The sequence below is a fragment of the Varanus komodoensis genome, unplaced genomic scaffold (assembly GCF_004798865.1).
Source record: "Varanus komodoensis strain SLA01 unplaced genomic scaffold, ASM479886v1 scaffold2, whole genome shotgun sequence".
Taxonomy (NCBI): domain Eukaryota; kingdom Metazoa; phylum Chordata; class Lepidosauria; order Squamata; family Varanidae; genus Varanus; species Varanus komodoensis.
The window spans coordinates 10,709,584-10,853,762 of NW_025335568.1; positions in this window are offsets into that span (position 1 = coordinate 10,709,584).

Sequence of the window (144,179 nt, forward strand, 5' to 3'; positions counted from 1 at the left end):
CACTACTGACTTGGCGCAATTCAACAAGCTCTAACTTCTGCGTGCAAGCTCATGATGCCTGCAGATTTCTAGGCAGAAATAAACATACAAACACACACACACAAACCCTTTTGCCAGTTCCAACATCAGAGCCCTATTATTAGACTACCCTGGTGCTTAAGTAGTTCTGTGCCAAAGAGAGGAACAGCCCTAAAGTCTCTAATCTTGAGAGACCCACTCAGTGTGCGAGGTGAGGATTGTGTCCATGTTCCCCTTGCCCTCGGAAACATTTAGATGGCCAGTTTCAGTATCGGGGTAGTCTAATGTTTTCCCTCCTCACAAGGAGAAGGGGCTGTAAGACATGGATTTCGTGGCTGTCTCTCCCTCTTCATCCTTTGGAAGTGGTCTTTCATCTTCAGGACTGCCCCTGACATGGAAAGAACCAAGCCACCTGAGAAGACAGAACGGGACCTTCTGAAGGTGAACTCCTTGCTGCTACCCTGGAAAACTTTTCCAAAGCCAGAGGATCTGCTTTGGCACTATGTTTCTTAATATATATATTTTATACACATTTTTGATTGCAAAAGTCCACGACAATATTCAGAGAAGGGCATATTTCAAAGGTGCCGCGGTTCAGATAACAGTTCAAAAAGGCAAGATTAGGTAAATTGAACCAATCTCTTTCCCACCCTATACCTTAGTCACTATTTTTACCAAGTTAAAAATCACCAAACAGTGTAATCTTTTCTTACACAGGTGTAACTTCCTGATCATGTTTGGGTGCCCTCTTCTGTGGCCCTGTAGCCAGGGATCTGCCATGGGCAGAGGCTCCTCCCTTCACACTTGCAAAGCCACAGGCCTTTCTTGCAAAAGTTTTTTATTGACCAAAGCATTTTCCAGAAGCACAAACTCCCAGAAGGAATCCCTGAGCATGCACGGAGTGGTTTCTTGAACCCAATCCCTTATTCATCTCCAAGAACTCTCCATATGACCATGCCTGGGTCCCATCCCTCCGGGCAGGACCTTCTGCACTCTGATCCTCTAAATGGACCTCTGTCAACATCACATCATGGAGTCAAGAGCTGTACCTGCCTTGTCTGTCTCTGAGAAGCATCCCAGTTCCAAGCCCCTTTCACTAACTGTACACCTTGGTTATTCCCAGGGACTGCCTGCCCACCTGGGGAGCCCCACCTTGAGACAAGCACCTCCACTTCTCTCATGTCGACATCTGGAACTAGCCCTCATTCCAAGGCCCTCCTGCAATTTCTCCTCTCCTCTTCCTCCTCCTCCGAGTCCAGCTAGCAGGCCTTGACAGCAACTGTCCTTCTCTTACCCCACACGATGAGCAAGGGAGATTGTCCCCCAAATTTTCTCTCATTTTTACAGATACAGAATTTTAAAAGTTCACAATTTTGTCTTTAAAAGGCCTGTGAACTTGACAAAACACCTCCCTACCTGTTCGATCCCTGGTCCCCCGCTGCCCCTGAACTTTTATCCTAACTACAGGCTTGCTTTTCTGCACCTTTCCTTCTGTCTAGAAGGAATAGAAACACCAACACTTTCCTACTGCTAGTGCTTGTTCATCCACCTTAATTTTGCTATCTCTCCAGGGTCTCAGGCAAGGGTCTTTTTAACCCCCTGCAACCTGATCACCCCGGGATCTTCTCTATGCAAACCTGAGTGTTGGTCCTTTTTTCCATCTTGTTGCAGCTATGCTGAAATTTTCCATTTTCAGTTTTCAGGGATGAAAACAAGCATTTCTAGTGGAGTGGCTTTCCACCCTCTGAAAACACAACTTAGAATGGGTGAATATTTACCTTCTAAAGCCCCAACTTGTTGCCATAATCTTTCCAGGGAGGAGCTGCAGTTCAGTGAAACCCTGGACAGCTGCTGCAGTATTGACAATACGGAGCTAGGTGTGGGACTTGAGACAATCTTACACGCAATCTGACTCCCTTCAGTTCGTCAGAGTTCCCTTCATGCCTGGCCTGGGCTCAGGAAGCAGGCTGAGCACTGAAAAGCTTCTGTGCTCAGGATGCTAAGACTACTTTTCCCGCTATCTCCCACCACAGTTACTAGCTGCAATATTCACAGTGCTGACATTTTCCTCTGCTACTGCTCAGTCTTCTCTTCCCACAGAGAACCTGAGGAGAATCGAGGGAAAACACACTAGGCCTCAGCCTTCTCTCTTGATGCTGTGGCAGCCATACTGTAGGAAGAAGAAAGAAAGAAAAAAACTCATAATCCCCTGCTTTGTTTCTTCCCAGAAAACAGGAGATTTTTTTTTTCTTTTTTCTGAGTCAGACCACTTAATTACTCTGAAAGCCGTCTGAGCCCTTAAGAACAGCATATAATGCAAAGTTTATTACAAAGGCTGAAGAAAAACAAATTAAGTCAAAAGCAAACAGGTCTACATAGTCTCACTCTATTGAGTGCGGTCTGTATAATCTCCTCAGACATGTGTGGGACCTGCGTTTTTCCATTTGCAATGCATCTTGCAGAACAGTTCCCAGTGACAGTTCCCCCTGTGGGTGGTGTGTGGAAGGGGCTGAGAGGATGCTAAATCATGCAGTTGCTAACGAGCGCCCTGCTTTGTAACTCAGTACATGCTGCAATTCATGAGGTACCAGCTGAAGAGAAATTTTCCCACACTGTTTCACTATACACGCCCAAATAGGAACCAGGAGAGCAGACCTGTTTGTGAAACAAGTCTCTCTTTGACTTGCAGTCTGCACAGCCGGACTTAAAAACTGCCTGTATAGCAGTTCTATCTTGCATGGAACTTTCCGAAAGGCATTCTAGATTCCTCAAAAAGCTTCACAGAATTACCACTCCAAAAGTTCCTTAGAGCAACAGAAGTACGCATGGTTGAAGTTTGCTTCTGCTTCATCATCAGTTATTGTACTAGTTCCTGTTAATAGTATTTTTGTTAAATAATAATAATAATAATAATAATAATAATAATAATAATAAAGAATATTCTCTGAGTGCCTGTTTTTATGTAGCTGAAAGGGCACAGTTCCCACAATAGATCAGGGAGGGTTTGGGGAGCCTCAAATACAGAATAAACATTAGGAGGGAAGAAATGTTGTGAGAGAGAACCCCAGAACATTAAAGTGTGAGAACCGGGTCTGGTAAATGGCTTCAGAATCCTGATAGTTGTGCACACATTTGTCTGCGGTGCAGTGAATGGAAATCAGAGGGGAGGATGGAATGGAGTGTCATGGAAAAGGGCACGGCTGGCTGGAAACCGGAACAGGGCATGCCGCACTGCAACTTTTTGTCGTCGTCCACGTATCATTATTATGTATTTGTGAATACCCCATTTTCCTTCCAGGAAGAAATTTACCACAAGGCACGTGGGTCCCTAAGAAGGCTTCCAAGAAGGTATTGACAAGGCCTGTGGCTGCTTGACTTCCACAAGTGGTTGCCTACCGTGGTCTCAGACCAGAACCCTGAGAATACAGGGCAGTATTCCAAGCACTTCACAAATTCCATTGCACTAGTGTTAGAGCATATCATGAGAAGGCAAGTCTTCTTGGAATAAACAACCATGCTAGGGAAAAGCAAAGAGATGGATTGACTCCATCAAGGAAGCACTGCCTTGGTTTTAGGACATCGAAGCAGGGATGTCATGAACAGGCACTTTTGGAGGGCCTTCATCCATAGGGTTGCTATCAGTCAGAGACACCTTGATGACATGTAACAACGGTGTAAGAGAACTCTTGGACAACATCAGTAGCATTGAGTGTGCATGACAGGTTTACTTGATCATTCTGTTGCACAAGCTAAGGCCATTGGTATTGCATTAAAGGCCCCGCAATAGCAAAGCCAAATTTGCATCAGTGGATTTCCATTGCTGGATATTGCTGATAAACATGCCTTCTCTCACACACTTATGCATACACCCCTCTTAGGAACGTGGCTGCTCTTCATGAAACTAGTTTTGCAACCCATTACAGCTACCATATGGATGCTCCACTCCAAGTGCCACTTGCAGAGACTTCTGTGAGATGGATCAGGAAATTTCCTCGATGTGACCACAAGCCCTTCTGTTAGAACATGCACCTCAGTACCAAGAAAATGCTCCAGTCTGCACTGTGAGTCTCTTACACATGTGGAATAGTGCTAGTTACCAAGTGATCTGTATTAATAATGCAATTAATCAGGGCTCTGCATTAATAATTTTCCCAGAATACCTTTCAGCTTTACTGCACTACATGCAAAGCAGCATTACCATACCTCATATGAGTCTAGGAAGCCATACCTAAAAGTATTTGCAGTGCTTAGAACACCTTTTCCGTTGTGTGCTCCCAAACAGGGGTGTCCTAGTGCTACGAGGGAGGGCTACAAATTAAAGATGCTGTTCTTTGGACACCAAACCTGCCTGTTCTCTAGAAGGCCAGATCCTGAAGATGAAACTCAAATACTTTGGCCACCTAATGAGAAGAAACAACTCACTGGAGAAGACCCTGATGCTGGGAACGATTGACAGCAAAAGGAGAAGGGGATGGCAGAGGTTGAGGTGGCTAGATGGGGTCACTGGGGTGATGGGTGTGGGCTTGGGTGGACTCTGAGGGATGGTGGAGGAAAGGAGAGCCTGGAGAAATGTTATCCAGGCATGACTTTGCAAGCAAACAGAAAGCCCGTCCTTGTAAAAATTTTTAGGAAGCAGAGTGATTGCATGATAAAGTCAGTTTCTGGAAATACCCCAAGTTTCTAATGTACATGTGTGTGTTTTTTTTAACCTTCCCTGAAATTGTGCAAATTGTTAATGTAGCATGCAAATTGACAATAAGCTATTCGCCATTTGAACAGAAGTTTCTGTGAGTATGGTTCTGCATTTTTTAATAATCTGGGGGACATGCATTTTCTGGTAAGGAGACAAAGAATTCTGGTTCACTGAGTAACAAGACTGAGGCGTACACTGCATATTTCAATATTCTGATACTGTTTCTTAAAAAGGAAACCTGATGTTTGAAAGGGGAGTTTCAAATGGAGAGGCAGCCTGGGAAGAAGATAATGCATCTTACTTTTCCACCCATGGTTTTCACTTTCTATATTTCTCCTTGTACTTCCAAGAATCCCACCATGGCTTGTAGTAAACCCTTGCAATGAATAAGTTATACTTCACTTGAGTCTCATTCAAGTCCCATTCATTTCAGTGGTCTACTTGAAGGAGGACTAGCATTGGACCCAATTCTATATTGCATTTTATTTCCATTTGTCCTCTGTTGTTCAGGATAGGATTGGGACAAAACTCACTGGAATCTGTCCTGCCAGCATTCATGGACTTCCTCTCATGCTCAGCCCAGTCTTCCTTGCAAGAGGAAGTCTGTGGATGCTCAGAGAATGATGGCTGCAAAATTGGGAACCTTCTTCCACTTGAGGTGCAGCAGCATGGGAGAGGAACGCTGCTTGCATGTGTGTGGGGCTTGATTCCTCCCCCAGTACAGAGTGAGGCTCGGGGCAAAGTGGGCTGATGGTGTCAGCAGTGACAACAGAATGAAAGGACTGGGCCCACTCCTCTGAGAAGCCTTCCAGTGCTGTTGACTCAGATTTTGATTCAGGTGGGGGGCGTGGATGCAGCACTGGCATGCTGAGCTGAATTGGCTCCCCCAGCAGAGCCAGAGATAAGCCGGGCAGTCCCTGAGAGTCAGTTTCACACTCTACAAAGAAACTGAGATGGGTGTTCTGAGCTGTTCCCCCCCCCCCCCCCCGCACTCTTCCAGAAAAGATGAGCATTTAGCTACAGTCTTTATGATGTTAAATCTGGTCAGCTAGCCTGGCTTTGTCATTCAAAAGACGAGTATTGCTGAAAGTCATTAACAGAAGACAGCAGCACAGTTAGAATAATGGTTGTTAGGGAAATGCTGCTTAATGATAAGAAGTTGATTGCACACTGAATACTTCCCTGAATACCAGACTGTCTGTGGCAAAGAGGATCATGGCCATGGGGTGCAGTGGGGTGGAGGGGAGAGATCTTTTGCCCGTACATCATGGTATGCTTTTGTAGACCTGCCCTTCAAGGACACCATATAAGAAAGCAGTCCCGAGTGAAGCAGCCCTGAAAATATACAGCTGGGAGGGATGTATTTTTAATAGATTATAAACTAGAAGCACTACTTTGGACCTCCTGAAGTTCTTAATAGAAGGCCAAGCCAAGGAGATTTTTTATTGAAGAACTATTCCATAAGCTCAGCCAAGAACAGATTAATCATATTAGTCTTAATAGTTTTCATAAAATGATATCAGGCTTTCATTACAAGCATCAAATGAGTTTTGGTAACATCTATTGGTTGGTATCCTCATAAAGATTGCCACGTCCTAAGAGCTTTGGGGTCAGTTTAATAGCTGCACACCAAAGGCTAGATTTGTCCTATGATTCATGTAAATATATTGTTATTATCTCTCTTGCACGCTTCCTGGAGGCATTAAAAGCATGGCAGAATTAGCAAAATGGCATTGCATTTTCATGACCGTGGATTTGGAACCAAACTAGACACTGCTATAGTTGGTCAGGTTGTCTGAACCCAAGACTGTGGGTTCCATGGTCCTGGTATCCAATGACCACAGAGGCCTCCAGAAAGAGTGGCACCTGGAGCCATTCAAGCCATCCAACTTCTATGCGCAGGCCAATGAGGAAGAGGCAGGTGACACAGGCAGGGAGTGATGCATTTTGGGATTGAATTTCAGGCACAGTGGCTGATGGGATTCATACCAACAGTGGGAGGACTGAGTGGAGAGGATGGGAACCACAAAAACCATTTGCTCATCTGTCAGGTAGATCACGGTAAAAACCCATGAACCTGGGTGGTCACTCCAGGTTGCTTGCTGTGTTTTGTGAACATGGCCACTGTGAAACAAAAGCAACCTGGGAGGTGAGGGAGGAGTAGAAAGCAGAACATCACTACCTGCCAACCGTCAGGTCTTCCGCACCTACCTTTTCTATGAACAGCCCTGATAGATGTGACAGCCGTACCCTTATCCAGTTAGGGAGTGTTAAAGAGAAGAAGAAACCAGGAATAGTTCCAAGTAGAACTAGAAGAACGGGTACCATAATACTCCCGATTTCCTGGGCCCATGAGTGACATGCTGCATCCTGCTAAGGGCAGGGAAAGGAGATGCATGTGTTAAAGGAAACAATTCTTTCAAGTAGTCTCTCAGTAGAATCCTTTTGCTACCCCCCCCCCCCGACCATTCTTAACCCACATTTGCTGTAGAGGGCCAGTCTTGGAGTGGTGGATATGCCAAATAGACTCAGTCTTGTTGTTGTTGTTGTTGTTAGTCGCAAAGTCGTGTCCGACCCATCGTGACCCCATGGACAACATTCCTCCAGGCCTTCCTGTCCTCCACCATCCCCCGGAGTCCACTTAAGCTCACACCAACTGCTTCAGTGACTCCATCCAGCCACCTCATCCTCTGCCGTCCCCTCCTTCTTTAGCCATCTATTGTGCCCAGCATCAGGGTCTTCTCCAGGGAGCCCTTCCTTCTCATTAGGTGGCCAAAGTATTTGAGTTTCATCTTCAGTATCTGGCCTTCTAAAGAGCAGTCAGGGTTGATCTCCTCTAGGACTGACCGGTTTGATTGCCCCCCCAGCAATCTCACACACTAAAACCATTTCATCTCCAACCTCAACTCCTTTCTTTCTTAGCCAGAATCCACCTGCACCTTATTTTTCTCTCCCTTTCTTCTCTTTGCCAACCTGCACTGCTCCTTCCACATGCCCCTCCCTCCATCCTAAGACTGGGTAAGACTTAAATGCTGTTGCATTTCATTGTGAACGCGGGGCATTCGCACTTGATGAACTTGAACTGAACCAGAAGAGCGTGCTGCCAAAATTCATGCTACTACAGTAATAGTAATGGTAATAATATTACCATTATTAATATTTCCAATGTTTGTGATGCACATCACAAAAGAAATGTGCAGAGAAAAAACAAATCTTGGAAAAAATGTGCTCAAAATGCTTTCTATGCTGAGACATTGCTTTTAAAATGTGCATTTTTGCAAAGTTGCACATAAATATGTGCACATTGCTTTAAAGGTGCATGCCAAAGGAATATATATATATATATATATATATATAGAGAGAGAGAGAGAGAGAGAGAGAGAGAGAGAGAGAGATTGATAAAAACCCATGCATGTTTTGTGCAAGTGTGCGTGGGAGTGTGCATTTGAGGCAGAAATGAGATGGAACAAGCTTAAAAGTGGAAACTTGAGAACAAGGGGGAAATGGGAGTTGGACAGGTATGTCCGTCCCTACTTTGTCCCTTGATCTGGCAAAATATTTGCTAGGTTCACTACAGCTACAATATTGTGACTGGATGCGGCAGCATCTGGATTCCTGGTGTTGCACGAAAGTGCTGTGCCTGAAAGAAACGTGCCTATGGCCAGTACTTGTGGGGCAGACGCTTCACTGTCTTAGTAGGATGCATCAGCGCAATCCCCAAATTACCTGCATTTCCTTCCCTGTACAGCCCTCCTCCAGCTTTTCAGAATTTCTGCATCTTGTCTCTGTGACGATTGGCTTTCTGTTGTTAACATTTGGGGGGAAGTACAAAGAGACCACATGTTTCATCGCTGGTGCTCACTCTGTGAGCCCATGTGACATTCACGGAACCACCGCCTGCAACAGCACAAGCTGCTTAACAGGAAAGGAGAATGACAGATCCTTAGAAGCAAAACATTGCAGTTTAGAGGTGGAAAAGTGCAGTTTGCAGGCAGCAGAACAGCGTTTCCCTCCCTCCAGGAAAGTCACTTAGAACCACTGAGTAACACAATCCGCATCATTCCTGCTGATTCACACAGACCAGCCCTCTGCAGAATTAATTCACTTTCAAAAGTTCTGCGTGGGCATCCACCCTTTAAAACTTGCTATGGGTGACTGATTCTCAACAAAACCTTCTCTGATCTCACACTGTGAGTAGAAAGAGGGAGGACCTCAATATCCTGTTAATCAGACCTGCATGACTGGAAATCTGCCTAGTTAAGTGCAGCCCACTACCCATGTATGACGGCTTTCGGGGGCTTAATACACCTCTCATTTTTCCCGTCTACCAAGAACAGGGAGGGTCTCTGGGTCCCGGCAGGTCATAAATATTGGATATATTCAGCAACTGACCTGTGAAAACCCTTATGTCCTTCCCCATGTTTCCTACATGCACTCATGCCCAGAATCAATTTGTAAAGCACATCTGTGAATGCAAATATCATGCCCAGGTTGGCCAGGTGAGACCAAGTTTTCCCTTCTTCAGTCTGCCAGGTTGAAACAACCAAACCAAAGGCAAATGTACAAATGGCCTTGCCTGTGATGAAGGTCAAAGGATCTACAAAGGGATAATGCCCCCACCCCAGAAAGCATCTGCTTGTGAGCCTTTCCTGCTCTTCCCCATCCACCAAACGAGCTTTCCTAATGCGAATGGTGTGCTTTAATGGCCAATTCTAATTGTAGCCCCCAGGCTAATGCTTCTGTTGCGCAGGCCACAGCAGGTGGGAAAGAGCAGCAGAATGGATATGGAAGGAAAAATTCAGTTGCACTCTGATGTCAGCGATTACTGGTCCTGAGAGGAGGCAGCGGATGTTTCCTGGGGTGGGGGTGCGGCACAGAATAACGAAGAACAGTCCACTTCCTACTGGACCAGTCACATTGGCTGTAAAATAGGAGCACAGAACTCTTCCTGCTGCCAGATGATGTGTTTTGCTTGCACAATAGATTGCTAAGTCCTGAACCTCTAGAATTTGATCCAACAGAAGATCTGATTCTTCCTATGCTGACTCTCCTGGAAGCCAGTCAAGATTCTGGGGCACACTCATCAGGTCTAGGAACTAGCACTGTGGCAGGCTGTGGCTTGTGCCTGAACCTGGAAGGTACATGAATGTCAAATGGGCCAGGAGCAGGTGGAAGATAGAGTTGCAGGCAGGCTGGAGGTCAGGCATGGAGTTGGGGAAATGAGGAGCAAAGGTGCAGCCTGAAGACAAGCGGGTGCTTGAGTGCTGGGTGTGGGGGATGAGAATCAAAAGGTCATAGTCCAGAAAGCAAGTCGAGGTGAGCCAAAAGAGTAAGGCAAAAGCAAGACAAGGCACGACCAGAAAAGTTGCTCAGACTGAGAAACATGGCTAGGAGCAGAAGACCTGGAATCCCACATTGGTCCCACGTGGTCACATGGTTCCGGCTGGAGAAAAGGACTGCTGTTCTGATCAAGACAACTGCAATGTGACAGAGATCAAGCCAGAAGCAACGTCATCTGAAGGCTCCCCCAGGGAAGCCGAGAACAGATTCCTGGGCTCTGCTCCCCAAGTCCCTAGATCGAGTACCAAGGCAACTTTGCAAACTGTCCTTGCAACAGCTGATTAACCCTGACATGCAAAGCAGCAACTTACCTAAACCAGCCTTCTGCAACTGGGTGTCCTCAAGATGTTTTTGGATCAGAAAGCCCAGTGTCATGACCATTGGCCATTTGCTGGGAACAGTGGCAGGTCAAAGTATCTGGTGGCATGGAGATGATCCCATTCAGTCCAGGTTTATTCCATTCCAACAGAGCAAAACATGTGATTGTGTGCTAAACTCAAGGCTGGCCCATGTAATGCAGCCCAAAAAGTGGCAACAAAGCACAAGCAGGATGTTGGGAGTGAGGAGGAGGGCTGCTTTGGGCAATTGTCCTCAAGGACTGCTGGCTGGCCTTCAGAAGAATGAGAACTGGAACGAAAATGGGCAGAGGGGTGGCGGCTGGTGATGTGGACCAAGCTGAGGTACTGAGATGAGGGAAGTGGAGATGCTTTTCTCATGGCCAGGCTCCCAGGTGGGCAGGCAGCCTCTGGGAAAAACCAAGATGGCCGGAGAGGACTTGGAGCAGGGGAGTTTCTCAAGGGAGTTTCTCAGACTCAGGCAAGGCGGGCACAGCTCTTGAGCCCACGATGCTGCTTCAGCAGAAAAGGGCAGCCCAGTTCTAGGATCCATGCATGGAGAGGAGGCATGCTCGCTTCCAGAAGGCCCCTCCTGAAAGGATGGGGCCCCAGCTGCTCGAAAGGAGAGTTCCTGGAGGTGATTACTAGACTGGGCTCAAGAAACCTCTCTGCGTTCTCAGAGATCCATTCTGGGTGCTCTGTGCTTTGGGGTCAATACAGAAAGCTTTGCAAGGAAAACACTCGGTGACTTTTGGATGCATGAAGGAGAAACCGCAGCCCCCAAGATGCAGGATGTCTTGCTGTGCTGCCAAGGATGCTGGCAAGGGGCTTCCTCCCCACACACGCACCGTTTTGTCCTGAAGGTGTCCCCAGAGATGCCACGTGTGATCCTGCTTTGCCGGAAGAACAGCCAGTTCACTTTATTTCCAAGTAATTAAGACATGGAGCATATGGATGGCAGTAGGCAGCTGCTCCTCATTTCCTGGCCTCAGTCACATCTGAGCTCCAAGGGCTGCCATCTGAGGTCACGAGGCAGGAAGGAAGGTCTTCATTCACTACCCATAAACTCCCATTACCTTCAATTACACAGGAAATACAGTAGCAGGTCCCTGGGGGACTTTCATCTGCCTCCTTCGTTCCCAACAGCTTTCTCTGAGCAGACGCATTCACAGGGTCAACATCTGCAGTGGCAGTGTCTGTGTGACAGATGCGCTAAACAGATTTTCCTTCCCCTGATCACTTGACAAGGCTTGGATTGGCTCAGCGTGAAGGGCTGCTTGAACTGACAGGCAGTGTGGCGTAGCAGTTAGAATGCTGGACTGGGACTCAGAAGGTCTGCGTTCTAGTCCCCACTCAGGCATGAAACCCACTGGGAGACTTTGGCCCAGTTTGTGGCCCAAATGGTGAGGAGGAGAACTTTGTAAGCCACCTTGGGTTCCTTGCAAGAGGGAGAACGGTGAGGAATAAATCTATTGTAATCATACCAATTGATTTCATAGTACTAATACCATGCATGTGGCTTTTCCTGTGGGATCTGTGGGGTCCCTGGCAACATTCCCCAGGTGCTTGGTCCAGCCAGGGCCCCTCAATTTAGATTTGAGGATGCTTAGGAAGAACCAAATGTGGCTTTGCCAAAGGCGGGTTGTCAAATACATATAGTAATAAAATATGGATGCAGATGGTCAAAGGCAGCAAAAGGAAAACTTCCAGACATCCCTTTGGTCTCAGGACTTCCTGATATGATCAAGGGTGCTCCCGGGGAACTAGCTGTTTGAACACCTCTCTCCCTCCCTCCCTCCCGCACTTGCTAACACATTTATCAGCAACACAAGTTAGACCCTTCCTGTTCCATAGAAAAGAGCAAGGAGCAAGCATAGATGTAGGGTGCACTTGTCCAAGCACCTTGCCCAGTCTCTGCAGCTGAAGCTCATCCATCCACAGACAGCCAGTCTGGCCCCTGGACACCCCCATAGTCCCCCCACCCCCTGTTGTAGCAGCCCAGTCCCATTCTCCTGAATGATTTTATCTCAAGGAGCCTCAAGAAGTTCTGTCACATTCCCAGCTGGATGTGCCTCCTCCAACCACCTGGAAAAGCTCCACTGAACGGCACTGCATGGACGCAAGGATGGTGGAGAAGATCCGCTCCTTGGCTGCCAGCACCGCACAGAGTGACTCAGTAACGAGCATCTGGTCTGACTCACAGTGAGTTTTCCACCCTCTGCTTTCTAGCCGTCTGTGTTGTGCTTCATTGTGCTCACTAATTATCTATCTTTAATAGTTATATTGTTTCTACAGTTTTTTAATTGTTATAACCAATTTGTTATGGGTGGAAGGCAGAGGAGGGAGGATAAAGAAAATAGTAATTAAGACTAGCCAGTATCTTTCCTGGATAATAGCTAGTTCTAATGTCATAAAATTGCCACAGAGACCAGTGCTGGTCAATTTATTGCTATGCAAAAGTTCAAAAATGTATGCAAGGAAACTGATTATGATTTGCAAATTAAAATAAAACTTCAGGGGCTTTTTCTTTGGAAGTACACTGTCTTCTGCATAATATTAAGTTATGGACATTGGCTTCAGTTTGACAGGAAAACTTGTTTGCTTTTTCAGGATTCAAAGGATTGTATGCTTTTCAAAAAAAAACAAAAAACTCCTCCTCATCATCATCATCCATGAAAGAGTAAAGAGAATTCCACAAAAGGCAAAATATCCACAGTATTGCTACTTTTCTTTATATGTAGTTATCATTTAAAAAAACAGGAAATGTATTTTGGTACAAATTTATGAGATTCTCTTTCACTTTCTCTTGGCAGATGGCTAAGTACTTGCAGTATTTCTGACAGTGTTTCTTTATCACCAATGTAATCACAAAACTGTCATCGTTCAAAGTCTCTGAATATATCATTTTAGTGTGAAGTCTCTAAAATAGCCTATGATTGATTGCTATCCTGGTTTATGAACTAGGCTTTGTTAGAACAAACTACGGTTCTTCAAGGTTGGAATCATGAGGAACTGTGGTTAGTTCAAACTTGGCAGTGGAAATTTGGATCTCTTCCCAGTATGTGTAAAGGAGAAGGGGAGGAGGGCGGAGTGGCACAGGGCTTTAGTAGGATTCTTCTCATAACGACACATGACAAAGGTTTGTTTTCTCTGCAAGCAGTTCGTTTTGTTTTGCAAGCATAGAGGCCCAGAAGCTTCTAATTAATCATAGTTTCTTGATTCACCCAAACCAGGAAACTATGATTATTATTCACTATACTACAGACCAGGATATTATTCGCTTACATTTATGTTTTCAATTATTTATAACAGTGATGGGCAACTTGTAGCCCTTCAGATGCTTTGGCCTACAACTCCCATGATCCATCAGCACTGGCCATGTTTCCATGCTGATGGAAGTTGTAGGCCAACAACATCTCAAGAGCCACACCTTGCCTTTTAGCACACTCTGTCCTACAAGCCAAAAAAGTTCCCAAACATACACAAAATAACAGCAGTTACCATTTAAACATTAACTGAAAAACATTCATTTTAAATCCAGCAGCAGTTCAGCTTACTTCACGCACGACATACTAATCAAACAAAGCCAGACTGAGATTAAAATGCCTTCAGAATTTTTTTTTGCCAAACCAGCAATGGCAAAGCCATATGTAGTCCCTGGATGGAGAGTTCCAAAGGTTTGGGGGCCACCAGTGACAAAGCCCTGCCCCTAGTATTTGCTAATCTAATGGCAGAGAGCAGGATCACAGATGTTGATCTTAATGCTAAGCATGGATACAATGAAGTTTTCCAGTAATTTGCTCCCAAACTGCTTGGGGATTTAAAGGCTAAAACCAAGACCTTGAATTGGGAATGTCAACAAATGGATAGTTAATGCACCCAGTACAGAATAGGAATAATAAACTCTGAATGCCCTCTTCCCATGCATACACTCTTCATCAATTTCAATTTGTGAATCATCTTCAAGGGCGGTCCCACATGCAGTATCTACACTAGAAATCTCCAAAGCACATGCTGCTGAGACTAGTTCATGGTGTTTTGAAGCTGGTTTCATATGCTGACTTGTTCTGACACAGATAGCTCTATTTTCCCAGTCTGAACAAAACAGAGAGTGGGGGTTAATTAATAATGTCCTGGCTTCATATTCATCAAGGGAACAGCAAAGGGAGCAAGGAAGGGTGAGATATGATAAAGTAAACCAACGAAGTATGTCTGAACTTGGCCCGTTTCTTGTTTCCCAATATTTCAAGGGAAATTACATGACACTTTGAAAACATGGGATGGAGATAGAGCAAAGCAAAGGAAAAAGAGGAGGGAGAAGAAGAAAAACAAATCAAAGCAGCACATGGTTTGGAGAGGCCAGGATCCAAAAGCGGACTTCCCGAGCTCTCCTTGAGCCCCTGGGCACAGCAGTGTTCCTTGGAAGCATCTGCTCCTCTGTGCTCTGCTGACAAGAGTGACCAGCAGTAACCTTTGCAAAGCAAAACTAAACAAAACTGAGCTGTCTGCAAAGCACGTAAAAGTCTGCCGAAGAGCCCTTGGAACATTTTGATACCATGGATGGAAAAACATGACCAAAGCTCAGTTGCTCTTGGGCTGCTCTGCTTCAAGACTACATGGCCCAGGAGGCCCCTCCTGACTCGCTAAGTGACCGACTGCGGCGACTTCAGCTGACACGGACATTTTGAGAAAACACAGACCAAGGTCAGGAGAGTTCCTGGTTCTGACACCCATTTCCAAGCTTATTTTATCCTTCTGGTTTCCAACACAGATTTACAGAAAAAGCGCTTCGATTGGGCAGATGACAGATGTCTTGAGTTACTTTAAATGCAATTACCAAAATCTAATACAAAGCACTTTCCAAGTTGTCGGAGAATTTTCTCTCCCAAAAAGCACTTAGGAAGCTTTTGAGCTCATTTTTATCTATCTGTGTCGTTTATTCAACAGCCTTCGAGAAGTGAGCAAAAATGCAGACATGCTCAGCTCCCTCCCGGAGATACAGTTGCTGAATGTTTATTTTATCTGAGATGACTTGGATAGGAAATTAATGGATTGACTTTGCCTCCTGTGAAATTTAAATAAATTCTTATAATTACTTCTAAATTTGTATATGTAAGTTTAAATTAACAGATGCAGATTTTATGCCGAAAGGTCCCTAATGGACCTGCATTCCAAATGTTTTAAGTGCCTAGCAAAGCTGTGCTCTCTCTTCACGGATCCTGCCTCCTCCTACCCACATGAAATCTACATAAAATGTGAGGAGTTTCTCCCGTACTGCAGCCATGAGCACCATCACTACGTTCAAGAGTGGAGTTTGGGGCACATGAATATTAAAGATGATATTAGCCAGAGTACAATCCTTCCCTCGCCCCCTGTTCATCCCCACCCCTTGCTCATTCCCAGTCTTCAACCTGGGTCTCCCTGACTGCTCTAAGAATATTGCTAGACTAAGGCAGCCTTTCCCAACATGGTGCTCTCCTAAAATTTTGGCCTGCAGGTCCCATAACCCCCAGCTAGACTGGCCAAAGGATGATGGACTTGGTTTTTGCCTTCAGTTTCTGACATTTTACTAACATTAAAGACAGAGGAAGGGCTGTGTCTGATGTGGCCCATCTCTAGGCCCCTTATTGTCCCCATTTCAGACCCCAAAGATGACAGTTGAGATTGCAATGTAGATTCAGATGCTAAAACGGGCACAGCTGACCATGAACTGTGCTTTATGGCTTGTTGGATGTCAAACACAAGCTTGATGTTGCAATCTCTGATGGCTCAGAAGAAAAGACTGGAATTATACACGTCCCTCATAGTCTGACTCCGTTGCATGCAATATTCAGCTAGGGCATTAACTGGTAGGCTTTAGAAAAAGAATGGGCCCAGATTAAACTCCATCAAGTTGGCCATTCTTCACAATGATTCCTGGGTGCAAGGAAAGGCACATTCTCGGAAAAACAAACCGAAAGGGGAATTCCCAGTGGTGTAGACAGGACTAGAGGGCAGGCCCTGCAGCCCTCCACCCCAAAATGACCACCCAGAAAGTGGCAGGTGGTGAACGCATCTTTGCAGTGGAAGCCAAATCCATTTCAAGAGTAGGGAGAGTCAGCAATTGGACCCCACAACTAGCACAGAGGGAGCAACACTGGTTGGCTCTCTAAAGCTGGAGAACTGACCAGGGAAAGGGGCATCCTGGAGGCCAGGGAGTGGAGAAGAGAGTGGCCATGATATGATTTATCCTGGAAAATGCACATGGTAGGCATGTCATGAGTGGAGCCAGCTGGAGCCAGGGGTCAGACTAGATGGTCCAGAGCCCCCCTTCTGACTCACTCTGTTTCTATGTTTCTATCCTGAGCCTTCTCCAGACCCTTTCCCTGTCCCTCTAGGTGGGTTGAAAAAAATTAAGCCTCTAATGATAAAAACAAGGATTGAAGGGCAGAATGCAAAGACCACCTCTATCCCTCTTTGGCTATGCCAGTTTCAGCCCCGTAAAACCTAGGAATCAGGAGGCCTCTGGGTTTGGGGGAGTCTCAGCAGTGAAGGTGCAATCCCTTAGTTATAATGCTGTTCTAATATCAGGGAACTAAAAATACACAGTGCACATGAGTCTCTTAACGAACAGTTGTCATTCTTGCTCTAACATCTCAGCAAAGTGGAAGCAGTAAAGCATGGGACGGCTGTTTGGCTGTGGGAAGTGAAAACGGAGTTGTTTGTACCTTTAGAAGTAAGGCACATGGCCATCTTAGACCCACGTAATGCACCCCTGCCCCTAGTCAAGGGTCTAAAATGACCTAGCTGCAGAACCGGGGATTCCCCTTATGGCCCATGAAAAGAAAGAGAAAGCCTGGCCTGGCCAGGTGGGTCAAGAGTTTGCAGACACGTCCCTTCTGTACTAGTGCTGTGGGTGACGGACGTGAAGAGAATGAATGTCAGTCATTGCTAAAAGCAGCAGCAATGCTGCTTTTGGCTCATGAAGGAGGCTTCCTCTGTTTTAAGAGTACAGGTTGTGAAGAGAGGTTGGGTCAGGGGAGAAGAAATTGTCGAGCAAAGGTTTGGAGAGACAATGCCTGAAGGCATGGCATAGGAAAGCACGAGTGTCTAGGTTTGCTAAGTGGAAACAACCAGAATCTACACGAGACAAGTGGAATCTATGTGAGAGAACACATTATTTCCCTTTCCCTTTTAAAGCTGATTTTCTCATTAAAACAAGGCATGCTCAGAGTATGTGTCTTGTTTTAAAGTAAAACTGCGCTTTGTCCATGCTTCTGGAAACCTGTTTTGCTTCAAAACAAGAAATGTGCACCCTACCACCCCACCCCACCCCACATTCCTGGCTGAAAAGGGAAAATTAGGCTTTTTTCCATTGCTGCCACAGGAATGCCAAATTTTTGCAGCCAATGCAGGTGCCAGTGGTGGTGGGAGGGGGGTCCAAAAACGGCTGGAGCAGCACACGTGGTCCGCTCTTGAGCTAGAGAGGGGAAGTCATCCGATGAGTCAATGTGACATTGGTGGTCAGAGTGCTGGACTGGGAATCTGGAAGACCTGGGTTCTAGTCCCCACTCAGCCATGAGGCTCCCTGGCCAGTCACTCTCTACCTGACCTGCCTCACAGGGGTGTTTTCAGGATAAAATGGAACTGTGAAGACACCATGGGTTCCTCACAAGAGGAGAAAGAGTGGGATATAAGTGCAAGGTAATGATAATCCAGAGTGGGCCTTCCAGATGCCGTTGAACTACAGCTCCCATCATCCCTGACCACTGACTATATTGCTTGAGGCTGGTGGCAGTTGAAGTCCAATGTCATCTGGATGGTGACAGGTTCCCTCCACTGAACTAGCCGAAGCTGCTATTTTGTGGGGCAATTCCCCCTCTCCATGGGAACTGAGCAAAGAAACTTTGGTTCCTTTAGATAGGCGGGAATAAGACAGAATTAACAATAAACCTGCCAGGGCTTGTAAGAATGTGCAAAGAGCTGGGCTGGATCAGACCAAGCATCCATCGAGTTCGGTGTTCTGTTCACAAAGCACCCGGTCAGCTGTCCATGGGAAACCCAGCAGCAGCACCCTCTCGCCCATGTTCCCCAGCGACTGGTCTACATAAGCAGACTGCCTCTGATGCTGGAAGCGGCATGTGGCAATGAGGACTAGTATCCCTCAGAAGCTTCTGTGGCCTTCCCTCCCTCCCTCCCTCACCCTGCCACATCCTCTGCTTCCTCTTGCTAGTTTTATCGGTTGCGCTGGCGTTGTTCCCTCGCTGCCTGCCATTGATCGCACTGTTTCATCTCATGTTGCATGCTCCTTTAGCAGCGGCAGAGCTGAAGAGCAACCAATTAATTGGAGTAATAACAAAATGGACCAGAAGAGGATTAGACCTATTCCCAGAGGACCGTTTTGTCACGGGCTGTTAGCACTGTGGCTGGGGAAAGCCGCTGTTCCGGGAGCCTGAGTTGGGCACATCTCTTCCGGCAGGTCTTCAGAACCCTGAGCTGGCTTTTTCTGCTTCCACTCAGTTGCTGTGACGGCCGAATGGAACTTCCATCTTTAGAGGCAGTGTACGTCCAAACACGATCCTGCCTTCTAAGGACAGGGAAAGGTTTTGGCATCCAGTGTGAGCTTCCCAGAGGCAACTGGCTGCAGTGGAAACAGGATCCCAGGCAGGACTGCTCTATGAGTTCATCCAATGGCAGTCTGTTTCCTGATGTCCCCTTGCCCTTCCATTGCCAATACTGGGACTCTCCACCCTTTTCCAGAGAATAGAGCAAGGAACCCAGGTTCAGTTTGGATGCCAGGAGGTACTTCCTGTCAGTCAGGACCCCGAGGGTGTGGAATGGGCTTCCACAGGAGGTGGTTGAAGCCCCATTGGTGAGGGCGTTCAAGGCTAGGCTGGACATGCACATGGTAGGCATGTCATGAGTGGAGACGGCTGGAGCCGGGGGTCAGACTAGATGGCCTGGGAGACCCCTTTTGACTCACTCAGTTTCTATGTTTCTATGCCTGATAGAACTGTGGAAGATCACAAGGCTTGGCTTTGCTCTCCCAGAGTCTCTGCCTGCTTCATCTTATTCCTATGCCTGCCAGTGGCAAGCACAGGACTGGTTCAAAAGACCAGTTAAATGACGGCTGAGTAACACACAGCCCATGGATGCATATGTCACACCCACTAAGGTACCACGAAACTTTAGTGCTGTGTGTGCATGGGGTGGGGACAGGCCAATTTCTGTTTAAAACATTTTAAAGCAAAATGTCACTCCCAGAAGCCGAATTTTGCTGCAAAGCAAGCTGAGTGCTTCCCCCATTCATCTTGTTTTAAAGGGAAACCACCTGGTTTCCACTGTTGCTACGTAGCTGAATTTCAGTGATGAATGTGGGGGTGTGACAGCAGGGTGGAACCCAGTGGGCTCAGTGGTGGGAGGAAAATTAGCACCTGGAAGTTGCCAACCCCTGACCTAAGCCAGAATTTAGATGATTTAAAGTGAACCAGGGTGAAGCTCAGCTCAGGATTTGGTTTGTCCACACCCCTCTCTCCCTTCCTCATCCTTCAGTCATGAGCAGAAAAGAAAGTTTCCACTCTCATTTTATAACTCCTAGTTCTGTTTCTGAACTGTGAGTGACGCAGTTTGTTTTGACCAAGGAATACTCCAACTCACGGCTTACCAGTGTTCATCCCCAGATATTCTCGGTGTAAGAAACATGCTTGATGTAAGAAATATTCTAAGCTGAACACAACTCCAATTGCCTACTTGTGATCTGGAGGTTTGCTCTCTACATAGATTTGAAAGCAGGGACGCAACAATTTTGTTGAATCCCTTCTGTTGGAATTTACAAGTAACTGGGCATCTTTCATTCTGTCATCTGCTCGTTGGCAGAATCTGTTATTTGTTTGTCTGTTTAACAGAGTTTGTTGTATTTGCATGCACACCTGCACAATGCACCAAACTGCATTTGCTTATGTGCATGAGTACACATTTGCATGAACAAACGCAAATGAGTGCATGAGCTCTGATAGGAATCCCCCGCAGAAATCCCCTGCAAAAGGGGAAAAACAGTCTATAGATCTGCTGAATCCATGCTATTTGGAAACAAACAGGCTGCTATGGAAACTGTAAACAGCATTCACAGAATGCCAAGTCCAGCTGAATCTGTGCAGATTCTTCCAACATCTCATCAACATTACAATTATATTGTAAGCTGTCTTGGGTAGTAGGTGACATATCAATGGAAATAAATAATAAATAAATAAATGTTACACTTCTGTCTCTCCCTGCTCCCTCTTGCAAGGAACCAAGGCAGCTTATGAGGTTCTCCTCTCCATTAAAGGTTCTCCTCTCCATTTTATCCTCACAACAACCCTGTGAGGTAGGTCAGGCTGAGAGTCAGTAACTGGACCTATGTCACCTTATGAGTTTCATGGCCCACTAGGGACTAGAAACCAGGCTTCCTGAGTTCCTGAGATATGTGTGAACATATATATCGCCTTGGAAGAGTTAATTCACTAACTTGTGCTGTATGGAGAATCAGATGGATGGATCAAAGCAGGTGGATAGGCTGGGATTATTTTGTGTATGCCTAGGATTTAAAGGTGCTTCTAAGGTGAAGCTGCAAATGAGCCCATGGGCAGCCTTTCAAGCAGCCTTTCCCTCCACAGCAACTGGCTCACAAGCTGGAGGTTCAACAGCTCTGCTGGTTGGATGCACATGAATGGGAATGAAGAAGAAAAGTTTCCAAGCCTCACACTAGGCCTCTCACTTACAGTGACTTTCCAGTACTTTAAACGGGTTTAAATGGGTTTATAAATCCATACATGTTTGCCAGGTTCAGACAGTATAATCTAACCAACATTCAAAAGGAGAATATGAGTTGCATTTTGAAGTGCGGTTTATGGTGCTGTCTGAAACCAGCTGCATTAAGAAGCCATGGCTTCTTAACCATGAACAACCCATAAAGGGAACCCACAAGGCTTTTTTTTATTTTAGTTGCGTGCAGGCAACGCAACAGCCCATGTTTCAGCAACAACCTACAGTTCAGCAACCCACACTCAGCCCCTGGGGGTGGGTTATGATTTTGTTTGAGAGATAAGTAAAATATCTCTCTCCCAGTCAGAGAGATATTTTACTTAACATATCAGACCATGCTATTGAGTGGGGCTTCATGTATTCTACTTGACACTAATTCCATGGGCAGAGAACTACCCACAATTTTGCTGAGTCAATGCAATCTTGCATTCTGCAGCTTGGGAGAATAGAATTCATGGGCTGCTCTGAGGAAGAGGAAATTTGTACAGTTAAACCCCTTTCCTTTCCCTCACCAATGCAATTAGCAGTTGCTACCGCATGCCAAGTCCTTTCTGTCCAGTCTGTGCTTCCTGTTTCCCCGGCTGCAGCTTCTTAGTCGATCTTTGGCTCGCATTTCAAGAGGACTCAGCGTCAGGAGGGAGCACATCCTGTGGAGAGGATCTGAGGGAGAACGAAGGCCGCAGCTGTAATAATAAAAGTGGGGTGGGTTTCCCCAGATGCCAGAATCTCCAGTTTTCGCCACAGTGGAGGGCAGTGTGGCAACAAACCTGTGGCCGGGAGGTCATCTGGCTGTGCAATCCACATGACACACCCAGCCACCATCAAGGCCATTTTCGAAAGGGTCCTTACGCAGCTTAGTGGCAAGACAATTGGGTTCTACAGATGGTTGTGATAAGGCAGCACAAATGTACACTCATTAACAAGTTCTTGCAAGACCTTTTGCCCAGTTAGCTGAACCCTTTGGGAAATTTGGATTTTCCAGCTCCATTTGCAACTTGTTGTAAAGCTGTGATTTCCCTCTCGCTTCTACTTCCTGGACAATTACATGTGCGGTTTGGAATGCCATTGCGCAAACGCCATAGGTGCTACTATTAGCTAAGTGCCTACATCATGCCTGGTATCCCATGATACCTGCCATGCCCTAAAGCTTTTCAATAGCTTTTCTACATATGAACAAGCAAGCAAATAGGCCAGAATTCTATGCATGTTTAGACAGGAAGAAGTCCAACGGCTCCCAACATTCCCCAGCCAGAATGCTGGGAATTGGAGGATGCTTTCTGTGTACTCTTCCTAAGCCACTCTTCCTACTTTCTTGCCTGTGTGGTTTCCTTCTCAGTACTGGTGCACACATGTAATTTTTCTCAGTCTCCTTTTGCAGTACAAGACTCTACACAGAACTAAAAAGTGAGTAGAGCTGAAGAAGAGCAGAGAAAGCTGCATCGGTCCATTATAGACTTTTCAAAATTCACAGGTGGGTGAATGTGGAACACCCATACCAACCAAATGACTCCAAAAGGCTCTCTCCAAATTGGATGAGCTTGTCAAAGAAACAGTGAAATTGTTGTAAGGAAGTGTTTGCATTAATTTGCTTCTACCACCATCACTACCCCCTGAATTCACAGTGAAGCCACTCTGCTGGGTTTGGACATTGCCAGACACCCTGAAAACAAGCCGTCGTGAACAGTCCCACAGCAAGTTGAGGGTAAGCAGGGTGACTTGTTCATGAAAATAAGCCACCCTGCAGAAAGTGTGCTGACAACTCACTGTGGGCAATTGCCCATGGGTGGTTGTCATGTTAGAAACATAGAAACAGAGCGAGTCAGAAGGGGTCTCCCGGGCCATCTAGTCTGACCCCCACCTCCAGCCGGCTCCGCTCATGACATGCCCACCATGTGCATGTCCAGCCTATCTTTGAACATGTTGTGTGAATCTGGTCCATCTTAGGGCTTGAAAATAAATTGGTGATAACAATCTTCTAAAAATCCATGTGGGAACTACATCTAGAATACTGTTTACAGTCTACTTTCCCCATTTTCCAAAGAATAGAGCTGGACATGGTGCAGAAAAGGTGAGGGGACCGAAACAGTGGGAGCATCAGAGCACCTTCTGTAAGGGGAACACTCACCAGATGTGCTGGTCTACCATTCCCACTGTGGGAATGCGCCATGCTGGCTGGAGCTGCTGGAATTTATATCCCAGGGCATCCAGAAGGCACCAGCCTAGAGAAGGTGAGTTAAATCTTTTGGAGGTTTGTAGTTTAGAGAAAGCACAGCTAATTAGATATTATGTTAATTGTACAAATCCAATTTATGTACACTTTGAGGGGGCTCGCAGATAGCAGCTCCAAGGGACATGAACAGGCTCAGGACTTTGGGTGGTATGAAAGGTGTGGGGAGGGCAACCACGTTCTCCCAGCAAGAACTTTTTTCCCTCAAAACTGCTATTTGCATTTCAAAGACATGGAAGCTAAGGGAAGCTCCTCTTGAAAGGAAAAAGTCAGCTTTATAGAGGCAGTTTTGTCAGAATCGTGGCAAGCAGAACAAGATCCTTGGGGCCATGCTAGCTGGGGCTGATGGGAGTTGTAGTTCAGCAAATCTTCAGGACACCAGGCTTGGGAAGGCTTCCTCAAGGACCGCTCCATCCCTGTCATCCTGTCTGGTCCCTAGGATGTGACAGAGAGGTTATTCTCTGTGTTTGACCTATTGTGGAGGGAAGTGGCTGAACCTGCACTGTCAGACTCCTTGCCCTGTGAAGATAGCTGACTCTTCTTCGTACGATGCAGTCCTGGGATAGTATCTGAGGGGTCACAGGATATAAAGGGTTGCTCTTTCTGAGGACAGACAGCAGGGATAACCAGCCTTCAAGCCCTCCTCAACACCCTTATAAAGGCATCCACCATCCCTCTCTCCGTAACACTGGGGCTGCACTGTCAGGAGAAGTAGGAAGAGGCCAGAGGGGTGATATGAGAGCATTAAGGGAGGTTCTCAGACCATGCCACAAACTCGGCGGGGAGATGGGGAGGAATACACCAGTTTTTGATTCAGCATCAATCCCTTCCCTCCTAATACTTGCCATGGAAGAGGAATAAGTCGACCCATCCTGCCGGAGGTGGAAGGAAGTGTGAAGAAACCTTCTCTTCAGCCATGCTGACAAGGGCTTACCAGGGTCTGGCCTGTGCCAGAGGCCCTAACATCAGAGCAGTCCAACACTTCAGGCAGGATTGCTTTCTTCCCAGTGGAACGCAGGACCACAAAAGGTGACGTCCAGCATGGATGATATCACATTAAAGGGGGATTCTACAACCTGAGGAGGTTCAGGAGCTGCAGCCGTCTGGATAATCAGTTGCTGAGGAGCAAACAATGCACTTGGGTTCTGTTTCTGAGCTTCCCTGGACCGTCTGGCTGCCCACTGCTGGAAACAGGATGCCGGACTAGACAGACTTTTGATCTGCACCAGCAACACTGGTTTAATTGCTCTTAAAGATGGCGTTTTATTTTGAAGTACAAGCAAAAAGTACAGGCAATGGAAAGAACACACATAACAAAACAGCAAGATCCCTACAGCTGCAATCTTAAACTCACTAACAGGACTGCTGTAGAAATAAGGGGAAGAGAGAATGGAATAATTGTCCATACTGTGAGTAAACTCATGGGGACAGTCAGGACACCTGCACTGTCCTGACATTGTCCTGAAGGTACAGGACACACTATACCTGTGTGAGGTCACACATTACAGTATTGGATTAAATGTGAGTTCTGGATGTAAAAAGGGTGAATTTGCCTCTAGAAGCCTGGAAATAGCTGCCAAAAGTCCTGAAACAGAGAGATCCTCAACAAGGGATGGACAACCTTTCAACTCAATTTCATTCAAGTTCTTCTTTTTCCACAATGATTTGTGAATTGTGCGGTTCAACCACACAAAACTTCTGATGCATTTTCATATGGGTGAAAGACACAATTAACACATCATTTTGTATGCAGTTTGCAAAGCATTCAAAAAGTATTGGTAGACTTTAAAAAATGTGGATTTTTGAACTTTTTCACATGTATTTGAAAACAACCCACTGAAGATACTGTTTTTAAGTGCATTTTCCTACAAGTGTGTGCACTGTTACATTTAGACATGTTTGCATGAACTGTTTCAAATGTGTGCATCTTTGTGCACTTTTTTCTTTTTCAAACTACATCACAAATTTCTGAAAAGTATTGAGCTTGGCTTGTGTGTTCTGGTAAATAGCCACCTGTGCAAATTTGATAAGTTTGCACCGAAATGCAAAATGATTGCATCTCTAATGCATTACCCTATACTATGCTTGCAGCCTCAACATCTAAAATGGGACCCATCAATTCATCATCTAAAGCTTTAATTGATTAATATACCTATTAAACATACATGCCTAATCCTCCCTCCCTCCCTCCCTCCCTCTCTCTCTCTCTCTCTCTCTCTCTCTGTGTGTGTGTGCGTGTGTGTGTGAGAGAGAGAGAGAGAAAGAGAGAGAGATGCTATTCTAAAAAGATTCCTGAACCCCCACAACCTTCTAGTCAAAGACAGCTTAGGGCAAGCTTCAAATGTGAATGCCAGGGAGCCAGAGGAGGCGATCAGGGGAGGAAGGTTAATGCTCCCCACCAAGCATCCTTCATTATAAAGGTTATCCTATGTCAGAGGGGCATGTTGTTATAAATCATGGGGCAGGATCAAAGGCAGCCACACAGAGATCTATTACAGACCTGGTTCCTACAATCATGTCCTTGTCTTAAAGTGGCAGCGTTCAGTTCCTGCCACGAACTGACTGCAGACTTAATGATCAGTGTTTTTGCTCCTCTGATGCCATCATGGAAACTAGCCATCTAGCAGCATGTTTAGCCATTAAAGGGAGTCAGTTCCTTTTTTCATAGTGATTCTTTTTTTGACAAGAAAAATAAATGCCAGAACACCTTCTTAATGTCCTTTGTAACTTGTTTTCCTTGCATTTAACTCCTTTTGATCTTTCTTTTTGACAGGACTTCAAATCCACTCTCAGACTTACCTAGGAGATTCTGTGATCAAAGGCCCCCTAATTATCTAGCATTTCCTTCTGAACTCAAGCCCCCCATACACAGGTCCCACCCCACCCCACTGATTGGAGAGATTAAAAATCATTGAGTGCTAAATACAGTCGAATCCCATTTGTGAAATATGTAATGTTGAGTCTAGTTTAATAAGAGGAATAGTTGTATTGTACTACTGTTGCTGCTGAGTTCTGAAAAACAGTTTCCAGGTAGCTAATTACTCTTTTCCCTTCAACACGCCCCTTTTTTCCTTTCTGTCTCCTGAGATCAGAGAGGGATGAAGTCCAGACTGTGCCAGGTCTCACAGTCCAGGCAGGGGCAGGGCAGATGGCTGGCAATGTCGAAGGGAAGCTAGTTCTTGATTCAAACAGTCCAGATGGAAGAGATGGTTCATTTTGGAACTATAAGCATCTGACGTGGTTGGTCCAGCCCTACCCTGGCTTCTGGGTTTTCTAGATCCCTTCTCCACACTTGTATTATTATTTGAAGTAAACCCTTGAAGTGTTTCCATAGCTGCAGTGAGTTCCACCAACCTCAAAGGTATGTGAAGGGTCTCCTCTGTCTGCGGGAAAAGAGGCTTGTTTGGCTGACCTGTCTCACAGTCTCTTATGTCTGAGCCATCTTCCCAGGTCCTAGTCAACTCTCTTGTCTCTTCCAAGTCTTAAATCCAGTCTGCAGATGCCATGGGACATTTGCATGCTGGAAGTCTTTGACCCAACTTTCAGTGGAACCTCAACAGCGCCCCAAAGGATAAGCCAGGGTCATTTCCAAAGGCAAGAGGAATAGGAACCAAAGTTCAAACAAGCAAGCTTTGGCCTACGAGCTGCACGAGGACCCCAGAACCTCCATGCTTGCTGTTCCCTGAAGCCCAGATGATTGGCCACCAGCTGTGGCCCAGAACAGATGCAGAACATAAGCAGCACCACACTGAGCCAGAGAAAAAGGCTGTCTGGTCTAGCATTCTGTTCACACCATGGCCAACCAGCTGCCTGGGGGAAGCCCATAAGTAGAACATACTCTGGGGAGTCCAGAGTAGCTCTTTTCCTCTTGGGTTTCCCAGCCACTGGTCCACGGAAGCACACTGCCTTTGATGCTGGAAAGTATATAACCTTCCTGACTAGCAGCCTTGTCCTCCTGGAATTTGTCTAACCCCCTTTTAAAGCCATCCAGTGTGGTGCTTGTTATTTTTGCAGTCTTGAGCAGGGAAGTGGCAATGCTGAGCAGAATTGTTCAGGAGGAGAGAGAGGTTAATCTTTCCCTGCACACCCCAGCAATTCTCATAAAGACCACTGTTTTATTGGTGTATTTCTAATGGACTGCCTGGGTCTCTCTCCTCCTGCCCTCGTTACACACACAAGGAACTGTTCTTTCATGTTCTTTCTTCTGTTAGTGTATGAACTACCTAGAAATCTTCCTTATGGGTAGTTAGACCCAATGGTAGGAATGTGCCAAGAATCCATTTGGAGGGGTGGGAAACTGTTGGATTTCCTCAGCTTGGCCTTCTGGTCTCAGACCTGATTTCTTTCTTCCCTAAGTCCACCTCATGCCAAGTGTTCATGAAGGTGTCCAGCAGGAAGCGAGTTCAAGAGGAGTTCTTTCTCTGTACACACGAATTGCAGACTTTGCATATTTTGGGCAAAAATTATGTACTCCAAATACTTTGCACGAAGAATCCTCCAGCATTCCCAGGCTTGTACTCAGCTTGCCTTGCTTCCTGGCTGGGGCCAAGCAAGGGAAAGGGGTCCAGCTAGCACAAGGGAGCTGCATTCTGGCCTGAGCGTCTGCTCATTGGATCATCTAATCTCAAGCTGTCTGCTCTGGCAAAATGCAGCAATCCAGAGTCTCAAGCAGAAAGAGGCAATTGAAACGGAAACTCTTCCCATGCCACACAGGCGCTCTGCTAATGAGCAAGGGCTCTTCCACAGCACTGCACTTTATGCACATCGCTGGGCTAGATGAAGACAAAAGCTGGGTGCAATCTGAGCCCTCCTTCTTCTCATCAACAGTATGTTGTCTCTGGAAAGTAATTGCATTTGTTGTGGCATTCCGTCCAGCCCCATCAGTCTGTTCAGCAGCACCAGATAACCAAGCAGAGGCCAAGAGAAGAAACAAAAGCAAACATACCTCCAGCCTCGTCCAAAATAAATCTGCCATCGAAGTCCTTGGACTTGCCTTTCTGAGGTCAGTTCAGCATTATCCCTCTAAACTTCAAAGTTCAACTGCCAAGTTGGAGCAAAGGAGCCAAAAGAAATCTAGAGACTTAACCTCTGTGCCGGTGATATTAAGATGGACATGAGAAAGGAAGAACAGATCAGATCAGACCAAGGGCCCATCTTGCCCAGCGTTCTGTTTATACAGTGGCCACCCAGTTGCCTGCGGGAAACCCTGAAGGAGGACAGGCGTGTACTGGCTCCCTGCCCATTGTGGGATATGAAAGGGATCAACCACTGGGACTCATGGAATCCCGATGAAGAGGATGATTTTTATTTATATCCCATCTGTTCCCATTGATAGGGATGCAAGGCAGGTACAATCAAAACATTCAAAAACGTAAAATAGAATTATATCAATTAGATATTAAAAGGGAATAGATATGCAGATTAAAAACTCTACCAACAATATAAATAGCATAGCAAATCCAGCACTGACTCACAGGCCATTCCCAAATGCCTACTGCAACAAAAAGGATTTTGTCTGCTTTCAGAAATCTAGCTCCCCTAGGAAGGGAGTTCCAGAGCTTGGGGCAGCCACTGAGAAGGCCCTGTCCTGTGTTCCCACCAAACATACCTGTGAGGGTGGTGGGACCAAGATAAGATATTTTTATTTTATACTGATAATTTTAATTTTATATTTGTAAATCAATGTATTTTTTGTATTTTTGTATTTAATGGTAATTTATTATGTACTATTGTATTTCAATGTATTTTATCATGTTGTAAGCCGCCCCGAGGTTTCGGCAAGGGGCGGCATAGAAATGTTATAATAATAATAATAATAATAATAATAATAATAATAATGGCCTCCCAGAAGATCTTAGACCCTGCTATACACACACACTTTTCTAAAACCAGTGATAACATGGCTAAGGGGTGAGATTCACACGTCTTCCACTAATTTATAACAACCAACATACGTTGCACATTGTTTTCGTTTCCTGATGCTCAGATTAGGTTCTACAAAGAAAACCTGAAGGGTAAAAAGCGTAACTAAAATTTGGTATAAAAACCAGCTCCTTTGCTCTTTTGTCCACATAAGCTGTTTATCTGTTTAGGAACCTTTGCTGGAATAGTTTTTTTTTCCTTCTGGCTCGCTTCCTGAAGCTGCACTGGAAAACCTATTGCAATTGTCTGTTCTGCCTTGATGATTGCAAAATAATGATTAGGGCAATCCTAGGTGGGTTTCCTTGACTGTGTTGCCCCTTGGGGCAGATGCTTGATTCCAGTATGCTATGCTTGTATATTTGTACATAAACATGTACAAATAAAAGTTAATTACTAGTTGCCTTTGGGGCTCTACTCAGGCTGAAAGGCAGTGCATAAATTTTAAAATAAATAGTGCAAAGAGAGCTTTGGCTATGGGGCAGCACATAAATGAAAGGAAGTGAAATGAAATGAAACAAAATACCATAATTCATCGGTATTCTTTCTTGCAACTCCACCTATGGGAAATAGGATGAATTTTCCATATGGCTGTTACAACTCCATGTAAAGACCAAATTACCTGGTGTTCATGAGAGTACTCTCTCAATGATTTTGGCAACCACGAGGAACATGGAAGAATGGCTACAATCCATTGCAATGACACACCAGGAAAAGCCTGCACAAAAGTGTCCAAACCTAAAAGCTGGTTCAAAGACAGAACAAATTCCTACACACCCATGATCACTTGAGAAAAAAGCGGGTGAAAAAGGTAGAGGCTACAATCTGCAGGAAACGGACCTGTCGCACTACAGCCTAATCTAAAATCTAGTTTTAAGATTGCTCTGCACTTTAGTTTGGATTGCCCTTGAGATTGGGTTGGAGTCTTCAGCCCAGCCTTCCGTCTTCAGCTTCAGCATGTCGGCAGATGGATTGCATAGCAGACGTTTACACCCCGCCTGAAGGACTCCTGTGTGGAAAGCTCTACAAAGATGGCTGATTAGCTACTGAGCCATGTTCAAGGTGTACCTGATGGTTTACAATGTCCCAAACAGCTCAGGACCAGGTTATCTGAACAAGCATAGTTCTGAAGCCGGGGTCTGCACCCCACACACTCAGACAGACTCTGCCTTCCAAACAAACCCAAGTTTTATTTAAGCAATGCCCATTCCCCAAATGGGACTGCAGGTGGTGCAGTGGTTTAAACCGCTGTGCTGCTGGGCTGGTTGATCGAAAGGTCGCCGGTTCAAACTGCAGAATGGGGTGAGTTCCCCCCGTTGCTCCATCCCAGCCCCTGCCAATCTTGCAGTTCGAAAGCATGCAAATGCAAGTAGAGAAAAAGGTACCACTTCGGTGGGAAGGCAACAGCGTTCCGTGCACTTTGGTGTTAGTCATGCCAGCCACACGACCACGGAGACTGTCTGCGGACAAACGCTGGCTCCCTCGGCTAGGAAACGGAGATGAGCACTGCCCCCTAGAGTCAGGCATGACTGGACGTAATGTCAAGGGGAAACCTTTACCTTTTTATTCCCCAAATCTCTCCCTCCGGCTGTTTCCAGAAACCACGGGTGTTGCTCTAAATGACTTCCCGGCTTGTCCCAAGAAGGCAACTCCCATCCAGGCCAAATCTGGGTGTTTCTCCATATTGCTAGAACCCCGTTCCCTTTATAGGCTGCCCCAGGAGAAGGCCTTGCTTACAGGACCATCCTTCTGATGTTTGCTTAGCCAAGGTCCTTCTCCACTCTCTGGGGGGAATGTTTCCACTGACAGCAGAAAAACCATTTATTTGACTAGGCCTTTTCTGACCACTAACCTTGCTGGCTACCCCTGGTTATTCTAATGTGATATGTTGCATGTTGCAACTGCTTTATTGGTTGACCTTATAGTATTGCATTGCCGTCTTTTTATGAGCCGTTTCCTGCTTTTTCAAAAAAGATATTATCTGAAATAAGCAAATAAATATTTGATTCCCAGTGCCCTGACTGCTCTGCATTCTAGACTGAATCATTCATGCTGAATTAAAAATTTACATATTTTAATCCAGCAACCTTAGTTAAGGGACAAAGACGTTTAATAATACAGCTCTGCAGAGCTGGCAAGCCTTGTTCCTAACTATTAACACTCAATGTGAGGCATGGTTCATTCTTAAAGAAGAAATATGCCAGGAAGTACTTCCTGACAGTTAGGACCCCTTGGGCATGGAACAGGCTTCCACAGGAGGTGGTTGAAGTCCCATCAGTGAGGGAGTTCAAGGATAGGCTGGAGATGCATATGGTGGGCATGTCATGAACGGAGTGGGCTGGAGCCAGGGGTCAGACTAGATGGCCTGGGAGGTCCCTTCTGACTCGTTCTGTTTCTACATCCTTCCCTGTGTCACAGTTCTCATAAGAAGCTCACGGTCACCTGCCTCGCCTTGAAAAGGACGCCCTTGCATCTCCACGTGAGAATATCAGGAATGCATAAGTAATAGAAACACACAATACTCCTTTCTGGGGAAACAAAGAAGCCCCAGTCCTTCCAAGGACTAACTATACTGCCTGAAATATATGTCCCAACTAGCTGGGGAGGAGCCATTCTTTGAAATCTAGGTCATTTATTTCCCAATGAGTTTTTCTCAACATTGTTAGGGGAGGTTTTTTTTTAATGTTGCAAAGCTTAAAAAACCTCAGCAGCAACACATGAATTCTTTGTGCTGCTTTTTAGTTAATATAATCAGCCGGTACAGGACAGGGAAAAGTGGCTGGCAGGCAGCACCAAAGGTTTCCATGTTCCTAGCAAAGCGTTTGCCCCTCTGCACTAACGTTTATAATGCATCACAGCCAGGTGCAATGTTAGGCCAAGTCGTGCTTCTCTGTTCCAGAATATCCTTTGAAGAAGAGGCTGCTCTGGAAACATCTCTTGGGAGGGTGCATAATTCCTTTCCTGCCTGCTACTTGCCCCTTAAAGCATCCCTCCAAGGCAGTATGGAGCAAAAATATGATAGAAAAAGACAAATTTTTGTGCTGAATATGGAACCCCTGAGGTGAGGAAGCTCTGCAGATCTACCTTCTGCTCACCACAAGCTAAGCCGGCATTTCAGTCTAGCTGCTGCAGCCACATGCTAAATAGGCGGGTGTAAACTGGCTGTCACTTGCACGGACCGATTCGAAGGCCAGCCTTCTTCCCCTGAAGCATCCTCCATTGCATCAGAACCCAACATGCTGGCTGGGGATGTTGGGAGTTGTGGTCTAACAGAAGTAGTAGGCACCGAGTTGGGAAAAAAGCCTGCATGCACACACATGAATATATTTATCTCACGCTATTTGGTTACCTGAAGGAGCGCTTACGTCCAATTTGCCCACCCGCCCCTTGAGGTCTGCGGGAGAGGCCCTTCTCTGGGAACCCTCCGTGAAGGATATTAGGAGGGCGAGTACCCGGAGGAGGGCCTTCTCTGCGGTGGCGCCCAACCTATGGAATGCGCTCCCCAGAGAGGTCTGCCTGGTGCCGTCGTTATTTGTTTTTCGGCGCCAGGCTAAGACCTTTTTATTCAAATGTTATTTTAATTGTTAATAGTATTTATTCATTTTATTCTTTGGCCAGGGCGACTTAATTTATATTGTTAATTTATATTGTTCTATTGAATTTTATTTATTTATGGTTTGTGAGCCGCCCCGAGGCTTCGGTGAATGGGGCGGCATAGAAGTCGCCTAAATAAATAAATAAATAAATAAATAAATAAATATGTCCTGTCAGGGACAGGTATGTTAGGCTGAGAGACCATGTTTGGTCCAAAGGCACCCAGTGAACTTCATGGCTCAACAGGGACTAGAACCCAAACCTTCCTTCCAAGCCCAAGTCCAGCTCTCTAACCACTATGCCCCCTGGCTCTCACTGACAGTGGCATGGCTTCAGATCCAGCACATTTGCCCTTCTTAGCTTTGCTACTCAGTTATCGATTCACACATCTCTCCGGTGGGTTCTTTTTTAAAATTAGATTTATATCCCATCTTTTCCTGTTTAAAGAACTCAAAACACATTTCACCATTCCCTTCCTCCTCTCCATCTTATCCTCACAACAACAGCCCTGCGAGGTAGGATGGGCCAACAGTCTGTGACTAGCCCGAAGTCACCCAGCTGGCTCCATGGCCGAGCAGACACTAGAATCCAGATCAGCCACGTCCCAGTCCCATGCTCCTAAGCACTGTACCACACTGGCTCTTCTAGGCCATAATCTGTGAATCGTTGCTAGAACATCTAAGTACGGTGGTCCAGAACATTAGAAAAGCCACCTTCATAGTGTGTTAGCCACAGGTGACAAAGCATTGCAATTACTGGGTGTGTCCAAGCCAATTACAAAATCTCTACTATACACTGATGCCTCAAAATGACCTCTCCCATGAACAGGTAACAGGTAGACTGCAGAAGGGCTAAATGACCCATCATCATGTTTTTTTGAACGATTAGAAAAACTCCTTGGTGACTACCGTCTGTCAAAGCATAATCACAGACATTATTCACCAAATTCAAAGAGGTTGTTTTAATTTCCTCATTAACAGACACCACCTGTTGATCCTTTCAGAATCATGCAGTCAGTCAGAGACTTAATTAGTCTCCACACATCAAAATGTATTTTTTAAAAAATCCATTTATACATACCAGATGCAAAGATGACAATCAATAATTAATTTCTAAAAACAAGAAGGGTCTGATTACAAGTTCATCAGGAGCCTATGTTAATCCCTCCAGAAATCTTTAGATGTGGCAGCAGTTGTTTGCTATTCAGTAGTAAAACAAAAGCACTTTGCATACGCTCAAAGGCATTCTTGTTTCAGCCAAGTTCCACAGACTCAATAGTGCAGTTGTAGTTCAAATGTCACCTAGGTGGGATCTCTCAGCTGCGGTCAGGGCTGTTGGTTCTTGGATTCTGGATATCCCATCTGAGTTTCTTCTTCTGCCTCAAAGCCATAATCTGGGTCTAGCTCTGGACCCAAAGGATTAAATGCCTGAAGGGAAGAGCAAGATAGCACCCCATCCAGGGCTCAGTTTTCCATTAGGCACACATGAAGCCCAATGTTCTGGGCTTACAAGACCGCCAGGAGCCTACGAAAAATATTTAGCGACGACACAAATAGTACATTCCAAAAACCAAATCCTTTGATTTAGCAGTTCACTCATGCAGGGATAACATGCCTCAGACATTAACTTTGCAGCCCTCTTAACAAAATCACAGGCATGTTTTGTCACAATCCATTCTCAAGTGGGAGCAGTACATGTGAAAAGATTAATTTCTGTCCCATGATTGTCCTACGATTCTTCTTCATACATTCCCACTTTGAAAAAGCAACTCTCCCCTTCACACCCCAGGGATGGCAAGATACATTCTACAAGCACTGCTGACTTTTGGAAAACTTGTCAGCAAGTCGTCTGTTATTTGTGTAGTCAATATTTCTGCCACAGATTTCCTGTCTGCATGCCTATAAGAAAACAATAGAAATGTATCTGTGAATGCTTGTTCAAGATCTGATGAATAGTTATCTATTAATGTCCTTCCTCTGAAGGCCACTTCATCACTGGGCATGAAGAAAGCAAAACCACAAGAAAACACATCCTTGAATCCTCGATGGCATCTGCCCATCATAATGATGTCCGTCCGTTATAGGATAGAAAGGCAGAATCGGTGACTGGCCCTCAAGCCCAAGTATTATCCATGACAATTTTATAAAAAGCAAAGCAAAGCCCTTTGTCATTTGTGTTGTGCAGTTTGCTTGTGGTTGGAGGGTGTCAGTTCTTTTGCAGCAGCATTCTCTGGTAGATATCCTGGAAGCTGGACCACCCTGGGCACGGAGGATGCCAGGGCCACGCTGGGCCGCCGCCGATGGCGCGGAGGAGGATGCCGTCATCTTCCCGCCTGACGGGTTTCCGCACCCCTCCCTGCTCCCCCCCACCGGTGCTGGTGAGAGCAATGCCGGTTTGGGGTGGGTTGCGCAGGCGGGCGCCGGTTTAACCCGCCGGGCCCAGCCTGGGGCAGGGCAGGCTTGGAGCTTCCTCCCCCTACGGACATCGGCCGCATTCTGCAGCTCAGTTTATCTGCTGGGCTGCACTGCGCAGTCACTGCCACTACCGCCAGACTGGGGCACATCGCCGAGGGAAGGGGGAGTTTTTTAATTGTTTTTAAAATTTTATTGTATTTTAATCTGTTTTAATTTGTTTTTATGGAGTCATCCTTGGCCATGTCGACGTTTGTGTTTCCTGGGGAGCACGGGGGCACCGCCATTGGGGTGGTCATGGGCAATGGACGTAACAGCGGTGGGGGCTTAACGTGTCCGCGTAGAAGAAGGAGGGACAGATGGCTGACACCTATCCCTCCTTCTGGTTTTGTCCCCAGCCAGAGGGTGCCAGGTAGTCTTGTCAACTGCCCCTCGGGCCTGACGGTGCTGCTGCTCAATGCCAGGTCGGTCAACAATAAATCTTCCCTCATCCATGACTTGATTGTGGATGAGGGGCCGACCTGGCTTGCATAGCGGAAACCAGGGCGGGAGGCGGGGGGATGTCGCCCTCTCTCAAATGTGCCTGCCCGGGTATCTGGTTCAGCACTGTTCATGCCCAGAGGGAAGGGGAGGGGTGGTCGCTTTGGTTTACCGAGCCTGCATCTCTCTCACGGGACTTCCGGTCCCTTCGAGACCAGGGCTGGAGTGCCTCTACTTGGTGTAGGGCGACCGAGACAGATTGGGGATTCTGTTGGTGTACCGTGCACCCTTCTGCCCAACAGTCTCCCTGCCTGAGCTGACAGAGATCGTCTCAGACCTGGTGTTGAGGACCCCCAGGATGTTGATCCTGGGGGACTTCAATCTCCATGCCAAGACTGGTCTGACCAGGGTGGCTCAGGACTTCATGGCCTCCATGATGGCCATGGGGCTGTCTCAACATGTCACCAGCCCGACCCATGAACGTGGACAAACTCTGGACCTGGTTCTCTCGACGGGGCAGGAAGAGGGTGGTCTGAGGGTGAGGAATTTATGTTTGACTCCCCTGTCATGGTCAGATCACTTCCGGGTGAGGTTTGTGCTTAAGAGCGACCTCTCCCTCTGCAAGGGTGCGGACCCAATTGTGTGGGTCCGCCCCTGGAGCCGGATGGATCCAGATGGATTCCTGAAGGCCCTGGGGGAGTTTCTGGCTGACAAGACTGGTGCTCCTGTCGAGGCTCTGGTCGAACTGTGGAACAGGGAGATGACCAGGGCTGTGGACACGATCGCTCCTAAGCATCCTCTCCCACCAGGCAGAGCCCACTCTTCCCCTTGGTATACACCTGAATTGCAGGCAATGAAGCAGGTTGGGAGACGGCTAGAGCGTAGGTGGAGGAGATCACGGGATGAATCTGACCGAACACACTTGAGAGCCCATTATCGGGCCTATGCTGTGGCGGTGAGGGCGGCGAAAAAGAGTTTCTTTTCCATTTCCATTGCCTTCTCAAAATGCCATCCGGTGGAGCTTTTTTGAGTGGTGCAAGGCCTGGTTCGTCCAGGTCCTAAGAAAGATCTGGTTCCACCCTCAAAGGCCCGCTGTGACAACTTTGCCAGGCATTTCAGGGAGAAAATTGCTCAGATTCGTCACGAGCTAGACACCACTAGTGAATCAGAGGTTTCTAGGGAGACACCAATGCTGCCGTCTGGTCCAAAATTAATGGATGAATTTCAGTTATTGCAGCCTGATGATGTGGACAAGGTGCTTGGACGAGTACGTCCCACCACTTGCCTATTGGACCCTTGCCCATCTTGGTTAATAAATAATTCCAAGCACGGGATTGGGATCTGGATCTTGGAAGTGGTTAACGCTTCTCTGAGGGAGGGTCGGGTGCCTGCCCCTTTAAAGGAGGTGGTAGTCCGACTGGTCCTGAAGAAAGCATCACTGGATCCAGAGATGGCCACTAATTATAGACCAGTGGCCAACATCCCGTTTCTGGGCAAGGTGTTAGAGCGGGTGGTGGCGGGACAACTCCAAGCTCTCTTGGATGAAACTGATTATCTGGACCCATTTCAGTCCGGCTTCAGACCTGGGTACGGTACTGAATCTGCCTTGGTCACCCTGTACAATGACCTATGCAGGGAGAAGGACAGGGGGAGTGCGTCCCTGTTGGTTCTCCTGGACCTCTCAGCAGCTTTCGATACCATCGACCATGGTATCCTTCTGGATAGGCTGGCGGGATTGGGGGTCGGAGGCACCGCGTAGTGGTGGTTCTGCTCCTATCTCAATGGCTGATTCCAGAAGGTGGTGCTGGGGGACTCTGGCTCTGCACCATGGCATAGCTCCATAGCTGCCATGGAGTACCGCAGGGGTCCATTTTGTCCCCTTTGCTGTTTAACATCTACATGAAACCGCTGGGAGAGGTCATCAGGAGGTGTGGGCTGCGGAACCATCTGTACGCTGATGATACCCAGCTCTACCTCTCGTTTTCCACCAATCCAGGTGAGGCAGTGGCTGTACTGAACCGGTGCCTGGCCGAGGTAATGTGCTGGATGAGGGCCAATAAACTGAAGCTCAATCCAGACAAGACGGAGGTCCTGTTGGTGGGTGGCTCGGGCCTCGGGATGGGGGACTTGGGCCTTGTCCTGCATGGGGCTGCACTCCCTCTTAGGGACAAGGTCTGCAGCCTGGGAGTGCTCCTTGACCCAGAGATTTCATTGGAAGCTCAGTGACAGCAGTGGCGAGGAGCACTTTCCTTCAGCTTCAGCTGATCCATCAGCTGCGCCCCTACCTGGAGTACGACTGCCTGGCGACAGTGACACATGCGCTGGTGACTTCCCGCCTTGACTTCTGTAACGCACTTTACGTGGGGCTACCCTTGAAGACGGTCCAGATACTTCAATTGGTTCAAAATAGAGCTGCCAGGCTGCTGACGGGGACTGGGCGTTATGTCCACATGACTTCAGTTCTCCATCAGCTTCACTGACTTCCCATTGAAGTCTGGGCCCAATTCAAGGTGTTGGTGATGACCTATAAAGTCCTAAACGGCTTGGGTCCTGGTTACCTGAAGGAGCGCTTACATCCATATATGCCCGCCCGCCCCTTGAGATCTGCGGGAGAGGCCCTTCTCCGGGAACCCTCCGTGAAAGAAATTAGGAGGGTAGGTACTCGGAGGAGGGCTTTCTCTGTGGTGGCACCCAATCTATGGAATGCACTCCCCAGAGAGGTCCGCCTGGCGCCTCCGTCATTTGTTTTTCGGCGCCAGGTGAAGACCTTTTTATTTAAACGTCATTTTAATTGTTAATATTATTTGCTTATTTTATCTGGCCAGGGCGACTTATTTTATATTGTTAATTTGTTTTATGTTTTTAATGTATTATATTTTAATTTATGTTGTGAGCCGCCCCGAGTCTTCGGCGAATGGGGCGGCATAGAAATGTTTTAAATAAATAAATAATAACTCTCCCATCCTTCCTGTTTCTTTCTTGCACACAAAATACAAGCCACAAATAAGCCAGCATGTCCCATCTGCCATTAGACAGTGAATTGTAGAAAGCTGCTCCACCGAATGCTGTTACAGAACGCTGAGAGACCTCATATTTAACATAGCTGTAGATCTTCTTTCCATTCTTTGTGTTTTTCGCTTGGTGTGATTATCTTTTTTCTCTTAGGAAAAGTTGAGATTTCTCTTAGACATCTTTTCTGGGATTATAGGTGTGCCAGTAGTTCAGCTGAGCCCCTTTCTTCCTTTTGTGAACCATCCTAGAAGTAATAATCACCAGGGGGGCAAAGAAGCTTCTACCAAACTCTTATCTTCTTTTCTTTCCCTATTCATTTTCTGTCCCAGAAATACCACCTCAGCATGTTGGCCTTCCTCTCAAAAGATCCCTTTAGCTGCTAGCCATGGCTGGGAACAATACTTTGTCTTCCTTTTGAACTGGGAACGGAGAAGCGTTTTCCGTTGAACTGGTGCTTTAAATAAGCTGAATATCATTCTGCCTTTTTCTCTTTTTTTAGTTTCTTCCCCTATTCTTTTATTTTAGCTATTTCTTCCTACATTTCACAGCAAAGAGAGCGAGCAACAGGGGGGAAAGGGAGAGAGAAATCTCTAACAGGTAGTGTTGGTTTTAATCTTCAACCCTCACCTCTCTTCCTTTAACTATTTCCCATACCACTTCCCTGCCACAGTCACATCTTGGAGGATGCCCCTGCTTCCTTCAAGAGACGCATGGTATGATCATGTCATAGGCTGCCTCTCAGCATCTACAGAACAGTTTTTGCTCCCCAGTGAGCAGCTGAGTCCTATCCTAAGAATCTTAGAGTGAAGGAACCAACACCTGGTTTCCATCATCGACACAACCCAATCATTATGGGAGAACCCAACAAGCAAGAGCGGTTGGCGTGGCTGACAAGCTACCCGGAACCCATAGGCTGTTTTAGAGTTGTGGCTGGCCTGTCAACCGCCCCAGTGAAGAGCGATGTGTCAGGAATCTGGTTTTAAGGTTGAAATCTGTCAGATTTCCTAGGCTTGGCTTCCCACTCTAGCCAGCTTTCTCTCTGCCTGAAGAGCTCTTCATGCCAAGTATTTGTGTGAATGCCCAACGGGAAGTGTGTCTAAGTGAATCCACAAGGCCAGCTTGTGCACATGTCCGTGTGCAAACAGAGTTCCGATTCCACACATGAGACTTGCACACAGGGCTGGAATGGACCCTGTCAGAATCCGTCCCTCCTGGCATTCATGGGCTCCCTCTTGTGCTTGGCCGGGTCCTCCAAAGTGAGCCAAGCTGAGATGAAGTCCACAAATACTTGCCCATCTGGCAACCTTCTTCTCCATCGGCCCGAAGTGTGGCTGCAGCTGGCATGGAAGAGGGATCCTTTTGGCCTCTCAGCACCTGGAGCAGCCACCGATTGAGCAGCTTCTCCTGCGGAACGAAAGGAGTGCTGCTGGCACAGCGCATGAACTCGATTACTTGCAAGTGCCGTGCAAACGCTGGACATGTTCACCAGGAAGTCAAGCTATGGGCAGCCACAAAGCAGACTAAAGTCTGGGAAGGTGAGCAGGGAATCAGATGGATCTCCACCCCAGAGTGGATTCCTCACACATGCCTACTTTCAGGCATTGTGCAGCTTGTGTACTTTGCACAAAGAATGGTGTTCTTTGTGCAGAAATTCATGCACTTGGCATATTTTGTGCAAAGAAGCTGCTGGGCCATGCTTGAGAAAGACCAGTGAGAGCAAGAGAACTAGATCCTGGCCTGATCTTTGCATGCCTACCAACCTCCACAGGGTTCGCATGTAATGAGAAGCTCTGGTGTGCCCCAGCTGTGCCCAAATATGCACATTTTCTGCCACAGCACAAATTTCCCACAGGGTGGCTTCTCAACCTGTTTAGAGTCCATCCACCTCCGGAGCCAAAGATGGGGTTGCCACACAGCCCTGTACTCGACCACCGGTGCTGAGTCAATTTATCATCATCACCTCCTTAAACTGGATGCTGCATTTCCACCCAAAGTGGCTCACAGCACAAGAGCATCAGTGCAAAAATCAGGGCTACAACAGCTGCAATAATCTAGGATTAGAATACTAGCAGCCCAGACCATTAATTGCATTAACAGTGACATTATAATATCCCAATCTCACATAAAGCTCTTGAGACTCCACCAGAGGCTAGGGAGCAGATATTTAGTCTTCTTCTTGCTGGTCTGGATGTGCTTGCCTCTAACACTCTTTGCAGTGCATATTAAACCCTTAATAAGCTCTTCCCTTAACAGAGACATAAATAAATAAAATCTATTAATTAATTATTTAATAAAATTTATTTTATTTGTTTAGGATTGGTGGGGTTTTAATGCTTGTAAACCACCCAGAGAGCTCTCTGGGCTATTGGGGTGGTACATAAATGCAATCAATCAATCCAGTTTTGAGACCTGATTTATAGGATATTCCCAATAACCAACCCCTTTACTTAGAGGAGAGAACATAGATCAATGACTCAGTAACATACAACTCTCATGAGATTCCTGGAATAAATGACAGTACAGAAGAGTAATAAATAAGGAAATAAATAAGCTTTGCAAACAGAAGGTAACTGGTACAGATGTGTGAAGGAACTGATAGGATGAAAAGTCAATGGATGTTCACAATTCAGCCCCCCGAATTCTGGTTCGGTAGCCCCATGGTGGTGCTGACTTGTTGTGTGAGTCAAGCCAGTTGTTGACTTCCATCTTGGCAGGCTACAGTCTATGCACTGTTTTTAAACACTAAGGAAACGTGCACAGATCATGATGTCAGTGCAAAATGTATGCAAGACTCCATGCATTTCTAGTGCAGTTCGCACAAATTGTGCTAGAACAATGCAGAGTCCTTCATCCAATTTATGCAAACGATGTGATTCTGAGCAAATTGCATACATTTCCACAAATTATACAACTCGCACACATTTCTTTAGTGTTGAAAATAATGTACAAATCACAGCCCATCTTTGAGATGGAAAAAGGCAACTTGTCCCACTTCCGTTGATTGGAAGTGGGCAGAAAGTCTGTTGAGCTCAGATAAGCCAAACTTCTTGGTGCAGAACATCCCTAGAAACAGATTTAGTCTCCAGCATCTCCTTTGAAAAGAATCAAGTCATGGTTCATGGGAAAGACCTTTGGCTGAATTCTGAAAAGTCGCTACCACTCATAGTAGAAGGACAACTAATCTGAACTTGTAAAGCAACCTTTTGCAACCTCTGGATGTTTGGGACGACGTGCCCAGAATTTTCTCAGCTCTAGTTAGCCCTCATGCCCATGTCCAGTTATGTACACCACAGTTAAGAAAGATGCAGATCCAACTGTCAACAGCCCCAGGAAGGGTCAGCAGCAATGGGTTGTCATCCAGCAACATCTGGCACACCACTAGATGACACTCCATGCCTGACCTCCATTTCCTTTGACAATGGCCCATGAGCATAATAGTGGATGGGAGAAAGAGTAGAAAATATGAATATAGAGAACATGTATTTATTTATTTTATTATTTGTGATATTTATATGCCGTCCTATTGCAAGAGCCTCAGGACGGCTTACATAAATAAAATACAAATATCAATATAAATAAATTATAACAAAACATCAACATAAAAATCAACATAAACAAATCGACCCACTCTGGCTGCAGTTAAAAATATAATATAAAAAATACAATATTAAAGCTTATTAAAATATTGATGAAATAAAAAGGTCTTAACCTGGCGCCAAAAAACATATAATGACGGTGCCAGGCAGACCTCTCTGGGGAGTGCATTCCATAGACAGGGCGCCACCGCAGAGAAGGCCCTCCTCCAGGTGCTCTGCCTCCTAACATCTTTCACAGAGGGTTCCCGGAGGAGGGCTTCTGTTGCCAATCTCAGAGGGCAGGAGGGCAAATAGGGAAAAAGGCATTCCTTTAGGTATCCAGGTCCCAAGCCATTTAGGGCTTTATAGGTAATAACCAGCACCTTGTCTTGAGCCTGGACTTCAATGGGAAGCCAGTGGAGCTGATAGAGGACTGGGGTTATATGAGAATATATGAGAATAACGCATATATGAGAATATGGAATGTTGGCAGTTTCATAAACATTTCTTCATAACGGGGCCATTCCAGCGAAATTATATGTTAAGAACACCCTTTACATCAATCCATGGGCATGTGCTGTTCTCCTTTTCTTCCTGTTCCACTAACACAAACAGTTGTATCCACATCCCAGATGTGTTTACAGATGATGCATTTGTTGGCAGGAAAGAAGGTAAGAGCATGCTGGGGAGAAATTTTCATAGCAAACAGAAAGTCTGAGAAGTTCATTAGAAGGGGATGCTAACTCATTAGCTTCTGACCCTTCATGCCCCTTGCTGGTTCAGAAAAATGAACAGACACGCCCCACATGGCTCCGACCTGCTCCCTCCAGATGTGCTAAAGAGCAACTCCCATCGCCTCCACCTGCAGGCTGGCTAGTGTTGATGGGAGTTTAACCCAGCACATCTGGAGGACACCCGGATGGGAAAGGCTGCAAGGCAGTGCAGTGGCTGTTCCAGGAAGCAGAAGGCCATGGAGCCCTGGCTAATGGTGAGCATATTTAAGAGGCACGACAGTACTGCCTCTGCCCCAGACTTTTGGACTAGTGTGGCCCAAGCTGCCAGAGAATTTTCTAAACCACAGCTTCTTTTCAGAGGAGAGCAAAGAACTAAATTATGGAACAGGGAGAAGAGGCTTCAGTTGGAAAAGCCTTGCTGGGAATGCTGCAAGAGAAAGAGAAGATGCACAAGAAATTTCCCCTCCAGCAAAATAGCTGCAGCCAGCTCTTCCTGCTGTAAAGAAAATGCAGGACCTTTGCTGCAGCCATGGCACCTGTGCACACAAAACCACATTTGCTGCTGATGCTTTCCTGCTCTCCCTGCCAGCCCTGTCCATTTTATCTCTCGGGCTGGCGGGCTGCTTCTCCAGGAGCCAGTCTTCCTCCTTCCCACTTGGGGCCTTTCCTAAACAAGCTCTGTTATTGTTTCTTGGCTCTCCACCCACACTCCAAGCTCTGCACGGGGAGAAAAAGTTCTCTTGCCCATGTCATGCTCTGGAGCTTCCAAAGGAAGCAACACAAAAGCATACATGAGCCCCTCCTGGGTTGTAATCAGTGTCTGCCCATTTCCTTCGGATCTTATCTTTCACTTCTTCACACTTAGCAGTTGCCATTATTTGATTTGATATCTTCTATTTACCCAGTTATTTCCCTCTGGTTTTCCTCCTGCTAATGACAACACAGATATGCTCCAGTGGATGGAGAAAGGATGGTGAATTCAGGCTGGCTAGCCTTTTTGGAGGCTGGCAATGTCCTAAGGCCAGCAGCTCCAGGCAGAGGATGCACACGGTCATCTCTGCTAGTCTGGATTCCATTCTACACAGAAAAAATATTTGGAAATGTTGGCTGATACCAAACGCAACAGTGCAGTTGTATCCCCAGGAAGGGCAAACATACCAGAGCAGTTCTCTGAGCTTTCCTGGCTCCTGATGGGGTTCTGAAAGTAATTTAAAGTGCCAGTCACAATCTTTACATCCAACCTCACCCTTCTTCCATCTGGTCACCTCCAGTTGCTTTGGAGGACAGCTCCCATCAGCCCAGCCAGCATGGCCAATGGTCAAGGATGCTGGAAGTTATAGGCCAAGGCACCAGGACAGCACTAGATTGAGGGAGGCTGTCCCTCATCACCTGCCTCTCCCTGAGGAAAAAGTCTTCTCCACCTAAGGCCCAACCTCAGAGCTTGAGGAGAAGTCCAGTGAAAAGAAGAGAACTGGGTTCTGGGGAGAATCATTGCAACCCCAGTCCTGATGCATGCGTGTCGCCTCCACAATCAGAGGCAGTGTCCCCAGGTGCATCAGTGGCTGGGGAGTTGTGCTCCTGTGCTGCTTCCGGGTGTCCCATGGGCAGGTGGTTGGCCAGTGTGTGAATGGAACGCTGGACCAGACGGACGCTGACCTGATGCAGCAGGGCTCTTCCTCTCTTCTTGTATCTGAGGAGAGGCAACGGTACTGCCATGATGGTGAGAGACGGCCCATCTTCTGCTTCATCCTCCAGTACCCCCAGGCTGATCTCAGGAGTTGGTAAAGAGCAGCTTGTGGAAACAGAAAAAAATCTACTTTCTCCATGTCTCTCTCAAGCTGCTTTGTGAGACTGGGACTGCATCTGGGCAGCTGGGTAAGCACAGACGTCAACAGGCAGGAGAAGGTCCTGTCGTACACTGTACTTGTGGTTTGCCTAATGCCCGGGTGCCTGCGTGATCTGTTTTAGGCCTTGTGGAAGAACGAGGCAAGAGGAAGATCGTGGGTGAGGAGAGTGGTGCTCCGAATTGCCAGCGAACCACTCCCGGCAGCTCACCAGCCAATAGAGTTGCCAGCCGGAAGTTCCTGACATGACACTGATGCTCAGCACCACAGGCTGTTGTGGCATTCCGGGATGTCGGCGTCCCCCATGAAAGGTCCCCTGCTGCTTATGGGCTGGCGAAATCACCCACGGCTGAAACTGTGGGTGGTTTAGACATTCTACGTAAACAGAACTTACTGACTAGGGAAGTTTGTGGCCTTGGAGGGACGAGGTTTATGATCCAGATCAACTCCAGATGACATGCTGTTCAGAACATCTCTGTGTAAACAAGTGCAAAGCTTCAGAGAGGACAAAAGCAGAGTCCGAGGAGAGAACAAAAACAAGCAATCTGCTGATGCACTTATGAAATACCATGGCACTAACAGCAAAGGATTTTAGGCCTCCTGCTTCTGCTCAGGCAATTTTCCCCTCCATGCAAAGGTTACCCAGAGCCTTTTTGCATTATGAACTGCATTCTATCCTCAATTGTAAACAGGGAGGGGAGATATACCCACGTATGCTCCACCTTCTTTCCCCCCCTAGCCCCCACCCCCCATATCTTTCTTCCAGTGTCTCCTTCAACACACGCATACAATGGATCTTGTCACAAGCTGTTCTCCTGAGCTGCAACACTCCCTCCCAGCTACAGAAGTCATCCTGCTATTGGGTCATTACAGCTGGTCTTGATGGGCTGGTACCACCACCTGCGACATTGCCCCAAGTTGCCACTTGCATCTTCTTCAGTCTTTTTCTCTTGTCATTGGCCTGTAATTTCGAAAATCACCATTGCCCCAAAATATAGACGGGTAGGAACCATACGACCAAGCTTAAGAACTCTCTGCTATGCCAACCGAGTGAGGCTGATACCACTGTACCAATCTCCAAAGCGTACTGTATCTTGCATTGACCAGTGCATTCATGAAAAGGTCTCCTGAAAAGCTATCTGGGGCTCTGAACCGCAGAAGCAAGGAACAGAAGCAGTGCCAGCTGCGAAAAGATGCAGATAATATGAAGAGGTTCTTCCAGTCTTCTGAAGCAGTGGGTTCTTCGTGTGGTGACAGTGTGAATGTGGTTATGGGACTGCTCTGAGGGCTGTGCAAAAGATCCAGTTTCCATTAAAGACGAATAAACTGACACCCACGAAGCAATAAAAAAAGGAACAGCAGCCCACCAACAGTGCCTCTTGTTCTGCACTGTGTCCAAAAATAATGCATTCTGCATTTGTAGGAATGCTGGTTTCCAGCTGCCCAAATGAAATGGAGGGTCCGGTCTTTTGTCTAAACAAGTGACATTTCTCAAAACCCTTTGCTGAAAGGATTGTGGACAATGGTGAGAAAGGACCAACGATGGCCTTGCTTCTCCTACAAAACTTATTTTGGTGCTACCATTTGGTCCATGCCATTTCTTCACTTGGGAGCCCCAGGCCCAAGGACTGGAGTCACCTGAGCGATATTTCTAGGCTAGCATGGCTTCCATCCTCCTCGCTTAGCGCTCTCATTGCTGGCACTTATCCCATCAGCCACCACACCTGAAATCCAATCCCATGCTGGATAGCTTGGGACCCACCACAGCAGGTAAGAGATTCGCATCTCTCGCCATCCACCAATAGGAATGCTGCTCAAACCTTTGATCTCTCAGCTACAGTTTGCACAGGTCAAAGCATGGAAAGCCACATTTGCAGCAGTGGCAGCGCATGAGGTAACCTATCAGAACTGACACAGGTTTTGCGTGCAAAATTGGTTGTTTCATAGCAGTTCCTATCTTTTGGAAAGCATTCTTTATTTTAGAATATCCATCTAAAAAGAATAAAGGAAAGTTATAAATAACAAGCTATCCTGCAAATCTCTTTCAGCTTGCAGCCTTGTTATTATACCGTGATGAGAAGGTTTGCAGCCTCCGAGGCAATAAATCTTTGCTCCCACTGCATTCTACTGACTTTGTCCAGTGCAAATGAAGTGCAAATGACATCTAAGTGGAAATTGAAAAAGGAACATACTTTAAAGCTAACTGAAGCGAGGCCATTTTGGTGGTTAGTACTCAAACAACCTGCAGAGCTTTGTAAAGCAGAAAAGATCAGAAAAGGGCTACAGACACTTGCTTCTTGGCACTGCAAATGGTCTCTTTCAAAAAAACTCAGCCGTGCAGCTGAGGTTGGCACGCCCTTGATCTCAGCTTGGTGGGAGTCCAGCTCCCTAAAGCCACCTTCCTCTAAAGCCAGCTGTGATCCTGCTTTATTTGTTTATTTTATTTATTTAAAACATTTTTATCCCATCCTTTCTGATAACAGCTCAGGACGGCTTACAATGATAAAAAGAAGACCATATCAAGGGCAGAAAGGAAATGGCCCTCCTGTTCTGCTTGGCCCCCACAACTGCTCTTCCATGGTTTCCTCCCTTGACTAGAGCTTCTCTGTATAACCATAATGCAAAAAGCCTTTGAAAGACCCAGGCTTCCTCTTCTGTACATTTGTTCAGTACTCTCTGAAAGGCCATTTAAGGCAGTGTCCACCACCACACATCTATGAGACCCACGCGAGCACAGCTGCCTAAACATCTGCTTGCAAATCCCCAGGTTAAGTGGCTTACAAATTTGGGCTGGCATTTCACACTGGTCTAAACAACAAGGCCTAAATTCCCTTCAGCTTCCCTGAATCAGCTCCATAACGTCTTTGCTTGTAAATTTAGATCATAAGCTTTCGAGGGTGGTGTTACTCTGTAAAAATAAACACCCATCATATTTTGGCCGAGATTCAAGCACACCCTTCATGATTTATTGCTTCAGATTTCATTAGAGCTTGAAATGCAGTTCAGATTCCCAGTTGAAAATCCCAAGGGGAGTAAACACTGCTCCAGTGTTGGGATACTTTTGTGGTAGCACTTCACTGTGGGTTTACTGCTGGAACTGTCACTTGGATGGGAAAGTTTACATCTCCCCACCAGCAGGCTCATTTTATTCCTTAGGCTGGTTTATTTACTCTGGGAGCACAGAAATGTAGTTCCAAGCAGCTCGGAAGCTACTGACTTGCACTGAAGGCAGTGCGCAGACCAGTTCTATGCTGTCCTTTCTCCAGTTCCTCCCACCTGTGCCCTCCAGATGTGCTGCACTGTCACTCCCATCATTCCCAGCCCGCATGGCCAGTGGCAACAGTGAGCGTTACAATCCTGCACATCTGGAAGGCATCAAGTAGAGGAAGCCTGGCATGGATTCTGCCAAGGTTATTTGTGGGAGCTACTTCCAAGCAGAGCGTACTTGGCTGAGACATGCTTGTTAAGCTTGCCAGCCCAGGGGAATTTGGGGCCAATTTGGATAGGAGCAAGAGAACCGGCTTCGCATTGTAACAAGCTCCATAACCTGTTGGTCTATAGACCTTAATGCATGGATGGGAGAGGAGGACCCACAGGAATGCTCTAGCTTGCACCAGACTGGTCACACCTCAGATCTCGATGGGAAACATGGCGCTGGAGGAGAGTTACAAATGAGCTGGGCTGGCAGAAAAATGAACCATTCAAGGTCAGTTCAAGCCAAAACTTTCCCTGGAAGTAAAAATGGTGAAACTGACATTACTACACTTCAGGCACATCTTGAGAAGATAAGATTCACCAGAGAAAGCAACAGTACTAGGGAAAGTTGAAGGAAGAAGAAGGGAAGACCAACTATGAGATGGGTCAGTTCATTAAAGGATGCCAGAGCCTTGAGTTTACAGAGCTGAGCAGGGCTGCCAACGGCGGACGTTTTGGAAGGAACTCCTTCACAAGGTCACCATGAGTTTGGGATGATTTGACGGCACGTAACAACAGCACACCTTGACCCATGGTACAAAACGCTTGGCTACGAATTGGGCTGTCGATGCTGACTCGTTCCTCTTCCTTGCTCCTGAACAGTAAAACATTCTAGGATCAGTAAAGGCCTGATGTAGCATCCCATGAGGTCTGGCACTTAATAAAAACCTGCAGGTAATTAAGGAGAGTATAAATTGGTTACTTAATGCAGCCAGGATTGGTGGCAAGGAGCTCCGTGTGTTCATGCTAGTGGTTCCCGAACTTGTACAGTGGGTGATTGAAAGACTGTCGGGTGTAGGAGTTTCCCTGATCCAACCTGTGATCTGGAGTTTGGGGCTCCAGCCCCCTTCACCCTCAAGACCAGCACCAAAATCTCTGCATTTGCTGCTCTCCAAGGCAAGAAAAGAAACCTTGAAGAGGGACAGGGGTCAGAGAGTGGAGGGGAGGGGACTGGCAAGATATGAGGTGCACAGGTCCTCAAACCTCTTTCCTTCCCTCTCTGAAGTTCTGCTGAAAATGGCCAAAAATGGTCAGACTGTCTAGTAAAAATGCGGAGGGGCAACAGGGAGCTGAAGATTCCTTTCGCCACTCTTCCTGTTTCATTTGGATGAGAAGGAGCCTTCAAATCTCAGCAGAATTGTGTCTTTAACAGCGCCATGTGCTTCTTACCTCATCAGGTAAGGTGGCATATTGTTATACCCTTACCCTTCGCTCTTCCAAACTGCTCTTGTTTCCTCTGAGCTAAATTTTGAATTGTAAGCTTCTCAGGACAGAGAACTGTGGCATAGCATTAGGCTGCTTCTTAATGGATTCTAGGGATAGTGTGGGGAGAAAACTTGCATTTTAATTTTAATGTGAATTAACCTAATAGTGCACTTTCAGGCCACTATGTCAAACCAAAATTCTGTTATCCTTGGAAAATCGCACTTTTCTGAATTTTGCAATGGAGTTCTCAAATGAAGAAAATGCATGCGAAAGACATGCATATATCAAGGAATACACACACAAAAATGTATATGCCAGTGAAAATAATGTTAAAATGCATTATAACAAGGAAATTGCTTGCAAAATGCATGTATAAAGCCACGTTGTGCAAAAGGTACAGGGCTGAGAAGAAATGCCCTGCGCTGTCTCCGTACCTCCAGTGTCAGAGGCAGCTGCCTGGGATCCTGGGCGGACGGCGCTGCCGCATTCATGTCCAGCTTGTGGGTTTCTTGCAGGCAGCTGGTTGGCCACGGTGTGTGCAGAATGGATCCCCGGCCCAATCCAGCCCAGCCCTTCCTAGGCATTTGTGCGTCACTTCTGCATTGGTAAGTGAGTGACTTTTTGAGTCAACAGAATTGCAAGGAAGAGCACAGAATATTGTGTGCTTTGTCACTAAGTTTAACATCCTTTGCTGCTTCCCCAAAAAGTGGATTGCTGCAACATTCTTTAAAAATTGCCCGCTTTGAACACTTGCCAAACGCCTTTGTTAAAAGCTTTTGTTTATATGTTCAGATCTCATGAGTAATGTTTATGTTGGGCATAGCCTGCTCTCAGTTTCACACACACCTTGACTTCTGCATTTAATTACTAAGCCTTTTAATGCAAAATCCAGGTCATTTGGTGCTCCCACTACACCTGTTCCCACCTCTTCTTGTAGATGCCACCTTGAGCCACACAAGCGCTTGCCAGATAGCATGGTGCAGATCCAGGGAAAGAGCTTAAGGAGAGCACAGAAGCAAAAGACCTTAGTGAAGAGAGATCAACTACTTGAGGAAACAGCATGTAAGGCATCCACTGTGCTGAAGCTAAGCAGATCCAGAGCTGGCCTGAGCCTGGAGGGGAGACCACCTGGGAACCACATGTAGCCACCTGAGTTCCACAATGGGAGAAAGGTGGGACACAAATATAACAAGCAAGCAAGCAAGCAAATAAATAGAATGTATTCTCTGGAAAAGAGACTCCATTGCTGAAAAACTGGTTTATTTTTCAATAAATAAAACCGGCATTCTGCAGCAAATTTGGATGATACTTTGGCTGCTGTTAGAAGCAGAAGGCTGTACTGCCAAAGGTCTCCATTCCATCATTCTTTCCCACTGTGGGCAACAAGATACCCTAACTTTCTCTGCGGTGGCGCCCAACCTATGGAATTCACTCCCCAAAGAGGTCCGCCTGGCACCGTCGTTACTGGTTTTTCGGCGCCAGGTAAAGACCTTTTTATTTAAACATCATTTTAATTGTTAAAATATATGATCTGGCCAGGGCAACTTCTTCTTCCTTCTCTTTTCTCCTCCTATATTCTTTATTTACTTATTTTATACTGTTAATTTTAATTTTATATTATTGTATCTCAGTGTATTGTTTGTATTTCTGTATTTAGTGGTAATTTATTATGTTCTATTGTATTTCAATGTATCTTATTGTGTTGTAAGCCGCCCTGAGGCTTCGGCAAGGGGCGGCATAGAAATATAATAATAACAACAACAACAACAACAACAACAACAACACAAAGCCCAGAAGCAGGGTATGACCATGACACCCCCCTTCCAGTTTTGTTCCCCAGCAACTGCTGCTCTGAGGCATAGTCAAGTACATGAGAGACGACTGCTATAGAAAGACTTCTGTTCAAATCCAGCCAGGGAATTCTTGTGTTCCTATAATTAGGTTGGTCATCCAATTAAAGACCTTTGAATTCATAATTGTATGAGTTTCCTAGCGTTTCCAGGAAGAGAGCTTCTGGTGTTACCCACCAAAATGCTTTGTGCAACTATTTTTTGTTTTTCTTCATGATGGATGGAGTTGTGGGGAAACACGAGAAGTATAAATGGGGGATGCCATTCCTTGGATAGCGCATAACATTCCATAAATGAATCAAGGCAATTGCACAAGAAAAGCAATTTCTGGAAAGACCCCTGTCTGGTTAATCTCTTGGTTATATTTGGTAAATCTGCACATGGATAAAGGAATTTTCTTGAAATAAGATGCATGTAGCACCATAGCAGTTCTCAGTTTAGTCAACGTTAATCATCTGACAACAAAACAGAGGGAAGAATGAGAGATGGAGACAACCTGCAAATCATGTGTGATAATCATATCATAACAAGACTTACAAAATATTTTTAGAAGTTTATAAAGTGTGGCTGAAAACTGAACCACAAAAGGTGTAAGTAGAAAGTTGTAATGCCATCGATAAAACACTAACATTTATGAGGAACCGTAAAATGCAGCTAAAATTATTCAGCAGAAGATGCAGATGAAAATCAATGCTTAATTCAAATGCTGAAATATATACAAGTCAAAACAATTCTCTATCCTTTTACAAGTTTTTTTTTTTTTTGTTTAGCCACAAAGTCATGCCCAACCCATGGACAAGATTCCTCCAGGCTCTCCTGTCCTCCACCATCCCCTGGAGTCCACCCAAGCCCACACCCACCACCCCAGTGACCCCATCCAGCCACCTCATCCTCTGCCGTCCCCTTCTCCTTTTGCCTTCAATCGTTCCCAGCATCAGGCTCTTCTCCAGGGAGCCCTTCCTTCTCATTAGGTGGCCAAAGTATTTGAGTTTCATCCTCAGTATCTGGCCTTCTAAAGAGTAGTCGGGTGGACTTCCTTTAAGATTGACTGGTTTGATCTCTTTGCAGTCCAAGGGGCTCACAGGAGTCTCCTCCAGCACCACAATTCAAAGGCCTCAAAGAGAGCCAGTGTGGTGTAGTGGTTAAGAGCATGGGACTGGGACTCAGGCGATCTGGGTTCTAGTCCCCGCTCGGCCATGGAGCCAACTGGGTGACTTTGGGCCAGTCACAGACTCTCAGCCCAACCTACCTCACAGGGTTGTTGTTGTGGGGATAAGGTGGAGGAGGAGAATGATGCAAGCTGCCTCGAGCCCTTTGTAGGAAAAAGGTAGGATATAAACCGAAAAATAAAATAAAAATAAAAATAAAATCTCTAGAAATTGATTCCTCTATATGCCAAAAATGTTTCGACTGACCAGTCTTTAGTGGCAGATCTTCATCTTAGAAGAGGCATTCCTTCTAATGAAAGAAGGAAAAGGGAAGAGGAGGTATTTCTTCTACATGAGTGAGAAGCCAAGATACCTCTTTTATGCTGGGGCTTGAGTTCTGGAGTTTGGACAAGCCCTTGTATGATTTTTAAATGGCTGCTGGATGAATCCAGACATGCTTCAAGTTAGAAACATAGAAACAGAGTGAGTCAGAAGGGGTCTCCCGGGCCATCTAGTCTGACCCCTGGCTCCAGCTGGCTCTGCTCATGACATGCCCACCATGTGCAGGTCCAGCCCATCTTTGAACACCCTCACCCATGGGGCCTCAACCGCCTCCTATGGAAGCCCATTCCACACCCTCGGGGTCCTAACCGTCAGGAAGTACTTCCTGGCATCCAAGTTGAGCCTTGAAGCTTTGCTCCATTGGAATGCATCCTGTCGATTTAGGCAGCAGTCTTAGGCACACTTATCTGGAGGTGAGTCCATTCAATTCAATGGCACTTACTGCTAAGCAGACATGCAGACTGTGTGCCAAGCTGCAAATCTGTACACACATTTATGGAAGAGTAAGCTCCATTGAATTGTGGGACTTCCATATAAATACACGTAGGCCTGGCATATAGAAAGGTGTTTTTAAATGGATTTGTCTGAAGAGACAGTTAAATTCTGCAGTCCTATTGACAATCTCACCACAGAGGCCTTCCTTTTGCATGTAAAACTAGAAAGATCCTGCCAAGTCTTCACTGGGAAGACAGGGCCTTCTGCAGACACCAGCGTCCGAGGAAGGAGTTGCTGCTTATGAGACTATGCTGCAATAAGTGTACAATGTACTTATTATAATATTATGATTATTATTATAATTTTGCAATAAGTACACGTCAGATTGGACTTCTTCCGGGCATTCGGAGAATCTAAACAGACAGGCCTCATTTACAGGACAAGCCTGGCTTGGTTCCAGTCTCCCACACAGCACTTTTAAGGGCAGGCTGTGTTCTCTCACTTAATCTGCTCAGTCGCCCTGCTGGATAATTGATGCTCTAATTGACAGACACTCCTTCAAATGAAAGCGAGCGAGGTGGCGTGGAGGAGGGGACGGTGCGTCATCGGCACAGGGTAGAAGATCGTGGTGAAGATGTTTTCTCTTCCCTGCACAGCCTTTGCTGCTTTAATCTCGTTTGGGAAGCTGGGGGTGACTTCTGACTAAACAAGAAAGTCGTTTGGGTTCTTTCCTGGTTTATGGGGAGGACAACATGTGGCTCTGACCAGGTGAAGGGCGGCAGATTGAATGAATTCACTTGGAACCTCCCATGTAATAAGATGAAAAAGAGGAGTTGCTTTGTTTTCCTAAGCACACAGCCCAAGCTTGTCTTCCTGTCCATTTCTGGGCCCTGGAAGAAAGAGGTCAAGTCCTTGTACACCAGAGTGGTCAGAAAAGATTTATGGAACCAGCAGTCTAGACATGTTCTGAAGGAAGGGCTTTGGGGAAGAGGATGAAATATCCGCGGTTGGAGATATTTGTTTTTGAGAGATGAAGATAGCATGGTAAAGATGGAAATGCTTTCAAGGGCATACACATACATCCCTTTTTTATTTTCTTGGAGTCTTTGAAGCATTCCTCCCATCTCCCCACAATAAAAACACACCATGCTGAATATATTTATTAAAGTGGGTAAGGATCAGCATCGAGGATCGGTGTGTCAGGAACCTGGCACAGACCCAGAACCAAGCCAGGACCCTTTGATAAGCAAATGAGAGAAAGGGTGTTTGTTGGAAAGACAAGCCGGTCAGGAAGCCTTTCAAGGGATGTGGCAGCTCTGCAGAAGATGATGTCCCATTATCTCCCATGTGAAGCGTGGCCCAAGAATTCCTAGATGGTCGAAAGAATCAAAGGATGCTGAGGATAAAAAGTCCATGGGCAGGGTGGCTGTAAAGTAGCACAGGTAATGTGCTATTTTGCATTGAATATTGTTACTAGCTTACCAGAGTGTGAGAGAAATGCTTATGCTTCCAATACCAGGTGAGAAATGTAGAACTTCCTCATATGGCAATAACCTGTGTCCTTCTCTCTCTCATAATCATCTCAATGGGAAAACCATCACTGGCATCAGTGGGAGCTTCCCTCCCAGGGTGAATTTAGGGGCAATTTTAATCAGGCCCACAGCATGGGAAAAGGATTAAACTTCTTTCTTATGTCCCACAGTTCTAATCCTTATCTCCCTTTCCCTCATGACTGCTATTTAAAACTTTAATAGGAATTAGACAAACAAACAGCATGTTCCTTGAAGCCACACAATCAGTATCATGTTTTGTTTGACTCACATTCAGTATGAATTTCAGAACAAACTCCCCAGATTGCTCACTGAGACAGTGCACCAGGAGTGGCCAACCTGTGGCCCTCAGTCTAATTTCACGCAGCCTTCAAACTAGTTTCAAAAGACCTCTGACAAGAGTGACCTGTTCCTCCCCACAGCCCACCAGGAGGGAAAGTACACACACACACAATATTCTTTTCAGTGCCAGGCAAAACCCTTGATTTTAACTGGGGTTTTAGTATATTAATTGTCAGATGGTGTGGTGTTTGTTTCTGTACACCATCCTGAGACATCTGTAGTGGACAGATTAGGAAAGCTTTTAATTAGTTAATTAAATGTAGATGAAGGGAGAGAATAGAAGGTGACAGAAAGAGCAAATGAGCAGGCGGAAAGGGGAAGAGACAGGGTCAGCCACCCACTACTGGCCTGGCCACTAGCTTTGGCCCAAGGCGTGTGGCCCTTGAGTTGTTCTGACTGAGTCTGTACATCCCAAAGCCAAGTTGGCTGTTGCAAGAGGCAGGGACGGCCTCATCCTGCTGCTCGGTTTGTGGGTGGCCTTCCCTTGCAAGGAAAGCTCGCTCCCATCAGGTTTCTAACAGAGCAATAAACACCTTTTAATTTCACAGGGCACGCAGAGGTGGTTAAGGAGCGAGAGTGGCTTTTGCCAGACTGCTTTTGACATTGCAATTGCTCACCTTGTTTGATGCTTTTCTTACTGCACACTTTATATAGCTTTTGTTGTTGTTAGTCGCAAAGTCGTGTCCGACCCATCGCGACCCCATGGACAACATTCCTCCAGGCCTTCCTGTCCTCCACCATCCCCCAGAGTCCACTCAAGCTCACGCCGACTGCTTCAGTGACTCCATCCAGCCATCTCATCCTCTGCCGTCCCCTTCTTCTTTTGCCATCTATTGTGCCCAGCATCAGGCTCTTCTCTGGTGAGTCCTTCCTTCTCATTAGGTGGCCAGAGTATTTGAGTTCCATCTTCAGGATCTGGCCTTCTAAAGAGCAGTCAGGGTTGAGCTCCTCTAGGACTGACCGGTTTGATCGCCTTGCTGTCCAAGGGACTCGCAGGAGTCTCCTCCAGCACCACAATTCAAAGGCCTCAATCCTTCGGCGCTCAGCCTTCCTTATGGTCCAGCTTTCACAGCCATACATTGCAACTGAGAAAACCATAGCCTTGGCTATACACACTTTTGTTGGCAGGGTGATGTCTCTGCTTTTTAGTATGCTGTATAGATATATAGCTTTATAATGTTTATCTGATGTTCCTTAGGAGTCCTGAGGGGTTAAGAAAGGCAATATATCTATTCCAAAAACAAAAACAACAACAACCTCCAAACCCAAACCCCTGCATATAAATCAATAGGCAAAGGGCATTTTTGAAGGCCAAGCTTCACAAGTGCACAATGCATGGTGTGAATCAGGTTTTCCCCAATTTTAAGTTGCTCAATAGTCCAGCAAGATGGTTGCATGACAGTGCAGTATTTTTGAAAAATGGAAAGGGACTTGAAATAGGGCTTTGAGTTGGAAAAGAACTGTTAGCACCCAGTCTTCGGTACTGCATTACAGTATATTTCATCTCAATCCCTCCCTTTTGAAAGTTGCAGGTTGGAATAAACCTGGTGTTTAGACCTGAAATGCAAGATGCATCTGGTGTACAAAACTTCATCCTAACACGTATATTTATCGAAACCTGATACCACCTTTTTAATGCTGCCAGTCCTCCAGATTTCTTCAATATACATTATGCAATATGCATTATGGTGGGCAGGAGAGAGAAATGGGCTCCTTCTCTATTAGCCGCATGCCTAAATCTTCTATGCTCCCACTGACTCGGCCCTTCCACCAGCTGCGCCAGCTGCCTCAGTGAGGAAGCGACTCAGGAACCTGCAGGTGTATCTTGCAAGGTTCCTCATCATAAAGGGGGACCTTGGACAGTTGGGCACCTTGGCCCTCTTCCAGCCACAGATTTCCCATCACATGTTCCAGCCGTGCGTGGGAGGGCAACACCCGCACACAGCAAGCATGTTGCATATCGGAACAGAATTCTGAACAGCCACAGCGTCAAAGCCTCCCTTCTCCTGAAGTGGCCTTCAGCCCCTGGAGGTTGAGAAAAAGGGCCTTCAGGGCGGGTGTCCTGGCTTTCAGTGAAGCTTGATTTCCCAGCCCACAACACCTCTCAGTTAAAAGATTTGCCACTGCTTTTAAGCTATTACCTTCACAACGACCCTATCAGGTAGGCTAGGTCCAGGCATTGTGACTTGCCCAAGTTCGTCCAGTAAGTTTCACGGCAGAGTCCAAAGCTGGGTCTCTGTAGTCCTAATCCAGTGCTCTAACCACAACACCAGACTTCCAACAAGAGCTATTCAGGGAACTAGTAAAGGAATGAAACAGATCCTGTCATTTAGCACTTGGGATTCCAGAACAGCTGGACTTCTTACCCAGCCTTTAATAAGCAGAGTTCTGTTCTGCATGCCATTGGCCCACATCTGGCACTCCTCCCTTCTCTTCACACCAATGCGCTTTATGCCAAATAACACAACATAAACGGAAGACATGAGAGCATCCTTGGGAAATTAGAGGCGAAGCCAGTGATGTCACTAACGCTTCACATGTCATCACGGAGACACACAATGGCACTGCATCAAGGAAAATGCCATTTACATATCGCTGAAACATGGTTTATGCAAGCGGAAAGATAGGCAAGCTTTCCAGCCATCTTTCCCTTCTGTTTCTTGACTGCACCGAGGGCCGCTGGCTTGAATAGCAGTCTCCAGATACCATAGGATCCCTGGTGGCCTGGCCTTCAGCAGCTCAAAGACCACTGCAGCTGCCACACTCTCAGGGGGAGACTGGGTAGGTGGAGACGCGAGTGCTTGAAGGGAAGCGAGGGAATGGAAGCCTTAACCTGGGACCTTGGCAACCGTTGCAGAGCCGTGACTTGCAGGGATGCGGCGCCAGCCCTTGGGGTTAGCAGGAAAGCGGAGACCCTCTCGAGTCGAGCCACCCCGGCCCATCAGAGTTGGCCACTCCCTCCGAGTGGAGCTATGGCCCAATAAGAGGAGGGAGCAGGGGTGAGAAATGTCTCCAACAGGATATGAGCCCCTGGGGCAATATAAACCAGTCTGGGAGGGCAATTAAGAGCCGTTCCCTTCAAAAGAAGTGCTCCCAGCACATGGACACTCCTGGAATGGGTGTATTGACAGGGCTCAGCCCAGCTGCCTGCACTTCTGGACTATGCGTGGGCACATAGCTATGGGGACTAGGAATTAGGGTTGGGACAAGCCCTTTTGGGATCCGTCCCTCTAGCACCTGTGGGCTTCCTCTCATGCTCAGCCTGGTCCTGCAAAGCAAGCCAAGCCTACAGGAGGTCCACCAACGCTTGCAGTCTCCTGTTGCACAGCTGGCGACCTTCCCAGCAGTTGCAGGGTGCAAAGTGGAGCATTGTGAGCAGGCATGCCAGGCGCTGATCCCGCTGACCGGAGCAATGTGTGGGGCTCAGTTCTTGGGAAGTGCCCCATGAAGGTGAGAAGCACGTGCCAGGAACAGACGCTGGCCAACTGCAGAACAGACTGGACTATATGGAGCCGAGCCCAGGGAATCCATCCCCAAATGCAAGCAGGTGGCTCCTATGCAAATCTAATCAGAAACAAATAAATGAATGGCTCCTTGCACATCCTTACTAGGGGTATATGGACCTTGCTGCATCTGTTCTGTCAGTTTCACAGATTGTCAGGTGTCTTTCGTTCCATCGTCCACTCATTGACAGATTTGGATTTTGTGCAAATGCACAACATTTCCAAAAGCCTCCCAAAATGATTATTTTCATCCATGAAGGGAAATGCATTTTTGATTTTTCATATTTTTCTACAGCAGCATTGGCATGATATGACAGAAAAAGTTCTTTAAAAGCCTACAATTCTGAATAATCCATGAGAATGGGAAAAGTTGGCGTGATGAAAGATGCTAGCTGGATACACAGAAATCTAAACTCATTTGAATCTTTTGCAAATTTCTCCAGCCCCCATAAGGGGAATTATCAGAATGAACTCCTACCCTTCTGAATGTACCATCACATCAAGGCTGGTGACATCAAGGAAGACTAAATAGCTAATCTTTGTCCCAAGAAAACTTAAACCTTAACTTAAATCCCCTTTCAGCCCACAGCTGGTAACCTTCAGCTCATTTCTTTCGCAGCCTAACCTCATTTCAAGGATAATTGAGATGTCTCATTGTCTCTGGAGAGCAGGCAAGAAACAACATTGTGTCAAAATTTGCTGTAACAATGGACACTTTTGAAGGGGCTCCTTCAAGGTTCTGCATGCCTTGATTGTACAGAAGACATTTGCTACAGTAAAAAGTAGAAAAATTCAAAGTATAAGAAACAAATAATGAAAAGAATTCTTACTAAAGTGAGAATTATCCTTTGTTTTCACTGAAGAGGAAGGACTAAGTTCCCTAGGAAGCAACCACACAGTGGTCGAAGAGGAGCTGAGGAGGTAGGTGGAACCTGCTAGAGATAGATGATGGGGGAAAGGTTCCCACCAAAACTTCCTAGCTCTAGAAGCTTCGCAAATCCAGGCTCTGTGCAGGCATCTGTGTGATACACAAGGACCATGAAGAAGAGCCTATGGGTTGTTATGAGGTTGCAAACCATCACTTGTTCACCATGGTTTGATATCTCAGCTGGGCACAGACAACATGTTTCAACGAAGACCTGAAACCTATAGTCAAGTCTTCCGTGTGAGTTATCATGCTCAGTGAAGTCAGGTGGGTTATCCTGTGGATTCCCCACCAGCACCGCCAAGTCATAGGATTCCAGTCTGTTCTGCTCTCCATGCACCAGGTTGCCCAGTGCAGTCACTTCTGCTGGCAGAGGAGAGCTGCAGCCTGCAAAGGGCTTGATGCGCTCCTCAGCCGCTCATGGCGACCACCACTAAATCCACGTGAGCCACAAATGGTGCCCAAGACCTCCACGCATCTGGAAGCTGGCAAACAGCTGCACACACAGGAAATGGCCTAATGAAGAACATGACTCACAAACCTTCGTGTGTGTTCCTGCAGCAAATGATCCCGCCCTGATCCTAATCATCTTTTCTCAGGGGAAAAAGGGCCAGCTCTTAAATTTGAGCAATGTGAAGGCTTGCTTGGTAGTCCTCGGTTGCAGAGGCAGGAGGCGAGTGCAAAGCAATTCCTCATGTAGCTTCCTACGCAGCCAGTGTGAGTGCCCAGGAATGGGCAGAGGAGCATCTTGCCAGTGTGAGGACTCTGATGCTTCCCTCTGGCACTCAAGTTTGGGGGAAAGGTCCATGTTATTTCTCAGGACTTGCATCCAAGGGAATGTATGTAGAATTAGAATGCTATTCACATTGTACATGTGCATACACACACACACACACAGGCATCACTGATCCAGATAATAAAAAATAAAAACTCATCAGCATCAAAGCAACCATTGGTTCAAAATTCCATGCATAAAAATTCAATCTCTCCACCAATATCTCCCTGGAGAAATCTTCTGTTTTTACAAGTGCATACGAAGTTAATTGGACATTTCAAAATAAAAATTGAAGCCTGGCACCTATCATAAAAGGTGATGGACTGACTGAGCTTTCAATCTTAAAACTGCTTCCTTCCTTCCATTTCTTTCCTCCTAATTTTGGCTGTTCCAGTACAATTGCAATAGTATAATAAGAAAATGGGCTGTAATTCCACACTATTTTGCTAATACTGCAATAAACTATAATGAAGCATCGGTAATTTCTGAAAAATCTAAAGATGAGGAACTCCTGTTCTATTACAAAACACACTTTATAATATGACTGTTTAATGCGTAAGTTTATGTCACATTTCAGCTTAGATCAATGTGGGAGGCCGGGTAGAGCAAAATGAATGGAGGAACGCTGGATAAAGCACCGAGCAGAACGCAGTGTAAATTTGATTATACTTCCTCAGACTGAAGGTGGAGATCATATTTTAGAATGCTTCCCTAAATAAAACTTTAAAAACATACATCCTGCCGGTAGAAATCTAGCACAGTAAGAATGAGCTAGCTTCCCGATGTACTAGATTTCTGCTAGTATAGAGCTTTGCAGAGCAAAGAAGTAAAAAATGGTATCGCTTAACTCTGCTTTAAATACTATAATCCTGGGCAAATTGCCTCTCTCTGCTGCAGTGTGTTAGCAGAATGACATTTCCTTTGCTCTGCTAGAGTCATGCTAGTCAAGAAGGCTGCAAACATTTTTCAAGGCTCTCCTCCTACCCCCAACACACAAACACAGCTTGTTAAATCTGTTTGCCCAAGTTGGAAGAGACAGGGACGAACACGGTCAGGAACTGCCGGGTCCAGAGTCAAGCTCAGGCCTGCTAACGGCATCCCTGGAGTTGCCCATCCTCTTCCTGAGTACAGTATCCTTGTTCCTCTGCCTCTTGCACTGGGATTAGAGGACCAGCAGAGAAGAACATCGGAAGGTCCCTGCTGCATGAGACCTGAGCTCCAGCTGGGCACTGGGACCCAAGGCAGCAGCTCTGCCTTGCCCATGTTCCCCAGCAGCTGATCTACACGGGTGTCCTGCCTCTGCTACTTGAGGCGGCAAATTGCCATCAGGACTAGTTGTGTCATTGATAGCGTTGAGGAAAGGGTTATGAAGAGCATTTCAGTCTGAAGAGAGAAAATGTTGAAAATTACGCATGGATGCTGCAAGAGGAGAGTTTCCAAGTCTGCCTGTTGATACCTGTGGGATGGATGTCAAGAAATGTCAATTTCCTTGTTTTCTAAAGCAACTGTGTATATATTCCTTGTGTTCCAAAACAAGACAGTAAACTTCCTTTGTTGCCCAAAATAAGCAAAAGAAATAAGTTACATCTGTAATTACAACTGTTAACCATATCAGGATAAAGGAGAGCCAAAGGGACACGTTTCGCACTGCTATTTACGATCATCTCTTCATGGCATTAACCTCCTGCATCTAAGATAATAAAGCTTGCTGCTGGTATTTTTGTGTGGCCAGTTCTTTCCTCTGAAAGGACTTCCAGGTTTGACGCAGAGAGGAGGTGTCAGTCTCTGGAAGTCTCCTGACAATTGTTGGGGAAGAGGATGCCAGTTGTTCTTTGTGCGCAGTCCTGAGTCACACCGATTTGGACTCTGAGTTGGGGGGGTGGGGGGAGGAGGAGGAGGAGGAGGAGGAGGCAGCAGCTTGGGAGTTTGGGGCTTCAGACTTTGATATGGGAGAAGCGGAGGGGCTCATCTCAAGGCCAATCTCTAGGCTAGCTCTGGGCACAGGCAAAGAGTTCTCAGAGATGAAGCTGGCAGAACTCTTGACCGCATGACGTGGTGGCAGGAGAGGAGGGCAGGTCAGCCAGAAAGTTGGCATAAAAAGAGGAGGTGTGCTCACTTCCAAGTGGATCCTCTAGGAGGAATCGAGCCCAGATATGCTCTAAAGGAGGGTTTCCAGAAGTATTGTGTAGACTGGGTTCAATGGACCACTCTGTGCATGCTCAGAGGTGCATTCTGCAGTGACAAAGTAGGTATACTTTGGTGAATAAAGAGCTTTTTGCACAAGAATGGTCTGGTGCCTTGAATGTGTGGAGGAAAACACTGGCCCACAATGATAGCCTTCTCCTCCCGGAATTTGTCCAATCCTCTTTAAAGGCTTCTAAGGGGGGCTGGAATCTTAGGGAAGCAAATTTCCCAGCATAAATTCGCAGCGAAGAAGCCCTTCCGTTGCCCTATTCCGAATCTCCCACCAATCAGCGTCATGGGATGAGCCTTTGGTTTCTACTATGACGAGCAAGAAGGAAAAGCATTGGCTTAGCCATGCCTTGCATGCATGTATGCCGAGGACAGGCCAGGAAATGAGAGCAGAAAAGATTAACGTGGCACATGCGGAGTTTTAAAAGGAAAGTCAAGGAGCTGGTGCAAGACATGGAAGGGCCAATCGCGTTGGGAGCAATATAGATTTTATAGGAATTTCGACTGCTTTTTCCTGCTGCTTCAGTCGGTTTTAAAGCCAACAATAAACCCAACAGAGCACTGCAGGGCATATTGTGAAATAATCAGAGGTGACAAAGGCCCCCAGATGGAGCCAATGGATCATCCATTGCTCCTGCAATAGGTCACGATGTCATGGCTTTTTTATGAAACACGACATAAATCCAGGACATGCATACTTCTGTCTGCAGCAACCATTTAAATTCCTATAATATGGGCAGCAATATATTCTGGATAGCCCTCATACTGATTTCAGTACCTTAAGGTTGCAACCTGCTGCAAGCTTAGAGTAGCCGGCAATGCAAGGAGCCGTGGACCCTTTATCTGTCCAGGCTCACAGAGGGTCCTGCCTCAGGTGTGCCTGTCTGGAATTTCTGTGGGATCAGACTGCAATGTGCTTGGATATTTATTTAGCAGACCCTCCAAGTGGTTAACAAATTGAAAGCAAGTATTTTTTTATTATTTATTTATTTAAGACTTTTATATGCTGTCACCACATGCATCCTTGGCATCTCAGGGCGGCTCACAGCACGTACAATTAAAAACAACAAAACAATAACAAATTCCATAAAATTATATAAAAACAAAAAAGCAACTGTTAACTATAAAATATTAATTTTTAAAATAGCAATTAAATAAAAAGGTTTTAACCTGGTGCTGAAAAGAATATAAATTCGGCGCCAGGCACACCTCTCCAGGGAGCACATTCCATCATCTGGGTGCCACCACAGAGAAGGCCCTGCTCCGGGTAGTTGTTCTTTTTATCTCCTTTGAAGAGGGCTCCCGGAGCAGATCCTCTCCCGCAGATCCTAAGGGGTGTGGGGCATGGAAGGGAAAAGGCGCTCCTTCAGGTATCCTGGTGCCAAGCCGTTCAGGGCTTTATAGGTTATACAGGTTATACAGGTATAACCAGGATTTGCTCAAAATTATGTGTGCTTCGCTGTCTTCCAAATTTCTTTCTTCTTCCTTCCCTTCCTTCACCACCCAATAGCCAAAGCTCCCTGGGCAGTTTACAACTCCACATAAAAATACAAAATAAAATACAAACAGCATTAAAAAATAATTAAAAGATTATTATACAAGAATCTAAAGCCAAATTTAAAACACATATAAAAAGTTACAATAGTTAAACAAATTAAATCAAGTGCCTGTTTCAACAGCTAGCAAATCCCTAATGAACTAATTTAATGCCCTGTGGTAGAGGGCAATCATAACATGGTGCCGAAAGGATATTACAATTAGCACCAGCTGAGCCCCAGTGGGGAGTTTGTTCCACAACTGGGAGACCACCGCTCAAATGCCCTTCTCCTGTTGCCACCAAACCATGACTCTCTTGAACGTGGCAACTGGAGGCAGGCTGCAGACTTGATTATAGTGTCTGGGGAGAAGCCCGATATCCACTGAAGAATGTCCAAAATAAACGGTAATATTTGAAGGGGTTTACCCACCTATGGCCCCAGACCAAATGCAGGACTTGTCCAGACCCATTTGCCCCTGGTTATCCAAAGGGGGATGTGGAAAGACTACCATTGCAACGATGGAGCTTGCCAGCCCGATACTATTTAACTCATGGGTACTTTCAAAAGGCATGCCCATGAGGAAGGTTTCTGGAGGAGAATACTAGATTGGATTTAAGAGACTGCTCTGTGCATGCGCAGAGACTCATTCTGGGTGTTTTGTGCTTTTTGGTCAATAAAGGATGCTTTGTGAAGAAAAAGGTCTGTAGCTTTTAAATGCACAAAGGGGGAATCCCAGCTCATGACCGTCTTTGCATATAGGAAAATTTTGTTTCCGTTCAGTTTTCACTGTAGTTCATCCAGTTCCCACAACCTGGACCCAAATGCAAACCTGAATGCCATCTGCAGTCCAAGTCCATTCATTTCTGAACTTGTGGCATTATTCACAGAACAAAGTAGATGCGATAGAGACAACACTTGGAAAATGTGCACAACAATGCACACTTCTGGAAAATGTGCACAAGCACACATTGACCAAAGGGAGAAAAATGCATACATTTAAAATATATGGACCACTAACGTGTAGGTTTGAGATCATAAGTACAAAGACACAACTTTCTGCAAAAAGAAAAGAGTACAGTCTGATACAGACATCAGTAGGAATGAACCTTGAGCAGTGGTTGCTCAAGTTTTATTGATTTACACACACACACACACACACACACACCCTGCTTGCAAGCTTTCCTTGGCAGGAGCAAGCAGAACGGATAGTTTGATCTCTCCAGATGGCACAACGAAAAGACAGGGCTCTCCTGCCTCCCCTCCCCAGATTATGCAAGTAAGGAAAAAAAGCTTTGGTTGGTTTCCTTTGTCAGTGCAGCTCATGGCGGCACAGATCTCTTTGTCCACCTCTCCTCCAGCCCACGGGGAGGTTGCAGTGCTGGAGGCAGCCAGCTTGCAGTACTGAGAGCCAAGCAGTGGGAACCAAGCAGCTGGCCAAAGAGAAGGCCACCAGGGAACAGCCAGAGGAGCATGAATTGCCGAGGTGGGAGACCAGCCTGGCTTCGGGATGGGAGAGGAATTCCAGAGGAAGGACACACATCAGCAGCCGCCTGTCGTGCAAGGCGATAATGTAGGATATATCAACATCACCGTGTTCCCCCTCCTTCAAGTCGCAGGTAGAGAAAGCACACTGGGAAGCAGAGCAGCAACAGACAGATTGTTGTGCTGTAGCAACGACACTGAGTTTGGCCTCTATTCCAGCAGGAGGCAGCAGCAAGGTCCCTTGCAGGTGGGCAAGCAGGGCATGGAGCTGCCACCTGCTGTCCCCTCTCCGGTGCCTCACCTGGATGTAGCAGCCAGCGTGCGGGACTTAGGCCAGCGGGACCGGGTCTCCCGCCCAGACTTCACCCGGAAGCGCATGGGGCGGCCACGGGTTAATCACTCCCACAGTGTGACACGCCCTGCAGAATGAGACCAGACTTATTCAGCTACCTGCTTCTGGGTAGTGGTTCCCATCCTAAGGTACCTACTGAGCCACTAGAAGGCTTTAGGAGTTCTCAGAATGCCAGCTCCAGCATTGGAAAATGGTTCCCCAGTGTCAGAGCTGGGACTCCACTCAGAGTTCCCATTGGAAGTAAGAAAGATGAGAACGGAAAGGTCCATGGAAGGTCTTAACACGCAGGTGGCTGGTACAGGAAGTCATAAACTTTCAAGTGTGGGAGTCCAAAACCATGCAGGGGGCTTTAAATGTCATTACATGCATCTTGAAGGGTACTTGGAAAATCAGGGCCAGGAATTGGGGTATAACAGTGTGGTGCAGTGGTTAGTGCAGGGCTGGGATACAAGAGTTCTAGGTTCTAGTCCCTGCTTAGCATGGAACTATCTGGAGGACTTGGGTCCAGTCACAGACTCACAGCCCAACCTACCTCACAGGGTTGTTGTTCTGGGGAATAAGACTGAGATGAGGAGAACTTTGTAAGCCACCTTGAGATTTTTAAAAGGAAAAAGGGTGGGAAATAATAACAATAATAACAATGACAACAACAACCATAACAATAATAATAGTATTCTCTTTGTCAGAGACAAGCCAGAATTGCCTCTGGGTCAGTTTTGGTCCAGGGACCACCAGAGAGAGACGTATGGGCCACGGAATGTCCAGTTCTATGTTAAAAACAAACAAACCTGAAAAAAGAGAAGGGCAAAGCCCAAAGGAAACATAAAAGCTGCTGATGTATCGATTCAGGAAGGATGATTGCACGAAGTTGCTACGGGAAGGAAAGGGCAGGCAGCTTTGCTAAGGTCTGTCGCTGGAGCAACAGGAGGGAGCAAGGGCGAACGACAGGAGAGCCTTGCAAGGGGAAGCGCTCGGACAAGGGCCTCGTGTTGGGGTCAGAGGTAATGGTAGGGGCAGAATTACAGCAGAAGATGCGGGGGGGGGGGGGAGACGTGTGTCCTGGGAGAGGCTGGCTTTTTATTTAAGCGGCATTTTAATTGTTAATATTATTGGATTTTATCTGGCCAGGACAGCTTATTTTATATTGGTATTTTTGTATTTTTAACTTAATGTTTATATTTTTTAATGTAATGTTATAATTATTTTTTGACTTATTGTTGTAAGCCGCCCCGAGGCTTCGGCGAATGGGGCGGCATAAAAATGTCTTAATAAATAAAATAAATACTACAGCAGCTTCGGTGTGGACAGAAGAGCACATGACTACAGCAAACAAATACCTGAAACGATTCAGGCCCTTGCCTTGCATCCAGGGATAGGCATAGGTGAGAAATGTGTTGAGTTTGCATTCCAGAACAGAACACAAACCAAAACACAATTTGCAATTGGGAATTAGTGATGAGTTTTGCAAACCAAAACAAAATGTGTTTGCCAAAGCATGCAAAGAGTAAAGCGTGCATTTTTAAACGTACGCAATTTTGTGCATCGGTTTAAAATGCATGCATTTGAAGAAAAAATTGACTGAGAAATTGACACATTTTGAAAAATGTGCATGAAAATAATAATTTCAGTGCACAAGACACAAAGAAGCTCCCATGGGATCCCGGCGGAATGAGACGGGCAGTGGCGAACAGAACAAGATCGAGTCTGGCAACTTTTGCCTGGGGGATTGCAGAAGCAGAATGACTCAGGCTGCACCATCTAAAATCAGCCCTCATAGTTTGATCAAGCTCTTGTGAGTGATAGATAATACTTCTTCTATGCCTTCCTCTTTCGCAAAAAGGTGGGATTTACATTCTCGTTACAAACTCAGTTTAAGCAAGTGCAGTTTTGAGTGATGCCGTATAGGAAGACATCCCAAGACCACCCAGTTTCATTCATGGCTTTCTCTCCCTCTCCACTTACATTTTTTTCCTCTGAAGCTGTGAGCAGCATTTGACTTCAATTCCGCCACCATCCAGAAGTCAGGGTCTTCTTGGTGGGGGCACCACAACTTCGGATTGCCCTTCAAAAGGGGCTTTGCCCGGGGCCGTTGCCCCACCTTTGAATGGACAGCAAAGGGGAGCATTCCAAATGGGCAGTTTGGAGAGAGGTGTCGTAATATGATATTCAACTGCTGCTGTTTGATTTCCCAGGATTGGTAGGTGGCTGAGTTGTTTTAATAATATTAATTTGGTTACTGATAATCGCGTTTAGTTGGCACTGCTGTTCTTTGGCTCATGTTTCTCATTGCCTTGGTGATTTTGACAAAGAAGTGAGATAGAGATCTATTCAACACACACGGACGTGCTTAGATTCGGCCATGGGATTGGGACATTCACATGATTAAGATTGTACCTGGGCCAAGACATTTTCCTGCCTTTCCTTGTACGTGAGCCTGTTAGACTCCTAGTTGAATCTTGCCTCAACAGTGGTGATGGGACACCACCCTGCACTGCCCTTCAGGCAGGGTGCGCACTTAGGGAGCCGGTCCCTCAGTCCTCCAACAGAGGGCGATGGCTAGGGCACTAGGGAGCAATGCCTCCACTGCTCTGCAGCATCTGATCCTCCAGGCAGTCCCTATGCAGAGCTGGGCCTACTGATGCTAGAATGAAACCTAAGCCAGAGGGCAAGACCTCTGTGGAGCCTCACTTGCCTGGCAGGCTTGGCTTTCAGCACTCCTTGCACCTGGGATGGAGTCCAGTGGTACAGAGGCAAAGCCCAGCCTGCCCGCAGAGTACAGTGGAGGCGACAGAGCTGCGACAGCCTACCTCTGGGTCCCAGTGCCACCTCCTGGTGAGGGCAACTGGCCTGGGCTATGTCGGTCAAGCCACAGGAGCGATCGTGCCCCCGTGGTCCAGCGCATGCCTGTGCAAGATGCCTTGGTCTCACGAGCTTCCCCTTCCCCAGGAGAGAAGGGGAGGAGAGGCTGAGGGAACTGGGCATGTTCAGCCTTGAGAAGAGAAGCCTGAGGGGGGACATGGTTTCACTCTGTGAGTACCTAAAGGCAGTCACAAAGAGGAAGGTCCAGATCTCTTCTTGCTGATGCCAGAGTGTAGGACACGGAACAATCAGTTCAAGTTGCAGCCACTCAGATTCAGGCTGGACATCAGGAAAAGCTTCCTCACTGTCAGGGCAATACGACAGCGGAACCAGCTGCCTGGAGAGGTGGTGGGCTCTTCCACACTGGAGTCATTCAAAAAGAAATTGGACAGCCATCTGAGTGGGATGATGTAATGTGGGGTCCTGCAACAGCAGGGGGCCTTCATGGCCCCTTCCAACTCTTCTATTCTATGATTCTATGATTTATTTTTTAGACTACTCAGATAGAGCAGGGAGCAGGCAAATGAACAGACAGATGACAAGATCTTTCTTTCCGCAGGTTTACTTTGCACCCAAGCCTACTTCTGTGCCTTTCCTGGCTTTTCCTCGTGGGGGGGGGGGGGGGGCAAAGGAGGAGAATCGGGTCTCTCCTAACTGCTGTACTTCTTGCTTTGCCTGGCTGGAGATGTAGTCCTACAAATCCGTAGAGCGGCTCTCCGGAGGAAAGGCTGGGTTCCAAGACAGGAAGCCAGTCTGGTGTTGGTCCGGTTCAGAGCTTTTGCCTCTGGCCATGGGCCATCCTCTCCCAGGTGGTTATTCCAGGCCTGTTTACAGGATTAAACTCTCCCTCGTTGCTGTTGGGTTTGTTTGTCTGGGTTTTTTTTAATGAATATGTTGGGAGAATGAAAACAGAAAAAAGCAACAACCAGAAGGACAAGCCTGAGAAGAACAAGTGCTTGAACTCTACAGCAAATTGTGCATTGCTGCCAAACCACACATGAAGAGGAGAAAGGCTATTTATCTTTCAGGACAAGGCTGCAATTTAGCTGTCGAGAAAAACAGTAGCTGCGCAACAAGAAAACAAATAGAAGCCATCCGGCCATCTGATGCTTGGGGGTCACAAGCCTTAACCAACAAATAGAAGCCATCCGGCCATCTGATGCTTGGGGGTCACAAGCCTTAACCCTTTCCTCCACGGGACAGGTGCCAAGTTGCTTTCCACGAACAAGCGGCAAGGTTTTCTGATAGGTTCTTGTGGTCATTTTGTCCAGGGAGCGATTTAATACAGAGGTTCAAGCAGCCTCTCCAACCTGGTGCCATGAATTTCAGCTTCCATAATTTCTACCCATCATGGCTATTAGCCATGCTGAATGGGAGCTAGAGTTCCAGGTCAGGGAAGGCTGAGCTCAAGTGCTGACCTACGTTTGGGCAATTGTTGTTATTGAACACACTCCAAAATATCCAGTCCTTGGCAGCCCCACTCGGCTCTTGTAAACTCAAGGCTGCAGCGTCCTGGATGGAGCGAATCCATCTCTTATTTGGTCGTTTCTTTTCCGCCATCGACTTTCCCTAGCACGAGTCTTCTCCAGGGAGTACTGCCTTCACATGACGTGACTGGAGTATAACGGCCTCAGTTTTGTCATTTAGGCTTCTAGGCAAAGCTCTGGCTTGATCTGCTCTCAGACCCTCTTGTTCGTCTCCACACAGCGCCAGATCCCTATACTGGCTGACCAGAGGCCAATCACACTAGTTGTGCTCAAGCTAAGTCTGTGCAGGAGGGCCTGGGGGTGTGCCGGGGGGGCCCGTGCCCCCAGGTATTCCAACATCACCCTCTCAGTTCCTGATCTGGCTGCACTGAACATCAAGGCCTGCAGGGGCAGTCTACCTGTGCTCTTGGAGTAGGACCCTCTGCAAGATCAGGGACCAGGTGTTTGGAGTACCTTTGGTTAAGAGAATAGCTCTGTGTGGCCTTACACAGACTGTGCAGAGCTACTCTCTCCACAGACGATGTGCCAGCACGTTGGATTCTAACCAAGGATGCCTGGATCCTGGTGCCCCTTGGTCCATGAAGTTCACTGTGGACCAGCCACAGGCTCTTCCACTAGCCTGCCTCACAGGGTTATCCTGGGGATCAAATGGAGAAGATCCTATATGCTGCTTTGAGTTCCTTGGACAATGGGTGGGATATAAATGCAACAGATGGTGTGTGTGTGTGTGGGGGGGGTGATTCTGCCCCACAAGCCTTGCAAAAGTAAATAGCCATACTTCACAACTCCTGTGATTATGGGGCCTGTTTTACAAAGAAGTGCCCCCAGGCAAAGGTAGGCTTGATGCCAGTCAGCAAACATGCCTGCTCTTAGATGCAGAGATGTGTAAATTACACTCCCTGCGTCTAGGAGGCGGCTGTCCTTTAAAAGGCTTGGCAGTCAGGGGGTGTCCTTTTTCTGTAAATTAAAGAGACTGATGCTAGAAATGTTTTAAAATAAATTGTCTCTTGGGACTGATACAAGATGTAATGTTTAAATTAAGTCTAGCATGCTCAGAATTCACATGGTTCTAAAAGAGCGTCTGTTTGGAAACTCAAAAGTGCAGGGATGTTTGTTTCTATATTTAACAGTAACATTGCATTCTATGTTATCTTTTCCCCAAGGAGTGGGAAGATCAAACCAGCTTTTACAGAGTAAGGATTTCGGTTTCTTTCCCCCCCTTTTTTTGGGGGGGGGGGCAGGGGAGGCAGGCAGCCATGGAGACAAATAGTGGCTTGGTTTGTTTATTTGTAAATGCATAAGTTATGCAGCTATTATATTGTGAATGGAGGTGAAACAACACAAGTAAGTAACTGGTGCTTGTTGCAAATACTTAACCAGCTCCTTGCCAAAACACAGCTTCAGCTTCAGCTCAGACGCATTTAGCCAGGCAGAAGGGGTGAGTGGGATCTGGCTTCCAGGCAATCTGAATTACCAGTGATCCTACCTATGGAGTGTTTTGCTTTGTTAACAGCATCCCGCATAGCACCAATATCTAGCCCCTGTTGCTAATCTACTATCCCATGCAGCTGAAACAACTTCTCCAATTTTAGAATTAACTTTTCACCAAACTTTCTGCGAATGTTTGAATGAATATATCTTGACAACAAATATCTGATTTCAACGTTTGACCGTATTCGGTCGCTGATCTGCAAAGGCTTCATCTTCAGCAGTGCACATATTGGATAGCAATTAATCTTTTGACTACAGCTGATATTGGACACGCAATTCCAAGTGCTACAGGGCAGTGGGGCTGGGATGTGCCCTCTTGGAATCTCTCCCTCCAAAGTCCGCAGACATCTTCGTGTGCTTGGCCTGGTCCTGCAAAGCAGGCTGAGCCAAGCGGAAGTCCAGCGGTGCAGCTCGCAACCTTCCCTGCAGGGAGCTGCTGCGGGATGTAGAAAAGGGCCACTGCAAGCCAGGTGCCCTTCCCAGCAGCCGACCTGCCTTCCCTCTTGCTGCTGCAGGCCGTGGTGGAAGGAGGAGTTGCTGCTTGCACAGGGCGTCGGGCTTGATTCCCAGTGGGTGCCCTACAAACCCCAGGGGCACGTGCCGGGAACTCAGGCTCTGGGCTGCGGCAAACTGGCCGAGAGTCTGGGGAGCCAAGCGTAGAGATTCTGGCAGAGTCCCGCCCCCAGGTGGCTCCCTCACACATCCCTGCATGGCAGTGCTTCAAAAGAGGACATGGAATAGTACGTATTTGACGGCATTTGATAAATGGCATGCAATGGTGTTTAGCATCCAGCCGGAACTGACCACTGAAATGTCTGATGAATTCTGAGTCTTTGCAAATATTTCACTTTACAGAAGGCAGTCCTGGCTTGAAAAAGTCCAGCAAGGAATCTCCTTCTCCCCTACACTCATACATACATACATATCTTAGGGTGCAACCTTACAAATATGTCTGCAAAAGCTACAACCCCACAAAGAAAGAGATGGTTTCTGGGGGGCATTGCAGCATTCAGGGCCAGGTTTTGCCCTTAATTCCCTAGCAGGCCATATTTGGGCCATGAGCTGGAGTTTCCCCTTTTAGGTTTGGACTAAAAGAAAAGAGATCCAGATTTTGCAAAAGCTCCTTCAACTTGACAGCTGGAGGCAATTCTCACACCAGACAGAGAAGACAGTAAGAGAGCTGGTAGCTGCAGCAAATTAATTTGCTATCATATTTCTGCCTTAATTTTGGGAAGGGCATTTGTCCCCTAGACCAGGGAAGGGGTGTGAGATCTGGGGATAGTTGAAATCCGAACAGAGTGGCTTAGTTTCATTTTGGGCCCTTTCCATGCAAGTGGAGTGGTTGGTCCTTCTCTCCTTTCCTTTCCTCCTACAAAATGTTGCTTATTGTTCTGGTGTCGGCTCTTTTTTAGTTTGCACAAGGCGTTTAACTTTTAAAAGAAAAGAAAACCAAGCTACTGATATCACAACCAGAGCAAGTGTTTCAAGAATACTAACAAAGCTTGTATTGGGGGGCGGGGGGGGTGACACTGGCCTGCACCCATGCCGGGCATCCCATCTTGCAGCCCAAATAACTCCAAATAGTTTTACCTCCCAAAGCTGAAAAAGCAGCAGGATGGCCTCCCTCATTCATCACTGTGATTTGAGCCGGAGGGTATTAGGGGAGGTAATTTTGGGTCTGCCCAGGACTTATTTTCCAATATTTTCTTTGTACTTTTCCCTTTAAAAAGCCCTTTACATCACCGCCCAATGCAAGTTTAGCCAGAAGCTAATTTATGCACTCGCACATATACATGTCCATATGCCAATGCCATACAAATTGGTGCCCCCTTTTTGAGCATATTGGTGGCACAGAAATGGCCATGCTAAACTGCATGGATACACAGCCACCGCAACCGCCCATTAGGCTGAGCTTTGCTTTCTAGTGGGCTTTTCATCTGCCAGACATTCAACAGAGTTGCTTCCATGGAACATGAACCCATAACTGCCCCACCTCTAAAGCGCCTGAAGGAGCATCTCCTTCCAGATGTGCCTGCCTGCCCCTTAAGATCTGGGGCAGACACCCTTCTCTGGGTGCCCTCCCTGAAGTAGAGAGCGATTATGAGGGTGATTACCCAGCGAAGGGCCTTCTCTGTGGTGGCACCTCAATCGTGGAATTCACTCCCCAGAGAGATTCGCCTGACACTGTCACTTTATTCTTTTCAGTGCCAGGCCAAAACCTTTTTATTTTCCCAATGTTTAAAGACCTGACTGTTTTAATTGGGATTTTTTTTTAATTAGCTAAATTTTAGGAGGCTGTGCTTTAATTTTTTAAAACATTTTGTATTGTTTAACCCTCCTGAGACTTCGGTAATGGGACGGTCTACAAAAGTTTTAAATAAATAAAGCAAGCTTACCTAGGCAGTGGATTTTGGCTCTGCACCAACAGGCTCCCAACTAGTTGACACTGTGGTGAAGCAACAGTGTGGGACATGGGAAGGAGCTGGAAGCACCTCCCACAGCCTGCCCCAAAGGTACATTGCAGCTCTGGGACACTCTGAGGCTCTGCACACATGTGTGCAATTTGCACACCCACGGACGCATGCGTACAGTGCATCAGACCAAGCGACCTGTACAAGCTCCTTCTGAATGACCAGCGAAGGGGAAAGGCATCACCCCAGGACAAGACGGAAGAGGACAAAAGTTGGCATGAAAGTTGCATGGACTGATTTATGCGCAGAGATGCAAACTTCAGAATAATTTAATTAAAAATATAATCACACCAGAGTATGGAAACCTGCCTTGCTGGCTGTTCTGCCCACTGCCCAGGTGCAAACTGGTGATGAGCATCTTTTTTAAACTGGAATTGGACAGGAGCTCTCTTCAAACAGAGGACGCTTTCAAAGAGAAGATGGCCCTCCAGCAGTCCTTCAAACAGAGGGCTGCTAAAGCAGATGCAGCCACCCTATGGAAATGTTTTTGCAACTGTTCGAATGATAAACAGATAGCTAGTAAAAGCCGCTGAATCAAAAGTCAGTAAAGAGGGCACACAATAAACTCTGAGGCAGTGTCATCAGAATGAAATTGCTTTACCCAAACTTCCCATCTGAATGTTAATTTTACTTTCCAGCACTGAAACTAACCTTACAATGACACGATTTGTATTTACAGTGGGCTCCACTTTTCCTTGAATGGGGTGAAGCAGAATTTTTGTCTGATATAAGGTTAGGACTGAATAACCCAGATTCATCTGGAGCTGCCCCTCTGCACCAAAGCAACCACTGCTGTTGGCATGGCTGCCTGGGCATTGGGCAAAAGGACCTGAGTAGCACGAGAGACCTTCAGAGGGTGAAAGCTGCTCAAATTCTAAATCAGTATCTGATCTCTGGAATAGATGAGACGGAGCAAACAGGTGCATCATCCAGACAAGACAGATACACCTGCTCAACAGAAAGACATATCAAAGAATAAGGATCCGACCCACATCGGATGGTTATGCTTACCCTGAAGACCCAGGTTTGCAGTTTGGGTGCACTTAGGGAGGTGCGATGAATCTCTTTTGGGGGTGGGATTCTGTTGGATTCTCTGGGCTTGGCTCCCCAAATCCCAGCCTGCTTTCTCACGGCCATGTGCCTGCCAGGAGCAAGCCCACATGAATGCTGCACAAGCCACATCCCTCTTCCGTGCACATAAGTCGCAGCCTTTGCGCTGTGTATATGGCGGAAGGAGGTTGCAGGTTGCACAACTGGACTTCCATGAGTGTTCTCGGACCTCCTCTAGGCTTCGCTCTCTTCCAAAGAGGACACGATTCCAGGGAAGATTGGCAGAACCCTTGATATACTCCCGGATCCAGTGCTGAATTTACATCCTGGGTTTCTGCAAAGGCCAGGTGTGGGCTTGCACCACTAAGTTATTGTGCCCACAGTTGTAAACTGGCCAGAGAGCTTTGGCTTCAGGGCAGTATCCAAATGAATCAATCAATAGACTGCACTTATTCCTGGAGTCATACGAGGTATATCTTGGATTGATGGATGGATGGATGGATGGATGGATGGATGGATGGATGGATGGATGGATGACATTATTGACTAAGTCTTCTGACCATTTCCAACAAACAAAAACAAATAAACATTGAACAATCAAGATTAAACAAAACGTTGACATTGATATTTGAAACCATATACTTAATCCGTTCCAAGACTCTGGTCATGACCCAAATTGGTAGGGAGCCAAGTTAAATTTCCCCATAAGGTTCAATGTAAATAAGGTTAATCCGTTCTCTAACTATTTTTTAAATCAGAAAAATGTGAAGCAAAGTGACAACAAGAAAGATCACAGCCATCTCCCCCCCTCACAAGCATGAGCACAGCCATCTCCCCGCCCCCAGCACAACTGCGATCACACCCGTCATCCCGCTGGAGGTGGGGTGTGAACGTGGGCACGCTGGGGGGAAGAGATGGGCTCAAACGCAGGTGTGCTTGGTGGGGGGAGATGGCTGAGATCGCACTTGTCCTCATGCAGGAAAGATGGGTGCAATCTTGGCCGTCTCCCCACTGCCCCCGGCACGATCGTGGCCATCTCCCCACTCCGGGGGGCGGGGGGGAGACGGCTGCGATCACGGTCGCCACCCAATGTGGAGTTCATGACCCGAGTCAAAATTTTTATGAAATTTTTGTTCACGACCCAATTTGGTTGTGAACTGAGGTGTTCGTGAACTGAGGTACCACTGTACTATAATTAAGAATATCACAATAGGATTTTTAAAGCATGACATAAAATTGCCAAACAATATACAACACATGCAAGTGATAATTTGTAACTAACAATTAATAAAACCAACGATATGCCCCCCCTTACATGAGAAATGATGGACGACTGTGATGTGCTGTATGAGAGGCTGCCTCTGAGTTGCCCCCGAAGGCCGCAGCCATGCTCCCTGGTCACTGGGAGGCTGTGAGTCCAACGTCACAGCAGCCTCAGCAGGCAGCCTCCTTCCAGGCACAACTCACACTGCTTGTGAGGGTCTACAAAGCTCTACATGCCTTGAGACTTTGCTATTTGAAATGCTTAATTCTCCCATACGAGTGTGAAGATTTCCTGGGAAAGGGTCTTCTCTCTTTCTCTCTCATTCTGCCACCGTTGGAGACATACTCAGAGGTGTGTGAGGCAAGACCTCACCCATGGCTCATCCAGGAGCTGGAACTACGAGCTCCATTTTAATTGTCCTTCTGCTAGCAAGCAAAATGGGTTTTGTTCTGGCAAGACTTTGCCTTTTAGGCTGTTTGCTACAACAAGTTTTCACAGAGGGTGCCATTTCTATCCTTTTTTTCCTATGGGTGTGCTTTAATATAGTGTTTTATGTTTAAATTATAATTTGGCATTTTATCTTGCATTTTTGTGTTGTGAGCCACCCCGAGCACTGAAGGTTGGATATAAATTGAATAAGTCAATGGAACATTTCAGTGGTGCTCTCTGAGTCCAACACATTGTTTTTGTATTTTGCTGGAGATATTAGTTATGCTTTTGCTGCCCATCTTATGCCACTTACGTAGGAACAGCTATGCATTTAAATCTGTATGTAGTGACGAGCAGGCCAGCGTTGTCCACCGATTCCAAACTTCCCTCGCCGAAGTTGGCCATTTCCCTGCTGCAGCCTCTTCTCGTGCTGAAGTATGGATGCGATGAAAGCGTTTGTCTTGTTCATCTTCACCGTGCAGAGCTGGCGCTCTCCACCTTTGCTGCATCTCAGCAAATTCAGCATTTTCATCAGCTCTGAAGTGACTGCTTGTTATAAAGTCTGTATTCTCCGAATCTCAGAAAGGTCTTAGTATTAACTCTGTCAGCACCATCCTCTGGCTTTCTCCTCCTCTTTATCCTCAGTCTACCAAAAAAATTTCATTTCCTTCCATGGCCCCATTCGGGACCCAACATGTCTTCTCTCCCAATAAATCGACAGCCTCATGCAACGTGCCAGAGCGCTGTAGCAATGGAACATGGACTGAGCCAGCCCGTCCCTCTGCCAGGGCGGACCATGGCTGCAGCTTCAGAGGACTTAAGCAATGCCGCTCCCACCCACTCCCTTGGGAGACTATGCCATCATGCAATAGATTTTGCCATCACTTGGCTTTCTCATCCTCACCACCCCCAAAATTGCTTTTATATGGTTTCTAATCCTGCTTAGGACATTTATACTTGTTTCATGACTGCCTAAGTCTTTCCATTCCGGGACAGATGATCCATATCCACATCACTCCCTGGGATGTGCTGGGAGCATAAGCACATTTCTCTCTGCACCAACCTCATACTCCTGGCTTCATGTGCTGTCCCTCCAGAACAGGGAGTTTGATCTGAAGTTTTCCTGTTCTTGCCCAGTTGCTGCTAATGATCTCCCTTACACAACCCAATGAGGATGAAAAGCCACCACTCCATTCCACAATGTACTCCACACCTCCAGGCATGGTTTAGCATCACAGAGTTGGAACAGACCTCAAAGGTCATCAATCGAACTCCATGCCAATGGAAGAAATCCACTACTGCATAATGCTGGATAGATGGCCATCAGGGCTCCCCTTAACTGCTCATGAAAGAGAGGTCACCAGCTTCTGAAGCCATCTGCTTCTCTGCTGAACCATCAGGAAGTTCTCCCTATGGTCCATCAAAACCACCTTTCCTGTGGCTTGAACCTGTACTGGACAGGCTATTGATCATAGCAAGAAGATCAATCAGTCAATAGATACGATTAACATTATCCACATCTTGAGGCCCCCAGAATATTTATCAGTGAAAGTCAACTGTGCAATGCACACACCGTTTATCAAGGGCACAACTGTCAGATTCAGCAATTGTCCATTTTAGACTGTAATCCTATGCAGACTTTCCCACTGGAAAATCCCATTGAACAAGATCTGCATGTTAGCCCAGAGTGGGCAGAAGGTTGGCAGATTCCAGATTTGCATAGATTGGGAAGAGTTTCTGACCCACAAGGCACAATCCTATCTATGGCCTCCCAACATGGTCTGAGGGTCTTTGGGGTCCCAGCTCTGAGTGCCTGTGACCTCAGCGCTGAGATGGCAGATCTGGCTCTGCACCATACAAGGCTGCAAATGGGTCTCGGAGTTTGTGTGGGGGGGGGGGCATTCCAGGTGCAGAGAAGGGAGGAGGCTGGGCCACAGTATTATGCTAATTCCAACCCCCCCCCCCACCCCCATCTCCTTTCCTCACCTTCTATGGCACTAAATCAAGAGGGTCAAAAATAGCTATCTGCAGAAAATACACAACACGAGGTTTGGAGCAGTAGAAATCATCGCTACCATGCTTTGCACTGGGTTCAGGTTCAGAAGCCTACATGCTTAGTGGTCTAACAGCAACACTGAACAATCTCCTCCACTCACAAATTAGATTGCTGGAAAAATCAACAGGGGACTTTGAAGGAGAGGTGGATTTTAGTGAGAAAAAGTGTGAGCTTGGTTATGCTTCTGATCCCAAATTCCTGGGCTGAAGCACGTGCCTTGAGGTATCTCGCTCCTTGGAATTCTTCTTCCTGCTTGAATCAGTATTTTGAACTTTACTCCTGCCAGTGGACCTTGGGGTGCTAAAAAAACAACAAATCGGATCCTGCAAGCCAAAAGTCTCCACACACCTGGTTGGGGCTGCAGAGCTCTCTTTAAAGGTAGACAATATGTTTTTGTAATGGCAAGAAAGGGCTGCAGGGCATGCTTAAAAGCTGTCAAATTAAAAAGACTGTCTTGGTTTATATCAACCTAGAATTTCACAAAAGTTACCTTATATGAGAGCAGCATTAGGCATTTTTATTTTATGATTTTATTGGCTGACTTCAGATGTTGTAAAGTTGACTACTTTCATATGCAGCTATTAATGTTAAACCACTACTCCCATTTCATAGATGCTGAAGACTGAGGCTGAAGACTGAGAGAACACAGGCATTTTCCCCAAGAGCATTCTCACAGCTAAAATTTCACAGCTGCAAGAAGACATTCTCAGAATGGCAAATCCTTCACGCACTACCTGCAATTGCTCTGATGCTAGTCACAGCTGTCTGTCAAAACCAAAAGTCCATCTTCACTTGTCTGGCTCACTGCGCCGGATTATTCATCACAGAACTCATGCCATGGCGTCGTCACCTGCCTGGTTAAAATAACTGGTGGCTTCTAATTTGAATATGCAATGTGTCAACATTTACACACACACACACACACACACACACACACACACACACACACACACTAGCTTTTATAAGGGCACAATGCTATCTATATTTATTATTCCCCCCATGCTATATTATGGGAATTTGTGTCTCACTGTAACAAAATCTGATGCACAATACTGACCAGCATAGACAGTGATGAAAATAAACCCAGTAGAGGAAGATTAAAGGCAGCCCTGCCCATTCCAAGATAGACGTGTTTATTCTGCCTAAGCAGTGGTGTTGCACTGTGATTTCCTGAAACAAGATGAACAAGTATTGATTACAGATTTGCAGTGTGGGATCCCAGTGTACACGCAACAGGAAAACCTGACTGAGGCCCTAGATTTATACTTGTGGGCCTTTAAACGTTCTTGCTTGGCATCCTCACTCTGTGGAGCAATTGTACAAAACACTGTCATGTCGATATGCATGCAGGGAATTTATTTGCCTTGCAAGATGTGGAGCTGGCCCATAGTTGAAACAATGTGCTGATTTTCTTCACAGGAAATCTGGAAGTTCAGATTTGTAGCATCTTGCTCTGCATCCTTCCTGCATTTGCTTCCAGGTGAGAATCGCATTTTCCCCAAGTTAGTGGCACTTTCTTCCCATTCCATTTATGCCCATTCATTCCTTAGACTGCAATCCTTATTACATTGACATTGTTCATAAGAAGCCTGGCTTTCTTCAACCCCTTAGGGTGCAATTCCTTATGTGTTCAGGCAAAACAGTCCTACAAGCCCCAACATCATAAGAGTGTTGTATGCAATTGTCTGTCCAAACATGCAAACAGTGGCTCTCTTAGTAAAGTGTGTGCATCCAATTATTTATCGCGAGTTTGGTTTTGTCTACAGTGCCTCCTGCTGTTTAATAAAAGAATGTTATGGACCATTGATAGTTCAGGATCACACTCCAGTTAGGAGGAAAGGAAGCGCCAATGAATCTGACATTTGCCAATGAAGGGGCAGGGAATGCTTGAAGCAGGAAAAAAGAGAGCCAGCTTGCAGCATAAATTCCTGTCTAAATGGCCAAGGAGATGCAGAAACCAGTCAGTGGGCTGAAGGAGAGGCACTGTGGACTAGAGATGGCTTTTGCAGTGCTGAGTGGCTTTCACCACATTCTTCTTTCAAATCTGCCAATAAAACAAATGTTGCAAAAAGACGCTTCGTGCAAAGAAGCCATACTCTGGAATTGCTTATTCCTCCGGCTCAAGTTCTCCCTTGCTGTTCCTTTCTTTTTCAGCACAGCACATCTCAGAACTCACTCAATTATATTTGCATAGGACTTTCCATACGTCCACATGGAGCGGTATGGGACCCAACGGAACTTTCCAGCAGTGGCGCCCGACTATGGAAATCGCTCCCCAGGGCGGTTCGCCTGGCACCATCGCTCCATTCTTTTCAGCACCTGGTGAGGACTGTTTTATTTTCCCAGTATTTTAATAATTAATCTGGTGTGATTATTGTTTTTATTCCTCTTTTAGATGTAGTGGACTTTTTGTTATTGTCATGGGTTCTGTTTTTGGTTCGTTTTCTGTAAGCTGCCCAGAGACTTTTTTAGTAACTGGGATGGCATACAAAAACCTTAAATAAAGAAATAAATTAATGCATACCACACAAGACCAATACGGAGGCTGGGGGCCAAGTCCATAAACTTATTTACACCGCTATGACAAACACTCCATGTTCATGCCCCTCCCACAAGAAAAACCCCATCCCTGTAGATCAAGCCCCTCAAAGAAAGGAGGGGCTGTGACCGAGTGGTAGTTTCCATTTGCCTTCCCTGGAAGGCAGCGAAACTGGTAGAGCCCATTAAGCAATTTGTAAGTCATTGTTGCAAAACAGATGGCACTTATTCCACCAGGAAGCCTTCAGCTTTGTCCTAGAACAGGCTTGTCCAGCTTGCTGCCTGGCCCAAGAAATGCAGGCAGCCTCAGCCACACACACACTGGTCTGCCATTTCAACCATTTGTGGCCAGCTCTTCCCCTGTCTGTATCCTGCACCCTTCTGGGAAGGCTTTAGAAGTCAGGAAATGCTGGGAACAGGGAGGAAGGTAATGTTGTATGTAGAGCAGCCAACAACATCTGCTTCACTGTGAAAACAAAAGGCCATCGAAGAGAATGTGCAGATTCATCAAGCAAGTGGAGAGCAAAACTCTTTTGTTTTGCTGAACTTGCTGCAAAGGGAGAGAACAGGAAACCTTTCTTTTCCTTTCCTACCGAAGCATGTTCTTTCGATTGCCAGCTTGCTTCTTGGTTGGAAAGAACAAAGAGACTGAACATTTCATAATGCTTTTGAGTGTCCAAAGAGCTTAGCAGACCTTGTCTCACTCATCCAGAGAATGACCCTCCAAGGTAGGCCATGAGTATTTGCTGTGTTGTAATCGGAGGATTACGATGGGGAGGCGATTGCTTGCTGAAGGGGAGATGCGTGTTCCAAACACTCAGCGTGTCTGTTCTGCACATGGCATCAAAGCAGCTGTGCAGATCCCTGATTTTGACTGCGGCAGCAGCATGGAGGTGGGTGGGTGCAATCAAGTGCCCCCCACCATGCCATATAAATGTCCCACAAAGCCACTTTAACTCCCACTAGAGGAAAATATAGATATTTTTATCATGCCTGTATGTTTTCCCCTAGCAGGCTAATCGTTGCTCAAATATGTGCTTGCGATTTAGATAGAAGAAGGCTAACAAACACCACACTCACACACCACACCTCTCTGCTGCTGCAGCTGCTGGAATCAAGAGCTGAGTCCCTGGGGATCCTTTGGAATAAAAAAGGAAAGCTAGGACACCCGATCACAGACTTCCTTAATCATCATGGCATCTAAGATTGCCCCCAAATTAGGCCGCCTTTGCCCGAAGCTTTTCCCCTAGATTTTGCTCCCGAATTAAGCTAAATCTAGAGGGTAGGTCTGAACTGGATCCTTCCAGCTTTTAGCCCCACTCAGTTTAGTCACAACGACCAAAGTTCTTTACCCTATGCTAAGTGGGGCAGAATCACCCTTTGGTTGCTCAGGTGGAAGCCACAATAGCAGGGTTCTTACATGCTTGGTACATCCATGGACCTGTACCATAAGAGTATCCAGGCATCCCAACATGTAAGTTACTCTGCAGAAGGGGCTAGCCAGCTTGCCCCTGCATGCCTGAGTTAGTTCTCTGTGGCTGGAAGAGAAAACTAAATAAATAAGCAAGCACTTGCAAAACTCTTTGGCTGTTGTCCTGGATAGGATTAACAGCCACTGACCATTATCACAGCTGCACGGGGCTCTGCTGGGAGCCTCCTGTTCTCAAGGACCGGCCGTTCTTTGTCTTAAGTGGTTTAAAGATCAATGCAATCGCTGGAACAATAAACGAGCGTCCTCATGCCCCGGTGGGCACAGAGACCCATTTTCCATTCCCAGGGAAGCGTTCTCTGTGCAGCCATTAATAAAAGTCTTGTATGTTTTCAAAGGAAAGTTCAAGCATCAACAAATTAATGGTCCCACTGAAACTGCCCAAATCCTTTTCTCCAACAACAAACAAATAGGCAAAGCAAGTGCTTCTTAATGGATCTCATGATGACACAATCCAAAGCCCAAGAGCTCAAGGAGGGCACCTCTGGCTGCCAGTAGCATGACCTGACACCATCATATAGTTGCATTCCACGCAGTAGACCTATTGCAATCAATGGGGCTAGGGAAGACAATGGATGCACCCCATATACCAGATGGAAGTGGGAGAGGAGATGGAGAGAGAGAGCTCAGCCTGCCCCAATCTGGAGTTCTCCACGTGTATTGGACTGCAACTACCGTAATTCCCACAATGACCTGGCTGACCAAAAGTGTGGGATTTGTAGTCTAATGCAGTGGTTTTTGACCAGCAGTCTGCAGGTGGTCCACCAGAGGTTTCCTGCTGGTTCACGGAGGGGTGGCATATCCCACTCTCCATGGACTGGCATGGGGGCTGGCTGTGCTCCAGCACCTCTTCCTCGGTTGTCATCGGAGTTCATGGGGGGGGTGGGCAATACTACTGAGAGCACTGGTGAGGAGAGAGACAGCTTTTTGTTTCTGCCTTAGCGGTCCTCAAGGTGGTTTTCCTGTTTTAGCCGATCTCCAGCTGTGGAAAGGTGGAACACCACTGGTCTAATGCACCTGAAGCTGTTGGTGAAGGCCGATATATATGGATATAGACCTGAAGCCAAGTTAGCAAGGGAGGTGGACTAAAGAGATGATCCCACAGCAGGAGGAGGGAGGAGGTTGTGTTCTACCCAGCACAACAAGGGTAGAGGATTCATAACAAGCATGACTGAACATGGGCGAGAGCGCATATCAGAGCCCACTTGGTAGCAGAGAGATTGGAGAAATCTGCAACAAATTCAGATGATTTTGGCTTTCTCTGATCTGAAGGTCCTGCATTGGACCAGCTTTCTCCTAGTCACACAGATTCTGCAGAGTTGTAGAGTGGATTTTCGGTTTTGGGGAGCATTTGAGTGAATTAATGCAAATGCAGAATAGACCTCTTGCTCATGCGTAAAAATGCACATTAGCACTAATGCAAATTAGCACAATTCTGCTTATAGAAATACAATTCTGCCCGTGAGGATACAATGGAATGAAAGACAGAAGAATATCTGTGAAATACAGACAGAACAGATTTCACAGATTCATGCATCCTTGCTAGGGATGTGTGAGGGATCTGTTTTGGGAGTAGGAATCCATCAGATTTCCTGCATTTGTCTCCCTGGACTCCTGTCCACTTTCTCACACCTGTGAATCCAACTTCCTACTGTGTGCACCAGGTATTCACATTGGGTGCCCACCAGGAATCAACCACAAAAATATAATGCAATCAGAAAACTTCTTCTGCACAGGTTGTCAATTCTGCGATCAGACTTCTGTAAGCATTCACAGACTTCCTCTCGGCTCAGCCCGCTTTGTAAGACAAGATCCAGGACAAGATGAAGTCCATGAACTGAAGATGGATGGAGAGCTTCATCACAACTCCATTCCCTACTCAGTGGTGATACTGATGGTAGAAAAGAGATCTCACTCTACCAGCACCAGCTTGTACCACTGTCCAGTCATGGTCTCTTCAACGCATAGCAGCCAAAGTTTTCGTTCCCCACAATGCAAAACCCGAGTGACACCAACAACCTGTTCATTCTTCTGAGGACAACAAAGCACCCAGAAGAAAATTGAAGTCACAAATATTTTGCTAATCTATTGCCCAAAGGAATCACTTTGGGTTCCCATGAAAATTTCACTTTCTACAACTTTCTAAGCAAATTTGGAAGTTCTTCCACAGGCAAAGCATCTGAGGAATTTTGAAGGAAACCAGAAGAGTTTTGCCAAGAGTAGCAAACATTTTGGAGGTGGAGAGAAGCTACACACAGACTGTTTTGGGTTGTTTCTGAAGTGAAACTTGAAGTGAATTTGGAGGTTTTTCTTCTGATGAAGCTTCTGCAGAATGCCAAAGAAAATTTGGGCAGAATACTGGGTCAAAGTTGTTGCTGCTTTGAAGAAAGACTGGCCCCATGCTGGCTTGATAGCCATGTGGGGGGCATTCCAATACTGGATTCCCCCACTTCTGCCCCTGTAAGCCATGCCCTCCCCCAGAGTTTGTCCTTCCACTGCTGTGCCTTGTGCTTTAAATGACAAGCCATCAAAGCAAACCTCCAACTGGATATGATCCTTGGCATGGTGATTCCTTCTAGGATGACTTGATATCCCAAGGCAGCATGGGGGAAAGGCATTCTTAGGCAACTGACTCCCTCTGCTGTAAGAAAATAGTCTCCTGTGCAATCCGGCTCCCACTGCACACCATTCCAAACCTGTTCTCAGTGCAACAGAAGGCAGGATGGGATTTCCATGAACAGCGCCCAAGTTCAATCTCTGTCATCTTCTCTTAAAGACTCTTAGGGCATAATTCTATGGTCTCCCAACACTGGAAGATCATGGGATTTTGGGGGGTCTGAAGGCCAAGCCCTTCCTCCATCCTCTTGCAAATGGCCTTTTGCCTTGCGCTGGGTGTTCGTAAGCCTCTGAGCCATCTAACTGCATATGGTGAACCAAAGTTCTGACTCTTAAGGCATCAGGTACAGCTGGATCTATCAAAAATATACTGTTCTGTCACAAACAGATGCCTTCTAGTTATTAAGTTTCATGCTTCCCCAAATTTCACAACCTGGTCCTTAGATTTTTTAAAAAATGTGAGAATGTATTTTAGGATGGAATGCACTTAGAAATGCATAAGTTGAGAGCAATACTTCAATAAATTGTACATTTGAAGAGGAAATGCCTTCACAATGTTTTGTTTTATACATTGCTGTAAACCACTGAGAAAGCACAGGGTGGTATAAAATGAAATTATATAACGACAACAATTTTCACGCACATTTTTTTTTTAAAACATGGATTTATCAGATTCATGATATATGTAAAACTGACGGGGGTCAGGAACAGCCGTCAGTGTCCACCCCTACATAACAAGACCTGCTTGGGAGTTGGGGATGCTTTATTCCTTCACCATGCAAATCTATCGGATGCTTGGCAAAGGGCTGAACTGAGCACAAGATGGAATGCTAAGTTTCAGACAGCGGCTCACTTCCAGAATCAAGTTCAAAGCAATGCTGGGCACCCGCAGCCCAGATGTGGCTGGCGGTGGCCCTCCAGAGGTTCCAACCCATCCTGTTACGAACTGTAGGAAGAAACAGCTGGAGGGCCGCAAGTTGTGCACCTTTGCTTGTAGGACGGCTCTCCCTGGCAAAGGAGGTTCCTTGCATCCATATCCTGCTTGCGGGTTTCCCACAGGCTACCAATTGACTGCTGGGTGAACAGAATGCTCGACTTGCTGGACTCGTGGGTTTGATCCAGCAGGGCTGCCTTGCTGTTCTCTCAATTAAAGCCATGAGAGCGATCAACTGGCTTCGGACTTTCTGCAGTTACATGAAGGAAAGAGTCACCTCCTCCCTGTCCACAGCTGTCTTCATTTTCCCCACTTCATTTTCTGGCTCTGCATATTCTCCCTGCTTGTCTAGGGGGATAATCAATCAGCTCAAAGCTTCTAATGGTTTGGAATATGAAATTGCAGCAGTAATTAGCAGCAGCAAAGGTTACCTGTAATAGGAAATGGAACAGCAGGGCTTCTTCCTTCCTGGGGTGTAACAGAGACCAGTCCTCTGGTCATTAATATATTTAATGCTCATGCACCTACAGCAGAGTTGCTGGGGAGCTCTCTCACGCAGGGCTTTCATAAATGTAAGTGTTCTTAATGACCATGTTGAACTCCAGAAATAAAACATAGTTCTGGAGGACAAGCTATCCCTTCTCCAGCATGGCTCTGTTCCCTGCCCGCTACCTCCCAGGGTCCCCCTTGGAATAAGCGCTCCAGCACGGCATCTCACTTCAAAACCTGGGCTGAGAGTCAAGCATAGGAAGTTGTCTAATGCTGAGCCAAAACTTTGCTTCATCTAGCCTACGGCCATCTATTGTGACTAGCAGCATCCATCAAAAGTCTCTGGAAGAGTCTTTCCAAGATCTTGCCAGGGACTGCAGCTTAGCTGTTTGGCATGCATAATATATACAGGGATGCTGAGGTTCTTCAGGCTGTGCAAAGTAACAATCAAGATAAGAGTGCCTCTGAACATCTGTGGAGTTCCTTCCCCAAATCCCTGAGCATTTTTGCAGTCGGTGGTGCGGACTAAACAAAGTACATGTCCCATTGTTTAGCTGCTAAATATGTTTTGTTATTACTTGATAATACTGAAGGGGCATCAGCTGTATTTCTTAGGAGGGATCAGAGGGAGAAGTTGAATTGTTGTTCAGATTTCTTCTAACAGACCATTATTGTTCTCAAGAAAGTTTAACTGAGTCTATAAGAAACAAACTGAGAGGAGAAAGATCCCTCTAAGGTTTCAGCAGGGCAATCCGCTGCACATCCACTCAACGGCAGATCTGATTGATTTCAATGGGAATTTCCCAGGGTTGTAGGGTTGTTGTCTAATGCAATGAAATATGGTTTGTTTGAAACTGTCCGCTTTTTCTCCTAAAGTTTGCCTGAACTTGAAATGATAAGGCCAGTGGGCCCAGAGTTAAGTCAGGAAGTCACTGAGAGTGACTCAGTTTCAGGTTCTGTGGGAAAGTTTCTCGAGCAGACTAACCGGGAGAGGGACAAGGTCAGGTTAAGCCTCAGATGTTCCAAGCCATTGTCCCTTAAGCAGGAGGGTCCATGTGCCTGGAAGGTGGGGGTTGGGCATGATTTGCTCTTTGCAGTTTGGAAGGGAGAAGAGAAGGCCATTTGCAAGCAACTCCTTATCATTCTGCTGCATTTCTCCAAACCGCTAGTTACTGGCTGGCGCAATTTTCTTCTTTTGTATTAAAAAGCCAGCCTAGCTGGTCAGTTTCAGCAGAAAGCCCTTGTCCTGCTCTGGTTGGAAAGAGCCCCTGATTATCTGTATTGGATTTGCTGGCTCTTTGCCAACACAGGCATTACCTCCTGCTTCCCCCTGAGGTTTTCTTTCCCCCAAATCCCCTTCTCTCCACTGTCCAGTCACTGTTTTTTGACAAATAGAGGTGCCTCTGGAAGACAGGATCCTTGAAAGATGGAGAGGCAGAGAAGATAGAAGGAGAGAGATGATTTGGGGATCTGTAAAGGAACATATGCAATTGTGTGCATGGCTTTTTTTCCCCGGGAGCCTCAGTCCCAGATCTTTTTGGTGCTTCGCAGCACCCCAGCTCCTCCGTTTCCCACCTCTGTTATACAGGGCAGAGCAAGATGCAGGTGAACAACTGGGTTGCAGTGCTGAAAAGGAGGAGCTTCTCCCGGGGACCTTCACCAATAGGGCCCTGCTTGGGCCGGGCCCTTGGCAGAGAGCAGACCAGGTCTGGCTTTGATGACCGACCTGGTTGGGAACTGGCCAATAGAGGCACTCTTTGCATCTTCCTGCCATCTGTGATTGGATTGCTTATCATCATCATCATCATCATCATCAGTATCAGTATAATAATCATCATAATTTTATATTGTTTGCTAGCTGCCTTGAGAGCTCTCTTGGCCATAAGGCAAGGTAGAAGTACTAAAGCAAATAAGAGCAAGCTAGACTTAGAAAACATGTTCAAAGATCAATCAGCAGCAGCAGCAGCAGAAGGAGCAGGAGAAACTTGAGATGGATTGATTCCATCAAGGAAGCCACATCCTTGAGTGTACAAGAGCTGAGCAGGGCTGTCAAGGAAGGGACAATTTCGAGGGTGCTCATATGTAAGGTAGCCATAAGTCAGAGAGGACTTCCTGGCACATATCAACATTGCAATGACTATCGGTATTTCTTCATAGGGGTTCCAAACACCCGCTCCTGAAACCCATGGAAAATATGAATGCAGATTCTTAATTCAGCCACGGCATGGATGTTATCTGCAGTGTTGGTAATTGAGAACTGGTGAAAAAGTTATTACGTTATAAACAAAGCTGAAAATATCTAGAAACTGAGTAGCCACTGAGAAATTCTTCAGTGGCTGTGGAGAGCCTTGTTCAGGAGAGACATCTGCAATTGCAAAGAAGCAAAAAAGGCATATCCAGAGGACCAGCTAAACCTCTGCTCCAGCCAAAGATGAGCAAAAAGACTGACCCACACACTGCTGCGGGCATGCAAGGCTTCAAGCCAAGAAACCAGTTATCCTGGTAACATGCTCCAATGGGATAAATAAGATTGACTTCCCAAGCACTGGTGCTTTAAGATAGCTAAGCAAAGTATTCCCCAAACTCAGCAAGACATATTTACAGTCTCTGGGTATGTGCGCTTGTGCGTCTTGTGGTACGCCTTGGCAAGGTTATTTGCAAATATTTATTTCAAATGTACATTTCCCAGCAACCCAGGGGGGCTGTTTAAACATTTAGCAGACATCCATGCTGACATCTTTATTGGCACATATCTCACTCCTCAGTATTAAAATATTCAGAATCTCAATGCACGCTAGTAAAAGTATGAGATGCAGTGCCCACCTACAACAGAGTCTAAATAGACTCCTATTGTTACATGAGCTGCATAACAAAGGATGATGGAGCAGCATGGATAAGGAGAGAAAACATGCTACTTTATAATAATAGTGGCATTTGTCAGGAGCTGTTTCTGAAGTCCTTCCTGTGCATTGGCCCAGTAATTCTTACGAGATCAAGTGCTGCTATCTTTGTACTGCACATGCAAGGGACTGAGAAAGAAAGACAACGGTCCAATGCAGGCGTAATGCAAAACCAGGATCTTTCTAAGGTCTGCATTGCTCCCTGGACCACAGTGAAGCCCCATCTCCTTCTGCCCCACCAAACTGGAGGCGAGGAAGCAAATATGCTCTGAGGAACCATCTAGGAACGAGACTCTGCGTCAAAAAGGCCATATGTTCCCCACACCATTTCTTTGGAATGAAAATCACCAGCTGTTTTCGCCTGCTGCAGAGCTCCAGGGCCCGAGCCCTTTATTGGCCGTTGCTGCACTAAATTATATTATGAAGGCAAAGCTCCTGGTGATTCAAGGACACACACTACTCTTTCTGCTCCCCTCCTCTAGCAAGACTGCAAAGCAGAGCTTGGAGGCCTTCACTTCCTGGTTCAAACTAACTGCAGCTTGTCATTTTGTCCGGACTGAACTAATGTTCTAAGCGGCTGAAGAACAGTTGAAGGAGGTGTTAGAGGAGATGAACAGAAGAAAAGCTGAGCTGTATCAGACCAAAGATCCGTCTGGTTTAGCATTCTGTTACAACAGTGGCTATCCAGGTGCTTCTAGGAAACCCACACGCAAGATGTGATGGCAAAAAGCCCTCTGACTGCATTTCCTGCAAGTAGAAAGGAAGGCATTCGGCCTCTACTAATGGAGACTGTATCTACCCGCCATGACTAGCAGCCATTGATAGGTTTAATCCACAAAGAGCAGAAACCACACTTCCATCTTGGCTTATATCAAGAAATCATAGCTTAAACAAACCACAGTTTCATCCATTTCCTAAGTAATGGAAAAATGGGTTCATTCAGAGCACGAAGTGGACGCTTGCACTCTCCTCTTGTGGCCACACCAGAAGCGGAATGGAAAGCACTCTAAGCAAAGGTGAATGCAGCCTCCATTCCATAAACCTGAGCTATGCCTCAGTGCTGGTCAAACAGGACTAGTAGCCTGATTGATGCCACCTTGTACGTCTCTTGATAGCGGTTAATGGTGTATATACTCTTCATAGCTATACCTGGGGAGGGCAGAATGAGACCCTCTGCACATACGCAGCCCATTGCCTTTACTGTGGTTCATGCTGCCACCGTCACTGAAAATTAGTGGCTTGTTAGCAGCAGCTAAAACCTGATGGACTTCTGCTGCTGAAGAGCTTGAAAAGACAAAGGCTGATAAGAAACAAATGTAGCTTCTTTTCAAGTGAAATTTGTCTGGCTTTAAACCACAATTTGGTGGAGAAATTGAAGTTGGAGGGGCCTGGAAGGTAGAAAATGGCTCCTAGAACCCCCAGAGCTTCCACCTTGCAGTGAATTAAACCAGGACTCTGCTACAGGCAGGGACCCACAGTTTGTGCCCCAAAATTGTGCTGGGATAGGAAATGTCAAAAGGGAAAAAGGAGTGTTCCAGCTTTTCCAGATCCTCAGCCATTTTCCACAAAGACTGGGGAGAAAGACGGGGATGCCAGCAGATGCGGGTTGCAAATATGTATATGATTCCTATTAAGGAGCCACACTGAGGAGACTCAGAGATCAAGGGAAATAAGTTTAGCTGTCGCCGTTTCCCTTTTCTCTGTTGCATTTAAATCCTCATCCCCGGTGGCTGTCAGTTGTGAAAACAAACAGAAATCAAATGGCTTTTGCTCAGTACCTCGCAAAACCATCTGGCACGCCAAGTCAGCCCTGATTGAGGGGCACAAATGCACTGCAGCTGAAGGCATTCATCTTAAAACAAAAAACAAAAAAACCCCTCTGCTCCTCCTGTGGCAGGATTAAGTTTCAGCCGTTAATAGAGACCCCCGGGCAATCCCCAGTCTGCCAGGATGGTGGTATAACAGCAAAGCTCCTGCATTCCCTGGGTAGAATGACAGTAAAGTTTCCTTCCTTTTTATTGATTACCTTTGCAAACATGCCTTCATCATGTTGGGAAGGCCGTCCCAAGCAATGCATTGGAACTTGGGAGGATACATTACATGGGAAACAGAATGCTTTGCAAAATTGCAATGACTTCCTTCTGCCCTCCAGCCTGGATCAAATCTGGAGACCAATTGGGCGGATCCCATCTCAGTCACAACATCACAGATTTATACTCTACATCAGCCTTCCCCAACCTGGCAACATGGAATCATGGGCACTCTGCACATAGGCCTCTGTACATATTATCCAGGACACTAAAAAAACACAAAGGTTTCCGTATCTTCATTTATTTTTATTTAAGCACCCACTACAACTTATTGGCTAAGAAGGCACCCAGTGCAACTTCCCCGCAATCAGTAAAAGCAAGACAGCCCCTATCAACAGCCTTGCAACCAAAAACATAACACAAAAGGAAGGTGGGATGGGGAGGGAAGAGGAAAAAAGAAACCCCACACACAAATTCTTCACACTAGTTCTTACAATGAGCAGCTGGAAACATCTCGGCAAGAAATGAGCCTGGTGGGCTTGGTGTTTCAACAGAGAAGATGGAATAGTTTTCCTTCTGCTCCCCTGGTACACCCTGCCTGAATGGCCGCAGTCTGTGGTGGTTGTCGGAGAAACAGAGTGAGATTCCCCGTCCGCGGTGGCAATGGAGCAGCAGGTGTTCTTGTGTGTAAACTGTCTACAAAAGGTACTCTTCAGTGCATGCATGTGGGATAAGGGCTGGATGCACTTCTGCATGGTCATTTATAACCAAAGGAATGAACGACTGGGGTTTATTCATCTTAGGACATTTACCACAACTCCTCATTTTTCCTCCCCGAACCTCCCTCTGCTTTACAAGCCGGTATTTCCGCTGGCTGATGTTCTAAGCTAGTATTTTATACAGTGATTATTTCTGACAGGGTGCTAATCATAAGCGGCTGTTCTTTCAATCGTGCAGCGCTTCACACTTGAGCAGAACAACTTATCTCTTTCAGTGCCTGAAAAAAGACATTTGAGATGCTCTCTGCACAACAGTCATAAAAAATAATGGGTCATTGAGAGCCACCGGAGGTGTGTGTGTGTCTCTGGGGTGAAAGATGGCCTTCACCGCCTGAGAGGGAAAGAGGCCTCAGCAACGCACAGCTTTGTCCTTTGAGGAAGGCCTCAGGGCAAGGGACAAAAGACGCTGGGGAGGAAAGCACCTCGCAGTCCCTCCCCTTTGAAATTCGGGGGTGTTTTTCGTGCCATGTTGAATCATTGGTGCCACTGGCGCAGACTTGGGGCAGAGGCCCAGCGCCCCAAGTCAGTATCTGAAAGTCCAAAGCTCTGTGCCACCCACTGACTAGCCCAGGAGGCTAATAAAATGCCTATAATGTTTTGTCTCTGTGTGGTCAGAAGACGAGGAAATGAGGGCCTTGTGCTGGCCAAATGGCCCAAAGACAGGAGCTGCATCTGCTTCCAAAGGTCTAAGTCAAGAGGCAAGTTTCTACTTGCCAATGAAATGCATGCAGGGAAGGTTCTAGGTGTGCGTAACAGTGGAGGGAATTCCAGGATGCTGGGGCCACCACAGAGAAGGTCATTCCACATCCCATTGTCCCCTGAACCCACAAGGGCAGCCATATGGGTAACAGACCCCTTTCCTGCCACTCTGCCCCGTTCTGCCTCTCCCCTGGTTATCAGTGTTTTTCACTGCAACAGTCAGCAGTCCGTGGTCACCGGCCAGTTCCGTTATCATTGGGCTGCATTGCGAGGGTAGCTTCTAAGCACAGCTGTGCTTCTGTCACCCCAACTCTGCTCATACTTCCTTCTAATGTGTGGCTGTCATCATTCTGACTACATAAGGACTGGCAACACAGAGAGTAGAACCAGAATTCAGATACAGGACCGTGTGCCTGACTTTCTTTGCCTGCCCTTAAGGTTGAAGTGGGCAACCTTTTATACCATCTTCACCCAATCTGGCACCCTCCAGATACTGTGGACTCCAGCTCCCATCATCCAGGATAACTGGCCTTGCTGGCCCAGTTTAATGTGAATTGTAGTTCGAAGCATTTGGGCTACCATCATACCACATGGGGTAAGATGTTTTGTAAGTTCTTTTTCATCCATTCTTTCTAGCAGAAGGTGGTCCAATAAAATAACACAGACGGTCCAAAGAAGTCTCTTGACAGATGGTTTTTCAAATTTAAGAGTGCAGTAATCAGTTGTATTCCCTCTCAAAGGAGTGCTCAAACTTCTACACAGGACTGTTAGATAATCCAGAGAGCAACAGCAAGCTTTTCCCAAGTATGTGGAAAACAATTCCTTCATTTTTCCCTTCCCTTTCATGCTTTGCTTCTCAAAGAAGAAAGGACTCTCTTTCCTTTGAATACCACAAGAATTGAAAGAGGCAAAAGAATACAAAGGAAATAAAGAAAATCTCTCTAAAAATTATATGGAGGTGGGCGCTCGCGGCAGATTTGCAGAAATCAATATCGTTTTCCAAGCAGCCTCTGCCCTTTGTTAGCAATCTCAGGGGATGATCCAGGCTCTTGCTGGATGGGGCTTCCCACCAAATCTGGCACATGCTATTAAAGATACAAGCAGACCAATTTGAAAATAATAATAAAAAATCCAGCAAGAAATTCCTATCATGAGAGCCTCCTGCAGCCTCAAAAGATTCAGCATAAATCTTTGCAGAAGAGTTGCCAGTTTACACTATAATAAGACTAGGATTTAGCTCAGTGGGAATTACAAGAGCTAAAAACAGGACGACCCTGGTAAGAAGAAGAGCTTAGTTGCAATATTGCTCAGATATTAGAAAGGACGAGAGGGAGAAGCCAGCAAGTAAGTTCATACTCAGGGTCAGCCCTTCATTTCCATGGAGGTTTATATCTGGCCACCTCACCTCTACATTCTGCTTGATTATTGTTGGATTATTGCTGGTAAATTTAACAATTAAAGTTGCAATCCTACACATGTTTAGGCAGAAAAAAAACTCAAGGAATGCTGAGAATTTTAGGAATTTCTGTCTAAAGGCACATAGGATTAAATGGCCCACCAAAACTCACCAAAGAGGATGGAGGAAGCTCTTGATTTAGGTTTCTCTTAGTACTTAGTACTTCTCAGATTATGAGAAGGCAAGGCTCACTTGAGAAGATCCCAGGGAAAGTCAAAGGGAGGAGGGGGAGGAGGAGGAGGAGGAGGGTGACAATGCCAACAACCAGCTATGAGATGGAAAGACACCATAAAGGAAGCCTTGGATTGATAGAAATTGTCAAAGACAAGCCATTTTGCAGGACTTTCATTCACAGGGTCACCATAAGTCAGAGATGACTTGACGGCATGTAACAACAACAGTTTCTTAGTCTTCTCCAGTCTCATGTTCAGTCCATCTTGAACTTTTAGAATTGCTTCAGTGTTAAGTTTGTTTTCTCCCAGACTTTAAGAACGTTTGTTGATATTTGTAAACCTAATCACTTGTAAACTGTTTTGCACATGTTTCTCCTAATGCATGCATTTTTGTATAAACCGCCACGTAATATACACATGTGCAGACATAATATCATGTATATTTGAACATTGTTTCTTCTTATCTACATAATTTTATGCATGTAGTTAACTGAAGGCCTCTACTGCAAAAATAAACAAATGTAAATTTCAGAGGATGATTTAGTTTTGATTAACAGAGTGACTGCAAAGTGCAAAATTAGGAAAGAAATTGAAATGTGAATTTAACTAATCCCCCTCCCCATTCCTTGCTAATTTCATGTAGGTCACAAGGAAAGGGGTGGCGTTAAGAGCATTGCTGCTGCCACCTCCCCCCCTTGTAGTGCGAAGGAAGAGTACAAATGACCTGGCCTTAGGGAAGTCCATCTTTTGTATCTCTGCATGACACAAGGCTCTGCGTGGACCTTCATGGGGGCAGTTCTTTCTGCTGTGCCAACCCCAGCTGCACGCAAGGAGTCAAATGAAATGGGCATTTTGCACATACCCTCTTTCAAGTCATGCAACACCTTTCCAGACTGCTGTTCCTAGCAAAGGGTTATAAGATGAAGGCAATGCCAGAACACAAAATTGTGCAGAGAAGGAGCAGGGAATCCCTTTAGTGGGTAAGTACTTTTGGTATTTTTAACTGTGAGTCTCCTGGGGACCCTACTGGATGACTCTGCTTATCTTAGCTAGTGAGGCTTCTGGTGGTCACAAGAGGAAGAAGGAAGGGTACCAATTCAGAGATTCCTTTGTATCAGCAGGGGAAGAAGTCTCTGCTATTCAAAGCTGCTGTCTAAGGTACTAGTCCAGCCTGACAATGGCCTGCTAATCGCCCCAGGCAAGCAACACTCTTAAGAACAGTATCCCCACAACCACCTAAAAGCAAGTGGGTTTCTAAAATATTTTGCTAGCATGGACATTTTCTTGCTGTCAGGCAGCCAGGGGAGACCAGTTACTCCGAGGTCAGTGGGGTTCCTTATCCATTGCAACTTTTATGCTAAGTTTTATAGGAACTATTCGTGATGCTTCACTCAATCTCCAAATAATGCCACCCCTATGGAGTATCACAGGAAGCTCAAAATAGAAGCTGTAATGAATAAGGAGCTCCACTGACACAGGAGTCACGAGTTCCCTCTGCCACCAGGCTGCCTTTCCATCATCGGCCATTTGTCACATCCTTCCACTCAAGAGACAAAAGTGGCAGGCACTGAAGCACTGGGAAATCTCAGTTCCTGACTGACAGCTGGTGCTGTCAGGATTCATTACCGCAGGGGGTGCTGCTCAACCCTTCTGGTAAAGCCAACACAAGGCAGGGTGGGGGGAGGCGGTATCAGTGACCACCTGCCGGCCATCTTTCGAGGACAACAAAGAGAGCCGGATGCCTCTCTGTTTTCATCTGTTCTGCTTAGATCTTCTTGCTATGGGCTCTCAGATGGTCACAAAAGTTCGCAACCCCCTTCTGGTTCATGCATGAAATGTGTTTGAAGTGCTAAACATTTCTGGCTGCAGTTTGAATTGGGGCTCTGGAGAATTTCATCGAGTCTTCATTTTTAAGCAAGCCAACAGGTTCTCGATTCCCTGAATACTGCCTGGATTGGAACAAAGTCATCCTTCAGTTTTTGCACTTCCTGGGAATTTGTGATAGTCCCCTTGGGGGAAGGGGAGTGCCAAAATTCATGTAGAGACACTTGCATTAGATAAAATATGCATATTTTATCAAAAGGCTTATTTTGATAAAAATGCATAATTTGTAAGAACAAGCATGCTTGCATTTAAATGCCAATTATCATGCTAATTATCTCATAGAGGAGAAGGCTCTCAATGGCTATTCTTCCTGCTGCTTCCCCATATGTGACCTCCGTATCAGAGTCAGTGCGCTTGCATGCGTCACTTCCTTGGGAACTTGGGAAGGTTGGGAGCTGCTGCTGCTGCATTCATTTACTGCTGGTGGAATCCTGTTGGCAGTTGGTTGGTCACTTGGTGAGCAGACTGCTGGACCAGGTGATCCCTGGGTTTGATCCTGCAGGGCCCTTCTTATGTTCCTAGGTATGTATTTATTAATTATAAAATTGCAGAGCGAAGCAGAAGCAGGAGCAGATGGTTTTATGAATAATCACATGTGAAACTATGAAACCAGATCTATTCATGGTTACAACTGACCTATGGTTTGAATGTTCAAGATGGCTGGTTTTGTGCCTGATATCTCCAGTTATGGTGTCCTAGAGTAGACCCACTGAATTATGCACAGGTGAAATATTTGCTCCCAGAAAACTTCCCTCAAGATCCTCTCCTGAAAATGCAGAATCTGGGGTTTCCTGCATGGTCAAGTTACATTTTTGCTGGATCTTCGAACAGTTGCTGAAGCTTGTTGGCTACATTTAACAGGCAGATGTGTGAGCAGAATGCTGACCCAGGCTGATCCAGCAGGGACCTTGTCATCTCGTGTCCTTATGTCATACCATGATAAGCAATTTCATTATGTATTTGAGAGATGATATGCAATGGTATTTAATATTTGTAGTGTGTGCTACTTGGCCCGCAATTTTAAAAATTGCCATGTGGTCACATTTAAGAGTTGGTTGTAATTGATATCTGACACAGAATGTTTAATATTCCACTGTTGACATGCTGTGATATCAGTACTGACACTAACATGGAGAAAATCCCCAGATATTAAAACCCCCTAAACCCCGGAGCAGATGAAACAACTTTCATATGTAGATTGATTTGAAGATTCAGACAAAACTACTCACTCTGGCTCAGTCAAAATCTTTTTGTTCTGTCATTTTTACAGCAAAATTGAAAAATTATTTGCTTGTAAAAGTCTACTCCAAACATGAGTTCAGTCAGGCCTACTCCAGAAAAGCGGTTACTAGATTGCAGGCGTATTTCTTAAAATTGCCCTCATTTGCTTTTTAGATTCACTGATGGCTTCCGTAACTTCACTCCTTTCACTAAATAATTCTTAGGACTCATTTGGGGAAAAGGAAGAGGCAGCTGTCAGAGGAAAGAACAATATTAAATAGTGTCAATAAAAGGATCAAATCAGCTTTCCCTGAGGGTCAAGGGTAATAAAGAACTCCCAGCAGGGCAGCCCTGCCTAAGGCAGAAAGAGGCAGTTGCCGCGGGCGACAGATTCTGGGATGCGCCAGCACAGTACCAGAGGAGAGGACTATGCATTGCGCAGGCTTCTGTGCACTCTCTAAACGAGCCTGCTACCTTCAGGCATAGTTTTTATTAATTATGTATCTAATCTGCCCTAACACCAGTGGAGGATATTGTCCCATCATCAGTAAAGTTCAACAGCCAGTCTAGTTAACTTTTCTGTATAAAATTGGAGGGGTACAAAGCTGCAATTCTGTGTCTGTTTAGAGTGGCTGAGGTGTGCTTGGAGTCCTAGGTCTTTTGCTGTCTAAACAGACACGGGGTTGTCTCAGGCCAGCCCTGACTTCTCGCTTCTCCAACCAGCCAAGAAAACATCTGCCCAAGGATGCTACGAGAAGATACCTTCACACCAACAGCCTGGATCCTACCATTCCAATTGCAGACAAGGTATTACATGTTGAAATTCTACCATTCCAATTACAAGGTATTACATGTTGAAATTCTTGCCTCCTAGTAATATTAAAAACACCCCCTTACCACTTGAAAACCACTCTGCAATTTTTAAAATAGGGTTTTCCATGAACATGGAGGGATGTTTGTGTTTTTAATGTGCAGTCACATCCAACATTCAATCTCTTTGGAGTGGTGCTATCTTAGGACAGTTGAGCAGTTTCTATATGTTTGAATTGGCCTTTAATGGTTGGTTTGAAGGTTACACAGGTAATTACAAAACTCTGTGACAAAGAACGAATTGGTCATTGGTTTTGCTTAGAATAAAAGGTGAAACATTGACCGGTGGGTTAACTGTGTTAAAACTCTAATGATGAGGACAGATAATAATAATAAAAAAGGATTAGCTGGTAAGTCTAAGCCCTCCTGGAAGAATGGTTCAGATATAAAAAGAAAAATAAAGAAAAATGGGGGGGGGGGCTCTTAATTTGCAAAATGCTCACAGTCAATTCTGCAGTTTGTAAGCATGTTATTTGATTTTTCTGTTAAGTGATTATACAGCACTCTTTCCATGAAGTGGCAATAATATAGTGCTTAACATAGAATGATAACCTAACAGTTTCTCCCATCTTACATATACTGCTGCAAATAAAGTGCCTTCCTGAAAACCAAAAGGCTGTTAGTCATAGATAATGTTTTTTGCTTTGTGCAAAAATAGCTTTCTTTCAACCCCCTTATTTGCAAGATAAAATGATGGTTATGAAGCAGTAACAGGGGTTTTTAGAATTAACATTTATTTCACACTTGTTATATTTCTCATTTGGTTATCATTAATGATGTTATTACTAATGATTGTAAAAATGTACATGGCAGACATCAGATGATTCTAGATAGAAGTTTCTGGTGCTAGATGGAAGCAGGAAGGCAGAGCTCCTGTCTACTGCTGCCCCCTGTGGTAAGTCTTCAGAACTACACTTTAGAGCATGGTCATGGATCCTCCTCAGCAGGAACCATTAATAATACTTCCTGTTCAGGGTGGGGTTTTACCCTAACAATTATTATATTTGACAGCTCTCACCCATTGTCCCTTTACTGCAGCTTCCTATTTCTACAAAAGTTAATAGCCTGCTAAGAGACCAGTCTCCTCTGTTTCTGCTGCCTCTGGAAGCAGAGAAACATTTTGTTGTTGTGATGTGCCATCAAGCTGCCTTCTGGCTTATGGTGTCCATAGGAGTGAAAGCCCTCCAAAATGTTCCATCCATAAAGCCCTGCTCAGCTCTTGTAAATTCAGGACCATTGCTTCCTTTATGGAGTCCAGCCATCTCATATTTGGCCTTCCTTTTCTTCCTCTGCCACCAACTTTCCCTAGCATGATGGTCTTCTTCAGTGCTTCTTGCCTTCTCATGATATGCCCAAAGTAGACAGCCTCAGTTTTGTCATTTTTACTTCTAGGGAATGCTCAGGCCTGATTTGAACTAAAGCCTGCTTGTTCATCCATCTTTCATTCAAAAGTATTTGAAAAGCTCTCCTCCAGCACCATGTTTTGAACACAAGAATTTTCTTCCTGTAAGTTCTTTTCACTGTCCAGCTTTTGTACCCATATGTAGAAATCAGGAATACAATACTGTGAATGAGCTTGGCCTTGGTCTCCAGTGAAACGTCCTTACACTTGATTACCTTTTCTAGTTCTTTCACTGATGCCCTTCTAGTTCTTTCACTGATGCCCTTCCAGTTCCCAGTCTTCTTTTAATTTCTTGGATGCAGCCTCCATGTGGATGGATAACCGAGCCAAGATGTGCAAATTATTTATTCATTTATTTATTTATTGAAACATTTCTATGCCGCCCCTTGCCGAAGCCTCGGGGCGGCTCACAACATCGAATAAAATACACAATAAATTAAAACAATAACAATTAAAATATATACAGTAGAATAAAATAAGCCACCCTGGCCAAATAAAATCAATAATATTAACATTTAAAATGCTGCTTAAATAAAAAGGTCTTCGCCTGGCGCCGAAAAACAAATAACGACGGCGCCAGGCGGACCTCTCTGGGGAGCGCATTCCATAACTTAGGCGCCACCGCACCAGGTGAGGCATTGTAGGAAATTTAAATGGTGGCTGGCCAGCACTGAATACTTGGGGAGAGGCTTCAAGGGGGACTGAGGGCAGAGATCTCCTAAGGGGCCTTATTATGGCATTCATAGGACAACAGCCAAAGGCTATGGCAGAATAATGCAATATTCACCTGGATGAATAAGGAGGGATGGATCTGGGGAATGCATCCCCCATCCTCCTTAGCTAGCATGGGGCCAAGCAAGCAAGATGCTCCATCCTTCCTCCGATAACCCACTGACTTGCCCACCTGAAGTGGCGTGCATCCTCCTGGATACAATTCTTGGTCACATACGGTGATTTGTTAAATATAAAGCTATGTTATAAAGAGAAGAGGGCAGGTCCACACCCCAAGGAGCTTCCAATCCAACCCTTGACAGAGAAACAAGAAAGTTGGGAGGGTCAAGGGTAATCAGAGCATGAAGCACCTAAATGTAGTAACAGGTACGCAGGGTGCATTGACCAGCTGCCTGTAACTAACAGAGACCTCAGATATACCCCTTGTCTTGCTGGAGAAGAAGTGCCTATTAGTTGGTTGCTGATCACGCAGAATGAGAATTCTGCCAAAGTAGTTGCATTTGGCTGTGAAACACACTCATGATAATGTATTAATATTAAAAATGGATAGAACTCTTTATGCTTGAAGAACGGAGAATTTCTCCAGGGCTTAGTTGTGTACAATAACTAAGCAGTTCCTGCTCTTGATTTCCTTTGCACACGTCATAGTGTGCACAACTACAGGCAGAGGCCCCATCATTTTGAGGTCTTCCTAAAGGTGGGCAAATCGCTTGAGGGCCTTCTGTTTGGCCCCGAACAAGACTGAAGGATGTGGTTGCAAAAGAGAAGCAAAGCTAAACCCACAGCCTCACATTGTTATGAAACGGAATGTTTATCAACCTGGAAGATATTTTCTCAAGCTTATTCATACACTTACAAGTATGTGAAAGTTTCAGCATCCTGGATTTTTAGCCATTCCATTCTAGTTTAAAATGTTGATGGCCCAGATAACAAAGCCCTAAAACTGTTGTCAAGATCTCATCACTAATGGGAATCATATTCTGGATTGTGCAAGAGCTACTGGGCCAGGATTGCTGGCTCCACACGCTGATCCGCAGTCAAAGGCTTGCCGAACCCCCATCCCATAAAATAATCCACAGTGATTTCCTGATGCACGCCTGCTTCCCTGTGTCCTGGCTCATTCAGGAATGTTGAATACTGCCTTATATGCAGTGCCTTTTTTGTAAGAAAAAAGGTGCCAGAACTCATGAAATTATTTACCTTTCACACGTAGTCAGTCACTGTACACACACCCACACACGTCAGTTGTGGAACGAAACATAACGGTCGCCGCCCACAGTACGCACTCAGCGTGCGACCACACGACTGATCCCAAGCCGAGCAGCGCCACAAGCCAAGCAGCACCATCACAACCAGCGCGGACAAAGTACGCACGCATTGGACTCGACACACAAGCAGCCCTCACGCACCATTTTAATGATTTTGCCGCCGACCTGCTACTCTCAACAGGGCGATTCAAATCACGTGGACCAAGCATCAAATTTTCAAAAGTTACTTTTAAATCTTGGAAAATCCATCGAAAAAAGGTGCCGGAATGCTGTTTCGGTGCGTTCTATGACAAAAAAAAGTATTGCTTATATGAGTCAGAAAGTTGGCCAGTCTAGCTCAGTCCCACCTGTCCAAGAGTGTGCAAACTTGTGGAGGTGAGGAGCCTTATTAGAACCTACTGAAAGGTGGACAAGTGACCGGAGAAGATGCATGTGTGTGGGAGTCCATGACACACACATGTTCCCTCACAATATTTGTTTGTTTGTTTGTTTGTCACATTTGTATGCTACCCCCAAAGGCTCTCTGGGTGGCTCACAGTGCAATAAATATATATATAAAATGCAGATATAAATAAAGAGCAGTAGCCAACAAACCATAAAACAGAGTAAAATCAAATACAATATAAACACAACTATTTAAATAGGAAACAGCAGGAAGAGAATCACAATATAACCATTAACAATAGCCAATAAAAATAAAACAAGAAACCAGCAGCAAACCAAGAGTCCAGTCTAAGAACTGATACCAAATTTAAAAAAAAAATGACTTGGCACCGAAAACAAGGTAAAGCGGGTGCCCGTTGCACCTCCCTTGGAATTGAATTCCAAAGGTGAGGTGCAACGACTGAGACGCACCCACATCCATTCACGGGCCCCTGACTACCTCCATCGGCACTCCCCAGACATACATGCACACACATGGCCTTCTTCCTGCCGGATTGCTGAGGGCAGAGAAAAGCAGTAACCCGCCGCCTCCTGGGGACCAAGACTGCTGTTTCCCTGCTGCTCTTGCAAGCTATCATGATTCGCAGTAGCTCTCCCGGCCTTTCGTTCAGCATGTGCTCCGCCAGTGCCAGGTGGCCCTTCCTGGGCAAGGGGCAAAGAACTCCAGCAGTGAAAGAAAGAGGTGCGATTGAGTCCCCTTTGCTTTCCATCGAGCAGAATGGAACTGGCTTTGTTTATGCCTTAACTTGCCCGAAAAGGCCTATAAGCCTGGCAGAAGGCTTGCGGTTTTCCCATTTATACTGTACGGCTGTGATTGCTGGGCCATAAGGAAGGCTGAGCGCCGAAGGATTGAGGCCTTTATTTATTTATTTATTTATTATTTATTAAAACATTTCTATGAATTTGAATTGTGGTGCTGGAGGAGACTCCTGCGAGTCCCTTGGACAGCAAGGCGATCAAACCGGTCAGTCCTAGAGGAGATCAACCCTGACTGCTCTTTAGAAGGCCAGATCCTGAAGATGACGCTCAAATACTTTGGCCACCTAATGAGAAGGAAGGACTCCCTGGAGAAGAGCCTGATGCTGGGCACAATTGAGGGCAAAAGAAGAAGGGGACGGCAGAGAATGGGGTGGCTGGATGGGGTCACTGAAACAGTCGGCGTGGGCTTAAGTGGACTCCAGGGGATGGTGGAGGACAGGAGAACCTAGAGGACTGTAGTCTGTGGAGTTGTGAAGAGTCGGCTGAGACTGAACAACAGAAGACTTGAAATCAGCCAGCAGGCAGGGAATCAAATAGGAAGCTGGTGGAAGTTAGACTTGGAGCCACCTAAATCTTAGCACTGGAACTATAGGTAATAAAGAATTCCTTTGTAAACAGTTACACAGGGAGACTACACAACGGACTGCCTGACATGGAAAGATGCGACCATTTCCAGCATCCCCTTTAAATGTGGGTCTCCTGGCAGAAACAGATACCGGCCTGTCGCTGAGCAATAGTGATCTTGCTTTTATTTTGTTTTACAAGCTGTTCCATAGGCAGTGCCATTTAAATGTCAGTGGATGCCTGCAATGAGAGACTCTTTGCCTGAGGTGCAGTTTAAAGGTCAGTGGAAACGGAAGGCTGATGGCCAGGTAGGGCCAGGGATGCTTGATAAGAGTGCTCAGTCACAGAATAGTAGGCCTGAGGAAGCGAAAACGGGCACTGAATTTAGGTATATCTAGCATCCCTTTTGAAAAGCCTGCTTCAAAAAGCTCCCTGCGTGCAGGACAGCAGAATGCGTGTGGATGGGTGGGTGAGTGAGTGTGTCAGGAGGACTATATATGGTGGGGAAATGGATTTGTGAGCCCACTGTCCCCAGACGGGCTCCTGCGAGTGGGCCAGGCACTGCTGAGGGCGCACCTTTTCTCTTCTCCGCAATGTGGTTGCCGGTGCTTCTGTTTTCCTCGTAGGAATGTGTGGTAGCCATTCATTGTCATGGGAGTGTATAAATGGGTGAACCATTAGGCTGGACATAAAGGGGACGCCAGTGTTTCAGTAAGAAGGATGTCTCTCTTGCCTACTCATCCACACAGGCACATGCAGATGTACTGGCTGGGTTCAGACAACACAACAACTCACCTTCAAGGATTGAGTATGGATTGAGTGTAGGTTGTCGTTGAACTGTGGGTTCAGCAAAACAGTTATTTTTTAGGATTTGCAGTTCTTAGAATTTTGCCATTCAGTTCTCCAAACAGAAATTGGCATGGCAGTGTTTTTACAAGGGGAAAGTATGAACAGAAATGTATCTGTGCACAAATAGATGTATTTGTAACAGATGTATTATAAGCAAGAAAATATACTTGGCATACATTCAGGAGTAAGGCACATGAAAATCCAAACAGTTTTGTGTGTGGCCTTTTTCAAGACAGAGTTATAAACAGATGCAGAACAGGCTTAAGGATCTGAAAAATGCAAAACTTAGAGAAGATGATCAGAGCAAATTTGTCCAGCCTTAGCTGTCACGGGCAAGAACTGCTTCCACCTGACTTAATTGAAGTAGGAAGTTCTCTCCTGTCTTCCAGAGACATTCCAGAGGCTGTTGCTGGTTTGTGATCCTAATGCATAGTTCCTCATTTGTATTAATTATCCACTCAGCTGTTAAAACCCTCCCGGCCAGAAGCTCCCGTCAAAGAACAGACTGCTTTGATAACTCCCTACTGGTTACAATTTACATTGGAACAAACAATCGCAAAAAAAGAACCTCCAGCAGCTCCTTCGGATGAAACTACGTACAATGCTGTTGGTGGTAAACAGCTGGGAAGCAGCAATTTGGTGTATCTCTGCAGGCCACACTTCCTGCTACTTAGAGTATTCATCATATTTGCTTGGAAAGATTTCTCTTAAAATAGTTCTACTTCCTTCAAACTAAACTGAATTTGGCCCCCAGTCAAGCTGTCCTCTATAGTGGGTGATCATTCTCCTTACGATAGTACAATTAGGTAATTTAAGACCATAAACATAATTCCCTTAGGCACTTCCTCAATTTAGATAGTGATCCATAATCGTTATTGACTTCGAAATGTGGCAGGGCTGGGTTTGGGAACCTTCCTGCTGATTCTTCAGGCACGTACCCAGACACACACCCCAAATCTGATGGTACCAGGATGGAGAATTTACCATCTGCCACTGCAAAGCACTCATTCATGGCTAAGGAGAGGTTCTACCAGCAGCGTTATTACGATGGATAGATTTCCATTTGTATACATCCTTAACCTCCTGAAGGTTAATGGCCTGAAATATTGGTTGGTGTGCTTCAGGCCTTCACATCCCAGATAATACATAGTTTATTCCATACCTTGAGGGAGAGTGAAGTGAGGGAAGAAACACAAAAAACCTACAGAAAAGGCTACTAACAGAACAAGGACCACTTTAACCACATTTTTCATTGTTTAAAAAATTGAAACAATGTTGGAAACAACCAATACTTACTGATAATTCTGTAAAACTTGCTTGCAAATCTTAACCACATAAAATGCAAACTTGATCAGTGATTGGCTGTGGTATATGTGGATGATGGGAGTTTTAGTAAAACATATTTTACTAAATATGTCTATATGTTTAGTACTAAATATGTACTAAAGAAGTCGCCAGGGCCACTTCTTTTCTTTTCTTTTATAACTTTTCTTTTATAACTTCTTTTATATCTTTTATATTTTTTATTTATTTTATATTATTAATTTTAATTTTATATTGTTATTTTTGTATTGTATTGTATTTTATTGTGTTGTAAGCCACCCCGAGGCTTCGGCAAGGGGCGGCATAGAAATGTTCTAATAATAATAATAATAATAATATTTGGGGAAGGCTGGCAAATGGAATGCCATGACAAGCATAATCCTGTGCATATTCAGAAAAATAATAAAATAAAACGCTAAGCTGTCTGGGGCATTTGGAGAGTTCCAGGGCCCCTTTTTAGCTAAACATGCAAAGGATTATGCCTGTAATCTTCCTCCCAAAATAGCTGCCAAGGGAACTTTGGAACAAATTAATGTAATTTTTTCCTTATATTTTAGGGGAAACCATGGCAGTTTGTCAAGGAATTACTAAAGCCCCCTAAGGAAGGGGTCCCCACAAATCCTCAGATGTACCAATGTCTGCTTAATCTTGGGTCTTCGCCAGTTCTCAGAGGAAATGAGTTGCTGGAATTAGTGGGGGGGGGGTGCCCCTTATACAAGGCAAGGCCTCCTTACCAGTGCCAGCACCCGACATACTGGGGCACATGCCTGGGCTCATGACCTCTATCGGGAGCCACAGTGGGCCGGGTGCCCCCAGCGCTTGCTGCCCATTGCCCAGCAGCCAACTTTACACCTGTTACTTTACTGCAGGGCAGCAGCAGTATAATGAGCTGGGATCCAGCAGCTGCTGGTGCAATAAAGCAACATAGTAAAAACATTATGGAGTGAATGATGCAAAGGCAAATAACATGCAAAGCTGCAGGATCTATAACACAGTTATAGCATCATTCCTGCTTGTGCTGTTGCACACATTGATTTCTATTTATTTTTTTAGGGCAACATACACAGAGCTTTACCCTGCAAGGCAGCACATCCAAAGAGCTTCCGTGAAACAAGGGGAGTTCTTTCCAGTGGGATTCTAACACTGGAGTCCTACTAGTGAGTAGGGCTGCATCATCCACAAGGTGTTTTCCTTCCACAGAAAACCTAGCAAGCTATTGTGCACCAGAAGGTTAGCAGGCTCCTGACGAGGGATGCCGCTGAGTGACTGACCAGCCCTTGCAGAAGTGTTGGGTGCTTCCAGCAGAGAGGGGGATGCTGCCCTCTTCCAGGGACAACCTGACAAATGCTTCGTTCTTGCTATGCTGCATCATAAATGTGTCGTCTGCCAATCCCAAGTGCACTGAGAAGAAACGTGCCCAGCAGTCGTTGCCACAGGCAAATGTCTTGCTTCTTTATGGCAGTAGATCAGGAAGGCCAAATCCTCCAACTTCTGCAGCTAAATATTCATCCAAGGATAGATCCACACCATTGCATGGAAAAATAATAAGGTCATTTATATTGCACCAAAGAAGAGGGATGGAGAAAGCAATCTATTTCTTACTTTCCCTAAGTCTTGCATCCATTCCTTCCCATCACCCCTTCATTTATTTTCATGCAATTATGCAATTCTCCACAATATATAGATATATAGTTTTGCAGGGGATTCTCCCAGTACATCACCTCCTCACTTGCAGGCCTGGCTAAAATGCACTTGTCATCTGAGCTCCTGTTACGGGCCCAACGCCTAGAGACCTAAGCGCCACGGTCATTTCTAACAGGGCCTTTTGTATAGCACCATCTGATGGTGAAATCCTGCTTCGTCTGACCTCTTCCTCAGTGCCCTAAGCTGATCAAGACAACCAAATTTTTTCCGCCACTCTTTTATATTCAGTGTTGTCACTGAACTTTTATATCAGTCCTCAGATGTAAATATATATTTAAGGGGTATTATTTTTTCTTTATTTTACCGCATAATGAACCAGTGATGGTGAACCTGTGGCACGTGGGCCACAGTGGGCACGCAGAGCCCTCCCTGCCAGCATGCGAGCCAAGACACCCCAGCATCTCTCCAACAACCGAGTGACAGATAACAGCGCACACAGGGGCCATGCACGTGCTCAGAAAAGAGAGGTGCTGCCAGGCGATGATATCATGAGCCGCGACTCGTTAGTCACGACTCGTCCGAAATTTAGCATGGCCAGTCAGTGCACTAACAACTGAGAGAGAGAGAGAGAGAGAGAGAGAGAGAGAGAGAGAGAGAGAGCGAGCGCTCTAATAAGGATACACACACACACACATATTTGTTTGGACTGGCTGTTTTCAAGTTTTATTGCAGTGTTGACACTTTGTGATACATACGTGAGTATTGGGTGGCACTTTGGGGATTCATACTCTACAAGGCTCACCATCACTGGGTTGGGGTTGGAAAAGCAAGGTGTCCTGGCATGATTCTGATGGCTGCAATGTGCTTAGAATGGGCAGAAATGATGAGCTGTGCAGAAAAATCTAGTCAAGGAAGGATTTTTTCATAATCGCCCTCCTTCAATGGTATTTTAGCCCTATATTAGGGTTAGGGGTGTGCACCAGGGTAGGGTTAGGGTTAGAAAAACAAGGTGTCCTGGCATGATTCTGATGGTTGGAATGTGTTTACAATGGGCAGGAATAATGAGCCGTGAAGAAAAATCTAGTCAATACAGGTTTTTCAAAATCGCCCTCTTTTCAATGGTATTTTGGCCGTATATTAGGGTTAGGGGTGTTCACCAGGGTAGGGTTAGGGTTAGAAAAACAAGGTGTCCTGGCATGATTCTGATGGCTGCAATGTGCTTAGAATGCGCAGAAATGATGAGCCGTGAAGAAAAATCTAGTCAAGGAAGGCTTTTTCATAATCGCCCTCTTTTCTATGGTATTTTAGCCCTGTATTAGGGTTAGGGGTGTGCACCAGGGTAGGGTTAGGGTTAGAAAAGCAAGGTGTCCTGGCATGATTCCGATGGTTGGAATGTCTTTAGAATGGGCAGAAATGATGAGCTGTGCAAAAAAATCTACTGAAGGAAGGCTTTTTCATAATCGCCCTCTTTTGTATGGTATTTTTGCCCTATATTAGGGTTGGGGGTGTGCACCAGGGTAGTGTTAGGTTTAGGAAAGCAAGGTGCCCTGGCATTATTCTGATGGTTGGAATGTGTTTATATTGGGCAGAAATAATGAGATACACAGGAAAAGCTACTCAAGGCTTTTTCAAAATCACCCTATTTTCAGTAGAATTTCCACCCTATATTGGGGTTAGGAGTTTGCTCCAGGTTAGGGTAACGGTTGGAAAAGCAAGGTTTCCTGGCATGATTCCGATGGTTGGAATGTGTTTAGAATGGGCAGAAATGATGAGCCATGCAGAAAAATCTAATCAAGAAAGGCTTTTTCAAAATCACCCTCTTTTCAATGGTATTTTAGCCCTATATTAGGGTTAGGGGTGTGCACCAGGGTAGGGTTAGGGTTAGAAAAATTAGGTTTCTTGGCATGATTCTGATGATTGGAATGTGTTTAGAAGGGGCAGAAATTATGAGCCTTTAAGAGAAATCTACTTGAGGAAGTCTTTTTCAAAATCGCCCTATTTTCAGTTGAATTTTTCCCCTATATTATGGTTAGGAGTGTGCACCTGGGTTGTGTTAGGTTAGAAAAACATGGTGTCCTGGCATGCTTCTGACGTTTGGAATGTGTTTAGAATGGGCCGAAATGATCAGCTGCACAGGAAAAGCTACTTAGGTAAGGCTTTTTCATAAGCGCCTTCTATTCTATTGTAGTTTCACCCTATATTAGGGTTGTGGGTGTGCACCAGGGTAGGGTTAGGGTTAGAAAAACAAGGTGTCCTGGAATGATTCTGATGGTTGGAATGTTTTTAGAATTGACAAAAATCATGAGCTGTGCAGAGAAAGCTACTCAAGGAAGGCTTTTTCATAATTGCCCTAGTTTAAGTTATATTTCCACCCTATATTAGGGTTAGGAGTGTGCACCAGGGTAGGGTTTGGGTTGCAAAAACAAGGTGTCCTGGCATGATTCTGATGGTTGGAATGTGTTTAGAATGGACAGAAATGATGAGCCGTGCAGAAAAATCTATTCAAGAAGACTTTTTCATAATCACCCTCTTTCCTATGGTATTTTAGCCCTATATTAGGGTTAGGGGTGTGCACCAGGGTAGGGCTAGGGTTAGAAAAATCAGGTTTCCTGGCATGATTCTGATGGTTGGAATGTGTTTATAATGGGTATAAATAATGAGCTGTGGAGATAAAGGTAATCAAGGAAGGCTTTTTTCAAATCTCCCCTTTCATTTGTATTTTATTCCTATATTATGTTTAAGGGTGTGCATCCATTAGGGTTAGGCCAGTGGTGGCGATCCTATGGCATGCGTGCCACAGTGGGCACACAGAGTCCTCTGTGTTTGCATGCCAGCCAAGTTCCCCCAGCATCGCCGAAGCAGCCGAGCATCGGAGAACAGCACACACAGAGTCATGCTGGAGCAGCAGCACCAGCAGTGATGTCACGAGCCATGACTCATTTGCTGTGACTCGTCCGAGCTTTCGCATGGCCAGTCAGTGCACCTCCAAGGATTTTTTTTTTCTTGGACTGGCTGTGAGGTGTTTTTTCTAAATAAAACCTCAGTTTGCAGGTTTTATTGTAGTGTTGGCAGTTTGACTTAAATAAGTGGGTTTTGGGTTGCAGTTTGGGCACTCAGTCTCTAAAAGATTCGCCATCACTGTCCCGAACACTTACTGAGAGGACGAACAATCCCAACATAGTCTAAATAAATAAATACCTTTTTGCACACACATTTTGTACGTAGCTTTTAGACCAGAACTACATTGCAAATTCAGAGAAATACAGAACACAATGGATAACTTTGTTCCAACAGTAAATAAGTCTGGAAAGTAGGAATATGGACCAATAAATTTGTTCCCTTATACCAAGGGATCCTAAAATCTCCCCAAGATATTAAGTCATTTTATCAAAATTCTTTCAGCCTCTTGAATAATTCTCAGAGGTTCATCTACGGAGAAACCCACAATTTTTCACTGCATTTCCCTTTCAGTGGAATTTTCATGGCAGCTGCATTGAACCCGTTTGACTGTGTCATGGAAGTCAGATGCTAGCAGAAAAGCAGCAAGGAACAGGTGTGTTGCTGCTTGAAATGGCAGTGTGATCTTGTGGTTAGAGCAGTACAGAATCCCTGTGCCAAAGCCATGCACAGTAGCTGCTTTCTCTCTGCAGCCGCCTTAACTCGTTGGTAGATCAGCGGCTTTGCATGCCGACGGTCCCAGATCCAACCCCGGCTTTTCCAGGCTGGGCTAGGAAAGAATCCAGTCTGAAGAGTCACTCCAGGGCCAACTGCCGTCAATGATCCTGGGCAGGTGAACCAGGGGTCTGACTCAGTTTAAGACAGCTTCTTCTCGTTCTCCAAAATCTACTGCTGTGATTGTCTTTGAAAATGTCAAGTTGAACTGCTAGACTTAGATCAGCCAAGAGATGGCGCAATTCCATGGTGGGTCCTGGACTGACTCGTATGGCCCTCTGGTGTTTAGCCTGAACAAAATGCGTATGCAGGAATGTGCGGGAAGGCACATATCTCTCTCCTGCAGATAGGGCTGAAGAGAAGAGCGGTTCTGATAATTAAGATAAATCCTACCAGCCCTGCAGAAAGGTTAATGAAAGGGTCAGTGTGCCAGCAAAGAGGAGCTTAACACAGTGCTAGGAAAAGTCTCAACACTATATTTCCATCAAAGGAATCATTAGGGTTCCCTCATGACTCATTTGCAATTTCCCACCTTCTGCAGCTGTCACAAAATCTTAGCAGAAATTCCCGGTGGTGCTGACAAAGATTTCGTGTTGTTCAGGAAACTTGAGGAGAAAGGACTGTCCACTTTTCTTCCCCTATAAACTTTACACCCTTGCCTTTTCTTATTTCCTGAACTAATATTACTTTTACTAGACCAAGCTTTAGATCCAGGTGGTTTGCATTGTGTTCTGATGAATCCTGAAGTTCCTCAGATGTTTATGAGAGAACACTCAGTGAGAAGATCTGTAAGAGTGGGCCAGGGCCAGATCATCCAAGCACCAGCTTCCTGATAGGTTTTCCAGCAATCAGTATCCCCAAGGCTGATAGGGGACTGTTCTGTATTGCAGAGCTCACTCTGAATTCACGATGAAGATGGAGATGAACTTTAAGAAAACAAAAATCATGACTGCAGAAGAAGCATCACAGAACTTTACTGTTTGCAGTGAAGATACCAGATTCATGAAAGCTTTTGCAGACCTTGGCTCATTCATCAATTCAGAGGCCCAGGTCTGCAAAATCAAGAAATTTAAAGAAGGCTGAGACTTGGAGGAACAGCAATGAAGGAACTAGAGAAGATCAGCAAGTGTACAATGTTCTACTGGAGACCAAGGTCAAGAGCATCCAATCACAAAGTATGAGTGTGAAAACTGGACGGTGAAGAAAGCTGACAGGAAAAAAATGGATGCCTTCAAAACATGGTGCTGGAGGAGAGCTTTGCAAATACCTTGGACCGAAAGAAAGATGAACAAGTGAGTCCTAGATCAAACCAAGCCAGAGCTTTTCCTAGAAGCAAAGATGACAAGACAGGCTGTCGTAAGAAGAGCACATCGTAAGAAGGTTCACACACCGAGAGGTGGATCACCAATTTTGCAAACTGGGTGCTGAGGTCAAGCGCCTTCCAAGTTTCAGCCTGCCAGTTTTCTCATGTGGATGTGGGCTAAGCAGAACCGTACAGAGGTCTGTACATGGGGCAGCATTTTGGGAACTGCTTCAGTTACAACCAGTTCGCAAATTACCCTGATAGCACAGCTTGGATGAAGATCTCACGCGTTTATTTGTTTTATATCTGTCTTTCTGCCAAAATTGATGCTGAAGGTGGCTAACAATAAAATGCAGATTAAAACAGGATCTTAATTAAAACATAACATAAAAACTGTTCCATGAGACATTATTAAAATGCAACAACAAAAGGACCGTAATAATTAAAATCCTCTCCAGCAACATACCAGCTTACACAGCAAAAGTTTGCCTGAATAACAAAATGACAGTAGAGAGACTGTTCTGCCAGGAGTTCCAGAGCGTGGAATCAGCCACTAGGGAGGTCCACCTCCATGGCCCACAAAACCTGTTTCTGATGGTGGCAGGACTGAAAGGAGGGTCTCTCCCAAAGATCAGAACATCTTCAGACCAGGCATGTCCGTATGGGAGAAGGCAGTCTTTTAACTCACCTGGTTCTAAGGCACATGCATTTATACCTCATGAGCAGCTCTTGGACCTGTGCCCCAACCGACTGGCAACCAGCAAGGTTGTCCTGCCAAGGGAGCCACATGGCCTCTGTAACTGGCCCCAGGCAACAGTTTGGCTGCATCAGCATGAAGCAGCTGGAGTTACTGAAGAGTTTACAAAGGCAGCCCAATAACAAAGGTGGTAAAGGCACCCCTGGGATATCCGCCTGGCGCCCACTGTTCTTTATGTTACGTGCCAGGTGAAACCTTTTTTATTTAAACAAATGTTTGCTTAATTTAATTTAATTTAATTTAATTTAATTTAATTTAATACTTTTATATTTTGTCATGGATTTTTGTCTTAATTTAATTTTGATCAATTTGTTGGTTGTGCTGACCGGTGTGTGAGAATCTATTTTATTTAAGGTGCTATGTATTATTTTATTGTGTTATTTTTTTATCTGGTTAATAACTGTCCTGTTGTAATGTATGTATGTTATTATGCTCCAGCACTGTAAGCTGCCCAAAGAACCTTCAGGTTATGGGGTGGCATAGAAATGAAAATAAATAAATACAGCAGATGGGCTGTGTCAGAAAATCCCGGAATTTCAATTCATGAGGTGGAAATAAAACTCGGGTTCGTGGGAAAGTTCAAGCGTCCAGACCATCTGTGGCTTTATTGTTTGGCCCAGGTTCCTGCGGTACACTCACGATAATGCATTACCGGTCAGGCAGAGGTAAACTCGCTGCAAAGTTTCAATACAACTACAGGGTATTTTATACCCTCCCGGTCACGTACACAGGTACAGAGCAATTGATGACAGAATGTAGACATTACAATAAGATTCTGAGGTCATCACGTACAGAACAGATATAGGACGATCAGCCAATCATACAGTGACAATGAGATTACAATATTTCTAATTGCAGTGTATTGACACTTTAGTTGAGTAACTTGAACCCATTTCCAGGTCTGCTTAGACATGTAAATTCAAGCTACTGAGAAACTATTCATGAACTCATAAGCTCATCTAGACTCAGACCCTAAGTAATGCATTCACACCATTCTGAATGGCCAGGGCACATGGGCTAGCAAAAGATACTTCCTGGTAAACTGTGAATTCCAACAATGATTATTATTTAATCATTGTGAAGGTGTATAATGTATATTTGGACTAAATGGCCTGTCTACTGTAGCTTACAGCTAAAGGTGAGAGAAAGGAGCAGGGGAGGAATGCCATTTTAAACAGCTTGGTTTGAGAGGGAGTACAGGATTGATTCCACAATACAAAAGCACACAGAAGCAATGCTTTTCTGACAGGAATCATCCAATTTTCCCAACAGCTGTCACCAATGTACACGTGATGGTGGCCAGGTTAGGCATGCCTGAGCGCAGCTGCAGTCTGCACAGCAGCCTCTGGACCTGACGCACACCCCCAACTCTGGCAACCAGGTCCAGCACTTGGCCCTAAAGGAGGCCCCAACTGTGAGCTGAAGCTTTCAAGAGGTGCGGCCCATCCAGCACAGAGAACTCTTCCACCGACATGCCTTCGGGTGAACGTGGGCCAAGGCTGTCTTGTCTGGATCAAGCTCCTATTTCTTCACCCTCATCCAATCCATTACCAGCTGATTTTGCAAACAGAACAGAGTCCTTGGATTCAAATGGAAGGGAACCTTTAGCATAGCGTTGCCTCCAAATCCCAGCTGAGACGCCCTTCAAGCCCTAATTTCAGGGCTCCACCAGCCCCAGGTTTTTCTCTCATATTCCTTCATGATAGATACACCCAGAAACACACATTTGACCAGTTCTCACATATGCTGTTTAATGGATTTCAGACGACAGTGAAGGCTCTAAAGCTCTGGCTGGTTAGTAACCAGAATATTTTCCATTCCTTCCCTTGTGATAGGACAGCCACATTGCCAAAAAGAGGAATTCATCGACAAAAAAGAGGGCAGAGCTTTACATTAACATTCCGTGCATTAATTTACATATGTGCTTGTAATTTAGAGATAATGACTCCCGCTTAAATAGCGACAGAATACATCCCTCTGCAGTGGGGAAAACCTGTGAGCTCAGTGTACTGTCCAAATGCTGACTGTGGATGTGCATTTTCAAGACTTTACTCTCTTCTTGTGGTTCTTTATCATCAAATAAGATTTAGCCTGGAAAGCACTTGAAACGGGACACCTTCAAATACAGGACTACCTTCTGACAGCCCTTCAAGGAGAGGACTGCACTCTGCAGAGCAGGACACTTGGCCATGGTACATTGCCTTTTCACCCAGCAGACAATTGCAAACTCAGGTCTGATGTGGAAAAAGCCCTGGACAGGAAGACAGGTAAAGTCGCCCATACACAGTTTAGCTGTTCAAGGTCACACTTAATATATCTCCTGTGTGCATCTCAGGAGCATCATGTGCTGTTCACTTGCAAAGCCTTTTCCTGTGTCCACCCATTCCCAAGTAAGGGATGCAGCAACCTGCAAGGGCAGGCAGGTCTTCTTCAGTGCAGATCTCCCTTACTCGCATTACTGAGGGTTATACCCTGCAAATCCTCAGCCCATCCATCAGCAATTGTATGATGACTCATAAAAAGAGATTTATTTTATCTGGATGCTTTCATCTACACTGAAAATATTCACAAGAGGCATCCTATTATTTGCCAGCTATAAGGCAGGCTCTAAAACAAATTATGTGGCAGTGCGTTTCAGCTGCTATTTTAAGTGGCACCATAAGATGACTTCCCAGGGATACGTCTTCCTGTCAAAGTGATGAGCATTACTGCCAGTAGAAGAACAATAATCAAACACTTGGTAGGGGAAAGGAGTTAGTGGTGGGATCTCCAAAGAAAAAGAAATAAGATTTCTCAGAGTGTTACTTTTCTTCCAATGAAGAGTAGATTCATTAGATTAATAGAGATTCTCCTGCTTACAGCAAAGATCTCTCTAAAACTGCCCAAAGGTCCACTTTCTCCTTCATTCTGTTTCCAGCTGGGGGAAACCGAGAGGAAGCAAGCCACGAAAACAACTGCATGTTCCCAGCATCTGAGATTCAGAGATCTATTCCCTCTGAACGTGCAGGTTGGGTCTACAACTAAGGTGAGAAGAGGATGGATCTACTGGTAGATCTCTAGTGACTTCCATTAGATCAGCAAGTGCTTCTCACTCCAAGTTGCCTACCCATGCCAAGAGCTTAAAAGCTTCCACCCCACACACACACCTCTTAAATTAAGTAGCTGAAAAAGGAAAAGATGGGAATATCACATGAATATATTGTTGCAAGCGCTCCATGCTGTAACACAAATATTTTGGAGTGGGGCTTGCATGGGCAATTCTTACTGATTGCAAAAGACTTGCTTCTGGGGGAGGTGAAAATTGCAGGCATCAGAACTGCGGTTCTTGATCAGGTTCAACACAGCTTGCCTTCCTTTGTGGACGCCCCTTTGAGAGAGTCATGGAGCAACAGTGTTAAAGGGCTCCATCCCCAGCTTCCTGGGATGGGCAAAGGATGGAGGAAAGGTGGGCAAAATAGGCACTTGCGCACACAGGTAAAGGTGTGCAGCTACCTCTGATGGTATACTAAAGAAAAGCATTCAGTGACACCCACTTCCAATCTGTACAATCGGCTTCCCCAGTCCAGATGTGTTGGACAGCAACCCCCATGATCCTCAGCACATTCAACTCCTTGGGAAGGCTGCAGGTTGCAGAAGGCCAAGTTAAACATCTTACCCTGTTATTCATTCCTATCTGGAGTCTCTGTGGACACGAAAACCTAAGCCCTTCATTTCCAATTGTAATTGGAGACATCAAAGCAGCAAATACACAGATGGGATGATACAATGGCCTGCTAAGCTTGAAGCAACCTATAAAAGCTTTTCCCTTCCTTGCTGTGAAATATTCCCCACCAGTATTAATATCCTTCTTGAGGCCAATTTGAAACCTCCTTCCTGTTAAAAGGCACAATGTCAACATCTTTCATGGAAAGATGAAAAAGCTGGTGGCAAGAATAAATTGATGGCTTAGAAGGTAAGGGAAATTTCAGGCCTCGATTTTAGATCATTGCTCTAAATTTAGGACTGAAAAGATGAACAAGCAGAGCCGAGTTAAGGAGGGAAAGTGTTGATGTTTTTTCAGAGCTATCAACTGATGTGTTGTTGCTTTTCCAGAGCTATCAACTGATCTTTAAAATTGCTTTATAAATCAATTAGCAACTTAATTAAATGTAAATAAGTTTCCACAGGCAACAGCCTAAGGCAAAGAAAAAGAGGATGCTTCTCTCCTGTGCCATGTACAGAAGCAGGCTAGGCTGATAGCTAGTTAGTTAGCCAGTGCAGGTAATGGGGCTGCATCCTCTACTACACCTGAAGGCAGTAAGTTAGCTTAAGGGAAAGCTGCCTGGCACACGCTCTCTCCTCCCACATTTCACTGCCACCTCCAAGCATCTGCTGCCTGAGCAATGGCCTTGCTTTGCTTCATGATAGGGCTGGCTCTGATAGGCAACAGAACTTCATGTTGAAGGAGAAAGTTGAAGGAGCTTGAAACATGAATCTGCAGTAACTCCATCAAATGACCAGGTAAGAGAGATGTGAGAAACCCACTACCAGGGACCACTGGAGGACCACCACCAATGCCAGGCTAGATGGTGCTGATAGAAGGTGGTTTCATCAGTTCATTTGGTGTACATTTATTTGCAGGTTATTCTGGAAAAGCATTTTCAAAGAGAGGTGAGCAAGCAAAGAAATCCTACTGCCTGGACTCGCATGATTAGTGGAGGAAAAGAAGCCAGCCCTGCTCTGCTCTTGTAAATCAAGGCTGTGGCTTCTTTTATGGAGTCAATCCAGCTCCTATTTGGTCTTCCTTATCTTCTTATTTATTTAGGAAACTTCTGTGCCTTCTATCTTCTATCTTTTTTTGCCTTTGACTTTCCCTAGCATGTATTAAATGTATTTCCTTAGAAATGCATTCAGTAATGCAGATAGAAATGTATTCAGGATGCAGTCCTATGACTTCCTGACAGTGTCTGGGTAGGTATAGGACAGGTCACAGTCCCAGCTCCTACCTTGGAAAAACACCCTGGGTTCAAAGCTGAGATTCCAACCTCATCGGATGCTCCATCTCCTCACAGCTGCCGTGGCTGGGCTCCAAAGACAGAAGACCATCTTTAGGGCTGACAGGAGGGGGGGGGGGCTCCAGGATAGAGCAGCTAAGACACTGTTATCCTCTAAAGAATCACAGGGGTGCCTCAGCCTTTTTGCAAGGACGGAAAAGTATTAGGTTGCCCAAAGCATCCTCCCAGCTTCTACTGGGAGCCCACAATTCTCTAAGTTCATATGGTTATAGATAACCACATTGGACGGTGCCCCCAATTGATCAATAATTACACTGTGAATCAGCAGAAACAGTAGAAGCTAAAAAATGGAAGACAGACAGAGAGAGGGAGGGAGGGAGGAAAGACAATACTTAAGTATTATTTGCAGGTTCCTTACGGTGGAGCAAGGGGCAAACCTTGATGTCTAACTTTTTTGTTTGCATATTTCAAGGCTGAGACAAACACTCTTGCTGATGCAAGCAGCATTATGATTGGTGTTGCCAACTTACCAAGAAAAGAATTGGCTTGCTCTCCTTCTGTGCCTTTAAGAGCAGTTGGAGCTGCAGAAACCAGGGAGTGAGGTGCTACACAATCCTGAGATGAGCATGATCTTTATAATAACCTGTCAATACCTGCAGCTGAAGGCACTGCAGGGGCTAGTAATACTGGCTTCCAAATACAGGATAGTCTTGTTTTAATGACTGGCGAAAGAAATACATCTCCTTGGCTGTGGGAGCTGAAGAGTGCTTAACACGTATCCTTGGAGCAGCCTTTTTTGCCCAGGCGATAAGAGCAGCTAGGATTCATTACTGTTTACTTAGCATGTCATTCTGCTCCACTCTCCTATCAAGATACAGATCAAACCCAATCCGCTGGGCACCGTTTCCCACCTGTCTCTCGGTGACTCGCAACAGCTTTCTTCAAAACCAACCTCACTGCAGAATCTACATCCCGAAAGCTGGAGGGATTCGTTAACATTCTCCCCAGGAGACAGCCTGCAGGGATGTCTGGCTCTGTGCGATGTTTCAGCTCTCAGCGCATTCTGTTTTAATTGCTTTCTCTGCTGGAGTTCTGTTTTCTCAATTTCCATGGCATATATAACCCCGAAGGATGCAAGCGCACATCGCTACGTAATGACTGTGCATCGTTAGGCACTTCCACTTCTCTTAGGGCAAGGGACTTAAAGCACAAATATGATGGAGGGCACCATCCCATGTGGGAGACCCCAACCCTCCCAAGTCAGACATCTAAGGGAAGGCATGAGGAGCAGGGAAACCAGAATGGTCTGTGTGCTCCTTCACCTCCAGGGACATTTAGTCAGCTGATTTCATCTGTCTAACCGTTCCTTCCCTCCTTGAAAGGAGGGGAGCTTGAGGTTGGACTCTTGGGACCATAGTGGTGCCACACTTCTCCCTACCTCCCAGAATCCCCCTTCTCATGCTGGCCCTGAAGAGGGTCTTCAGAATGCAGTGTCCACAGCCCAGCTGGTGTGAAAGCTGTGAGCGGAAAGAGAAGGCCCTCCAAGATCGGGGTCTCAGCTTCAACCTCAGGCTGATTCTGCCAAGGTCAAGCTGGGACTCCGGACTGTCCTATGGCCCCCGACGATGTTGGGAGGCCACAGGATTGTACCTTGAAACCATACTGATTCTGCTGTAAGCAGAATGGGGAGGAAAAGAACCTTCTAAGCCACCTTAAGTTCCTTGCAAGAGGAAGACACGCAGGGTATAAATGTGCTACTAGATGATCACCATCATCACCATCAAGCTGACAGAAGGAGTACTTGGCCTCTCCTGCTTAAAGCACTTCTCACCAGTAATTAAGCCTCAGGTGAGGCATTTCATGAGGAATTTCATCCTTTTAGAATGGGAACAAATGTGCAAAAGCAGGAGAGCCCCAGATGATCGATGGTTTGGGGAAAGCGGCATGGTCTGCAGGAGGATGGAGGACCAGACCGGGGTGGCACATGGGGCACATTCATCCCACAGGCCTCCATCTGGGACCTTGCATAGTCAGCCCAACTCCTTCCATTTCCTGCTCCTTCGGGTCTCTTCTTGGAACGTCCAGTCAAACATTTCCAAGCACATCATCATGCTGAGAAAAGTCTGTGACTGCAGAAAGAGGTCTTGATGCTCATATGACCAGCCCAGTGCCAGCCCAAGAATGTTCCTTCCATCACCCTGGACCCAGAGCAATATCAGGGTCATGACATTGCTTCTGGATAAACCACCAGCTCCAGGGCACATGAGTATGGGCCCCCATTAACCACGCAGGATAAATAGCAAGATCCTACTTTTCTTGTGCGGTAACAGTCACAGCTGTTCACGTTCTCTCCAAGCCGAGAAAATAATAAAGACAGTGCACAAAAAGGCCCACAAAGCCTCGATCCTCCATTGCCAGCTATTGGACTTGCCCGCAGAACCCACTGAGCCGCCCCAAGCACTTAACAAGCCCGATCGTAATGAAGTTCCATCACCGCTACAGTTACACCCAGCAATCAATCTAATCTGCTGGGTTTTAGTAGTAGCTACCGCAGCAAAATTCCCCTTTTACCTCCCCCAATTCCATGTTGAAATGGCAGGGCAAGAGAGGTGGGCTTAACAGCAATATTAAGGCCAGGGCGACTTATTTTATATTGTTAATTTGTTTTATATTTTGAATGTATTATATTTTAATTTATGTTGTGAGCCGCCCCGAGGCTTCGGCAAATGGGGCGGCATAGAAATGTTGTAAATAAATAAATAAATAAATAAAATATTGTGCCAAATTCAACATGCAGCAACCAACAGGGAACATCAAAGACATCCATGAGGTTGTTCAGAGGTTTGCCTTCTCTTGCACTTTCCTCAGTAAAACGCCTGCAATTGTATTCTTTCACTCTGCGATATGCTCAATCCACATATTATGGTCTTGCATGTGCATGCATGCATTTCTGTGCATGTGCTGGAAGCTTTGTATTAGTATTCCTCATGGTCTGCAACCTTTTAATACATGATGCTCAGAAAAGTGTGAATACCTGACCCCTTTATGAGATCTTCGCTTATCCCATGCACAGACCACAGAAAGCCATTATGTTTTCACTGATTAAAATTTCCTCTCCTGTGTTGACAGCTTCCTACTAAGGAATGCTATGGGATTGTTTTCTCCTCCTCACCTCGCAGCTCCCAGCCCTTAGCCTGATGCACCAGCATCCCCCTAAAGATGTCCGTTATAATCTGGAATTTTTAAACTAGGATAAACACCTCAACATCCCTTGCTTTCCACAATGCTTCTTCATCTGCTACTGCCCACACGATCTCTTCTCTCATGGCTTTTTTGTAGGCTCATGCAAAGCTGATTTCCAATCAACCCTGACTGGGAACGTCAGAGATCAAATGGGGACCGTTTTGCATGCTTCCCAAGCATGAACGCTACCACTGAGCAATGCCTCTTCCTTCCATCAAGCCCTAATTCTTGCACATCTGCTCACTGAAACCTGCTTATTGTCCCTAGGAATCATGCAGACAATCACTCAAAGGTTTGCTGCAATTGTCTGATGGCTGAGAAGGAAATTAATAATCCAAATGAACATTCATGGCATGGGGCCAATCAGATCAACCAGTTTTCATTTACATTTTGTAGAAAGGCGGTCAGGCCTCCGAAATCCCTCAAAGGCACGTATCCTTGATTCATGAAACGCATGGCCTATAAATTCATAGCTGTATTCCTTCCAACATTTGGAGCCTCATTATGCACTGCCACAAAAGTGCAAAGGTCGGAACTTTAATAGATAGCTTAATCAGCAAATTATGCAAATAAATTCAAATCAAACTTATTGTACTGCTTCGTGATCAGCAACATATGCAACTCAGTTGGCAAATACTATGACATTTTCAACTGCTCTGCCTGTAATAGCAATCCAAGCAAAAGCATCTCCATTTCTACAACCAGTTGGCTTTTCTGAAACTCAAGAGCACAGACACTGGGTATTTTGTGTGTCTTTAAAAGCCCCTTAAGTCCTGTAGTGATCCTACAATGATTGGGGCGGGGGGTGGGTGGGGGGGAAGCCTCTGGATTATGGCTTCCATTTCAAAGACCCAGGGCAGTATCCAATTTGACACTATTGCTAATGAAAATTAAATTGAGCTAAGCTAAGCAACTTCTACCACAACGCCAACAGTGTTTGCTGATGTGACGGGTTTCCCTAGAAAAGCTGCAGTGCCAGCAAATGCTACTAGCATCGCACGAGAGGTCGCTTCCACTAGTTCAATTTAATTTACATCAGTGGTAGTGTCAAACTGGATACAAGCCCTGTAAAATAGCATTTATAGAGAACACGGCCCAATTATGGAATTTCCTGTTCTTGAACTCTTACCTCTGATGGAGCATCACCTGGGAGTCCTCGTTCAGTTGTGATACCCAGGATCATGTGTGTTCTGCATCTGTCTGCAGAGTTTAGTGTGCAGGAGATCCCTGCTTGTATTTATTTTTAACAAAACAAGTTTCTAGTCCTTATGAAGATGAACTTGAATTTGAAAGTATATGGACTATGCCTGCTGTAATAGCAAATTCAAAGAGAAGGGAGAAACGCTGTAGAAGCAGATATGAAGCAATAATTTCATTCCTGGCATCCCTCTTGGGTTGTCTCCCTCAGCTAGTTGAAGCAGAATTAACTTGGGCTGTGTGTCTTCTTTGACAGAGTGCAGTCCTCTGTCGGGAGGGCTGCCAGAGCACTGTTTTCTGTGAAGTCATCTTTTATTTGAAGGGCTGTCCAGTCTAAGGAATGATCAGAAGAAAGAGCAGCCCTTTCGGTTTCCCATCATCAGCACCTGAACAGCCATGCAGAGCACCTGGTCACAGTCTGTACTGAAATGTACACTATTTCTATTTAAATGGTAATAATGTTTCCTAAATTTGCATCTATACATAAAATCAGCATCTACACATTAATGCAAATGCTGTCCCCCTTTGTCCTCATTTTTTGATGATGCAGCCCTTCTCGTTTTGTAATTTGTAAGTGTAATTTGTAATTATATATGCATTTGTTGCCTAATTTGGATTATTCACCCAGGTCATGAGATTTACTTTTCTCGACACATCATTTTAATTAACCTGGTGCCATATTTTAAGGAATTCCTCCAAGTTAAATATACATTGAGGGAATTATTCATTTTTCAAAGTTTCCATTAAATCCTGAAATATAGCCAGTGCTCAGATTTCTGCAAAATATCATCTCAGTTCTTGCTATTGCAATAAGAAATGTAGCCCTGAGCAGTACAGAATACAGCAGATAATCACGGCCACACAACACATCTCTGGAATTAGAATGCAGAGAAGAGGTCAGAGGTGATGTTTTCCTGGCATCTCCTATTATGAAAACTGGCCACCAGTCCCCATAATTGTGCCAATTGTTACAGGATACAATTATCACATAATAGAAGTGAATGCAATTGGTGGATTATTCACAGGCATTACACTGGTGCTGTGGTTAAGTGTGGTGCTGTGTTTAAGAATGTTGGACTGGGACTTGGGAGATCCAGGGTCGAGTCCCCACTCAGCCATTGAGCTCACTGGGTGACTTTGGGCCAGGCTCAGCCCAGCCTACCTCACAGGGTTCTTGTTGTGGGGATAAAATAAAGAGGAGGAGGAGAATTATGTAAGCCACCTTGAGTTCCTTGAAAGGAAAAGGTGGGATATAATAATAAATTGTTGTGTTTCTCTGCTTATCTTCTGGGTGCTGCAACTATTTTTTAAATCAATAGAACATTAAGAGCAACGTATTATGCCTTTACCACCAGGCAGGGTGGATGAAACAAGAGACAGAACAAAGTACTTCCCGTTCTAGTTTAAGGAACATTTACACCTCTTGGCTGCCTGGCTGACTTACATCTTGCTGGACAGGATGAAGGGGATCTTGGACTGAGCAACTCTGGGTCTTTCCCCTCCAAACACCTTTTCTCACCTTCTTCTAAAGTTGCGACATCAGAAAGGGGGAGCTGCCGTGAAATTTTCTGTTGCAAATGAGAAGGGGAAGGTCTAAGGTCGGATCTCTTCTTTGCCCTTGCAGTTCTACCTGCAGGTGTGGTAGAGGGGATCTGCAGCATCCTATGCCACCCCACATGCAGTCTGCGAGTCAAAGGATTGCCCTGGAATAGCAGGATGCAACCTTTCCAGGTGTGCATCGTTCAGGTGTGCCACAGATCAGGGGAGCAAAAGGGCTGCATCCGCAGGCAGGAGTTAATTCATGATCATCTGAATGTTCCAGCAAGGGATTTTCAGGCATCCACTGAGTCTCATTGCCCTGCTCTGACTGTGCAATGCAATAAGGGCGAAAAGAGCAACTTTTTAACGCTTGCACCACCAGGCCAACATTAATTAAGAATCACATCTCACGTCCGTGGGCTTCTCCTTTCCTGTGGCACGTTGCCATGGGTTACCACCTCTCCTAATGCGCATCGCCGGAACAGCACGTTAAGGTACAAAGAACCACACCGTGAATGACACAAGCCTAAGAAATGTAAACAGGTTATATTTTCAAATATAAATTGGCATTTGAAAAACCACAATAATAACTAATGAGGCTTATAACCTTGATTCTTTTCCTCCTGGAGGACACATTTGGTTTTATTGTCATGATTTCCTGCTTGTTTCTCTAAGATGAATTTTTCATTGAGCTGTTGCTATTACTGTGGCTTTCCACCGAGTAAGTTATTACTAAATCTCTTTCAAAGAAAGAGGGTGGGAAGGAGGAGGAAACATTCATCTGGAATGTATTCATAAGAAATATGAATACAACCATTTTCTTCAAGACATAAATCTGTTAGATCTCTGAAATCGATGCAGAAAAATTAAGCTTGGTGCTTCTTAGCTTGGGTTTCCTAAATGAAACCAAAGCTATGAAAACCAATCATAATTTTTCCACCTTGAGGAATGCATATTATTTAAAAACTAGCAGTATTAGGTTCCTTCAAGAAAGAAGACAAGTCAAAAATAACCATCTTTGTCTCGGTTCTAATATTCTTTAATACAATGTGTTATACCACAGAGCCCCAATATTTCAAGTGGCTCAAGATTTAGCTTTCGAAGAACATTACTCTAATGTTTGCAAAGTCTTGCTTCAGCACTTGTCGCCTAATCAGTGTGTGAGCTTCTCTGAACTACGGATGTGTGAAGCAGCAAAATGCATGCTTGCTGAAGTTCTCTAATTTCTACCTTGAAGCTCAGTCCAACTCAGATACATATCAGATAGCAAGCTTTGTAGGTTTTTCTGTGTGCACATTCCTAATTTTTTCTGCACATTTGTGAAAACACGCATCTTCCTTCCATTGACTACAGTGTAGGTGCATGTGTTTTTTCAAATACACATATTATTTTCATGTGCATTTCTCAATGTCTGTATTTTTAACATTTTTTGCATGGTGCACAAATTGGATAAGAATGCAAATTGCATTCATATTCATGTTCCACTCAGGTGTGTGTAAGCTCATAAAAATGTATGAACCCGACTGTATTTCCCCACATCTCCATGGTTTCAGAGCCTCTTAAGAAAGCATGTGCTTCTTCAGGGGACCCCAGTATGGTCCAGATGTTTGATAAACATGCGTTCAAGGGGAAGCAAACCTTGCACCTGTCCATTCCACCCCCAGTCTCCCAACGAGCCGACACATGCATGGAAGTGGGGAATCAGTAACTAGGCATGCAAACGAGCATCCGAACAAAATGAAATCTCCTCTAGGGCTCCTCTTCTCCCTGCGCAATCCGGTGATTCTAGGTGGGAGAAAGAGCTGCACCTGAAACTTGGCAGGCTGTGTCCAGCCCACTCTAGAACAGGGCTAGCTCCATGGTTCAGGAAACTCGGAGCAAGGAATGCGCACAGACACACGGTTTGCACTGGCTGCTGCTGCTACGCCTGATCTCTGCTTCTCCCAGGAGCCTCTGCATCGATGTGGAACCGGGATCAGCCCAGCTGCTTTCGCCCTGCCAGCCTCGCTGCTGCAGCATGTCCTGTCCACCTCCCTGCTTCTGCTGCAGCTTTGCCCCTGTCGGGACCCCTCTCCCCAGGCCCTGTGGCGCATCCCAGCAATGCAGGCAAGCAAGCGACTGGTTGGACAGCAGCCCCTGATGCCTCTCCCAGAAAGAAGAGGCAATGCATCGTTGCAAAAGAAAAAAGGGGCATGCCCGAAACAAATGCATGCGGAAGTTCGCACGTGGAGATGCACATTTAGAAGTCGGTCACCAGGTAACCCGTGTGCCGGGAATAATTTTGGGGGTGGGAATCCATCAAATTCCTGGGGCTCATCTCCCAGACTCTAGTCCCCTTTGCAGCAGCTCTCCATCTGAGGTCCTGGCAGCGTTCTCGCCAGGATCGGGCCCACTCATCTTTAAGTCAGGCTAGAACCAGACAGCTCTTCCAGGAGAGGACTGTTCTTTGAAAGCCTGTCAGACAGAGCACTGCCTTCTGTAATCAGGACATGTGGACACCCTAAGTGAGAAGAAGGGTGTCCTGAAGCAAGAGCCCACCCACAACTTGGAATGGTCCAGAGAGGGAGCCAAATACGATTGCCCACAGTTTCTACTCCTTAAGTCATTAATAGTATCTCGTACAATCACAACTATAAATAAAGGCATTCAAGAAGCAGCTGGACAGCCATCTGAGAGGGATGGTTTAATCTGGAGCAGGGGGCTTGGACCTGATGGCCTTTTTGGCCTCTTCCAACTTGAGTATTCTATGATTCTATTATTCTGATCCGTTAACACCAGAGTGTCGCATAAACACCGCCCTGTCTTTCCATACTTTGTTTTCCCTGGGCATGCTGGTCTGGACTCAGGAGAGGAAGAGGAGGAGTGGGGGGGGGGGGCTTGGGATGTGGGCCAGTTCCAGATGTTGAGTTGAGAGAAGTAGAGGCATTTATCTCAAGGCCAAACTCCCCAGGTGTTTGGGCAACTTCTGAGATTGACCAAAATGTTTAGTTAACTGTGGGGGGCGGGGGGGCTTGGAACAGGGGAGTATGGGTATGGCTCTGAACCCCATAATGTGGCATCAGGAGTGGAGGGCTACCCAAATAGAGGTCGGAAAGCAAAGAGGAGGTGTGGTTGTTTCCAAAAGGCCCCTCCCAAAGGATGGGGCCCAGGCGGGCCCATAAGGAGAGTTCCAAGAAGTAAACTCTAGATTGGATTCAACCAAGTACTCTGTGCATGCTCAGACATTCACTCTGTGTGCTTGTGCTCCTGCAAAGCACTTTGGTGAATAAGTAACTTTTTGCAAAGAAAGGTCTGTGGCTCAGGAAACCTTAATCCTGACAGAAAAGCCACTAGCGTTCCACAGCGTTCCATCCACAGCTCACTTCCCGGGCAGGGCCAAGCATGGAGAGGCAAATTCCAGCAAGCAAAGGGAGCCAGATTCTAGCTTGATTTTTGCATCCCGAGTTAATGCTTCCAATAGCTTGAATGATGTACATACATTCAATTGTACTCCAACTGCTGATGCAACTACGGAGGCAATGAGCACTCAGCTTTAATTTCGCAGAATATACTGAGGGGTTTAGGAAAGTGGCAGGGGAAGGAAAGGGACTTATTAACAATACGCTGTGCCAAACTACAGGAATAATTGGATCCACTGATGATGTTGTTTAAATCATCCACTGGCATTCAGCCAAAATGCTATTTTCTCTGACATAGCAGGAGAATACGCTACTTAATGTTCATCAGATTTGCGAAAAGGGGGATTAGCAGGTCCATCAAGAAAACGAGAGCAACTGCCTGAAACGGCTCCAACCAGGGAGTAGCAGCAGCTGATGCAGAATTGCTCTGCTCCTCCTGCCTAGCTAGAAAATGCAATATTTCTCTAGTCCCCCATGCTGGGGGCGCTTGTGCTGTCTCAATGCTGCAGCTCACATTAATACACTCTGATTCACAGCAGCACAAATGGACCAAAATTGAAAATTCAATAAAATGTCGACATATGGGCTTCCCTCCGCTACACATAATTGTTTCGAGGGAGCACTGGGGAAAGTTGCTCGATGCACACGAGGAAGTGCTGCTGGTTCCTACAGGTGACTGCCTCGAAAGATTGAGGCCTCGTGCTGCCAAGTTCTTAATTAAGGGATTGCCCTTGCAGTTCCTATTGTCAGTTTTGATGTCTTCGTGCTCTGAGCTGCCTTAACGGAAGGCTACATTAACCTGCCAGGATTTGACTTAGTAATTTCTGGTGTGATGGCCCATGAGAAAAATCACACTTCCTGCTCGCCTGTGAGACGGGCTGTTGTCAGTGCCACTTGGTAGAGCACTGTGCCCACCTATGCGTGTCCCTGCAGTGGCGGATCACACTGTGTCCACAAGCCATGGGGTTCCAGGTGAGCATTGCAGCAGGAGGTTTTCCCATGATCCTTCCAGAAACAGGTGTGTCTAAGGGCCACATCCGAAATTCCATTTTGCATTTCGATTTGAAAGGATCTCCTCAAGTGATTGGGTGGGGGTGGGTGGGTGGGTGGAGGATTCTGTGTTTATGCCAAAATCAGATTCCTTTTGAAGGCTGAGGTTAAGGCATACTGCTGGTCTGGAGAGCCCTCCAATATGGAACCAGATGGAGCAGAGTTCCCCAGGTGGGCTGGGCAGGTGGGTGCTTTGGGGATTCTGAAAATAACATAGGTGATCCTGCAATACACACAGGTATGAAGAATTGGAAGGGTGATGGCATAGACCTGCTGAGAGGTTATAGACATGTGATTGTTCCTTACAGGCGAGGGAGTGGGAAGGAGAAACGGCACGGCATTTACCCCCCAGGTCACTGGGCAAGGCAGAGGGAGAAAAGTCTGGGGGACACTTCTCTTGCAGGGTCATTCTTCTCCCCCCCCCCCCCCACAGGCTGCGGAAGCCACTCCCCCCACCAGCAGGACCTCAAGTTTAACACATACTGGAAAGATGTACCTTGGAAAACATGCAAGGCTTTATTTAAAAAGCCTTAACTGGACTGAAGTAACCTGGCACAGTATGGCAGAAAGAGCGTGGTGGGGAGGGTTTGGAGTGAGTCTCCTCTGATAGATTTGGGCTTTACAAAGCCAGTAGAAACGCCTAGTATAGAAAACTCTGAAATTCAGCATTCTACATGGCATAAGGTGGATTTGTGATCAAATTCTTACTGCTTAATTACTCTCAGAATCCTGGTCCTAATAGCCAACATCTTAAATTAAATGGGATGAGAAACATATTTGTCTCAGTCTGCTGTCGGAGGCTTATTTCATTTTTGGCCTAGACAAATTACAGGCTTTTGTTGCTATTTCCAACTCCTTCAGCTCTGCTTTGCAAAAGAAAGATCCGCTTGGGTTTTGCTTTGCTTCAGGCCAGGCGGAAATAAAAGCAATTATCTGCCTGCTTCCCCACACCCCATTCTTGCAACTTTCTTACTGTCTAATTAATGAGAAGTACATTGTCTATAAGTCTGGTTCTTTATCCCTCATTATGTATCTAAAGTTCTGCAATTAAATCATTTGTTTGTGGCCATCAGGCTGGAAACCCTTTGCCAATATATGCCCCATCTTTAATTCTTCTAATTAGCTAAGTGAAGAAATAAACAGCTTTAGGACAGGAAAATGGAAACGCGCCTATGTTCATTCATTACAATTCAGAATCCCCTAATTGTGCTGGTTTAAAGCTTGAAGAACTTGCAGTGATTTGCAAGCAGCTTGAACATTCAAACCCAGCAGTGGACACGAATGCCTTACACTTCTACTTCTGTCCCTGGAAGTTTCTTTCCCCTGAACCTGGAAGCTTTCATTCGTACCTTCCTGAAATCAGCACTGTAGCCAAGCCTCCATAGTCCTCTTTGAGAAGCAGAGAAAAGATGTGGAATTCAGTTTTTAAAGCTTCCTGGCATGTATTTGCTTAACATTATTTAATCCTGTGCTTCTGTCAGTCCATCCTCTGTTTTTGTTTGGATACTGTCAATCTTCTCTCTTTCCTGTATGATCCTGGTTTTCCTACCTCTGTCCTTCTGTGGTTTTCTTTGTGAATTTCTAAGCTCAGTTCAAAGTGCTTTAAAGTTTTAAATTGGTGTCAAGCTTTACAGCCTGAAATGATTTGAGGCCAACTTTCTTGGAAGAACATCTTTATTGGATTGCCTACACTTTGAAATTGGCAACAGAAACCCTTAGAATATTAAAATTTAATGGGCCAGGATCCCATTCACATGGAGGCAAACCACTGCCCACAGGATCCCTCCAGCAGGATGGGTCAAGACTCCTCAGCAACTGGTAGATGCAGGTATGCCGCCTCAGGTAAAGGAAGAGGCTCATAGCCAGCAAGGCTAGTAGCCACTGATAGCCACTGCTTCCTCCAAGAATTTGTCCGCTTCCCTTTCAAAGCCATACAAACTGGTGGCCATCACTGCTTCCTGTGGCAATGCAGTCCATAGATTAACTATGCACTTTTACCTGGCCTGAATCTTCCTACCAGTCAGCTTCATTGGATGACCCCTTTGGGTTCACAAGATGTGGGAGAAGGAGAGAAACATCTCCCGCTCCGCATTCCCCACACCGCGCACCATCTAGCGTGTCTCCCCGCATTCATCCCTCCCACGCCCCGTACAAACTCAGCAATTCCAGCTGTCCTAATTTTTCCTCGCTGGGAGATCCTGCAAGCGCTTGATCATTTAAGTTGCCCTTCTCCCAGCTCAAGAGTGCACTTTTTCAAGTGCAATGACCAAAACTGTACACAATATTCTAAGCACACAATCCCATACACAAAAAGATTGTAAAGGGCCAGTGTGGTGTGGTGGTTAAGAGCACGGGACTGGGACTCAGGCGATCCGGGTTCGAGTCCCCACTCAGCTATGGAGCCAACTGGGTGACTTTGGGCCGGTCACAGACTCTCCGCCCAACCTACCTCGCAGGGTTGTTGTTCTGGGGATAAGATGGAGGAGGAGAATGATGTAAGCTGCCTTGAGCCATTTGTAGGAAAAAGGCAGGATATAAATCCAAAATAAATAAATAAATAAAGGGAAGTACAGTCCGAGCAGCCTTATTTTCACTGCCTTTCCCCAGACGCCCTTCCTGAATGCAGACGTTCAATAGTGGGTCTCCTTCCTGTATCTTTTGCCATGAAGACAGATTAAAAGAATTTGGCTAGCAGCCTCTAGTGCTGCTTTAATTCTTCCATCACCCAATGGCCCAATGGCCTTTCCAGCTGGTTTATTTCTTCTGAAATATTTAAAGAATTCTTTATTTTTGGCCTTGATGTGGTTAGCAATATACTCCTCTTTTCCTTTTTTATTTATTTATTTATTTATTATTTTTCATGACTTAAATAGAAAATAGAAAGAAGAAAAGTATATATACCAAAAAGTAAAATAAATTGGTATAAGATATATTACCGGTGGTATATCACTCCAAAAGATATAGAAAAAATAGATACGACCTACAATGCAAAATGTTGGAAATGTAACAGGGTGGATGGGACTTTCTATGTGGAAATATAAAGAACCTTTAAAACTAAGTTTCTTATGAGTCCTAAAAATATCCTTTTGAATATAATTCCAGAGACTGTTTGAAAGAGCATGTCAGAGTTATTTAAATATATGACAATTGCAGCAAGAATTACAATTGCCTCTAAATGGAAATCACCAGAATCTCCAACAATTGAAGAAAGGAAAAATAAGCTGGCAGAATACGCAGTGATGGCACAATTAACTAATTATGTAAATAGAAGACCAATTGAAGAATTTAATGGCAAATGAAAATTCTATTATACCCAGGACAATTAAGAGGATGTAAAAGGGAGCTCTTTAAAAATAGTTGAGGATTTATAATTGATTTAAAGTGATTGGAAAATTTGTTGGTATATGGAATAATAATTCCCTTTTTTCTGAACTCTGTAGGATACGGAATGACAGAAAGATAGACATTTCTGATCTCTGAAATTTGTGGGCTTGAATGTATTGGTTATACTTGTTCAAAATCCCTTGGCAAGCCCTCATTTTTATCCTTTTCTTATTGTACAATTGCATCTTCTTTATGCTCCCTTTTGCTTTCTTCATTGGGATCAAACTTACATTTTCCCAATGAAGTCCTCTTCTCTCTAGTTGTGTCCTTGACACTACTTTTGGACTTTGTTCTACCTTTCTTAACTTCTGGTGTACCTACTAAACTTTTATTACTGTAATTTTGAGAAGCTCCTAGAATTTTATTTATTTATTTATTTATTTATTTATTTATTTAAAACATTTCTATGCCGCCCCCATCGCAGCAAAGCCTCGGGGCGGCTCACAAAAAATACAGAAAAAAAACATACATAAACAATAACAATATAACAATTTAAAAGAAAAAAAAACATTTAAAACCCCCGGTGCATTCTCGGCTAATTTAAAATACAATAAATACAATAATTTAGCAATTAAAATAAGTTTTAAATAAAAAGGTCTTAGCCTGGTGCCGAAAAACAAATAATGACGGTGCCAGGCGGACCTCTCTGGGGAGCGCATTCCATAGGTGTGCACCACCGCAGAGAAAGCCCTCCTCCGGGTACTCACCCTCCTAATATCATTCACAGAGGGTTCCCGGAGAAGGGCATCTGTTGCTGATCTCAAGGGGCGGGAGGGCATATATGGACGCAAGCGTTCCTTTAGATATCCAGGTCCCAAGCCGTTTAGGGCTTTATAGGTCATAACCAACACCTTGAATTGGGCCCGGACTTCAATTGGGAGCCAGTGGAGCTGATGGAGAACTGGGGTTATATGAGAACATTGCCCAGTCCCCGTCAGCAGCCTGGCAGTTCTATTCTGCACCAATTGAAGTATCCAGACCGTCTTCAAGGGTAGCCCCACACAGAGCACATTACAGAAATCTAATCGGGAAGTTACCAGCGCGTGTGTCACTGTCTCCAGGCAGTCGTTCTCCAGGAAGGGACGCAGCTGATGTATCAGCCGAAGCTGAAGGAAGGCGCTCCTCGCCACCACCGTCACCTGAGTTTCTAGAGACAGCTCAGGGTTGAGGAGCACTCCCAAGCTGGAAACCCTGTCCCTCAGAGGGAGTGCAACCCCATTTAGGACAAGGTCCAAGTCCCCCATCCCAAAGCCCGAGCCACCCACCAACAGGACCTCCGTCTTGTCTGGATTGAGCTTCAGTGTATTGGCTCTCATCCAGCCCATTACCTCGGCCAGGCACCGGTTCAGCACAGCCACTGCCTCACCTGGATTGGTGGAAAACGAGAGGTAGAGCTGGGTATCATCAGCGTACTGATGGTTCCGCAGCCCACACCTCCTGATGACCTCTCCCAGCGGTTTCATGTAGACGTTAAACAGCAAAGGGGACAAAATGGACCCCTGCGGAACTCCATGGCATAACTCCAGGAGCTACCTATGAAAGAAGTAAGGAGGTGGCCATGAAGGGAAGGGCTTTCTTGGCTGTGGCTCTATTTATTTCAGCACCTGGTCAAAACCATTTTATTTTCTGGTCACTTTAATTGTTAAATAATGTTGTGGATTTCATATTGGGTTTTTATCTATATAATCATTGTGTGTAATTCTGTGAATTGGTTTTACTTGTGTACTATGAATTATTACTATTTATTGTAATTATGGGTTGATGTTATGCTCCAATGAATGCCAATTGCCCTGTTGATGTAATGTATATATACAATCCTTTTAAATGGTTTCACTTTGTGTACACCATTCTGAGAGCTTTTAGCTAATTTGGATGGTTTACAAAAGCCTTAAATACATAAATCAGCCATGCAGCAGAGTTGCTCCATGTTGCCAAAAGGTTCAGATCGGAAGGGAAAGTTATACAGAGGCAAGAATTGAGAATGCTCCATTCTGTTCATGCGGTAAAGAGGGTGGTGCAGAACATGGAAGGTGTAAACTAATCCCCCAAACATCCAACATCAACCCCTTTCTCCCAGCCACAAATCCTGGTTTCTTGAATTTTTCCAGGTGGTTGCCTGGCTTTTGTGCAGTTTTTCCCCCACTTAAACGCTTGGGAACACTCCCCTAAGGCTACACCAGCTTTGAACTGCAATGACCTTGTTTTAGTGGCTTCTCTCTTTTGCCTTGGCCCCCCAGTTCCTTCTTCCAAACAGCATTTAGCCCCTAAAGCTGAAAGAGTTTTAATACTCCTGATCTAAAGGCTGATGTAGTGTAGCAGTCGGCATTATGAGTTATCTTCTTTCCCTTTCTCTGTAAGTTTAAAGCAACCATTCATCAACCTGCCATGTTTTACACCTTCTTCTATAATGGTGGGGAAGAAATGCCAATTAGAATACCTTTTGTTTTTGCAAACAGGTCTGAATGGCATTACCAGCTTTTAAAGTCGCCTCTAACAGAGTTTTGATCTATAGAAATGAGCATGTGATCATGCTCATACTTAGGTTTCCCATGCCATGAAATGCCACAACAGCTGACTTTCCCCAAACATCTCTGCTAAATGGCGAGGAAGGTTATTTGTATGCTTTCCTGAACAGGTGCTGAAATGGGTTGAGGATCGGTTCTCAGATCTAGTAAAAATGTGGCTCAGTAATCTGTAGCCCAAGGATGGTGGTGATAGCAGGCCAATTCTTGGCATCAGGGCAAGATTTTGGGGTGGAAGATTGCAGCCCCATTCAGCTGATGAGCAAGACATTCCCCAGATGTGGCAGGGCGGGCTTGAGAAGCAAGCAAAGTGCTGCACCTCATCCTTCCAGCAAGGTAGCCTTCATACAACCATTTAGTCCTAACTGTGCCAACCGTTTGCAACTGGTCGGCATCAATTCAGGTCTCATGGAGAGGGACTGGATCTAAAGTGGAAGGAAATTGCAGCATAAATACCATGATCATCCTAAGCAGAAACACAGAGCTTGGGCTCCCAGCTGCCTCGCCACTATTTTCAGGTAATCATGGGCAATTTTGCCCAAATCATTGGGCTGACAGCTTTTTCCAGGCCTGCTAATCCAATAGCATTATTCATCTCCATCTTTGCATATGATTGTGCAGTGCCACAAATGCTTCAAACCCAGATTCTTTAGAAGTCTGTCATAACAATGACAGAGTTCGCTGAGCGACAAGTTGACAGCATGAAGACAAAACTCAAGACTGGAATTTCAAGCAGTCAGGGGAAGCAACACTGTCAAGAAAGACACACTAAGGAAATCAAGATACTGCAACATAAAACAAAGCAGTTCCCTTTACATGTTGAGGGTGTGGGAGGACGTGGGACGGAGGGGCAGGACCGGAATTAAGCTATAATTAAGTCAAGTGGTGCCCTTCCTCCTCGCACTAGGAACATCCGATTCCTTAAAATGTATGCAAGCCCCCTTAGCGCATTATACCAGTCTTTGTAAATGTACATAGAAGCATAGCAAGTCAGAAGAGGTCTCCTGGGTCCTCTAGTCTGACCCCCAGCACAAGCTGGGTCTGTTCATATAACACCCAACATATGGGTGTCCAATCTTTCCTTGAACGCCCTCACTGATGGGGTCTTCACCACCTCCCATGGAAGCCCATTCCATATCCTTGGGGTCCTAACCATCCAGAAGTACTTTCTGGCATCCAACCTAAAGCCCAGTTCTTTTAGCTTTGCCCCATTGGATCATGTCCTTTCCCCACCGCAGAGGTCACAACTCTGTACCTTGTGACAACCCATTCACGTACTTGTAAGTCTCCATAAGATCCCCCCAGAGTTTCCTCTTCTCCAGGCTGAAGAGTCCCAGCTCCCTCAATGTCATTCCCCACCCAATCCAGCTACCATCCTTGTGACCCTGCACTGAACTGATTCTAACCTTGCTATGACCTTCTTGCAATGTGGACACAGTAGCCTGCTGTCGACAAGTCCCCCAAGTTCCCTTTCACGAGTGCTGCTTTCCAGCCACTTGTCCCCCATCCTGTACCTCTGGTGCTCATTCCTGATTCCCAAGCCTTTGCACTTCTCTGTATTGAACGCATTCCTGTTCTCCCTTGCCAACATCCACAGTCACTTCATATCCTTTTGGATCAGGAGTGTCTGTTCCTCCATTGTGGTCACTGCCCCCACTTTGGTATCATTTGCAAGTTTGGTCAGCAGACTGGATACCCCCTCTTCCAGGACACTGATAAAGAGGTTGAACAGGATCGGTCCCAGAACTGAGCCCTGGGAGACTCCGCTCAACACCAGCTGCCATCCTGAAGATTCCCTGCTGATAATTACCTTCTTCTTCTGTTCCATCAGCCATGCCCTAATCTATCGGACAGTGCATCGATCTATCCCAAAGTTCATCAATTTCTCAGCCAGGATATCATGTGGGACCTTGTCAAAGGCCCTGCTGAAATCCAGGTAAGCCACATCCACCATGTCCCTCCGATCTACCCACCTCAAAACTCCACAAGGTTTGTCTGGCAGGACCTATACCATGTTTCCCCATTCATTGGTCATGGAAGAATTTGTCTAACTCCAGCAGGCAAGGCACCTCACTTTCAATTAAAGGAGAATCAGCAAGTAATAAAGCCACTTGCATGAAAGATACCCTGCTGTTTTTAGATTGAAATATGGGTGCAGAACCAAGCAAAAGAGCCCAGCAAAAGAAATGCTCACAGAGGCCCCTCTAGTGGCAGGGCTTCCATTTGTGACACCACCCTCCACTTTCTCCCCTCTTCGAGGTTGCTTTCCCAGTCTCGAGGAACTGCCACTGTGGGTCTTTCCTCAGCAGTGGTGAAGGAGTACCAGATGGCGGACAGAGCTCTGATTCCCAGCTGCAAGGCTGGGGTGCCATCTTGCAACTAGGAATCTGAACAGTCTGATGGCCCCCTCAAGCAGTGTTGGGGGGGCATAGGATTGCTCCTATAGTGAGCTGATCAGTTAAGCGGGCAGCGCTGGTGTCAGGCAAGCTATTATCCATTTCTCTCGAAATTGCTACATGCATCCTGTGATTTTCAGTAGAGGGATAATACTTGCTTTCCGTGCAAGTCTGTTGCACGCATTACTGAGATAACCACTAAAATGTATAGGAGAAAATGTTAGGGAGGGCCAGTGCCATATTCCCTCTTTCCTCCCTTTTGCTTTCTAGCACACAAGTGGCATTTAGTACAACAAGCTTTCTTGTTCTCCTCCTCCGTTATCATCTTTAGTCCTCTCCGAGAGAAACAAGCTGATTGATAGCTGGACTATCTACTTCCCACCTCCATGTAACCTTGGTATCATGGAAGCCTTTTATATTTTTTCTCATTAAGATATGAAAATTTAATTTTCCTTTCACCAGAGCTGCTCCAGACTCTATACAAATGTATTATCCCGGTGCAGGAAATTCAGACCTTTCCATTCTAGGTCATTCTTTGCTTCCTTTTCATTAAATTTCCTTTGACTTCTTCCTGCTCCATACATTATTGAACTGAGACAGACAGAACACTCCCCTGCCCCACAGGCCTTTCTGGTGGTTTGCCTGCTTGGGTGTGTCCCACTCGGGTGCATGAGCAACTGCAGTCCTTCATTTATTTATTTATTATTTATTTATTAAAACATTTTTATGCTGCCCCATTCGCCGAAGCCTCGGGGCAGCTTACAACATTCTTGACTTACTTCTGCTGTGGAGCAGCTCTTGCACTCTGACAAGGTTTCTACAGCTGCACAAACTTTACCACACCAATTTGTATAAATGCTCATGGTTAAAACCTTTACCTTTCCCAATGCCTTAATTTAAGTTACCAGATTTGCCACTCCACCCAATAACCAGCCACGAAGGTGTGCAAGCCCTTTGATATATAGATTGGTATTAGATACATAGATTAGTATAGATTAGACCCAAGAATCTTATATCAAGATCTGTGAGTTTCAGCTTCTGACTGTGCATATTAAAGTTCTCAAGCTGTGTAAGGTGTATTAACTATTGCACGGTCCAGAAAAAATGAATTGAGAGAAGTTTCCCTCCCTCTTGCATAATGCTCGGACCCAAAGGAGTTTTACCATGAGATGGAATGGTGGAAGATTAAGGACAGATCAGAAGGAGGACTTCACACAGCACTAAGAATGCACAGGAATCTGTACTGGGGTGGAGGTTGTCTGGGCTTGGCTCCCTGGATTTTGGTCTGTTTGTCAGGTGTGCTGGTTTAACCACAAAAATCAGGGAGGCATGGGCTGCGCAGGAGTGCTTTGGCAAAGAAACGCAACTCTTCCCTTTCCCCATTTCCCAAAAAAATCCCCATAAGCCACACACTGCCCAGTCACCAAGTCGAACCAACAGAATGTTATCTACTCTTGGATGCATCTTGCTAGAGGATCCTTCGAGGCACTGTGCTGGCAGGATGCAAAATTAAAATTCCCCTGATTCATCCAGTCAAAGACCATGCGCTAGAGCAGAATATTAAGCAAACACACAGTCATTAATGGTATTGTTTGAGGGATATGTTCAACCACAAAAGAAGTGCTCACAGGGAATGGATGAGCCGTCTAAAGCTTTTTGCATCCCATTATATGCCTTGTGATTCTAATAATCTTGTTTTCTCTCTCTCCAAACAAAGATTACCCTATCAGGGTGAGTGAAATATCTTCTGTGCAAATTAAAAACAAACCCCAATTCCATGGGGTAGCGAGCTCCCACTGAGCATACTTGTGTAAACACCTGTGTCCTTAATATTACCTGCTAGATGGAGAGAGGCTGAGGGAGAGAAAGAGATGAAGCCCATGGTTTTGTTCAAATACATAAAAGAGCCATGAATATTTTATGGAGCTTCTCAGGAAATATTTTGCAAGGGCTGCTGTGTGCAGAGCAGTGCAGAATAGATTACTTTTCCCACGCTCTCTCACAGATATTGGGTACCATGAGCATCACTTCGTCAAATATAATATCAGATAACAGACATATTGAAGATGCACAACAGAGAAGGGGGGAATATGGTAGCAAATCCATGTTTCTGTCTGAACAGGTGAACATGCTGTTCCAACATCCCATTTCTCTGCAGCGCTTACAAAATGGACTTACTTTTAGTTTTAATGTTTCAAATATAGCTAAATCCCTTATATGTGTGATCCTTTATATGGCAATTCCTGAGACTGTGCATCTAGGCCAAACCTTCTTCCATGTTTTCTTTGTGGTACCCCTGACAGTCAAAGAGACAAGCAGGTTTATATGAGGAATTGAGGATTATCTCTTTGGAAGACAGAGCTCCTGTGACAGACAGACAAACAAAACCCCTCGATGCTGTGAAGATGGCAGTTGTGTTCCTCTTCTTTCCACCCTGTCCTCACACATATGCAGGGCTTCTTTAGACCATGGCCTGTATAACTGGCCCTGAGCCACTGAGATGGCGGGGAAAGAACATAAATGTTTTCTCCATTCTATTCCTCTTTCCCCTTGGAAAGGTTAGGCAAGTCTCTAGTTTACTTTGTTATTCTGAATCATTTCAGGTTCATTAGAGACTTTTCCTTTCATTCTTCCTCAGTGGCACTTCCTGGCATCACATAGCAGTTAGAGTTGGACTGGAATTGGGAAACCCAAGTTCTAGCCTCCACTTGGCCACGAAATTCATTGGGTGACTAACCTTAACCCTAACCCTAACCCACTTCACAGGTTTGGTATAAAATGGAGAGAAGGAAGCAACCTTGGGGTTACTTATAGAAAAAAATGAGAGCTATAAACAGATATATTTATATACTCCTGATGCTTTGCCATCACTGTCCATTGAGCCAGCAGGAACAGCAAAATCACTGGGTGGTAGAAATCAGTTGTCTCCAGTTGTTTCACTGTGACCCAAGGCACCTTGGGTCCCTCATAGGAATAACAGAAGGATATTAATAAATGAATAAAATAAATGAAATAGCTGATTCCAACAATACTTGAAGCATTCCAAAATAAATTTCTTGCAGTGCTGAATATTTTACTTTGTGCCTGCTATAATTGGAAAAGAATGCTGAACTCTGTATGGATCTTAAATATTCCCCTGTCCCAAAAAAAAAAAAAAATCTATAATTGGGGCAGAGTGATTATACACAAATCTAGGAACAACCTATCTGTACCCTTCCCCCATTTTCCTGCTATTTCACATATTTTCTTTTCACAGAAAATCTATTAAAGAGCAAAGCATTCAAAATTGTCTTTCAATGGTAGCGCTATGAGCCTTCCACTGGGAAAGCCATAACGTGTGTGGAATGGTAGGAAAGGGGTTCCACTGCCTTGTTGGCTTGCTACAAGCTGAACTGCAAAATGACTAATTAGAAAGGCAGGTAAAAAGAGTTGGCAGAGGGAGTTGGACAGCCCTGCTCACCACGAGACTTTAAGATGTGTTATTAACAGCCTTTTTTGTCATAAATATATCCTTTATCTTCCACTTAGGCTCATTACCATTTCCAAATGAACAGTGCGGTTCCTAATGGAATATAACTATCAGAACATCAAATGACATCCTCTCTCCTTGGCCATCACTGTGCTATAACAAGGAAATAAAAAATCAGAATGATGTTATCAAAACACGCAAGTGGCATGAATGTTAAGTCACCCCCTTTGTCAAATTACATCCCTCACCTCTCTCGAAATGGAACAGTAACAGTCTCGCAATGGAGGAATTCAGGACTATCTGCTCCATGCCAAGTGATGGCAAATTGCAAAAGAGTTTACCTTTGTTTCAACCACCGCCTGTCAAATTTCCGATGCTTTCTAATCTATTATTCAATTACAGCAGCAGCAAAGCCTCAGGTACAGTATCCTCTCCCAGGATAAAAGCAACATCCTTTTATCTTTTGAAGAAGAAAGTTTGAAGTGGAGACTCCACTCACCTGTTTGCTGTCAAATAGGGACTTCTCATTGGCCGAAGAGCTGAAAGGGGAAGTCTGGAACACATAATATGAAATATTTTTTACATTTTGCCTGATGATCTTTTTCAAAATCTTAACAATGCAATCCTAGACCTATCTACTCAGAGGTAACTTTTTGTGGGCATATTGGAGCTTACTCCTAGGAAAGCAGGTGTAAGTTTCAGCATAGGTTTGACATTATTACAAAGAACAGCAATACAGGTAGAAAGGAGGTGTACTTAACACTGAGAAGAGAAAGCAAAAGGATGAGATCCCATGGTCCAAAAAATCTCCACCCTACTCCAAAGTATTCCTCCATCTCTCACAATACTAGAATGCAGGGTCCTCCATGAACCTGGTGGACAGGAGATTCAGAGCAGATGAAAGGAAGGACTTCCTCACAATGCTCATCAATAACTATTGAAATTCAGTGATGGGTGCCAAGGATTAAGGGGACTATCAAGGAGGATTAGAAAAATTCGTGGAGGACGAGGGCAGCTGCTACTCATGGCGGCTAAATATTGCCTTCAATATGGGAGGCATTTCCCTCTGTATGCCAGTTGCTGGGGAGCATGGGTGAGAAGGGGTCATCCCATTGCTGCTGTAGGCTTCCATAGGCATCCGCAGCGCCCTGCTGGATCAGACAGAGGCCTGCCTAGGCCAGCAGCCTATCTGCCACCGTTGCCAGTGAGAGACCAATGGGAAGTCCAGGGCAGAAATGCAACCGCACCCTTTTACTCTTGCCCACCTCCCAATGGTGCTGTGAGCTGGTTGCCTGGAGAGAGCATAAAGCCATCACGGCTGCAGCCGCAGATCATCCTACCCTCCACTAACTTAGTTGCTCCACTCCTAAAGCCACCTGATTGTCATGACCACGTCTTGTGGTCAAGTGTTCCGTAAGATGAGCAGGAGTGCCAGTCTCCTCTGCGTGGCGCTTTCCAGGGTCCTGGCATCTCCTTCCTCTCCGTGACCTGCTTAACCATGGGACCTGAGACTTTTCTACCAGGCACTGACCCATCTGTGAATGCCCATCCTATGTAGATTCCTACCCATGGCCATGAAGCCGAATCAGGGCCAGAGAAAGCCCACAGAGCTCGCCACAAAGTCCAGTCCCTCCTTGGACTGAATGGTTTCAGTGCAGGAAAACTGAGTCTAGATAAGTCCCCAAGAACCGAAATATTTCTGAGATCTGCTCTTCCCATGTCTTCATTCTGAGGGCGCATTGATTGTTCACAGTAATCCAGTGCCAACAGCACCCTGTGCATTCATGTGCAAGCGTTGTTACACACCAACCGCCATTAACAATGACCTTAAAAGCCTCCTCATGAGCAGCCTGCCACAGGTCAGGCGCAAGAGGAGTACACACCAGAAACCACGTTGAGTGGTTTGACTTTGACACACAAAACATGAATGCGCTGCTCTAAAAAGCTGGCGCAAGCTTATTTCCATAGTAATCTCTTTCTCCTAAAACTGGATTCACCAACAAGGATCCTGGATTAGAATAACACAAAGCACACGAGCTTCAGTTGCGCTGGGCAATTTTTCAGGGCAGAGGCTCTCGCAGGTGTTTTTATGCAAGAGATGATTCTTCACGTGCTGAATGTGCTGCTGCCAAACTGTGGCCTCTCTTCATTTCTTGAGACCCAGAAATACGAATTGTGCGGGAAGTTAACAAAAGCATGCCAGCCAAGAAGTGCCTTGCCGACTAATGACCATCCTCTGCCTTCCACTTAATTAATGAACATTCAAAGAACTCACAGTTAATGACAGAGATAGTGGATGGGCCGGAATGCAAACCATGTCCAAAAGATCTCATCCAGTTATTTCCACCATTAATGCTAAATACATCTAATAGCTCCACTTAATTGTTGGACAATATTTACCCAATGGAGAATGACATTCAAGTGCAAGAGGCAGCTTGACCTTTGGAATGGGAGCTGGAGCTCTGAAATCCCGTCTCAACGAAAGACCACCATATGATGTACCAGGCCAGACTAGGAAAGTTCGGAGCTTGAGGGGAGAGATGTAAATGGCACCAATTCTGCCCCCTACAGTGCAACTCTCCTTCTTTCAGCAGGTGTTCCACAGGAGACCTTCCAGGTCAAGTGCCACGCCCTATAAGCTGGATTTGGCTGTCGTACTTGACTACCTTTAATGGCACAAGCAACTCAAAATCTGATGCTTCCTTCCCTTACCTCACAGTAGGCCTTTCTCCTATTTATTTATTTTATTTTATTTATTAAAACATATTTATTAAAACATTTTTATGCCGCCCCATTCGCCGAAGCCTCGGGGCGGCTCACATCAATTCAGTCTCGTATTATTCAGTCTCGTAAGACACCCAGAGAGCTTTGGGGCAGGCAATTGTGATTATTACACAATGGATACAAATTTTGCATAAAGGACCAAAACGATTCAGGCCAAACAGGACCAACTCTACCATTTGGCAGAGGCAGCCATCTCAAGCACCAGATCTTTGTAGTCGTGAA